Raw genomic sequence first — 142,444 nt, 5'->3', positions numbered from 1 at the left:
CCCACCCCACTTCCTGTTCCCCCGAGCCCAGTCCTGCAAAGGTAAGGCAGGCGAGTGAAGTGCTAAATGTGTTCATTTGCAGGCGGCCCTCATTTTATCGATGTTTCAAAGCTGCCTGATAGATGCTGCACGAGGCGCGCTCGGCAGGGAAAGTCACTTAACCAAAGGGCATCTGTCAGCTCAGAAAATGGCTTCATGCATTTTCAGCTACTGCTGATGAATCCTTTAATGACACACATCCAATTAAATAAATAAAAAAAAAATCTGCCCCACATCCACTTTGTGGACTTTACAAAACTTTACACAAACAATTATCAAACTTCACCAATAACATGTCACAAGCTAAGCTTTTATGAACTTTGCCTTGCAAGAAAAAGTGTTGAAAGTGTTAGTAAAAACAGTTTTCAAAGTTCACACACAAATTAAAGTACTAAGGTCACCAGTTGTGGTTCTAAGCAACACCTTCAGTGCATTAATTACTCATCATTATGGCTTATGCTTATTGTTAAAAGTCAAATACATACTTACATGCCAGAAAAAAAGTTACATTACTCTTGAATCATGAAATGAAGCACCTACGTTACTATCAGTACATCTGGCTATAAACTATGTTTTATAACATTTTGATCCAAATAGTTTGTTGCAAAAAGGCTAAATACTTGAAGCCGTAAAAATGTGATGCCGAACAAACTGGAAAAAGCATTTCAAAATCAAAATTGTCATTTCTAAAGTGCTAGGGTGATTTTGCTGCACAGTGGCGCAGTTGGTAGTACTGTTGCCTTGCAGCAAGAAGGTCCTGGGTTCGATTCCCGGCCCGGGGTCTTTCTGCACGGAGTTTGCAGCAACAGTAGAATCTAGCTGTGATAGAAAGAAGGAGAGAACAGTGGAGATGTGATTGTGACAAAGAAACCAGGTGAGGACAACTAAACGAACACAGAGCAGCTGAGGTAAGGTTCAGTTCTGAGCAAAGAGAAACTGAAAATAAACTCAAAACTAAAATTACTAAAAGCTAATGAATAACTAAATAGCTTTTTGGTATTAAGCTGAATTTTTTTAGACATCTTGAAAAACTCCATTGTTTTTCTCCATGGCTGCTCTCACATGCCAGTTACGATACATTTGTCCCACTGCTACAAAGCAGATGCAAATGAGATTCATATATCACACCTAAAAACTATATATCCATTTAGTTGTGCTCATATACCTTTGCATATATTGATGTAATAGAAAAGTAACCCAGTCATGATGCAGCAGAACACTGTGAATACCACACCACTGACTCTTGTATAAATTAATTATCCAGAACACGAGTGCATCATATCTGACAAACATATAAAAAAAAAATCAGATGTCTTGGTGTTCCACAAAATCTACTTCATTACTCTAAATTAGACCCATGAAACATGATTTTCAAAGCTAATGCACTGTGTTTGGAATTGTTTCTGCTGAACACCCCATAATAAATCCTTCTGTAAATGCTGTGTTAAATAGTGCAGATGCTATCAATCAGAAATCATCTGTGGGAACATGAAAGGTTCACAAATGTCACTTGTTGTTTAAAACAGCATTAATAAATTAGACTGATGACATTAAGGCATCTGTCTGTGGGGATAACCAGACAAATAATGTAATTCGTGTGGCTAAACCATCTCCCTACTCTGTAAACACAGAGAGGATCAAACATTTACAGAATACGATGTTTACAGTAACAAAATGAGATGGCTCCAGGTTGGTTCCATGCGTGTGGAAAACCACACTCACTTCATTTTCTTTATGGAATTAGTTAAAAGCAATACTGAACCCATTTTGATGGGAAAAAATGCTGAGGTCCCGAGTCACATCTGCATATTTATAAAAGTTTGATTGTTTGCTATGCTCCATTTTGCTCACTGTCATCAGGAGCTGCCTTTCCATTAACCAAATCATCGCGCAAATTGGAAATGAAAAAAATGAATTTGCTTAACGGAAACATTCCAATTTTGAAATTTTGAAGCTTTTTTGATAAAAAAGTATTTGCTCTAGGATGAGGTGGTTTTGTGGCTGAATCGAATTCAGGTGTTTGCAGTACTGAAATGAAAACACTTTTTGCAGCACACTAGTCAAGTGATCAACAACCTAATGCTACTACTGACGAAAAAGACAAAGAACACGGCTGTATTAGAGGATTATGCTCTTGGCACAGGATATTTTTTAATCACTTATTGCATGAACAAACATATTCATGTGTGGGACAGGTGTATGTGGGCAAACTGGTTCAGATCATATATGAATTTTTATGTCTCTAACATAAAAATTGTTTTGTCAAGGAATCCTAACACTGAGAAGTTATTCTTTCATAACCTGTTTCCACTCTCTAACGATACATTTGCTATTGAGGGCAAAGCAAGGATATCAGTATACTGTACTGCTCACAGTCCACCAGCCAGGTCCACGTTCTAATTTAAATGAAGTAGCAAACGTAGCTCAGCAGAAGGTGAACGCTGAATCTTAATTAAATCTTATGGCTCCAGCTGCCCTTTAATTCATCTTAATTTAAGAGGATCACACAGTGTAATAAAGTCTGCTGCAAATTAATCTCAGCATAAGGTTGTTCTTATAGCTGCTTTGTTGCCTTTCATTTAGACTCTTCCTATAATTTGATTATTCTGAATGCCATACTGTTTAGAGTTCTTTAACACATCACCAGAAAAAAACAGGAAACTCACAAATCAAATTTATTAGAAAAGTAATTATATTCACTATAAGTCCGATTGTCCTCAATGTGTTGGTTTGGATTAGATCATAAATATGAAAAACATGGAAAACAACCAATTTCTTACAATGAAGATACATTTTCCCTCTTGTTCATGAAAGGTGTGGCAGGAATTTTGCTTGGCTGCAGTTTTCCTCCACAAGGTTCAAACAAACTTTCTGCAATCTCATGAATACAAATCACTTCCTATATTTCCATGCATAGCTTTGCTCCGATCCAATTTTCCTGACCCATTTCGAAGTTTTGCACTCGGTGTAAATGCAGTTGAGGCTTCCACTCCGCATTAAAGGTCACCCAGCAAAAATGAATACGGCAGAAGTACCTTTGATGTGTGAGATATGTATATACGTTTAATTCTGCTTTTCATTCATCCACCTCAGAGGTGTTAGATGAAAATTGTGTGAATAAGAGGACTCCATCACCATTCAGAGGATTTGCCTGTCTAGGATTTGCTTACGGCACACAGTGCATACAGAACGTTGATGAAGATCACATCAATGACAGGGTCTTATGCAGAACAATCATCTTCTGACAGCGCGTCCTCCAAGTGCTTACAGACTCATCTAGATGTCAATCCCGAATATTTAAGAGGTGTGTGTCAATCTGACAGCTTTGGGACTTTAGCTAAAGCAATACTATTACCATTAAAACCCTTTAAAGGAAATCAATTTCCTTCAGTTAGTTTGAGCCCACAATGAGATGAGTGATAATCATGAAGCCGAAACAGACTTTTCCATCTTATTCCGTCATTAATTATACATATCAATGGATATAGTTTATTTAAAGAAGAAAAATGGCTTGAGTCGGGTGTTCCAGTGGTTTGCTAATGTGATCTGGAAGGAAAATATCGAGGTTAGTATGGCTTAGGTGGGACTTAAAGAAGGATAGACTGTTGAAATCTAAGACAGGCATGTTTGGAGGCAAGTTGTTCATTTCTTGTTAATTTCCCAAGGCAGCTTCTCTTGATGAATAGATGAGCCATTGAGTCATTAGCTTAGGAAGAGCAGTCGTATTCAATAAATTAATATTATTATTATTCAGATGAGGCTCGTTTGTCAGTTTAAAAGTATCTTGAAAAAAAACAATAAGCAGGTATTTAATGTGCTTTTTTATTAGGGATAAATTTCTGTATTAAACATATTTCTTATAGATTTGATCTATTGTTCTAATCTTAAATGTAGCATTTTCATTATCTGAAAGCAAAAGCTCCTCATAATTAAGAGAAATAAAGGTTTGAAAACACCAGTCTGGGCTTACTTAATCTATATAATGTATATAATGTGTCTCAGTGAATTGAGTTACTGAAATAATAAACTTTTAAAATAATATTCTAATTCACCGGTGTCAAACTACAGCCAAACTACAGTGCTCTAATCCAAGCACAATCAACAGTAGTTTCTTTAAATTATTTATATAATTTGATTTAAAAAAAGGGCTCCCTAATTTGAACTAGAAATATCAGCGTGGCAGAAAGCCTTTGACTACATAAAACAGACATGAGAGCTGAGACCTTATATTTATTTGGTTTGCATGAGTGTTGAATAAACTAGATGCATCCTTGCTGTTTCAATACAATTTTAAAAGGAAAGCATCAACCAGATGTTTCTGATAAAAAAACATGATTGATTCATCTTGCTTTCACTGTGAGGATCACTGTAAAAGTGGGGAGATTGCTGTTTGGAGCTTGTATGTGTTGTAACTCAATGCCAGGATGGAAAGACATCAGCAAAACCTTAGAAAAGAAACTGCTACAGCCCACAATTCTGTACGGTTATTGGACCATTACCAGAATTTTTGGGGATTGTGGAGCGAGAAGAATTAACAAAGTCCAAACCTTGTTAAAGAGAAAGAACAAAACACAGCTTTATTTCACATCTGCACAGATGGAGAACTCAGACGAGATCTAACTAGACAAAGGAATCACCTCTCTATATATACTGCATACTGTCCTTCTCCCACAGACAGAGTGTCATCACCAACATTCCCAAGGAGCTTATCAGATTAATACACACACAGAGAAAAATGCAACCTTCAGTTAAAAATGGGTTTCAGACAGAATATTCTGTGCCTAATAATAATCGCTCAGCCGTCGGTCTGGTCTGTCACTCTGCAAGGTATGACAACTATTTACTTATCGCCTGTTGCTAAGTTTCTGACACACTGAGGCAAACTGTGAAGGCCAGAAGAGAAACAATGACCCTGTAAGCCTGAGTAAGACATAATAAACTGATTAAACATTGTAAAATTAATATTAAATAAACTTCTAATAAAAGTAAACACATTGTGAATAATTATTTTATTCCACAGGATGTAAGGAACAGCTGCTAATCTTCAGAGGAATTGATGCACCAACAAATTCACCCCAAAGTCAGACTGTGCGCAAAGAAAAAAAAGTTACTCTTTGTATCAAAGTATTCTGAGGCCATTTGTGTGACAGCTGACATTTTCTCAAACCAGATTATCAAAATGAAAACTAACCCAAAAAGTAGAAAAACCTTTCTTAAAATATTGACCAAAAAAACAAGCAGGATCAAACTATTAAAATAGTCCACACAAAGTCAAAATCCTGACCTATTTGAAATGCTGAACAAAAACATCAAAAAAACTGAAGCAGCTTTGCAAAAATGAGGAGCTCAAAATTCTTCCACAAAGACTGAAAGTCAGAGAAACGACAGTTAATGCTGTTAAAGCTTTAGTTCACCCAGAGTACTATTCATCACTGCAAGTGGTTTGCTTGTCAAATTTTTTATCTGAACATATAGCTTTCTGTAGTTCAAAGTATGATTGGCATTTTTTTTTTCCAAAGAGAAAAGTACATTAGAAATGTTTCGACTAACTTATTTTGTACTGCTGTATAACAGAGAATCTTCTTTATGATAATGTAAAGCTAGCTGGGTGCCCCAGATGGTACGCCACTTGTGTTTTGTAAACTAGAGTATAAACACCGCTGTCCCCTGTGCAGAATGAAGTCCAAGTAATTACTCTAATAATAATCACTAACTGTTCATTAGCAGTAATTTAATGAGGATACATCTCTTCACTCTGCAGACTTTGTTCCATATTCCTCTCTCTGTCCCGCTGATAATTTCTCTCCTGACCAAACAGAGTTATGGGAGGTTGAGGTGATCTCTGAGCAGCCTGCACACCCAGGGCCTCGGGGCCACTGGGAATGAGTCATTAATAACAGCCGACCGTTGCTGCCGCAAAACTGGAGCTCTACTCTTAACTATTTCTGCCTCATTTGCTGTTACACATGCAGAAACTCACCGCGGATGTACAAACACACACAGAATCATCTTCTGAAGCAGTTTATGTTGTTCATTCATGACGACGCTAAAAGCGGTTTTGGCAGGATTCTTTGTATGCAGAGTCTCGGTGTGGCATTTGGCTGAGAGATACGCTTGTGCGGCACGACGTTATGACAGGCCTGACATTTTACTCCCTAATGTTGCACATGCTGTTTTGCATCAGAATGTGTCCGTAAAAATAATGAGTCTTATCGTCCTTGGCTTTACTCTCAGTGGATGGTCGTGGTTTACCAGCAAATGTTGGGGAATTTAAAACATTTACAACAAAGGAAGACCCTTTAAGTTTGTTAGAAAACAATCGAGAATACATGAGCTTGGAATAAATCACATCTTTTAAATAAATCTTTCACTGTGTTGTGACCCAGCAGAAATGGCTGCAACATCATACACACACATACACTTCCAGTCAAAAGATTTTACCCACTCATATAGGGTAATAATTTTGTTTCATCGATGGTTTGAGGTGGAGTTATTGTAAAACAACTGGAAGCACAAGTCTGATATTTATTTTGGGCTTTCTGTAATCCAAAACATTTAAGAATTGCGCATAAAACCTTAAATACTTAAATATAGCCTTAATACTTTTTCTGTGTTCCTCTGGAAGCTCAACTTACTTTTTTGGACACATTAAACTTCTTGGATAAGTTTGGATGAATATTTGACCACTGTTCTCAGGTGAATTGGTAATTTCATAAAATTGGGTGATTTTCTGGCACCAACCAGGCTTTTAACTTTACAACTTTTCAAAAAGTCAGAGCTCAATGAAGACATCTGAGGGAGTTGGGTCTTCTCTTAAATCTTGACACTGTAGTGATGTAGCTGAGTGACTTAGACTTTGGTCCAGTTGTTTACAAAAGTGGTGTTGGAGTAATTTGGAGAGGAGTGCTTTTAAGAAAATGCCTTTTATGCTAGCTAACTGAGGAGGTAAGTTTTTTTTTTTTTTTTAAATGCTCTAACAGTCCACAAAGCATTGCAACAAAGCATTTAAGTAACATAAAATCAACAAGTTTAACTATAAGTTATTGTGGAAGAAGGTAATTTACTGGCTGCTCTTAATTATGACAAGAACTTAATAGGCATTGGTTTGGTGGAGTGAACACACTTAGTACCTACATCTGTTCCTCCATCCCTGAAGGAACAAAGCAAGCCGTCAAAGCCACAGTCCAACTGTGTGTTCTTAACCTCATAACTTTTCAAAACAGGGTCAATGAAAAGAGCTTTGCATCTTTCAGCTGGAGCCAAAATGTTCCAAAGCAAAACTTCAAGCACCAGATTTCTCCTCCAGGCCAGAGCATGACATCCATCTGTCTACCTGAAGGGACTCCTCAGCCTCACCTCATCAAATGTCACGTCAGCTCTGATTGCTCATCTTTTCTGGGGTTGAAGGAGGTCACAGCCAAATATAACGCGTGAGCAAAAGCTGCATCTCATCCGTGCAGCGTGCGCACTAACCTCCAGCTGATGATGGATGGAGAGTGATTTTCAGGGTTTATTGACATCCAACGTGGCTCATAATGAGAGTAAAGGGCAGCACGTTGGCATCCATCCATTATGGGTCAGATGGAGTCTTTGATAATCATCTTTTTGAAACGCCTCACTGTGTTCCAGCTGCAAGGTCTGTTAGTCAGCCAAGATTTAAGGCTCTCGCTGCATCACATGGAAGACCGGTAAAGGTTAGGAGGCAGTGAACACTGTAATCACATGCAAAACGCTCGAGAAAAGCTGTTTCAGCCGAGGGAAGGAAAGATTTTTTGGAATTTAATATGCAGGTAAAAATTAGACTTTAGCTTATTCATGCTTGAGCTCTGTAGCCTCCCTGTGATTTTTTTTTGTTTAGTCATCCTGTAATACAAAAAATGCACTTTTTTATTTCTCTTTTAGATGTGTTTTCAGATATGCAGTCAAGTAAAAAACATAAATTTTTCTGAGTATACATAAACCCATAAACCATTATAGATAGCACTAAGAACTAAGGACTGAGTCGTTCTATTTCAGTTCCAGAGTGTTTAAATGTGAACAGTCTGAGTGTCAATGCACTTCTGAAATGTTTGTTACCATGTGGGTGAGTCTTCTGTGGCTGCCATCTTGTGATTCAGTCAAAGACTAAACTCTTTGTTAGGAAGTGAGGCGACAAAAGCCACATTATGATTGGTTGAGAGTTAGTTGGATCAATTTCTATCAGAGTGTTAATAGACATCCTCCCTGTCGTTTTTTTCTGAGTAATTATTATAGTGGAATATATGACGCCTATCAGAGTTGTGTAAACCATGCGAAGAAAGCAACTCCTGGTACTACATGACACATTTAGCTGCAGGACATCTAACTCTGTTGACGGCAGAAACAGTCTGTTTCTTCAGTTACATCCCCTGTCCTCTTCCAATCAGCTCTGTCCTGGAGCTGCTCAGGCGCTTACTTTTAATGAGCCACAGGAACTGCTGCTGTCCACGTCTGTTGTCACTTTCAACACCGACAGGGATGATCAGCACCATTAGAACGAGATGCTACTGCCAGAAAGTTTTCCCCACTGATGGTTTCCAATAAGAAACAAGTTGACGTTTTGTCATCTCAGGTGTCGGATCAAAGTGGATCTCCTGTGTAACCAAACAGCTTCATCACAAAGTTCCACAAATGTTATGTCAGCTCAAATAGAGCTGTTGGCCTTCAGTAGCTGCATGTCCAGATGATTCTTTTGTTAGTGCTGGTGGCTGATATCAAACTGAAGCCTAATGTCTCCACATTGTGATGCACGTGTGAGCTGATTGAAACAAGACAGCGTTTATGAGACAATACCGGTGTTTTCTCCAGTGTTACAAGGACATGTTAGCCATCTGCCCCTGCAGCTCCACTCTTTATCTTCTCTGTTGCTGTGTCACCTCATTCATCATCCAAGGATGAACCGGCCCGGCAGCGCGACTTACGTTTGCAAATTACTCCGGTGTTTAACTGAATGAATCCAAACCGAGCTGCTGTTTTTCCTGCTGTTGCTCAGAGCTCATTAGTTTAATATTGCTGTTATTACCTGGAGAGCAACTTCAAGAAACATAGATTAAAGTTTACCAGGAGAATAAAATAAGGAACTTCTACACAAAATATAAGAAAATAATGTAATAAAAAAACCCCACAAATACCTGTCTGGCAGCTATAATGGACACTTGTGATTTATAGACCAGAAACTAACCCGAAACCAACTTTATCTTAAAAGGAACAAAAATAGAAGGACCAATACAGGAGAAGTTCATTGCTTACCCGAAAGTAAAACTTTGCATGTTGTTCAAATGATATGATTATTTGCTTACTTTAGCTGTCTGTAAGCCAACAGAGCATAAACCAGAGATGAAAGAATCCGTGATTTCTTGTTTTGGTGATTCTCTTTGAAATAAACTTGTTTCAAGTATGTGGTGTGGTCTGCGAATGGCATTATAATTTATGAATCATTTTAATTTAGTGCAGGCGGAATGACTAGGAATTAGCCCTATTGCCAGTTGTTCCCATACAAACCCATTTCTCTCTAGCTTGATAAAATATTGTGTCTGTAAATTAATCAATTGGTATTCATTAGGACTGCACCAATAAATCAGCCTTGATTTCCTTAATTGTGGGAAATCAGCAATTGACCGAAACTTAAATGAGAAATCAGCCACTTTCCCCTTTTGCTCGGCCTGGAGAGAAGACTGACTGACCAACCCGCCCAACAAATAGTTTTCCTGATAGTTTTATTCTGGCATTGCCTGTTGAATGTCATTTAGAGTTCGACTATGTATGATAAAACTGTTGTAAACATCGGAGAGGTGAAACTAAGAGTGGGATTAGTTGGAACCAGTTTTCTTCATTTTACCTGAACTGCAATTCTAAGTTTCATTTTATCAACTTTTATCCAACACAAACACATCCCAGTCATCTGAAGATTGTAAGGAAAACCACTTTGAGATGTTCATTAAACAGTTTCCAGTATTCTGGTGAAAGAAAAGCTGCAACTCAGCTGTGCCCAGAAATAAATGGGTTACTATCGGCAGGTCGTTCAACAGTGAAATTAGAGAAACACAGATGCTGCCTAGAATGTAAATTGTGAATAAAATTATCCTGAGGCTGATTGGGCGATTCAGCAGCTTTGTGCCTTATGTGAGAGAATTTAACCCTTCATTACCACACAATCTGATAAATGCAGCACAAAGGCTCCAAATTTAACGGTGAATAATGATGCTGCAGATGACTTTAGAAACTTTGTTTCGCAAAAATCAACGAGTGTGCAAAATAAACTTAAACTAGAATACGTCAAAGCAAAGCGGCCTGTTAAATAACTCTCTTTTTATGCAAGAACCTCCCTAACCAATTTGAATTCAAACATTTCTTTTCATTTTGTCACCTAGTTTCATGCTTTTTCAGTTGTAAAAACTGTTTTCTTTTCAAATGGAACGACTAAATGACTGATGAAAGGACAAATTCACACATCGAAGAGTTTTTACCTGAGTCCATCTGTTAGGAGTTGCAGCCTGAAAGGAGTTCATCTCAAGGACTCCTTTCAGCTTATTTGGAAAACCACCCTTGGTGTGGTATTAATCAGCCTGCTGATACATTCTGGCTAAGGACCAAATAGGGTGTCTTGCAGATTTTGCTTCCTCTAGACTCTAAACATCTGTCACATTAACTTGATGATATAGCACATAAACATGTGATTGAATACTTCCCTGGACATCTCCCAAGTCTCACCAGAATGTAACTATATCTTTCAAAATGACCATTTATGCTGGATGATACCTGATAGGTTTATTTTTGTCCTAACCTGCAAAGAATCAGCCAGAGACAGAGACAGAGGTTACTTTTCTTTTCTGCAGAACAGGAGAATTGAAAGCAGACGCGAACAGGAGATTAATTTTTCTAACAATACCATTCCAGCAAGGTGCATTTCCATTTGTCCTGGATTGTGTCAATGAACTGATGTTTCAAACTATCAGTTTCCTTTGTAGAACATTGCATGTGGCCTCATGGCCCTCTCTGAAAGAACCAGTCTCACTAAAACCAAACTGTATGCGAGTTTGTTCAGTGTGTACTGTGAACTGATCATTCCTGAGGCTTTTATCTGGTGTTTTTATTTGTGAGTCTCACCGATAAATAACCCAAATGAAGAAACTGGTTGTCACACTGCTCTGTATTCAGTCCTCTGCTGCATCTTTATCCGTTAATCTTAAATCAGAACTTTTCTTTTACAGACAGAGTTCGCAATCAGCCTGCAGTCTAAAAGTTGCCTCTTCCGTCACTTTTCCAGCAATTCTCATTATGAGTCTGGGTGCAGTCTATTTCATCTTTCTCTACCGGTCAGAGCTCATCTCCTGTGTTGTGTTCAGTTCATACTGTTTTATGTGTGCAAGGGTCTTCAGCGTGACAGGACACAACAACATAACAGCTGCACTGCCAGGGTTGTTGTAAAAGATAAGTTAGACCACTGTTAGTCCAGCCTGAGGATGACGGGGGCAAAAGCTTGGCAGGAGGCCTCCTTAGCCAGTTCATCTCTAAATACTCATAGCTCTACTTTATGGATATGCCACTACCACCCTTCCCAATGCTGCACCCAGCACCCCAATATGCAGCTATAAACCAATAAGGCTTGGCCACAGAAGTTTTGTGCATGCAAGGCAATCTGGGATCTATAACACAAGGGCTTTCAAAGATTGCCAACATCCTGGTTTGTTTTTGACATCTTGGCATGGAGAGAAGGAGGCCAAATTCAAATGAAGCCTAGGCGCAAGTTCAAGCTGGAAGACTTCCGCTCCACCCATTCCATCTAATTACTGCGTCATCTTCATCACTGGACCTCGACCCGCCTTCTCCAATCTTCAATCAAGCTCTGTTAAAAGGCTCCACACCCACGCTGCCAGTTGCTTTCCAGCTTTGCTCAACCCACCTCCTCCCCTTTGCTCAAGTTGGTACGCGTTCGTCATGTCTGACTTCGAGTCCGATATCCCTCCTGGTTCTCCGGTCGCCTCTCGTGAGGATCCAGCTCCCCCCTCCTCCTCTCCCGTCCGCCGCAGCTCTCGTTTGGCCATGCGCCCGGACCACCTCTCCCCAGCTTCTTTCCTTAAATCCAAAGGCGTCTCCCTCGCCGCTGGCCTTCAATCTCCGCAGGTTGCCTCTCTCGCTGCCCTCATGCCGTTCATCGACACCTCTCCGCCCTATATTCCTCCGTCTCCCCCTGCTCCCCCTTCATCGGTCAGCGGGAAAAGATCCTGCAAGTCCGTCGCTCCTCCAGCCAAGCGACGCAAGGGCCGCCCCCCCTCCTCTCAGTTGTCCTCTTGTTTACCTGGGCCTCCTTCAGCTCCACCGCCAAATCCTAATCCTCCTCCTAACGCTCCCGTCGTACCTCCAGAAGCCCCCGGTCCCTCCTCAGGTCCCCACTCTCTGCCTCCCCTCCCCCCCTCTTCTGACCAGGTCCTTGCGTCCTCTCTCGTCGCATCCATGGATTCTCTTCAGCGTTCCTTATCAGTGCTGTCCTACCAGCTTCAACACGGTGCTTCTAACATTGCGGTGGCGTCCTCAATCCCTTTCTCTGCCGCTCCAGTTGCCCCTCCTCCCTCTCTTCAGCCACCTCCAACGGTGTTCACCCTCGCTAACGCCCGGCCTGCGCCGCCTTCAGGTAAGTCCGTTTTTCTAAACTTTACTCTTGTTTTCTCAATCGCTCTGATTTTTCCTCGGCCATATCCTTCCCTTAACAGGTGCGGCTTATACGCCTTTGCACGCCAACATCTCTCCCAGACTGCGCTCAAAGATACTGCAAGGACAGTACATCAATTTAGCTTCCATTCTCCTTCCCTCTCCCGTAGTCGACCAAAGTATTGCTTCATCCGATCAATTTTCAGCCATCATTAAATCTTCGGATCCCCGCCTTGCGAAAGATTTGTCTATCGGGCAGTTCCTAGCCGCATTCAGTGTCTTTAGGGATGTCATCTGTTCAGTTTACCCTGAGCGCAGAATAGATTTGGATGCATATTTGGCATTGATCGCTGATCTTCATTTGCAATATGGTCGATCTCTATTTTATCAATATCACAAAGCTTTCGCTACCAAAGCTGCCGCCGTCCTCTTCCGCTCTGGTCTGAATCTCAACTGGTCTACTCTGGATACGGAGATTCTCATCATGCTTACCCAAGCTGTTTCATGCCACCTGTGCGGCATTTCGGGCCATCTTAGCGCCTTCTGCCCATCTCTCCCGTTTAAGCCAGGTCCTCCCGCCGCGGCTTCTCCGCCATCTCTTCTCAAAATCCCGTCGCAAGATCGTCACGGCAGACAGGTGCAGGTTCATAATAACATGCCTATCTGCAATAACTTTAATGAAGGCGTCTGTTCATTTCCCAAATGTGCTTTCCTTCACATCTGTAGTTTCTGCAGGGACGCTCATCCCAAGTCCGTCTGCCCCCGCCGCACCTTTCCCAGCAGAAACCGTCGAGGTTTCAGGAATTAGTTTTCCAATTTCTTTCGACTCCCATTCTAGTTCCCGAATTGGCTTTTCTTTTACAGTATCATCCCGATCAATCATTCGTTAATTTCCTAATCACTGGTCTCTCCCAGGGTTTTTTCATAGGTATACCTCATCCCCCCGCTTCTTCTATAGTCATTCCAAATCTCCAATCAGCGCTGTTAGATCCGAGCGCCGTCTCCCACTTATTACAGAAAGAGGTGTCTAAAGGTTACGTCATCGGCCCCTGCGTTTCCCCTCCCTTCTCCCTCTTTCGCGTCAATCCCCTCGGAGTCGCAATCCGCAAATATTCAGGGAAAAAACGTTTGATTCTTGATCTGTCTGCGCCTCATTCTGGTTCCCACCCTAGCATTAATAGCCTTATCCCGAAGCCACCCTTTTCACTCTTTTATGCCACAGTAGATCATGCCATAGCGTTAATAAAGAAAGCCGGTCCAGGAGCGTGGCTGGCCAAAGCCGACATTACTGACGCTTTTAAGATCTTGCCCGTGCATCCCTCTCAGTGGCACCTGCTGGGTGCTAAATGGGACGAAAAGTTTTATTTCTTTGTCCGTCTGACTTTTGGATGCAGGAGCAGCCCCAGTCTCTTTAATTCATTTTCTGAAGCTCTCTGCTGGATTTTGCTAAATGTTGTCAAACTTCCCTCCGTGCTCCACCTCCTTGATGACTTTCTGCTTATAGATCCGCCCCACCCTTTTCCCCATTCGCTCAGCAAATTGAAAGACCTTTTTCTCCGCGTCGGCGTTCCCCTCTCCGAGGAGAAAACTGTTGGTCCGCGGAAAAAATTTGAATTTCTCGGCATCACTCTGGACTCGGTAAAAATGGTAGCTTCGCTGCCAGCCGATAAATTAGCTCGCATTCGTGAAATCTCCCAAGCTTATCTTTCATCCTCGACTCTTTCCAAGCGCCAGCTTCTCTCGCTGCTCGGGCATCTTAACTTCGCCATGCGCATAATCCCTCAAGGTCGCTCTTTTATCTCCAGGTTGCTCGACCTCGCTAATTCAGTTCCCTCTCTATTCGATCGAATCGTTTTAGATGACGGCTGCCGCTCTGATCTCGTTTTTTGGTCCTCTCTGCTTAACTCCTGGAACGGCATTTCTTTTTTCTATGATGACGTCATCCTCTCCGCTGATTCTGCCCAGTTTTACACCGATGCTGCTCCTTCCGCAGGATACGGGGGCTTTTTTCAGGGCAGCTGGTTCGCTGAGAAATGGCCTCTTTCGGTTCCTCGGTCAAAATCTTCGGCTTTTTATGAAATAGTCCCCATTGCTACAGCATGCTGCCTCTGGGGAAGCCAGTGGAAACGCAAGCACATTGTAGCATTTTGTGATAATGCCGCAGTTGTAGAAGCTATTAGTAAAGGCCGCTCTTCTTCCAAGTCTATTATGCCTTTTCTTCGTCGTATTACATGGCAATCCGTGATCAACAATTTCATCCTCTCTGCGCGTCACATTCCAGGTCATTCTAACGCCATTGCCGATGCTCTTCAATTTCAGACCTTTCGTCGCCTCTGCCCTTCAGCCGACCTCCTCCCGACGCCTGTTCCCTCCTTCGAAAACATCATCCTGAATTAATCTCCCCTTCTCTTTTACCCTTGCTCCAGTTGGCTAACTTTTACATTAAAAATGGCCTCGCTCATTCTACGTTCAAATCTTACACCTTCGCCTGGCACAAGTTTGCAAACTTCTGCTCTGTTCACAAGACCCCACTTTATCCCGTTCAAGCTAGCTCAGTCATCGCTTTCATTACCCATTGCTTCGTTCATCTTAATCTGAAGCCCTCTTATATCCGCAGTCTCGTCGCAGGTATAAATTTTTTCTCCCAACTTTCCCAGTCTTCCTCTTCTGTTAGCCTTTTTCGTGACAATGTTATAAAGCTTCTGTTAAAGAGTATTTCTAACGTTCGTCCTTCCCTCCCAGATAGTAGAAAACCTATCACCCTTCCCATTCTCATTAAGTTACTCAATACCCTTTGACTCAGTTCCTACTCTCCTTATCTCCAGAGCCTCCTCTCGAGTTCGTTTCTTTTAGCTTTTTATGGGCTCCTTCGTCTAGGCGAGTTCACGTCCCCAAATAACACATTCATCCCTTCTAGAGACCTAGCGGTTTCTGACCTCAGTTTCCACGTTAATTATTACAGCTTATCCCTCAAGCATACTAAATCTAAAGGCGCATGCACCATCGTCATAGCTCGTACCGATGGTCCGTTCTGCCCTTTTTTAGCCATGTTCAAATTCGCGCTCTTAAGACACAAATTGAGTTTTTCCCCCGAACCCCTGTTCCTAACCCCCGAAGGTTTCCCCATGTCCTCGGCCTGGTTCCTAAAACACCTGAAGCTACTTCTAGCCGCATCCAACCTCCCTCGTAGCCAATTCTCAGGCCACTCCTTTAGAATAGGAGCGGCTACATCCGCAGCCGCGCAGGGTATTCCCACGTCAACCCTCCAGCAACTCGGCCGATGGTCGTCTTCAGCTTTCGCATCCTACATTCGTCCAGACCTCTTAGCCGTTCTCGCAGCTCAACGGTCTCTCAGTGCCTAGGTAAGCACTTCGCAACTCGCTGGTGGTGGATGGTTCACCCCATTTAAGAGCTCAAGTCCTGAACTCATAAAAGCCCCGCTCATCCTCCCGTGCTGCCACTTTCAGGTTCCATTTCAAGTAATCCCACCTCTTGTCCCTGCCAGCTAACAACTTTATCCGGTGAGTTTACTCCCAGCTTCGCTTAGATCTTCAGCTCCCGGTTTCCTGGTGTCTTTCTTCCTGTCTCTAGTCTATTACTACCACCGGCTTTCTTTCACCGACTTCACTTAGTTCATTTTCTCTTTTCTTTTGGGGCGGCCTCGCTAAAATTCTATGTCTATCAGCTCACTCTTAGCTTTTTCACAAGTCTTTGCTAACTCGTATCCATCGGCGTCTCTTTCTCTCTCTTTCCTTTATGAGAATCGTAGCTATTCTTTTACCCAACTCTAAGCATATTCATAACTCCAGCTACCTTTATACCCCTGCACGGCTCCACATCATCCCAGCCTAACGCCGCATCATGACAGTAACCCCTCAGCTGGCCTACATCTACCAGCCCAACTTCGCGTCACGCCAATAACACCCCAGCTGGCCTTCATCTACCAGCCCGACTCCACACCAGGTAAGTAACCCCTCAGTCGGCCTTCTTCTATTAGATGGCGCAGCGTCATCCCACAAGGTTTTCACTGCCATCTGTCACCTCGATTTCTCCCATTTGCATTTCACCTCTCGTAGCAAAGTCTTGGCCTCGGCCCCGGCATCTGCCCAGAAGTTTTGGGGGGGAGTATCCCTATTCAGCGTTGATGGGCTCATCTGAATTCGCCGGAATTCACTGCTCAAATCTCCAGCCGGGGCCCGAGCGCCAAAGAACTGTTATTCATTTTTTGTCAATAAATTTCCTAATCGTTTATTCTTTTCTGTCTGAGTCTCTCCAGATTGAAATGAAGCCTAGGCGCAAGTTCAAGCTGGAAGACTTCCGCTCCACCCATTCCATCTAATTACTGCGTCATCTTCATCACTGGACCTCGACCCGCCTTCTCCAATCTTCAATCAAGCTCTGTTAAAAGGCTCCACACCCACGCCGCCAGTTGCTTTCCAGCTTTGCTCAACCCACCTCCTCCCCTTCTCCACCAGCATTTCAAGACGTCATCTTTCCCAACCTCCACCACCAGTGTCGGGCCCCGGGGGAGTATCCCTATTCAGCCCATCAGGGCTCATCTGAATTCGCCGGAATTCACTGCTCAAATCTCCAGCCGGGGCCCGAGCGCCAAAGAACTGTTATTCATTTTTTGTCAATAAATTTCCTAATCGTTTATTCTTTTCTGTCTGAGTCTCTCCAGATTGAAGTTTTTTTATGTGAGGTCTTTCTTTTTTCTTGAAACCAACCTTGTCAGTCTCCCAGAGTAAGCTAGAATGGATTGATTCTAGTTGTGGGATTTATGCAAAGATGAAAACCTTTCAAGCATTTTCAAGCATTTTCCTGCCCATGACACTGAAGATATCACAAAATTATTAGGAAAACACAAGATGCCTTTTACAGCCTCATACAGGTATAAAAGACGAAAAAAAATTAAAAGCGAAAGTGAATGTCAATAATTATTTTACAATGATACTGGTTGATTATAAGCAAGACATTTCAATGAGAGTCCTCTTATTAGCTTTGAAATGGCCTCACCCAAATGTGACTCTTTTATTTGTCAGCTACAGGCCATTTAGGTCTAACAAATATTTACATGCATAAAATGGACTCTATCCTAACAACTACATATGTCTCATTAAGCTAGATTTTTGAGCTAGCTTGTTTCTTCAAATATCACCAACTAACCAAACAGGAAAGCAGACACAAACACTTCTTATATACCTATATTTCTTAGCAGATTCATTGTGTGGGGAAAGTTTGTAGATTTAAATTATTTAGGAAAATAACCTTAAAGCAGGTGTGAAATAGACTTTTCATTAAGCCCACATGTTTTGTTTAAAAGCTGAAAAATCAACATAACCTAACTGAATTCAAACTCAACTGAAAAATACTTAATGTCAAAGGGAAATTAATTGTTATATTATCAAAGAATCTCCACAGTTGTAGATTTTGTTGATGTGGACAGGAAGGCTCTTTAGTTGCAGTAAGTCCTGCAACAAATCTGAAGAATCCCAATAAATTGAAGCAATACTTCAACCCAAGAAATTAAACCAATTATTTTGTTATGGCAATACAGGCCTAAAACCGTCTATTCACATCTTTCTTCTTTCCACCATTATTTCAACTAATGACACCAATATACCTGAACTCATTTGAAGCACAGATTGACCTCCCTACCAGAAGGTAGAACCCTCCATTTTTGGTGAGTGGATAGATGTAGAAAAAAAAAGTGTTTAAACAAAATGTTGTTGAGGCAACCCAATGATAACTTTGCTCTATATTTAAATAAACGTGACCTGGGAATGGAGGGACGAAGTGGAGGGGAAGAATGCAGACGCCATCTATTTCCCCGTTGCCTCTGCAGGGCTTGGCGGCGGCAGTTCTATGACAATATCTCTATTAGGAGAGATGGAAGGTGTGTTGGCTGCACATTATTAACTGCTGCAGGTCTCAGATCAGCGTACGCTGGCGGAGAGTAATGTCTGCTGACATCCAGTTAATGCACACTGCAGTGCTGCCACCAGCCTCTTTTTCCTCACAGCACCAAGGTCATCTGACCCAAGTGGTATTAAAAAACCATTTGTTCCAATTAAACAAAAGGTGTGTTGGCAGAGAGGAGCTGCAGGAGGCAGGTTAGAAGAAGCTTCAATAATACACACAGTGATTACGCCGAGCAAGGTTGTCCTGCAGCAGTTAGCTGATGGTACTGAACGCTTTGCATAAGGACAAAACTAATGTGATCCGGCTGCTTAAACTCAATATGCTGCAGCGCAAGTTCTGATGAGAATCAGCGTCTTCACTATTCAGTTTCTTTTGTCAAACTCATATCCTTCCTTCAAGTTCATATTGCTGGTAGCCAGGAGCAGTACTGAAGGCAAAACAAACCCTCAATATGCAATGAGGAACAAGATAACCTGTTAGTTCACTGAGAATATCAAAATGCATCCCTTTGATAAACTCCCAAAAACTGATGTTTAATTATTTATTTACCCCGTGTTCTCCAAATTTTTAAGTTATCTTTTTATTTTTACAGATTTTCCAGCATTTTTCTGATTTTTGGTTCATTACCCCCCAGCTAAGGGATTTTCAGATACTTGGTTGTGCTAATTATTTTAAACCCTAAATGAATTATTGCCTCTATCAAATTAAATGATGGAGATTTGAAGTGTGCCCTAACTCTTTCTCAGGCTGATGAAGGCAGCCCTATAAAATCATATTTAAATATTTTTCAACACACAGGGACTTGCATGCGAAATCACAGGGAGTGCAGGAGATGGAGCATGACAGGACAACAGGAGAAACCAGTAAAGAAATGAAAACCAGTAGGTCTATATACTGAGGGAAGGTGGCTGATGACATTTGAGCCAAGTGAGCTAATCAGGGGAATGTGGAACAGCTGAGGCAAACAGGAAGGCTGAGGGAAAAGAGACTGATTAATTCAATACCAGTCGGTGGCAGTAATGCACCAATTTCAGTGTTTGCCAAAACACATCAAAGGAGAAGAAAAAGAAAGGACTAATTAAAACAGAGAAAGGTGAACTAGAAACAAAAGTAACTACAAACCAAGAGGAAAAAGCCTAACAATGACAGAACAAACACATTAGAAATAAGCAAGAGATTAAGCACAAAGGAATTCATTTATGTGGCATAACCACAGCAACAACTCAGAAATGATGAAAAATTCAAATTAAATCCAAAACCAAAGCACCCAAAGATTATAACATACTCTTTCTTTATAACAGCAGTTGAACCTGGTCCAAAAATTAGTAACTATTGCATACACTACTTAAGTGTTTGTGTAACTTTATAATTAATAATTTTTTACATTCACTCTGTAAATTTCTCTTTTGCTTGTTCTATTCAATAATATATAAATCAAAATCATTTTGAAAGATTTTTTTTCTTTCTTCTTTCTCCAGAAGATTTTCTCTTTTTTACTTTAAGGTTTTTCTCCAGCAGAACTGTTCTGGCATGGAGCTGAAGTTTAGTCTGACCCAACCTTGTCAGCTCCGTCACACAATCAGCCTGCTGTTTCAGACTTCCAGCATGTGAAAAGCTTTCCCCGTTAAGCAGAGGTTGATTAGACCTCAGCAGATAAGAGCTGGGGCATCCTGCCGAGTAGACCTAACTGGGAATGGAGCCGAAGGCAGCACAACACAAAATGAACGATCTGTAATGAACCTCTGCAGAATCTGCCTCTGCCCCATTCCCCGTCCTGTCCGATAGCTCATCACGGCCTGATCGCTCCTCTCCAGCAGCTAATCGCTCCTCGGGGTCTCCTCTAGCCCCCCTCCAGCCCTCCTCTAGCCCTGCTTTACCCCTCTGAACTCAGCCGTCACCTCCTCCCACTCCTTCTGTGATGGACGGGTAATGAATCTGGTGCAGTGAAGGCAGAATGGACCTGCCTTGATTTTGTTCACTGATTACCTTTCTGTCAGTTGACCAGGAGCTCATTGTTCCAGGTGGAGGAGGGGGAGAGGAAACAGCAGGGGCAGTTTTAGCTTCGGCAAGGGAAGTGCAGAAGATTTTTTTTTTTCATACAGCGCAAGCTCATTTCTCTAGAAATGAAAAAAAAAATCAGGTTGAGCTGATCTTTACATTCACTTTGCATTCAGGGACAAAAACTTATAGCTATTGAACTCAAGGAATGTAACTGGTAAGTTTTTCAGGATGTGAGTTGCTTTCCTTCTGTTTAGTCAGACTTCCCTTTTCACTTTTAAATGGGCCTTTCTGAACATCTTTTTCCAAATTTCAGGCTTTGCAAACTGCTTTAGGTATGGTAGCCCATTACAGTTGTGTTTGACTTTTAGTCAAACTCTGCAGAAGAGTTTTAAAAGTTTTGGGTTGACTTCCCACCAGAGCAAATGCTTAAATGTTGTATGGATTTGTTCATTTCAGAAAGTTGGACTGATTTAGGTTATTTTCTTACTATATATGAACTTTGTTTAAAAGCCCTCTGCAGAGTTTTTTTCTAACCCGTTTACATAAAACATTAATATCCATCTTATTCCTGAAGAACTGTAGTGATAAAAAGATTCTTTTTTATATTCTCTGTTGTGTGTAACTATGTTACTGTTTTGTGTCTGGAATCTTTCCAGAGTTTTCATTATGCTCAGTCATCATTTTAAAGTCAAGGATTGTTTAGAGTCAAAAAATGCACGGAGGTTCATGAGTCTCACAAATAAGTGTCGGAAAATGTTTTAAAAGTTGTAAATCTGTTTGAAGTTGTCTGCAATTTATTTATTATAAGTCTGAATTCTGTTCAGTATCACCAATCCATTTGGGATGATAGTGTTCAAAGTTAGAAGTCTGTTTAGAGTTGGTAATTTATTCAGACTTAAACATGTAAGAGTGATATTAGAGTGAATAATTTGTAAAGAGTTTGATATATGAACTGGGTCAGGAATCTGTTGAGAAAATGATCCAGATTTCAGGACCACATTTGGATGCACCTGCTTAATCAGCAGCCTGATGATTGTCTATGAAACATTTATTGATTAACTGGAACTAGAAAAAGTCCCCTTAAGTTTGATCTTCACTTTTGGGATTTAGTCTGCCATAGTCTGGATTTTTCTATCAACACGTGTCCGTGTTCATGTGCATGACTGCTCGACAGGAACTAGCCTGGTTTTCCATGAATATCTGAGCTTTCTTCAATTCACACCTTGTCCAGAACTAAGCATGTAAGAATGTAGGACAGACACCATGAGACCAAGCGTGACTCTGTCAGGGGATCGGCTCAGGTCTCCGACAGAGGAAGAAAATCTGCTTTGGTGGAAGAAGGAAGTCTTCCCCAAAGGTCTGAGGGTAGCAGCAGATCCTGAAGCTAATTAATCACCAGTCTGTCTGAGTTAAAAGATTCCCTCATGATCCTGATTTGTTTTGGAGGATAATTCTTGTCTGGACCTGTGATATCACATCCCAGGGAGGCCTGAAAGGGATGGAAGCAGCGCAGACTTCAGGTGATGGTTTTCACCTCCGTTTGTAGTAGGCTTTTAATCCTGTTTAAACTGTCTCAGGGTGTTATCCGAAGGTAAAATGAGTGTAGAAGTGGAGCATGAGGGCGGAAGCTGAAGGAAAGGACAAACGATCCGTCTCAGAAACAAAGAGTAAAGGACAACAAGCTGTCCTCACTGTAGATGGCCTGGGTTAATAGCCGCAAGATGACACTTCAACCTCTGTGATTAAGGTTTCCTGCTGACGTCGCGCTCACTGCCTGGACAGGACAATACTATTTACCCACAATCCTGCAGTCATTTAGACAGCAGGGCCTTTATGTGTCAGGACCGGACAAGGTCTTACTTCTCTGTGATTGGATGTGGGGGTGTGTTTGCACTCCGATCACGGAGGACAGGACGATTTGACTCCGCGCTCAGATCTACAGCGCAGCTCGTAGGTGTGCGCTGATATAAAAGGAGCGTTACAGATGGAGCTGCTAATGTTTCCCAGCAGTTATCTGTTGGCCAGAACAACATGTCGACTGATAATTAGTTTGGTGCTGCTGGATTAACAAGTGGAGACAGAGCACTCAGACAGCTCATTTCATGCTGTGTGCTTCGGGTTTTATTAAGCAGCAGGTGAAGCTCAGTCTGTTTACAGGAAGAGGAAACTCGCTGCCTAAAGGAGCAAAACAGTAGCAATTTATGGTAAAAAATTCAATTAAATATGTACAGTCATGGGTAAAGAGGTGAGTGTGACATTTTTCAGCACCCCAGTTTCTTTCAAACTGTTTTATCTTTAGTATGTTTTACATATTCAAGCAGAGAGGAAGACATTGTGTCTGCAGGAAACAATCTATGTGTTTAAACAACACTTGTTGAGTGATTTTATTCCTAGATAATTTACATGTCAATGTTAAGAAGCTTAGATAATGAAAACATTTTTCTAAGAAGGTCAAAAACAAGACTGAGGCTGAGTGAAAAGCAGCTTTTGAAAGAAAAGTTCTGCAAGACTTCCTCAAATTTATCAAGCTCACAGACGTCTGGAATCTGCAGCAAGTTTCTGTGCCAGGAATCTGATGAGAGCTGGAATTTTGTTCATTGTTTGGATTCTGTTTAGAGCTGGGAATGTGTTCAGAGACCTGTGTAATGATTCAGAAATATGTTCAGACACCGACTCAGAGTCACAGATCTGTTTATATATAGGACATTTCATATAAAAATTCAGAAATTGTGCTGAATCTTTTCAGTGTGGAATATGTTATTAGGGAATCTTTATGGAGTTTGAGTAAAGAAGCTGCTCAAAGCTAAGAATCTGTTCATTTCTTCTTCCTTTAAAACACACTAATTATCCTGTTTATAAATCATCCTATGCAAATAAACTTAATCTGTCTGCTCAAACTCGAGTCTCAATATCAGTTTTTTCAGTCTGGAACCTTTGCATGAATCTGTTTAAAGTTCAAATTGATTGGAGTCTGGAGACAGTGCAGAGTTGGGAAATTATTTTCTCAAATGGGAATCTTTTTTCAGTCAGAACTCTGAGTCCGGGATGTGTTCAGGGCAGGGAATCAATTCAGAGTTCAGATAGGGAATCTGTTTAGATTTGCAATGTAGAAAATCTAATCAGACAGCAATGTGTTCAGATTCAGGAATATTAACTGGAAATTGTTTGTTTTTGAGCTAACATTGGTTCTAAGTTTGGAGTTTTTTTCATAGTCGTGAATCTTGTCGGAGTTAAGAATGTATTTAGAAAGTACGCTAATACCAAAGCATGGAAATCTTATTCGTAACACCTTAAAACTGTCTTCATCGCCATGACAACAGACTCTGAAATCTGGAGCAAGTTAGATGAACATAATGTAAAAAAATAATCTCATACTGACCAATCAGTTCACTTAGAAAATGATCAAATCAGACAGCTGCAGCAGCTGGACAATCGGAGTATTTTCTGTCGGAATAAAGCAAGCAAGAAATCTGAGCAGAACTGATGCTGATTTCTGTCAATTTCCTACACTGCTTCAGGCAAAGAATAAATAAAACCCTAAGCTGCGTGACGGTGGTCGGTCATCTGATGTCACCTGTTTTGCATTAATGTGCACTGATCCAGAGTGAGAAAATTGCCTGCCTAATTGAGCTAATACAAGACATGGCTTTGGGTTATTTGCCGCTGAATTAGTTTTTAATTTCCTCTGAGAGAACATTGTTTGACCTTCATTTTATTAAAGAGGAGCTGCTGGTGTATGCTCATTTGTTTGTTTAGTTTCTACAGATTTCATATTAAACTGAACCACAGAAGCAGCGTAATGGGACTTTAAATGGTCAAACTGTCTCATAATGTGACTTTAATGAGACTTTCTGACGGAGTTATGAGCTTCTCTGATAAACCACAGCTCTCAGAGGACAGCCGCATCCTCGGCAGAGCCTTACACCTTCACAACTTTAATGGATCAAACACCTGTGAGGGTCTGAGCAGGTAATGAGGGTCTTAAAATAAATGAACCCAGACATTATTGGGGTCTGACAGTTCTTATGTGTCTCCAGAGCTCCTTTCCTGGCTTGCTGCGTCACTTCTTCACCTCCACCTCATTCCCAATTACAGTACCATTTCTCATTTGCCTCAGAGTCGGCTCTCATGGCCCCAGAGCCTTGCCCTTGCCTGGTGATGATGGAGGAGATGAAAACAATCAGATGAGACAGAAAGGGAATTTTAATTACGAAGTTAGTGCTACCTGTGGAAAAGTTGAAATATCCTTTTAAGGCTTAAAGATTCCTCAGTGACATTCTGAGGTTGATCTCCTTTCTTTAGGAAATTGGCTCTACCAGACACTCACAGGATTTCACTGTGTTCGTCTTTCCCACTGTAACAACAGAACAATGACATGAAATATGCTGTTACTGCCGGGAAGCATGTCAGTCTGCAGCTTTCCAGCAGCTATGAGCTGAATTACTGAGATTGTGGAATAGGTCTGGATTCGGTCTTTCTAATCTGCAGCTGTCAGTGGGATACGTTTTGTAATCACCAGTTTTTTTATTTTTATTTTTAAGTGTAATGTTTACTGTCTTTTATGTTCACACGTGATGTACATGTAAGTGGCTCAGATTTTTAAGATCAAGGAAAGTGTTGTGGTCATTATTTATGTCAAAAGAGAAAAATGAGGAGAATGTTGGTAAATAAAAATGCATATTGAATAATTTAATGATAATATCACCGTTTTAAGTTTTGCCAATACTGTGCATCTGTAGTATCATTCCTAGCATAAACACCTTACTCTACTAACTTTATGTACTATTCTTTTTTTTTAGAAGATTCTCTTGATTCAGGACTTCTGTGCAACTTCATCTCCTAGCAGGTTATGGCAAATGGTAGATCTCCCGCTGAGCCTGGTTTTGACTTCTTTCTGTTAAAAGGAAGTTGTTCCTATTCACTGTTGCCATGTGCTTGTTCAGAGTAAAAGAAAGATTGATGCTAAGCCAGTGCCTCGATGGAATCGACTGGACTTCCATATATCATTTTAACAGCTGGCATAATTAGATTTCAATTTGATGTAAATCTGAATAAATAACTGGAATAATCTGGCTTGAATGTTGACTGAATTGGATTTTTAACAACTGGATGCGAGTTGGACCTGTTTGTTTATTGCAAAATATCACTTTCTAAATGTACTGAACTGAACTGGAAGCTAAGTCGGGTTAAAATGTAATTGAAATAAGACAATTATTACCTTCTAAATTCAAAATAATCCAATATCCTGAACAACATCAGATTTTTGTGCAGATTTGATTTATAACAGCAAATCTGTTCTGTTATTTTTAATTATCTAAAGTTCCTTACACCAGTTTCTAACACAGATAAACAGGGCTGTGAAATGTCTAAATTAACTGTATTGGGACAGTGCCATCGTTAATGAATCCGAAGCATTTGGACCTGCGCTCCTCTCCGCTGTCTGAGCACATTCAGGTAATAAAGCCCTGTGAGGGCATCAAGTTATATTCAGACTGTCCCATCTGCAGTGAGACACAGAGGAGCAAGACTGTTAAATCCTGTAGTGACAACAGGAAACACCCTGAGCACTGAAGACAAGAGGAGGACGAATTTTGATGGATTGTCTGGGTCCTGCTGTCTTAGTGAAATGCCGCCGGGGCTGCAGGTTCTGGAAACAGACCAGAGAGTCTGAGCTCCAAAACATCTCAGGGCTGTTAGACCTCCTGCTGCTGAGGAGGCACAGAGTACGAAAGAAGATACAATGCAGTTTATTTAGACAAGGAGAGACAAACAAACCACTTTATCCACTTTATATATTTGCTTTAATACATATTTGAGGTAATTTTGTGTTTTTATTCCTTCTCTATATACCTTAGAGACCCGGTGCAAGTTTTAAAGAGATCTTATGAGGTAGTAAAATATAAGAGATCTTATCTCCAACTTCATCTATCATTTACTAATGAGAGTCAGAGACCCTATGTGTTGCTCCAGCAGATAATCCATCCTTGCTGATGAGATAGAGTAGTGGGGTCTTTCAACAAAGACTGAGAAATAAATTCATTGCAGGCGTCAGATCAATGGGCAGGAGGAATAGATCCCTTTGGCATGAACATTCTTACAACTAGTAACAGCATCAATGTTCCCTCCCCTTAGTTCTCACAGAGCATCAGAGGTCAATCACAAGACGGAGGCCTCTGATTGGCCCAAAGGGCAAGAAGCTGTTCAGTATGGAGAGCATCTACCTCTGAGTCTCCTTCACCTTTAAGGGCATCATTTTTACAACTTTTGCATTTCAATCATGTTTGTAGTTGCAGCTCACAATGATTATATTTGATTCTGTGTTTGAAATTGTGAATCACGGAAAAAGACATTAAAGAAAAGAATCAGAGCACAACCGTGAACAAAAAATTGTTTAAGACTGAAATTGAGCATCAAAGAGCAGTGGCCACCAGTATAAAAACAAATAGTAAAGTCTAATTTTTCCAGTGAGGATGAATAAGTCACTAAATCAGTATCTTCAGATATTTAAACTAAAATCTTAGAGACTTTTTATCTGCAGCCCCATCTATCATAGATGTCATAGATGTACTGAATAAATTTGAACTCACCTGACTCACCTACCAGGTTAAGAAGAAACCTGGATGTTTTTTGCGTTAGTTTTCAGATTTGGGAGGAAGCCCAGCCTCTTGGATGAGATGAAATCCCCAGACAAAAGATGTTCCAAATGTCCCAAACAATCAGAAGAAAGTTCATTGGAAAATAACTTCTCACCAGTCTTCTGGAATCCTTCCTTGCATTTCTGGGAAAATTTCAATCTGTCCTCAACAGTTATCTTAGACAAGTTGCTAGAGTTCTTGTCCAGTTGGCATTACATCACTCACTTACTGCAAATATTGAGCAATTTCTGAAGTGGCCACATCATGATTATCTACAGCTCCCTTGTCAGAAGGGAGATGATCCAGGAATTTGCCCTGCCTTCTTGGTCATCATTAAACATGTAGCTATGTCTGTCAGCTTGATGATCCAGAAAACAGTTCAATCAACTGGAGCAGTTTCTTAGATGTGAGGCCAGCTTGATACAAATTTATTATGGCTGCATGTTGTTTTTTAAAGCTAAGCACTGCTAGCAGAAGAGAAAGTAATGTCTCTCTCTCTTTGATAACAACCAGCCTGCTAATTAGATTTATACTGAGTCCAGCTGGGCACTTTCAAAGATATATACCTTCACTGATGATAAGAGTTAAAAAAAACAAACAAAAAAAATTTACTGATCAGTTCTGGTGACAAATGCAGTGAAAATGTCTTTTTAGTTTGTTTGTTTGTTTTTTTGCTTATTTAGAAAATAATCTTTTAAACTAGCAAAACTCTTTGTAATGTATTATGTGGTCACTCACACAATAATCAAGCACAAAACCTAAAAGTTCAAATTCAAAATGTGTGTCTTTGCACTAAGAGAAGTTTTCATTGGCTGAGAAATTGAGCAGGTCAGCTCCAAACAGGAAGTGTAACTGAATCCCACCCACTGTGTGAACTGGGAGGTGTCCTTATGCAACATGTCCAGACTGCTCCACTTCTGCAGAGTCACTGCCAAGAGACAACAGAGCAGGAACACTGTAAGTTTTTTCATGATTTATGACTTTTGGCTTGTTTGTTCCCTAATTGCTTTGTATTTTTTATGAACTTGATGTGGGTCAGTGTATAATGGTGAGCGGGTTCACTGAAGCTTGTTTTGTTTCAAGCATTTGGTGACTGTATTTGCTGTGTAAATGCATGAGGTCTTTGTAAAGTTGCTGCATGAGGTGTTGACAGTACATGAAAAACAGCTTCAGTCTAACAGCTTTTTACAGCTAAAAGCAACACCCTGCTGCCTCCTCTTCCACCTTCACCAGGTGTTAATCTGTAGAAATGGCTGCACTCATTGAAAACGAGGTATTCAAGGCTTTCGCCACCTATGCTGCTATTGTCACATTCAAGATGATGCTAATGGGTCCAGTGACTGTGTACTTCCGCCTCACCAGAGGGGTAAGTAACACAAATGGGTTACTGTCCTTTTAGAACAGTTTCTTTATTTTAAGGTTTCAAGTCTGTACTTACTAATTGGTCACAATGGTTTGTGAGATGATATTAGTATTTCTGCCAACCAGTCGGTCCAGTCTGATGTCGCCCTACATGTCAAAACTCATCATTCAGTGCAAAAGTTTCAGAACTGAAGACCAATAACAAAAAATGTTTTGGCCACTTTTTGCAACAGTTTCGACTCAAAGTGCGCTCTCCCTTTTTTCTGCTGCTGGTTCTGGAATTCCTGGAATGCAGATATAAAACACTGAAATATGTGCACGTCATCTCTCCTTTCAGTCCTTCTCTAACGAAGAAGATGTTGCCAGAAAGTCTGATGACGAAAAGAAGAAGTTGCTGAAGAGTCATCCAGATGTGGAGCGAGCTCAAAGGTGAGATGCTATGCCTTTTATACCGGCTGCTCCAGATAGTTTTGGCTCTTGACTGGAATTTGAAATCCCTCAACTTGAAGGAGTGGAGGAGGGAATCTAACAGAGAAATATTTCCATTATAAAACTCCAACACATTAAAAAAAAAAAAAGTCAATAAAATAGACCTCTCCTCATGTGTCTGTAATTAAAACCTGTATGGTTTCAAGTGCACATACAGAGATCAAGTCAATGTGGCTGATTTGGTTAGCTTTAATAAAAGCATTATTTACTGACTTTATTTTGAATTGTTGTAGGAGTGCGAACCATCCATTCAGTCTCTGGATCAATGCAGCATGAGCTGTGTCAGCGTTTTTGGCTTTAAGGCTTTGGGAGGCCAAAGTTCTAAATCTGTGAAGGTTTAGAACTTTGGCACTTCTACACTGCTCCCTGCAGTGTAGAAGTGAATCTACAAAAGAGTTCCAATATTTGTTGTTTTTTTTCACATGAGTGATGGTAAAATGGAGCAGGAGATAGATGTACAGATCAGGGCTCTTCTGCAGCAATGATTTCATTGCTCTGTTTTTTATTGTGGTAAAGAAGCCAAACTGGATGGTGAAGCTCTGGCTTTTCTCGGCTATCCACCGTGTGCTCCAACCCTTATCTACGGCAATGAGACCTAAAATGTTCCACCATGTGGAAGTTTTCCAACAGCAAACCCAATGGAAGGATACGCGAGGGCACATCCAGAACTCCACGGAGGGATTTTAAATCCCTTCTGGTCTGGAAACCCCTCAGGAGGAGCTGCAGGGTGTAAGTGTGGAGAGGAATGGCTGGGTTCCTTCCAGAACATGTTGCCTCTGTTATCTGACTTCCAGTAAGAGAAAGGCGGGGGTGATTATTTACTTAGTCAAGAATACTCAGAGATGGGACGTGCTGTGGTGGCGCAGGGGGTTTGCACGCCCCACGTTTGGAGGCCTTAGTCCTCGACGTGGACGTCGCGGGTTCGACTCCCGGTCCCGACGACCTTTGCCGCATGTCTTCCCCCCTCTCCTTCCCTGTTTCCTGTCAGCCTACTGTAGAAAAAATACAAGCCACTAGTGCCGTAAAAACGCTTCAGAGAAAAAAAAAAAAAAAAAAAAGAATACTCAGAGATTATTTGTTTGCATCTTACTGCGAATAATGTGTTACTCCTGAGAAACTGATACTTTTAGACCATATGAATATCATCGTGACTCAGTGACTTATGAGATGTATTTGCATCATTCCTAAACATATTTCAAGTCTGGCATTCTCAGATTTACCTTTGGACTGTTTTTCTTAATCATTGTTTTGGCAGTTACTGTGTTTTTGATTTTGCTGACTCATGCAGATGTTTGTAGAGGAAGCTGCTCGCACATTCTCCACTTCGATTTCAAAATGGTACTTTTATATTATGCAACAGGCCATTAAAAACACCTGCCAACACATGCTCACCAGGTGTGTTAATGACTTATTTTACAGCTCCTAAAAATCGGAGCATTGGGGGACATCCTCCACTGCCTGTTGGTGTTCCTAGTTTAACACATGATTTCCTCCTTCCTCTTGAAGATGAAGTTTGAAAGCCTCACAGTGACCCGTAGAGCTGGCACTGTGTTTCATGCTCTTAGTCACCTCTGATAAGAAGGCAACACGCCACTCTGCTTGTGTTTGTCCCTCGGGGAACAGATTTGTGTCTGACAAGCCAGTTTCTCACAGTAAACTGGTTTGTGTCTGACAAACCAGTGTTTGACAGTAAAACAGTCAGAAACTCTGTCAGAAACTGTTGGCCGTTTGCATCAGACTCCCAGAAAATGAGCAATGTTGGTGCAGTCTTCCTGTAAAGGTTTATTTCATCTTCTAAATTGTTCTGATGAAGAAAAAGTACATTTCCACATGCATTATGCGACAAATAGGGCATCAACTGCCATTACCAGATCCTGCTACTACTTCCTGAAATGATAAAGGATTTGCTCTTGTATGCAAACCCTTTATAAATATAAATAGCTGAAATGAAATGCTTGAAAATAATCTGTAGTCTTGAAAAGATGTACCACTTTTTTCTTTTTTTTTTTAAATCCTGCAGGTGTCACCACAACGACCTGGAGAACATCATTCCATTCTTCTTCATCGGTCTGCTTTACGCCCTGTCTGGACCCGACCTCTCCTCCGCTTTGATTCACTTCCGTGTATTCACAGCCTCTCGGATCTTCCACAGTTTTGCCTACATCCTGGCCTTTCCCCAGCCCAGCAGAGGGCTTTCCTACATGCTAGGAATGTTGACCACATTGTCCATGGCTTACAACCTGCTCAGTAAAGTTTTCGTCCCGTAGGAAGCATAACACCCCTCACCTTCCTGCGTGAGAGTTCTGTGATTTTTTTGATTTTTTTTTGCACCTGACAGACCCTTTAAATATTGGGGTTTTGCATGAGAAAGAGCAAATAAAGTTTTGCATTGCCTGTCTGTGAGTCATCATTTCTCCCAATAGTAAAAACTCAGAACACAAGTTAATGGCAGCAATAACTGTGAATAATGCATACATATAGAGCTGAGAGTGTAAAATTTGCAGTGGGAAGAAAAGTGCTTAGAATAAATAAAGTAAATCTCATAGACTTTGCTTGTTGGGAAAACAGTTTTGGGAGGGAAGTGCTCTGTTTGCAACACATGGTACAAGCAGATCTTTGATATGATTGAAACTTGAGTATTCAGAGGTTTATATTTTAATATTTAATGATTGGCTTTAGCATGAAGCTTTTTTTTGTTCACAGAATTACAATAGTTCAACCTCAAAGTGATCTAGACTTTTTTATTAGTTTTTTTGTTCAATTTTTTACTCATGGAGTGAATACTTCTAATTTTGGCAATGTTGCTCAAGTGAAAAATGATGCCCATCCCCATATGTCCAATAAATGCGTCAAATTAACAGTGGATATTAATTCCATTATGTGCAATAATTTCAGATAGACCAGTCCCAAGCACTGAACCCTGTGGTACCCCATAAGTAATTGTGATGTAAAAACTTGGAAAAAATTGCGCTATTGGAGAAATATGAGCTAAACCCAGCTCAGGGCTGTGATCTGCTTTATCAGATGTACGGATACAGAATACAAACCTAGTTAACTTTAAAACAAGGCACTGTGTTGGTGATTTTAAATATTGTTTTTCTATCTAGTGAAAAGTGCCAGCAGTAAAGAAAATCAGGTCCAAACTTCATTCATCCATTTTGAAGTTAAACTTTGCTCTTGTTTCCCAACTCACTGATAACCATAATGCTGCTTGTTCCTGATAAGCTCTGAACTGTAAACAGATTTGCTGTTTCCTGTAGAATGCTTTTATAGAAAAATGCAACTTTATCTGTAAATTAGATATGTTTTTAGTGGAGATGTCTGCATGGTTAACTCCATGTTTGTATGCTGTAGCTCATTGGCTTTGTACAAGTTGCTCGTCAGTTTTAACCCACAACAAGTGGGTGTGTGGCGCACTCATTTACTCTTCCTGTCATAAGACTTTTGGCACAATTCTTATCATTTAGTAGTAGAACAGACAGAGTTCATAGCTTACTTAGCTATGCTTAAAGATTCCGAATCCTCAGAAATGTTTCCATAGATTTGTCTTAACAAATGGTCTGGTATTTTTCAGGTAATGGTCTCAGTCAGGGGGATATCAGTAAAAATAATCAAGCAAATTACAACAAGAGCAAACACCGTGAAGTTAAACCTTCCAAAACTAGTCATGCTCATTAAACTTTTAATCTACTCATTTTCACACATTCCAACCACAAACTATTTTATTGGAACTGTATGTGGTAAAGAAAAAAAAACCATGCAAGGTTATAAGGTGGAATGAAAACTACACATGTTTTTTGTTTTTTTTTAAATAAAGGTCTGACAAGTTTGGCATGCATTTTATTCAGAAAATAGTATTCAAGGGGACTGTTTACTATACAAACACTGTTTGCTGCAGTTGCAACTGTGATATGAACCTTTGGAGTTCATATCTGCATATCTACAGTACAGACTGAAAACTTTGCCAATTTGCCAGTTTTTGAGAAATATCTCTACCTCTAGCTGAATATAATTTAAGTGTTGTCAGATATTCCTTATTGGATTTAACTCAAGACTTTGACTACTCCATTCTTTTCCTCCATTGCTGCTCTAGCTGCGTATATATCTCTGATTTATAGCTTCTATCCACTTTCCCATAAAAAGCAGATTTGCAGAATGCCTGACTATTAACAGTTCTCATGACAAATTCATCTGCATGTTTGTACGCTTACATTTTTTTCTGATGTTGATTTAAACAAACTCCACCAGATTTCCTAAACTTGTTTTAAGGATCTACTGCCCTTTAAACTACTTCACAACTTTCTCCCTGACTTGTCACACATCCCCTCTAACACAACCTTTGAGACGTTCACAAAAAATAAGGCAATTGGTTGCTCTGGGTTTTATTTAAGAGTGTTAGATTAAGTAGGGCTGAATAAAAATGCATGCCACACTATTAAGATTTTAATCTGAACAGCTTTTTGATTAGTCAAACAAAGTCCCATTAAAATACTTTGAAGTTGTAATGTGACACATTTCCAGGGGAATACGTTAGCAAAAGCTGCATCTGCACCTACCTATTCATATCACCATAGTAACTGACTCTAAAACATAGTTAGCATTATAGGTGGTTTCTGATCAAAAGAGGATGTGAAGCTTTGGGTGAAAACAATTTTTGCTGCAGAGCAACAGATTTGCATACTGTTCCACAGTTTCCCCCCTCCTACTGTTTCCTCTGATTAATTCAAAGGCTGATCAGGGTTGAGATGGTTTACCACCCTGTTAGGAGCTCGCCTTAAGCCAAACTGTTTGACTAACTGCTGCTGACCTAATGTTTATTTTCCTCTGACAAAACAGAAGTCTTGTTTCCCAGGAAAAGTTTTATTTGAAATTGCTTTGAGCATGGATTTTATTTTAAATAAAATGAAATTGACCAATGAGGCTCCGATCACTCCTGTAAAACAGCTCACCGCTCTGAGATCTATGAAGGATCCCCAGCAGTTCTGCTCAGTGGGAAATTATGCTCTGCTGTTCAGAGGAAAGCCATAAAACACTTCTGATTATTGAGAGGCCAAATGAATTGTGCACACCCCCACCGTTCTCAGCATCATCGGAGTGTTGGTGGCGATAAATAACTTATTGATTTGATTGAGCTGAAACATGAGAGTCTGCACAAGCCCCCAGCCATATGGATGTAATCGAAGCAGCAGACCACATTTGTCTTGATTATGGTCCATTTGGTCCAATAAGGAACAGGTAGCTGCAGTGCTGTTTGTCTCAGTCTCAGCAGGGGAACATGGAACTTACTTTTCCCTTTTGGCCCATCTACCATATTTACCAGCCCAAACTGGTAATTTGGCGATTAAATGTAGTGTTAAATTATCATCGGCTCAGTTTGTTTCAGCTCTGCACTTCTAGTTTTTATTTTGCTTGTTAGCATGGTTCCTCTTCTGGATATCTTACAGTGATGAGCATGTTATTCCAATCTGTGGTGACGAAAAAGGAGCCAAGCTGAAAGATGACGCTCGGGATTCAGTAGTCCATCTATGGTTCAACCCTCACCATTGTCTTTAGAAAAAAATCATGAGTGAAACGAGATTCTGGACAGAAGTGGCTGAAATGAGCTTCCTCTGCAGGGTGGCTGGGCTCTGCCTTGAAGATAAGGAGCTGCATCCTATGAGAGAGCCTCATCAGAGGTGATTAATTGTAATCAGAATGGCTCCTGGATGCCTACTGGAGGTTCTCCAAGCACGCTCCATTGGGAATTGCACCAGGAACAAACCCGGAACTCACTGCAAGAATTATGTGTATGTTCTGGCCAGAGGCCACATTGGATGCGAGGTGCTGCTGCAGAAGAGAGGGATGTTTGAGTTGAATGGCCTGGGATGTCCCAGGAGGTGGAGAGTGTGGTCTGAAGTTTGTTTCTTTGTTAAAAGAAAAAGTTACAAGAGACAACATAGGTGTTGGTTTGGGGAGTATTGAACTAAACCAGAGAGGCAAACGATAAGAGAATGAAAGCAGTTACCTGAAGCCTAATCTACACGTCACCAAATATCTAGGAAAACAAATAAATATGTATGTGTATTGACCTTTCATCCACAGTAAAACTCAGTAAAAACTATTATTTGTAGAAACTTCCACCAAAGAGGAGATTTTAGAAAACTATTTGTGTTTATGTGTGTATATGGGAAAACAGAGATTTGGAGTCCCATGCATTAATCTGTGACAAGTAATGTGCTGATATATTCACATACCTGCTTTAACATGATTCCCAATCGACATTGTCTTGTGTTTTAATAACTTTATATTCTAATACGCTATTTAAAAGTAGTTCAGTCTATATATCTGTCTATACAAAATGACTTTCCTGCTACTATGTTTAATTCCTAACAAGCAGTCAGATTGGTTGACGTAGCTTTCAGCTTTGCTCTACACTGCACCCTATGCCCACAGCATGTTTAAAACCATCCTCAGGCTTAGATTGGTGTGTAGATGAAATCTTATTTGAAAGCGATTCAGTGTGTAAAATATAATCATTTTTAAACAATGTGGCAGAGATATTTGTTTTTATAAAAATCCGGCTGAGTGTGTGCAATGCCTAAGATAGCTCATCTGATCAGAATTCCTTCTGGAGGCCTCTGGTTGGATGTTATCTGATCACATCCCACTGGAAGGGTATCTCTCTAGGGCAGGAAATCACCTGCCCCGTGTAGAAGAGTGATGCTTGGGTTACTGTCCTATGATGTCACCTCAACTAGAAAGAAGGAAATAGATAGATGGATGATGGACCAAAGGACATTTAAACATTTTTATGAGATGAATTACAAATTAAATTGTCTTATTTTCTGATCTCCTAATGTGAACCATGATTTTCACCTACTCATCACCCAATTGAATCCAACATCAACAGATGTACAGTATATGAACATCTGGTATAACATGCAATATGTAGGACAAACATTCTTCTTATTAAAATTAATCACATTGTTCTGACTTTATTTAAATACACATTTTCATCTGCTTACACTTTCTACACATTAGGTTTAATGTTTAATGAGGATTATGGTTTGAATCTTATGATTCAAATGTTTGTGTGAAATTGTGCCTAATTTCACATAAACCCTTAAGAAGCTGACATCCATGGAAACTATTCCTCAGGTCTTTAATTCTGCATTTATACATCAGAGTGAGATGGTCTCGGTTAATAAAGCTCAGCTCCTCGTGGATGTCAAATGCATGAGCTGGGGAACAGAGGGAAGCCTCAATGCTTCTATTGCCCATGCTGGAAGTTACTGTTGTGAATCTGCCAATTACAGCACGCCCATGCACATGTTGCACTAACGATTAACCTCATAAAAAGGGCTATAGAGCTGCTGATTTTACTGTGAGAGAAGGTTCAGGGTGCAGCAGTCTGAGGAGATTAAAAAAAGAATCCTTCCAACAAAGCCTGGTTTTAGAAAACAAAGGATAGTAAAGCCTCAATGAGTAAACAGTTACAACATAAATATCTTTATGTTGTGTTCGTCCTCAGGCCTTTGGACATGTGTGCCAAATGTGGTCACCTGCATAAAAAAAATTGCATTTACATGATTGAAAAAGACTTGTTCCTCAAGGCGTTTGTTGTTCTACGATCCCTACTGGACTTTTCTCTATTAATGCCTCCATAACACATTGAATTGGAAGTGAGCTTTGCCAAGGGCAAAGCCCACAGAGCCTGGATTTGGGACTGGATTCTTCTTTGCTCTGTTAATTCCAACAAAAAGCTGGAACGCTGATCTATCTGACCACAGTCTGCTTTCCACTGTGTGATGGTTTGTCCCAGATCCCTCTGAGCACAGAGAAGTGGACACCACTTCTGAACAGGGTTAACATAAGGCTTGTTTTTTGGGGGGTTTTTTCATAGTGAAGCTTGATATGGCATCTGTGTAATTCTGCAATGTCGAGCTTGACTAAATTTCCTGAAGTAATCTCTCAATGTGGTTCTGTCAGCTATTGAGGAACAAAGGTTTTTGATGCAGGACCGTCTGGGACATTTGAGATGACGCACGTTCAGCTAAGAGCTGTTCTCAAAAAATACCCCAGTGTCCCTGAAAAGTTTTAAGACATTTTTGAACTGTAGGAGGAATATGCACATTCATATTAATATTTCTTAAGGGACTTTCTAAAAAAGAAAAGAAAGATGATAGCAAAAACTTTACTCTGATTATACTGTCTGAAAATTAGCAGCAAAGTTCAATACTCAGCTAGTAGTCTATGTAGGCATAGCAATACTTTTGTAAATCACAAAGTAGGCCTGAACTACTTCTTCAATAGAAATACACAAAATTTGTAATAAGGTCTCTGCATCAGAAATGTATGCTTTTGTCAGTATTCTGTAAAAATCTAAAGGTTTAAGTATGTACTCTGCATATTTTTAGCTTTTTCTGTTTTGGTGTTTGCATATGCTAAATCCAACATGCTGTAAACCAAAACTGCCACCTACGTGTCATCAATTATTGTCTTTGTTTCGCCTCTTTGGGTCCGACGACCATCAACTTCAGCTGACTTGTTGTAGTGCACAGGAAAGAAAAAGAAACCAGCCAGCATTAGGATTTGAAGAAGGGGTAGTGGAGAAAGTTGAGAGGCAAACACAAGACTTAATGCTCCCTTGAGGCAACCAACATAATTCAAACAGAAAGCTGCTGCTGGCCTTCTGCTACAACTCAATAATCAATCTGAGGCCTTTACAGCTGTAGGAATGGATCCATAACGCATCCACATGAACTCATCTGTGTCTCTGTAAACACATTACAGGTGAGTCTTAAAAGGGCTGAAAACTCAGGAGATAAATTTGAGCCACGATGTGGAAAATATTGGTTGGAGTCAGAGGGTCGCTCAGCTGAATGCCCCGCTACAGAGGAATGACTGAAATCTTTCAACAACAGGAAGTGATGAGAAATAAAGGGAAGAGATGTTTGATATAAAAAGATGAGTGGGATGAAAATGGCTGTAGACAAGATAATTAGATTAAGCACAATAAAGACGGATGATGAGGATGAGTGGGATAATAGAGTGCCTCATTGAGGCATGAGGAGCATTATGGTTATTAAACAGCTTCAGAAATAAAGATGAGAAATAGCAGGAAAGAATATGATCAGAAGAGGTAAAAATGGTGAAGAGGTTAAGTGGGATTAATAGTTATACGATTGATCATAAAAATGGATGAATGCCATTATGATGATGAGGGTCAGTAAACATAAATGAGGGCCCAAATGAATATTGAAAACTGTCTCTAAAAAGGGATGAAGAGACCGACTGGGATGAACAGGAAACATGAAGAGGAATAAGGATGATTAGTGTGATTAAAATACATCTGAATCAGAGAGACGAGAAAGACAAATGTGAGGAATAGGGATGAAGAGAAGGAAGCAAAAACTGATATTAAGGTTTGGGATAAATGTGGTTAAGAACACTAAGGGGATCAAAACAAGATTTTAGGAGGATGAGTGTGATTAGGAGGAATGAGGAGAGAAGAGGGGTGATAAGAATGATAAATATTGATTTATATTGGGATGAAAGGGGATTGCAAGGAGTGATGAGGAGGATGTAATGGATAAAACATTGTGTTATACAGAGAGATAATTATATACATATGACGATAATGATCTGTGAAGAGGAATGAAATGGAAAACAGGGTTGTAGTGAAGAATCAGGGGGAATAATCTGACACAACAGACTGGATCGTAAATATGAAAAATTGTTATGAACGGCACTAAAAACTGTCTATAAAGGGTAATCAGGAGGAGCCATAAGAAAACGTGTTACATGTGTTTATTGCATTAATTTACAGCTTAATAAAATGAACATGTCACATGTTGATATGAATAAAAGTTTTGAATGAAAAGGAGTAGTTAGAAGGACTACCACTTAGATGTGATTGTGCCTGTCATGTGAGGATGACCAGAAGATAAGAATTACTGTTCAGGTACCAAACGTAAGCAGTTCTGTTGTTAGCATGTTGATGTCATAGCAGCTCATTTTATCTCACAGGACCACAACTTCTTTAAGCATCATTATATTATGTTAGAAACATGGTGGCAATTCAGAATTGAAAATAGTTAACTGCTTAAACCAGAGTTTCATAAATTGTGTATGTGTAAACTTAATTATGAAAAGTTGATGTTTTTGTAGATTTAGAGTGTTATTCTATATGCAGTGTGTTTCTCCTTTCAGGCAGCAGAGACACGAGAGAACAGCAGGTTGGACCAAGCATTCTTGGGCTCATCATGTGGAAAAACCTGCCATACTCAGAGGATTTTCACTTTCCTGGCATCCTCCCAGAGGGAGCAGTGCTTCAGTCAGCTCCGCCTCAGTAAACCCCTCATCAGGGAGCTGACTAATGCTCTACCAAGAAAAGATCTGATGTTATAGAATAGCATGTATAAGATTTTGTGGGACTTGTCATTTTGTTTGGCAAAACAAAAAAGAAATCCTCTGCTTTTTGACAAAGATTTTAATAATAAATCCATTTTGTGTAAAGACCAGGCTAGCAGTAAAGCAAGGTGGTGGGAGAAACATTCTGTGGGTTCTTTATAGTCTCTGTCTGCAGAGAAAATGCTGATTCTTTTCTTTATGTACAGACTGCCTAGCAGCTCATTTTGTGCTCTTGTCAGGCAGAAGAAAGACAAATATAAGTGAGCTGAATTCAACCGGCTGGACTGGTTCCATGAAAAAACTTCAGCCAACTACCTCGTCAACCCTTTCTGACATTTGAGCTGAATTGAACATTAGAATAACATGCTGAAGGATTCAGTATTTAAAGTCATAAAAAAGAGAACCAAAGAAAAGTGTAGGTGTAGGTCCAAAGAAAAAAAAAAGAAAACAACAAATCACAGTGAAAGGTGAGTCTGAAAGCCTTCGGATTCTTGGCAGGTCCCCAACACACACCAACTGCTGTGAAATGTCACAGTATGCTAATGATTCATTATTATAACTGGCTGCTCTCAATGCAATGTTCACTCTGAAACCATGAGGGGCATTTTTTTTCCATGCTTGGGACTTTAAATTTAAATCCTTTTATACTTTAACTCATCAGTGTGAAGTAAATGTTTATTACGCAAAGAGAAGGCTGTGCAAAGAGGAGACTATCAGCATTTAGATTGCTTTCATCAGGGAGATCTGATTTCCACTGGGGATAAAATCTCTTGGGAAAATTAATTCAGTAAAAGAAAGAGGGCAGGACTGATGTTTTACCTAGGAGCTACAGGTACACATGCTTCAACTGAATCTATATAAATGGATGGATGAATTTTATGTTCCTTGATTAAATTGTTTTATAAAATGCCTTGAAATAATATTTGCTGGGAATTGGCACAACAGAAATAAACAATTATTAATGACATGGGTTGTGAATGTAAAAGAGAAACACTAGTGCTAATTTATTAAATGCACAAAGAAAATATTTAATAAAAAATAAATCTACAAATAAATAAAATGGATTCTTAATAGTAAATAAATAAAATAGACATTTAAAAGTAAAAAAATAAAAAAACGAAAAGGAACTAAAAGTAGACAAAATATATTCATCACTGAAACATTCTGAGACATATGTAGAAAATAACACTCAAAATAATGGATAAATAAGATTATAAATAAATAAGAAAATAAATAAATAATATTACCAAAAAGGAAGAAGAAATAAGTGAATAATAATGAAATCAATATCATAATTTCCAATATGTCCGTGATTGCTATTCTTTTCAACAAGAACAACTGTTAAAAAAACAAAAAAAAAAAAAACAAATGCAAAATTTTCCCGTAAAAAAAAAATCTTTCATTAAATCTACAACGTACAATCAGCATCACTTTTAACTTAATGTGCCTATTGATCCTGAGCAAATACTGGCACCCTGTGGTGATTTGCAGGCATTGCACTGAGCTGAGTAGTATTAATCTAATCTGGTTTCAGCTCCCCTTTCCCTTCGTCCTGTTCCTATTACACCTGTGTCAAACTATACATCACCATTTTTTTCGTTATTTGATGTGGCTTGACCAGAATTAAGGGAACAGTTGCAGGTGCTGCTTCAGAAAACAAGCTAAATTTCTGTGTCCAACTTCTAAACATGGTGAGATTTACCTCAGAAAGAAGACAAGAGAAACAGGTTTCACTGCATGCTTTCTGCAGCTGGATGCTGCTGCACCAATCAGATTCATGAGACAAACCAACTACACAGTGGAAAAACCTGTCAGAGTATAAATTGACGTGTGCAAGCAAATGACTGAAGAAGCAAATAATCATTGTGTTGCAACTGCAACTGTTCAGTCAAAGTCCAGGTGTCAACCTGATTGAGATGCTGGAGAGGATTCATCACAGAATTGATGCCTGCAAACATTACAGAACTGTGTCCCCCAGCCTACCTTTGCCTGACTCCCTGTTCAGTTTTTGCAGAGCTGAAAGATTCACAAACATCTGCTTCAACTTGATTTTCATGTTGTGCTAAGTTTCTAGAAAGGAATGTTTTCAGCTCATTCAGCTCTACAAACCAACAGATCCAGTTTTGGTTCAAGAGACGATCCTTCAGCCCAGTTTAGTCTGAGCTGACCTGAGGCAAACATAACCCACCAGGTTTTAGGCGTAAAACTGGAGCTTTAACTTTATCGAAATCTGGTTACTCTTGGTTTTTTTAAATAGTTCTTTTTGTTTTTTCCTTTTGACTTCAACTTATTCGTGCATATTTTCAGCTAAAAAAAGATACAAAAGGAACGCCCACTTGGAGGTATAAAATAGCTCAGGTGTGAGGAAGACAGGCTCATTCAAAAAAAGACAAAGAACGATAGGAACAGCTGGGACTGTCAACATGTCCGGGACAAAATTTGCCGGTAAGAGAAGACTCTGAGGAATTTCATTTATTTGCCTTTGGTTTAGGGTCGGGCTGACATTCTTAACTCAGAATGTGTTTTCTGGTTTCTGTTCAAATGCATCCATCTCAGCAGTACTTTCAGCATGTCAGCTTGAAAAAAGTTGGGATTTTGATTGAAATTAATTGTGCTGGTTTAATGGTAAATCTAAAAATATATTAATTGTTCATGTTTTAACTTTTTACCAACACTATGCTCTGCAGACATACCTGAAGATCATGTGGTTAACTATTTCTTGACCCAAAATAAATATTGCTGTCTGATTTATCTTTTGGAAGTTGATAAATTTAGCAGTTGTTTGAGATTTAAAGTTCATCTTTAGAAAAGAAGTGGTTTGAATTAAAACTCCAAATTGTTTTTTTGGTTTTTGCTAAAAGAGCATAACTCACTTTTTAGAGAAGTAAGTATGTTTTATCCAGACTATTGTTACTAATTGTTAAGCACAAGGAAAAAAAAAAGAAATTATTAATTATTAAGCTAATTAAAAAGGAAAAAAAACACAAAAAAACAGGAGTACACCTCAAACTTTTAGCAGAAAAACTGAAAGGAAAGTGAAGCCTTTTTTTGTCAAATGTCCAGATTTAGAGTCTATTTTTAGACATTCTTTCTGTTTAAAAACAACAAACAAAAAAACATCACAAGCTAAGCATGACACAGCATTTTTGTGGCAGTGACTCAGAGATCTGAAAGTTGAAGATCCAGCTCATAGATTGAAAAACAAACAAGGTTTACTCAAAACAAAAAAGGTTGTTATAAAATTAGCTAAACTGAAGGAATAACGAGAAAAACAAACCTCATGAATCACATTTAAAATATACCTTATTTTAAATCCAGCCTTTAAAGACCCAGAATTATGATTCATTTTTGCTTTGATGCACCTAAGTTGTTACTAATCAACCTACCTGACAATATGAAAAAGGCTAGAAAACCTACAAAGAAAAACATAATACCTGGATATAAATAGGAATAATAGATTTTAAAAAAAGGTAGTCAGTGATAAAAAGTTAATTGTTTTAACCTGCAAAATAGTGTCTTCCCAAGAGAGAGCAGAAACTGAAAATTTCTTCAAGAGTCAATGGTAAACTGGCAAAAATGATCTTGTGGGCTGATGAGACAATAAACTTATTCTTTGCTATTGGCAGTACTTGAAGATGGTTACTGTCGTCAAGGCTGGCAAAACCATAAATTAGGTTTAGATTGCACATGGACCAGGTTGGTTTGGATACATTTTATCCACTTGATAAATGAATGTAGCATTTGTAACAGCATCTAAATAAAACATGTTACTTCTGGTGGTACATTGGCAGAGTATTATCACATTGGAGATCAGTTTTCTTCTGGTGTGTGCACAGTGCAGCCAACAGTGCAGCACTGTTATGATGAATGGTGTATTTCTATCCAACAGGGTTCACAAGCGGAATAGACCCAAGGGAGAGGAGAATTATTCTAGTCGGGAAGACTGGAGTTGGGAAGAGTGCCACAGGAAACACCATCCTTGGGAGGGAGGCTTTTGAGTCAGACCTGTCTCCATCTTCCCTGACGGCAGAATGCCACAAAGCCAGAGGGGTCGTTAACGGTTGCAATGTGGCCGTTATTGACACTCCAGGATTGTTTGACACAAACTTTACTCAAGAGGACGTGTTGAAGAAAATCAAGATGTGCATCTCTCTGTGCGCTCCGGGTCCTCACGCCTTCCTGGTGGTTCTTGAGTTGGGCAGGTTCACGCAGGAGGAGAAGGATACCGTCAAGATGATCCAGGACACCTTTGGAGAAGATGCTCAGAGGTACACAATGGTGCTGTTTACTCATGGAGACCAGCTGAAGGATCAGACCATTGAAAACTTTATTTCAGAGAGCTTAGACCTGCGAGCCCTGATTGACAAGTGCCAGAGCAGATACCACGTCTTCAACAACGAGATCAAAGATCTAAAGCAGACCTACTTGCTTTTAGACAAGATTGAAGAGATGGTTGCGGCCAATGGCGGAGGGTACTACACAAATGCAATGTTCGAAAAAGCAGAGGCCGCCATATTGAAGGAAAAGGAGCGAATACTGAAGGAAACAGAAGAACAGCAGAAGAGGGAGCTGGACCAGCTCAGAGCCAAATACAGTGAAACCGTTTACCGCAGAGAGGAGACCAAGGTGATCATGCACTACCACCAGGAGGCACGCAGACGAGCTGAGAAGTCAAACGAATTCCTCACCGCACCAACAATCGCTGTGGCCACGACCTGCGGTGCCGCCATTGGAGGTGTGCTGGGTGTGTGTGGCGGACCAATCGGAGTGGCAGTCGGGATCGCTGCTGGAGCTGCAGTCGGAGCTGCTGTTGGAGCTTTGACAATATCAGTTAGCAAAAATTGTCACATTCAATAAAACAAGAGGGGCCAATTCAGCTCTCAGTCTGTCTCTGATTAATGTAGAAATACGTAGAGCTTTCAGCAGCTTCTTTTCTGTCAACTTGATTTTGCATAGATTAAATCAGTAAACAAACATGCTCGATAGGATAAAAATAGATTTGTCTAATTAAATGCTACCTTTCTGTTTATTCCCGAAAGGAAATGCTATATATGAGTATGAATCTTTTTTTAATTGTCTGGAAGACTGTTGAACTACAACTATGTACTGCAGTTGTGTGTAATCCTGTTCCATATATTGAGAATTCTCTAAATATTAAGGGATCCAAATCAGGGGATCTTGGGAAACTGTACATTGTCTCTGAAATCAAGCCACAAACATTAGTCCAGTGATGAATAGATTGGCGAGGGAGCACATCATTGTTTCATTGTGTACATCTATTTAATATGAAACGATTGTGATTTTGTTTCCACTTTTCCCTTTGATTTTAAAAACTGTAACATTCTGACATTTTACAAATTAGAAATAAAGACAAAAATGACATGAAAATTAAAAGTCTTTCTATTTTAAATATAACAAAACTGTATAGCTTTCGTATTGATTTATTTCACATTAATGATGTTTGATTCATGGTCTCAGCACACTAGCTTCTAAATTTGAGGTTTCATGGGTGGTATTGATTCTGATATACTGACTGTTGGTGACTTTTTTTGTTTTGCTTTTTTAGATCAGTTTGCCTTTCTTTTTTTATTGTTTTACATAAATAAAGATCAATTTTTCACCATGATGATCCTGGTTTTCAGTTTCTTTTTAATTTTATGTATGTATTGTAACCTATAGTCATAAAATAAGTATTTCAAAGATTAGATCAGATGGTAAACTGATGTTTTTTTAATTAATTTTATGTAACCTAGAAATTATATGTTACTGACTTTCTGTGCTTGTACTGGGATTAGCTTAAATCCCCATGATATTTCCTCCTTGGTTTTCCACACTCGGATTGTTCTGACTGGTGTCTAGTCTTTGTCAAATCTGAGCCATCCTATTAAAAATGTTCCACATAATGTTAGTCTCATGCTGTTAAATTTGTTTAAGATTATAGTACAGTCATCAAACTGTTTCCTCAGACTTCAGACCCATACAGAATCATCAACAAAAGAAAAAAAGACACCAAAGTTGTTGCTGTGCTTTTCTGCAGGACCTAAGAAGAAGAAGAAGAGCAGCACGGACACACTCCGGATTGTAATGCTGGGGAAAACCGGAGAAGGGAAGAGTGCCACAGGAAACACCATAATAGGAAGTGAAGTGTTCCAGTCGCTGGCGTGTCCATCTTCCTGGACACTCGATTGTAAGAAGGTTGATGGAGAGGTCTTAGGCCGAAGCGTTACAGTAGTTGACACGCCAGGACTGTTTGACACCAATTTCCAGGAGAAGAATGTTCTGAAGAAAATTGAAACATGCATCTCTTTGAGTGCTCCGGGTCCCCATGTCTTTCTGGTGGTCAAGAAGCTTGGAAGATTCACCAAGGAGGAGGAAGAAACCATGAAGATAATTCTCAAGATGTTTGGTTCTGAGGCTGCCAAATATTCATTGCTGTTGTTCACACATGGAGACAAACTGAAGAAACAAACTATTGAGCAGTTTATTTCAAAGAGTTCAGCCCTTGAAGAGTTCGTCATGGCTTTTTCCGGTAGATATCATGTCTTCAACAACGAAGTGGCAAGTGAGGAACAAGTCCGCGAGCTGCTGGAGAAAATTGATCAAATGGTTCAGGAGAACCATGGCAAACACTACACCAAATGGATGTTTAGGAGAGCAAAACAGGCCTCAAAGAGGAGCGAACGAAGGGCTTTGGAGATGCAGAAGAAAAATGAGATGGAGAGGAAGAACACGTTGAAGACAGAGGTGGATCAAGAGATGACGGCATTGGGTCGAACGAAGAAACAAAACAAGTGTCGTGTGCAGTGAGAAACTCGACTTGCTCTTTGGGAACAAAACTATGTAGTTTTCCTCTATTTCTTCACTGCAGTTTTTGTCCTGAAATTGTGTTGTATTGTGTGACACATTCTCAATTTCATCAAGGTGTTTTCTATTTTTGGGGTGAGGGGTTGTTCAAAAATTAATTACTGTCAATTATTATTTCCTTTAACTTGTTGTAAATGGTTGTGCAAGCGAATTTAACAGACTAAGATTGAAGTAAATGCAAACAGGACAGGATCATGCTATATTTTCAGCCCTCAATAATATAAAAGTTTAAGTAAATTCCTGTTTTAGGGAGTAAATTTCAGCCAACTTTACAAAATCATAATCACAGTACATCAGATATGTTTAGAAACCTATTGCAAAAACAAACTAACAGAACTTGGAACAATTTGAGACAAATTTGGTTAACATTATTTAAAACTTGGTCTGAGTATTAGTTCTAGATGTGAAAAAAACAGCTGTGTTATCTGTTGATTATTGACCCTTACATATTGAAAGCAAAATTAGTTTTTTTGAAGGATGATATTCCTTCACAGAATCCTCCACATATTCTATTATATCTTGCTAATGTACAATTTCATGTTCTCTGTTCTGTCGTTTATATTTTAGACATTTTATTAATTTCAAAATGACTATTATTTTGTTATGTATAGTGTTGGAATCTTGTTAATTTAAATTGTTCTTTCTCAGTTTTAGTCATCAATAAAGATCTCCTTGTTACATAAAAATAACCTTTTTTCTCTATAAATTCCAAATAAATGATCTTAAAGCATGTGATGATGCTTAATAATGCTTAGTTTGATAAAAGCTGGAGAAATCTAAACATATGCTGCACATTACTCATGGAATATTTTACAGAATTAACTGTAACACATTATTTGGTCTCCCAGAATACTGCTGAATGACTCCATACTAATTTGAGTACAGACTTCAGTTGTTAAACCAGATTGAATATGGTGTAAACTCAGATTATGTAAGGTCATGTGATTTGTTATGGTAAGTGGTCCTTGTCAGTAAGAACATGCTATTAAAGACATATTTTTGACCGCAATTTCTTTCTGGTTTAAGTAATAAATAACTTTAAAAAGCATGAATTGCTGTGTCATTGCACAATCTAGTAACTATATCACCTTCAGTTGTTATAAAAAATGCTTATCAAACATGTCTCAAAAAACGTTTCAGCTTTTCAAGCTCAAACATTTTCCTAGAAAACTTCCGAGTTTTTTTGGGCGAAAATTTCCATCGTTTTTTCCTACATGCAACGGCCCTACCACGCCGTCATACTTTCTCTACATCCACGCGTACGCATTATACATTTGTTTATCTTAGTCTTTATCACTTTTAGATAAAGAAAAAGAAAAGAACAAACGTGCTCATCGTCACCTACTCTGTCACCACGTGATCGGCGGCAGTCATGTGACTCTTAGCACGCGGAAGCGCGCTTATCAGAGTGAGTCGGAGCGCGCAGGGTTTTGTCCAGACTGACGGCATGGATCAGCGGGTGTTCTGGGTGTTTGCCTCCGCAGTGTGCCTCCTCTCCCTCACCCTGCACTCTTCGTCCGGGCAGACCTACCCGCTGACTGATGATGGGGGTCTGGGCAGAGTGTTTGACGGGATCGGAGGGTTGAGCGGTGGAGGGGTGAGTCCAGTCTTTTTCTGCAGCTTCCTGATTCGTTTTATTCTCGACCAGTTCTCCTGTTTGAGGTTCTTAATTTAATTCATTGTGTTTTTTAGGCCACATCCCGGTTACTTGTGAACTATGCTGAGCCGTACCGGAGCCAGATCCTGGACTACCTGTTTAAGGTGAGATTCAGAGGCCGAGCTGCAGGACTGATCAGCTGATTGGTCTACATAAACAAAGGGAAACAAAGTAGCAGAGTAACTTCTGCTACAACAGGTTGGCTGTTGGTCTTTTTGCTTTCAGTCAGGGTTTAGTTTTTAAAACAAAGTTCTGTCTGGCGAAATGTAGTTAAACAAACCTCGGAGTTTTTAAGGAAAATGTAGACCTTGTACAATTATGGCGGGTATGAATGTTAAAAATAAAGCTTAATCAAATCTTCAGGAAGATTTTGTTTACTGTAAACAGGTGACCATTTCCTGCTTCAAGTCCAGATCGTTTATCTTAGGCTTTACTGTAATAAATAGTGTGTTTGGAAACGTGTGACTGGAGTACGATCCCATTTCCAATAAATCCTTTTTCAGAAGTAGTTTATGTTTTTGCAACAACCAGCCAATAATATATGCATGGCACCTGGCACCTTCCACACTGGTTGACCCTCGTGGTAGAGATGAGCACAAAGCCTTAAAAATTATATACATATATTTTTTACAGTAGGATAATTTTTCATTAAAAAAATAATCCAACTTTGAATTTAAGGACATTAATTCAATGGATAAAAAAAGAGTTTTCTAATTTTGAGATTATGCTGCTGTAATAAAATAAGGTTTTATGTATAGGCTTTTGACATAGCTTTACTAAGTTTGGTCAATAATTGAGTTCTGCATTTTATGACTGACATGTGGGTCTGCAGCAGCATCGATTCACAACAAATGTTGTCTTCAGGCACTAAACCAAAAAAGAAAAAATACACACATATATATGTGAGTATATATATATATATATATATATTTTTATTTCAATTCAGTCATGTATACATTCCAGTTCATCATTGTTATCAAACAGTGCAATATGCTCAAATAGTTATTCATAATAGCTGAAAACGTGTCTGTCAAAGGAAGCCCAGTAGATTGCATCAAGTCACCGATTTGCAACATTCTAGGCAGATTTGTTATTAAGTGTTGAAAGAAAATTTAGCTTTCATGGCATTTTACAAACAAAATGGCATGCATGAACTGTTCCTGTTAAACCACTCTGGACAAAGTAAACATTGTTTAGGCTGATAAGACATCTTTAGTCCTCCACTTGTTTAGTTTCCTCATTCCTGAGAGGTTTTCACCTGAAAGTTCTTTGACAGTCAGCTCTTTGGAGGTAAAAACTCAAATTGTCTCCCTAATGAACCTTTTTTTAGTAAAATAGTCACTTTTCCATGTCATTATACTGTCTGTTTTGTTCCTGCAGCCAAACTTTGGAGCCTCTTTGCACATTCTGAAGGTGGAGATCGGAGGAGATGCTCAGACTACAGGTACCTTGTATAACGTTCACACATGTGTCACACAGTGCTTAATTTTTGCAGTTGGAGTGAAAGCATGTGATTTACGTTTTGTTTTTTCAATGGCGGCTTCATAAGATGGAACGGAGGCTTCACACATGCACTACGAGAACGACGAGAACTACTTCAGAGGCTACGAGTGGTGGCTGATGAAGGAGGCCAAGAAGAGGAACCCGAACATAACGCTAATAGGTGGGGAAGGGTTTCAGATGTACCAACCTGGGAGCTGAAATAGACAAATTTATGACCCAAAAGTGACTTCATGAAGTGTAAAATGGTGTGTTACACATGGATAAACTCTGTGTTGGTGCAGCGTTACCCTGGGCGTTCCCCGGCTGGGTCGGCCGTGGGAAGAACTGGCCTTATGACTTCCCAGATGTTACTGCAGCGTACGTGGTGAACTGGGTCATAGGAGCCAAGAAATACCACGACTTGGACATTCAGTATATTGGGGTGAGTATTACTTATTATTACAGCACTGGTAGATATCCAATCATGGCTGAAAATTTTCTGACTCGGGTTTAATCCGTTTCTGTGTTGGACTGAAAAGCTTATGAAAATGTTTGTATGAGCAAATCAATCAAGTTTCAACCAATTCTCACAGAATTTTTTTTTTTTGGAAGATTGGTGTTTGTTGCGAGATTATTAAGATTTAGGTCTTAATTCTCAAGATAATACTGATCTATCAAGGTAAAACTGATATTGATGTTGGAGTGTTATTTGCTACACCTTTCTGCAAAGTGAAAATGACTATTGCTGAGATGGAGAAACAATACCTTTAATCAAAACTGGCCCAAACCCTACTTTTTTATCTGTCCAAATGCCAATTGGGATTTCAGATGGATTTACACATAATGAAACAATGATTATTTCTTTTTGTCATGAATGACATTTTGAAACTAATAAAACTATTTCCATTGAATTAATCTGCATCTGAACAAAAATCTGAAAGCAATATGAACTGACAGCACAAATACTAAAGTTTATACAGTACATGATTCTGTCCAAACATTCACACATTCTTAAATCAAACTCAATCATTCTTACTATATTTTGCTTATAAATCTTTTGATGGTTAAAATGATACAGTTGGATTATTATGTGAAATATATTTAATTTAAAAACATATTCTTAGGATCTCAGGTGGAACTAGGTTTATTTGAAGGGAAAAAGGGAGGAAATTGACAGAAACTGAAACGTTTTGTTGAATTTTTGTTTAGGAAAAGGTCGTCTTGACGTAAAATGTTTTCTTTTTTACCCCCTTAGATTTGGAATGAGCGGACGTTCGACTCAAAGTACATCAAGGTGAGCAGTACTCCATGCATGTGATAAATGTGCATGAGCTCAGTCCACAGTCACCCATATGGGAAGAACAGCCACTCACAATGAGCTGAGATCTTGGTGAAGTTCCTCTGAGAAAGTTTTCTTCTCGCCAAGGTTCTGCGGAACATGCTGGACAGAGTCGGTCTGACCGACGTCGGCATCATCGCGGCAGATGGAGACTGGAGCATCGCTAAATCTCTGATCGCTGACCCACACCTTAACGACTCAGTTCAGGTGATTGGGTAAGTAGCGCAGAACTCCTCCTGTAAACTCAACCGTTCGGAGTTCGTTCAGACTGATTGGCTAAATTATGACATTTGGAGGGGAAAGCTCAATTTCGTTTGGGAGGTTTATCTCTGAGATTCCACTTGCTCAGCTGACTGTCAGTGGCTGGTTTTCCGCTCGACTGTGTGAAACTAACAGACTGAACATCGTAACCCTTACAATCATATGAGCATATTTCTGCTCTTAAACTCCATTCTTTCTTTGCTGCCATCATGGAAAACTTTCAACACATACACTTTTGCTGTCACGTTTTGATAGTAATCAGAAGTTCGCCTGGCTTTTCAACAAACAGACTGAAAAATACTTAATTAAAATGGAACTCAAATTGGCAGCAGGAGGTTTACAGAGTGATGATTTCAGCTTTAATGATAATCTGTACAAAGAAGTTCAAGATAATTGGTTTGAATCTGTAACATAAGAACTAAAAGCTTGATAAACCAAAAGAATTGGGTCATTTCAGAGTTTGGAAAGCCTCACCTAACGACTGCATACACAGAGAGGAGTGTATAGCTCTATTAGCAAAACACAAGCGTTACTAGAGTTACTGAATAGCTTCACCTTCATCTGATCAAGGCATGGCTTTCCAGTCAAAGTCTCTGTAGAGTTGATGAAACTTCTTGCCTTTTGGTGGCATGTTGGTGACACCATGACACCATTATTATTTGCTCTTTGTGAGGCCTGGTATATTCAGCTCCTTGTCCAGCTTTGTTTGTCACAGATTCAGTTGTTTTAGAAATGTAGTCATTGCTTTGACTGTAGATGATAGCAAGTTTAGGTCAACAGCTGTTTCCTTGCTGCCATTTCCAGATTTGTCACTCAAGACAAATCTGAATTACTTCTATGTTGATGGAGGAAAGGAAATCATTGCTTACAGATAAAGTTCAGAGATGCTATGATCAACTCAGAAAGCCAACGTATATTTATTTTGTTGTGGTTGTAGGGGATTCATTAGATGTGGTGATGGTCATTTTTGTTAAAGCAAGTAATTCTTATCATGGTCTTTTTTCTCACAATAGATACATTTATTTTAGGGTTTTTAGCATCAACTTTGTGTTTTTCCCATAAAGTAAGATGAGTTTTCCATGACGGCAGCAAATCTTTAAAACTGAGCGAGGTGTGAATGTCTTTCTGCTCTCCACCCTGTAACTCCACCAGCTGCTGCGGTACACTCTGGACAAGACTGGTTTGGAGTCGGTTCGGATCGTAGCCAGCGATAACCTGTGGGAGCCCATTACCGTGTCGCTGATGCTCGACCCAGAGCTCAGCAGCGCCGTAGACGTGATAGGGTAGGCCGTAGTCCGATTTGTTCCTGCTTTTCCGCTCCAGGGACTGCGCTAACAATAACCCCACTTCTGCGTGCCAACATGCATGACATCTCTGTGGAATGTCTCAAGGAAATTCTCATCATATTTCTTTAGTTTACTCGGCATGTTTAAGTTGGAAATTTACTTCATTCAATATTACTGTTAATAATCTTGTTTGTTCTGAATCAGGGCTCACTACCCAGGAACTACCACAGTGCCGCAGGCCTTGACCACAAAGAAAAAGCTGTGGTCATCAGAGGACTACAGCACCTTCAACAATGAGGTGGGAGGAGGCTGCTGGGCGCGGATCCTCAACCAGAACTACGTCAATGGACAAATGACTGCGTAAGGCACACGGAAAACCCCAGCAATGTTCCAGAGAAGTGAGAATTCATGTGACAAATGCCATCAAGTGACTCCATTGGCAGCTCCTGAGACATTGTAACACCTGCTGGTTGGTAGAAGTCGGCAGCGGTCTCAATCACACATTTCAATCTAAAGTTTGTATTAAATGAAAATGTGCCTCAGTTTATCCAGTAAAACCAGTCCCATTTCATGGTTTCGGTCAAAGGGGATGAAGTCAGGTTTCTATTGCAGCAACTCTGAACCTTGTCATTACTTTACCCTCCTACTGCTGTCAGGCACATTCTAATTGACTGTTCTCCAATTTTCACTTTATATTTTGCTGCTTGGAGCAAGCATAACACCTGTCATACTTCCGACGAAGTATGACACCTGTCATACTTAAAACACCTGTATAGGTGTTTTACAAAGTACAGGTGTTGGAAGTACTTCGTACAGATGATCTACTTGTATTTGAAGCCTGTTTGCAGTAATTTCCTCAATTCTCTACTGGATTGCATTACTGCTGCCAAGCAGTGCTTGGACCAGTATTGTTTGTTTTTTCCATCACAGAAGACTGAATGCATTTTACTTAATGGCAACTTTGATGCAGATGTCATCGCTTTGACCTTTAACTTAAAGAACAGCGTTAGGAAATTTGCACTTAAAAATTGACCCAGTCAATCCTAAATGTTCACACCTGTCTTCTGGAGCTCTGGCATCTCGTCCACAAAGCCTAAGATTAATTATGCCCCTAGCAAATTCAGGTTTCTAGTCATATCTTAATTTTACCAACATATGTCTTCCTGCTGGGATATTAATGTTTGGAATGACTTAACCAGAGTCCAGACAAAGATCAGGGTGATGGCTAGGAAGGCTTTCAACCGCAAAGACTTGGAGCTAGTCACCAGAGATAAAGTGCAAAAATAAAATGGAAATAAAAAGTGTTTTTTGAAATATATTTCCCTTTTACATTGTTTTACTATTTCTGAAACATCAATCTCTTTTCATTTTAGGAACTAACTTCTTGGTAGAATGATTGGAAATAATTTTAACGTCCAAGTTTTCCAGGAGGCAAACTGTATCAGATATTGTATAACTGTATCAGATACAGGCAAACTGTACAATAAATACTTGATTTATTGTACAGCTCTAGCAGTAAGTTAAATGAAATAATGAGCACTTTTAAAAATAGTTAATGTTTTAAAAGTGCTCAAACTGAACTGTTGCCCTTTTTTTGAAGGAGTTTTTCTCTCTTTGTCATCTTGATGGTATTTTGAATGTGGTGCGTTGTGTCTGCTCGTGTTATCTGTTCAGGGATTGATTGCACTGACTCAGAGTTTGGCATCAGAATAGTTTGAGGTTCTTGCTGTGCCGCTCCTCCCTTCCTGCTTGCAGTCTGAACAACTGAAAGGGTTTAACAGATGAGAATAAAAGTATACTCTGTGTCCTGCAGAACCATCTCCTGGAACCTGGTGGCCAGTTATTACGAGGAGCTGCCGTTCGGCAGAGACGGGCTGATGACAGCTCAGGAACCTTGGAGTGGAAACTACGTGGTGGAGTCTCCGATCTGGATCACAGGTGTGTCACTATTGGATTAGTATCCTCCTCATATGGGTCTAGTGACCCATATGAGGAGTTTGGGTTTTTTCACTCCTAAAAGACGAGCTCCCTAACCTTCAATTTTCTGAATTATTTCCAATGTATTCCCACTAATCTCAGCCCTGTTCTCATGGAAATGTTCTTGACCTTGCTATAAAATCCATCCAACTTTCTTAGCATCTGGACCTAAAGGAGCTTGCATGTTTTGTAAAATCATATCTTATTCTTCCTTCAATTTCTGTCCTAAAGTTCTCAGATCTGGCCTAGTACTGAATCTAACATTATGCTGCGGTTCGATTGCTTTTTCCTAACTTCCAGCATTTGTCTCCTGAAGATGTTCAGTTTTATGTGTTCCAGCATTTGCAATGAGATTCCAGAAATCATTCCAACTTTTCAGTGTCGGTTCCTTACAGCCCACAGCACACAGTTCACTCAGCCTGGATGGACATACCTGCAGACTGTTGGACACTTTGCTCAGGGAGGAAGTTATGTGGCCCTGACAGACGGGCATGGAAACCTGACTGTTGTCATAGAAACCATGGTGAGTTAGTTCTTGGCCTTTACAGTGATCAGCACCTACACAATGAACGTGTAATCTTCTGGATGAAAAGTAAAGTCAGATAAAATGAATCGTGTTTTTCTTCCTCAGACTCATGATCACTCCATCTGCATCAGACCTCCTCTCCCTCCCTTCAATGTCACGTCCCAGAATGCAACATTTCAGCTGAAAGGGTCCTTTGTAAGTCCTAATGAGCTCCTTCTATGTCTGATGAAACTCACTGAGAGATGCTGGTGCCTTTACTCTCTGCTGCCTTTCTTTCTCCAAGGCCTCCATCAAAGAGCTGCAGGTGTGGAGGTCGCACTTTGACTTCAAGGCGAAGAACCACTCACTGTTCGAGAAGCTGCCTCCTGTGAAGGTTAACAAACTCAAGCTTTTAATGCTGTGAAGAAATAGATGTTGGGGCCAGTCTGTATCCTGAAATGTTTCTGCCCCCTGCAGCTTGTAGATGGATCATTTACTCTGAATCTGGCTGAAGATGAAGTTTATACTCTGACCACCATCCGGACTGGACAGAAAGGAAGCTTCCCTGAGCCGCCACCTTCAGCCCGCTTCCCTAAAGCCTACAAGGACAACTTTGATATTCGTAAGTTCAGAATCACTCGTAAACAAAGTTAGTTATTCTTTCCCCAGATATTAGAGTTACATGTCAGAATTTAGTAAGTTGAAATAGAAGCAAGAGAATACATATACGTATATTATATTGCTAAACCATATTGATATATATATATATGTATATATATATATATATATTTGATTTACTCCTCTTTAATGTTTTACATGTTTGTCCTATTCAATTAATTTTTGCATTTTTATTTTTATCCATGAAACTGCAACTGAACCATTAGATTTTTTTTTTAATAAATTTTTGTTTCATACAAAGAAAGCTGTATGTTTCTTTGTTTTTTGGGGGGTGTTATTAAATCGCTTACATTGTTTTTTTTTTAGTTTAGCCAAGTCATTAAAATGTATCCTTCAAAAACTTGCACAGTTTTTGAATTATTAGTTATTTCCTTGTTTTTACTAAGGAAAGAGTATTTTTAAAATGGTTTATGTCTTCAATATTTTTAGAAGGTTTATAAGTATTTCAAATAGAAGTAGCTTTTTAATTAAAAATGAACGATTTCCACTCTTTTCCAACTTTTTTAAAAATAAAATTTTATTTACATCGTTCCAATTCACAACAAATGTACTTTGCATTGAAATGATTTTTTTTTTTGTAATGATAAATGCATTCCAATTGGTACTAGTTACCAAATAGTACAGTAAGCTCAGTTTTCAAAGTAAAAAAAAAATATTTTAGACATGCAAAAATCAGAAAAAAGTATTACTTGAAGTGTAAGTTTAAAGCTTGCACTGAGACGAAAGAAGTAAGCTGAAAGTACAGTATATTATCATTATACTTTAAAATGAATTTTTTACTATTCCTATTTAAGAGATCTAAAGATAATTTCTACTGTATAGTTGTTACTTTGCGTCCATGCAGGAAACCCTCCGTTTTCTGAGGCCCCTAACTTCGCCGACCAAACCGGTGTGTTTGAGTACTACATTAACCTGACTGACCCCGGACCACATGCCTTCACACTACGGCAGGTGGTGATGGAAAGACCGATCACCTGGGCAACGGACGCCGATCAAACCATCACTGTCATCGGAGACTACCAGTGGTAAGACAGCGCTGTGATAGCCACTGCTCTTCTCAGAGACCTGCATCTGGAAATTGAATCCACTAATGTTTGTGTGACAGGCAGGACATGGTGGTTACCTGCGATGTATTTATGGAGAACGTAAAAAGCGGCGGTGTGTTCGTGGCAGCCCGGGTGGATAAAGGAGGCCAGTCAGTACGCAGCGCTATGGGAGTCTTCTTCTGGGTGTTTGCCGATGGATCGTACAAGGTTACCAATGATCTGGGTCAGTTTTCTCCTTCTTCAGTGCAGAACAGAGTCCAAAACACAGGCTGTGATTTTAATGTGCTTTTTTTTTATTTCATCTTTGATTAACAGCTGGACAGTCGGTGCTGGCAGAGGGACTGTCAGGAACCAGACCTTTTGATTGGCACAACTTGTCCCTTTCTGTAAAGGTGAGAAAATAATTTAACTTCTGATGAGATCTTTATGTAACAGCTTTTTTTTAGGAGGGAAAGATATGCCAGATGGTTGAATGTCTGTCTTATTTTATTTTACTTTTTCCATGCTGCAGGGTCAGAGCGCCTCCGGAATGGTGGACGGACGGCAGCTGTGGAAAGTCACTGGAGTTTCTTCACCGAAGAACGGCTGGGCAGCAATCGGAACGCACTCGTTTGAACTGGCTCAGTTTGATAACTTTAATGTGTTGGCAGAATAAAGATGGAATAGGGAAATTATTCTTTCTTGATTTAAAAAAACTTTGGAAACTTGATTGATTTTTGCACAAATGAAGAGAACAGGATGTATGTAATGATGGAAAGTACACTGGAGCTCTGAGCTCTACTGCTTAATTAATTTTGCACTGCTTTTGTTTTTGATTTTTATGTTTTTTCACGTTCAAGGGAACACAAAGACCACACTATGAGCTTTTTAAGGAACATTTTGTCTGAACTGCCTCACCATGAATTATGATTCAAAATGAATGTGATGAATCCATTTCATTCTGGAGGAGTACCCCATTAAATGTTACTGTTGGTGTTTTTATTAGACTTTTGCCTGAATTTGTTTATTAAATATTTTTACCTGTAATGTTGTGATTAGACAATTAAAAATAATCTGTATTTCTAACATTTTATTTGACTTTTATTTCCATTTAGGCTATACAACTTAAGTTACAACATGTTCTTTCCTCTTCAGCTTCATTTTATCTATTAAAATCCATCCAGTTCTGCTTGGACACCCCTGGGAAAGATGTTATTCAAGGCAGTTGTTTTTGCTATATATTTCTGCTAATAATGATGTACTGTAAAAAAAAAAAAAAAAAAAAGTAAATGTATTGTTGCCCAATAAAGTCTAATCTGGCATTTATTGGTGTACAGAGGATGTGGAAAATGTAGACATTCTTGATACAATTGTATTTTTTATATTTAAAAATAAAAAAATCACAAATATATTTTCCATCACACTTAACTTGTTGGGCCCCGAAATATAATTTTATTGAACTCATTGTTTTGAAGAGACGATTGATTCTTGTTTTATAACAAATTGAGGAAGTCTAACTTTGGCTTACGTGGTAGTAGTACTTATTTTAAGTTTGAGAGCCACTGTTCTAAGGGTACAACTAGCCAAGTCAAATTGTAGCGATATGACTTGTTTTTCGTGATGTGACATCTACGAACGATCCAATTCTTTTGAACGGCTCTTCAACATGAACGATAAGACTCGTGTCTGACACTGCAGTAGCTATCATTATTCTGTTAGTCAAACTAATAGAATAATAAGTTCTATTAGAATAATATAATACGTTCAAAAAGGGGCTGAACGTATGAGCACAGAGCACATTATGATGGTTCTACAGTTTTCGTCACGTCGTGGCAGGACGGTTACCTGGCTGCCACACTGATGCAGGTTTCATGTAGCATACAACACTTGTAAAAAATAAAGTGTATTTTATGATTTTCATTTTCTAAAATTATATACAGTTTTTTTTTTTTTTTTTTTTACCTTAAACTGTTTTTTCTGAACTTCACCCGCAACAATAATTAACATGCAACCAGCATGAAATGTTCTGTCCTCCTTAGAAAGATGTACATTTCAAAAATGGATCATTTGAACGTCTTTTTAACGTAAACGGATCCATGAGCTTCGGTTCCTTTCAAAGAGTCCTAAGTCCCAAACGTACTACGCTAGTTAGCGTGTTCGCTAACGTACGCTTCGTCGCCATGGTAATAGTCAAACGTCGACTTTATAAAGTAATATGCCGCATAAGCGCAGAGCGACTTCTAAACGGGTCTTTATCAACAACATCGACTCGTATTCCTCCAGGAACATCGCCAAGGTATTGAAACACTGACAGATGTTGTCTGTTTCTCTTTATTTTATGTTCACGGAAGATTAAACGCCGCTTGCCTTTGTTTTAGCAGAAGTCATACGTGAGCTTGTCCGCCATATTGTGAGTGTCGACCGCGCCTTGGAAACCTGTTTTTTTCTCCGAATAAGGCACTAAAGTTTACGTTCTGCCAATTTTGACAAATTGGCTTTATATGTAATAGATAATTTTAGATCTGGTCTGGAGATAATTTAAAATCTTCAAAAACAGAAATACGAGTCAGGGAAGTGTTTCTAAAATAAAAATAGCCCTTGTTTAAAATAATGTTACTCAAGTATAACAAAGTGACTCAAGAGCAAAAAAAAGTATTTGGTGAAAAGAAGACCGTTTGACTTGAATGTCTTAATTATCTTTTTGTATTCAGGAGGATTAAAGCGTATTTTAAAATAGTTCAAAAATAGTGAGGATCTGTTCTTCTGTCTATGATTGCCTGTTGTATAGTTCCTAAGTAAGGTCGTTCTAAGGGCCATGGATGAAGAGGAGGAGCAGGAGGAGGAAGAGGAGGAGGTCCACCACAATCACGCCTTCCAGATGGTTGGAACTGTCTCTAATCTGTCTGATGAGCCCCCGCCACACATCTTGGAGGAATACTGTGTAAGTGATCTGATCCAAAACTGTCCCGTCAGATGGTTTCATGAGGTAGAACCTCACTGACTGATTCTGATTATATTGGGTCTTTCTGAAGCATCCTAGAAAGGAAGAACTGCTGTCAAATCTGATGGAGTGTCAAGTTATCATCTACAATATTAGTCAGGATGCCGATCAGGTGGAGGAAGCTTCCTGGGCTGTTAAAGGTAACCTTTCATTTACAGTGATGCTGTGTCACGAATGTAATTTTAACACAGTAATTATTACAACATTTTGATGATAAAGGGTAAATATCAGAGTTCTTGCTGTGGGACAGAGCAACTTCTTCCAATAATTTAATTGCAATGTAAAAATTTTCCTTTCTGTGACCACGTTACTGTTTCCCCAACATTTCTTATAGGCAAAGCTGTCTCTAAATTGAAATGTTTTTTCTTGTCCCTTTCTCTCTATTTCCCATCTCTCCAGCACACTTGATGTCCAACATCTCCAGCATCCATTCAAGTTTAAATCTAAAAAAATAAAATCAAATAAAGATTCTTCTTCTACGAAGTTTAATATACGATAACTGATGCAATAATCAATAAATTCAGCAGGAGTCATTCTTGTGTTTCATTCACAGCCCTCCATGATCAAAAAGAACATTTTACCAGTCTGAAGATCTTTATCCTCATCTCCACTGTGATGACGTGGGCTGCCAGCATACCATTGGATCCAGTCAGTCACTTTTAATTATGCTCTACCTCTATTCCTGCTTAAATATTTAATCTAATCTGGATGTAATTATCCTGCAGAATCTTGTCTCTGTTTTTTTTTTTTTTCCATCCCAGGAAGACCCAGAGCTTCCCTTCACTGATGAGATTTTCTACTGCAGAAGAGCTCATCCTAACTTCAAAAAGCACATTGACCTGGAGAAAATAGTGGTGAAAGCCGGCAAATCTGTGAGTTCCCATTTCATCTGTAAGGTTCTGGTTCTCTTTCCAGAAGATGAGTGAGACTGATGGTGTTGGGCGGGTTCTGTTTACAGAACAGAGAGATCTTCTCCACCTATGTGGTGGCATCCGGCCTGCAGTACGGAATGGGGGAAGGGATCTTTCACTTCTTCTTCAAGGTCCCATCACAAAGGAAAACACAACTCTGCACTGTTTTAACTCAGACATACTTTCAGTCTACTGAGTGAACAATGCCCCCTCCTGGTTACTGTTAAAAACTTCTCAGCTGGAATTTAAACACAATCCAGAGAAATTAAATTAAGACAAAACCAGAGTTGCAAATGTTGATTTATTTGACTTAATCTGTGAAATTCTGTATGCTTTTAGGAATCGTGGCTGGGAGAGGCATCTGAAATATCCATATATGGACATGGAAAGAACATCATTCCCACCATCCACGTCACCGATCTGGCCAGGTAATTCTTCTAAACGGATGTGGACAGACAGGCAGGTCTCCTGATAGCTGTCATTTTGATGACTCGTGAGTTTCCTTTGTGTTGCAGCGTGGTCCAGAATGTAATCGAATATCAGCCCAGACCCTACTACCTGCTAGCTGTGGACTTGTCACACAACACCTTGGAGCAGTTGGTGAAGGTGAGAAACAATCCAGAACTGATCCAAGTGAACAGCTTAAGAAACCAACTTGTGTTTGCTGATGATCTGTGAAGGTTATTGCCACTGCATTGGGACCTGCTAAAACAGTGAACAGGCCTTTTGAGGACATCTACCTCAACCAAGAGTTAACTGTAAGTTATTTTAACATCAGAAAAAGAAGCTTGGATTAAACGTAGACACAGAGCCCCTCCCAGGAGGAGTTCTGCTGCTCTCTGGATGTTAGAAATCATTCCTGACGGCTCTTTTCTACCTGACAGGTGATGGAGATCGATTCCCTCCAAGTCAACCTTCGGATGGAAGCGGTAAATGTTGAAAACCTGCTCTCCGTCTACTGGCATTGTGAGGGTGGTCTGGTGGAAAATGTGGACCTGGTGGTGGAGGAGTATCGACTGTCTCGAGGGCTTCTGGTGGGCTCGATGTGCAGATTCAACCTCACATAGTGTTTCTGTGATGGAGCTGTGCTTGACGACTTCGTTGTGTGTTTTTCGCAGCCTCTCCGGGTGTGCCTCCTGGGTCCTCCCGCAGTGGGGAAGACTACCTTGTCTTTACAGATCTGTAAGCACTACAAACTCCATCACATTACTGTGAGGGATACCATCTATAAGGCCATGGCCGAACTGGTGAGCCGCCATACCTCACCGTTATTTTCAATTAAAGCTGATCATGTTTGAACTATGTTTGTATTCTTGATCAGGAAGGCATTGTGAAGAACCCAGATCCGGATGCTGAGGAAGTCGCAGCAGAGGCTCAAGAGCTGCTCAACAGCCTGAATGAGTCTATAGATAGTGAAGGTTCGAGCTTTCTGCTTAATGATCTCATTTGCTTTTTTAGTCAAGTGTGGTAAAACTGATTTATGGCTCATCTGTGTTCCAAAAAGCCATGTTTATAAAGTGCTTATTTTCTGATTTAAATGGGAGATTAGTGCTGGGAAATAATGAATTGTTTAGATGTTTTTTTCCAGAACTGGAATAATTTGAGGTGCTTTAATCCAGCACTAAGATTTTTCCTGACTTTTTTTTTTTTTTTACTGTATATTACGGGCAATTGAACCACCTAAATATAAGTTGCACCCAAGAACTTTGAAGAGAGAAAAAACAAGTCGTAGGCCACACTTGCTGCAGGTTTTCACATTATAACATGAGATAATAACACATAAAGATTTTCTAACTTAAAAAAATGCGTATCTGTGACCTACACAAATACAATCCTTATATGGTTTTTCCAAACAGTACATGTAACGCAACAGCTGAAAAAAGTAAAATACAAAGCCTACCAAGAAAAATCATTTCTTAGCAGAGATCTTATTCCTTTTTACACAAATCTGAGGACAGTAATATTTTGCCCAATAAGAAACAAGAGATGGTGTGCCGTATCTCTCCTTTTATCTCCCAGATGTTTCAGAGGAGCAGCTCAAGATGTTGAGGGACAAAATGACGTCCAACCAATGCAAAAACCAGGGTTATGTCCTTGATGCTTTTCCCAGCACGTATAAGCAAGCCGAGGACCTGTTTGAAGGTAAGAAGGACGTGCTACCTCCACATGCATCTTTACAGCGCCTTGCAAAATATTCATATCCCTTGAACGTTTTCACATTTGGTCTTATTTAGAAAACTCAGATTTAATTTGAATTTTATGATGGGTAAAGAAGTGCATCATTTTCCATTCTGTTTAGGAAGCAATAAATGCAATAATTTCATTTTTTGCAGGAGCTACAAATGAAAACTTGTAAGGTGGTATTTGTCTCTACCAGTTTTGTACATCTCCTGGTTGAGATTTTCACTCATTTTGCATGCGACCCATGTACAGAGGCCTCAGTCCAGCTGGCACGGGTTTGAGTCTCGGCTCGTTGTTCTTTGCTGCATGTCTTCCCCCTCACTCGCAACCCTCTTTCCTGTCAGTCTACTGTGAAATAAAGTCCAAAAAAATTCTTGAGGGTAAAAAAAAAAACACTGATTTTTTTTCTCTGGGGATAGGGCACCAAAACTGGCTCCAGCTCAGAGGCTGTTATTCTTCTAAATACGGCCCTGGTCTTGATGTTGCTATTTGTTCTCTAACAAACCTCTGAGGCCCTCACAAAGCAGTTAGATTTATAAGACAGAATCCCACTCAAATTGACTCCATTTACTAATTAGACAATGTGGTTGCACTCAGTGGATATGAATACTTGGTCAAGGCCCTGCACCTGTACAACAAATAAAGAATAAAGAATTTCTTCATCTTCAGACGAGCAGGAGGATTTCTCTGACAAGTTCACACCAGGTACATTTGCTCCATCATCATTGGTTTATTTTGTCAGATGACCCTGGATTAACATGGAGCTCCTTGTTTTTGGCTGCAGAGTTTGTGTTGGTCCTGGACGCCACCGACTCCTTCCTGACAGACCGAGTGATCAACCTCCCCGAGGAAACAGTACAAGACCTCGGCTACGAGCCGGAGAAGTTCCTAAGCCGGCTGGCCATCTACAGAGATAACACCCAGGAGGAAAAATCGGTTCTCAACTATTTTGAGGAGCTGGATATCAGCCCTGTGCTCTTGGGTAATATGATGGAGGACAACTTTCTGTGTAGAGACGCACGATCCTATATTTATATTTGTATCGGTTCCGATACTGAACAAAATTCTTGATCGGGTATTGGTGACAATGAGCCCCATTCATAAGGTCAGATCTATTCAGTCTATTTCCACACTTTGTGCTCTGAGTGATGTCATGCTTTATTTAATGTACAATTTGCCCCTTTTGAACCATTAGAAAAAAAAGTTTGTTGCAGTTTATCTTTACATGTTTGACTAACATAGTCAACCTATTGTTTTTGTCAATTTATTTATTTCACATTGGCTGTTATACTCCTAATTGTACCAACTGAACAAATTAAAGTTGTTTTTACATGTTTTACCAAGCTTATGAAGCTACTGGTGTATTTAAATATGCTGTACTGGTGCACAGTTATAAAATAAATGTGTAATTTAGTACATTTATGTCAGTTTTAAAAGAAACATCTTCAGTCAATCCTGCACTGTTTTTCTGTATCGGATTGCTATCAGACAGTACTAAACCTCAGATATCGGTATTGGGTGTGAAACAAAGTGGATCGGTGCATCCCTAATCTTGTGTGGGTGACTAAAGGAAGGATTCTGTTCAGTTCATTTCCTTATGTTTCAGAGGCCACCAATGGCGAAGAACCCGCCACCTCGCTCCTGATGCATAAGATTTTCACCACGTTGGGCCCCCCTAGAACGTACAGTCCCAGCCCTCAGGAAGTTGAGGAGGAGAACAGGAGAATAGCAGAAGAGAGGATGAAGAAAGAGGCAGAGGAGAGGGCTGTGGAGGAGCGAAAAGAGGAGGAAGAGACCAGGAGCAGGGCTGCACGCTGGGAGGAGTGGGTAGGTGGACATGATTCATCAAGAAGAAATCAAACTGCTTCTGATGGTCTATGTGGTGCACATGAGAAGCATCATATGTAAATGTCAGACAGTTGTAATGTGAACAACTTAACACCTCCACATTACTTAGAAACGTCCTGATTGTCACCCTACGTCTGCCGACTGTCAACCTTCAGAGCCCTTAAACACCTCCAGTCCGATGTTTGTGTTTCAGACTCAGAGATCAGAGGCGTCAAGGATGCTGGAGGAGCTGCACTTGGACATCCTGACTAAACAGATGAGAAGCTATCTGATGAAGAACGTCATGCCAACGCTGGGAAAGGGTTTGATCGAGTGCTGCAGAATTCAGCCGGCTGAGCCCCTGGACTTCCTGGTACTGCTCGGCTTCAAGTCAGTCACTTTTTTGAACGTCTGCTGCTATAAGGGAATCAACACGGAAAATGAGCAAGATTGTAGGGAAAAAATTAAATCTAATGGGAGATATTTTCCCCCATTAGATTTCAATTTCCAACTGGTAAGAAAAAAGAAGGAAGATATATTTGTCTACAGTATGTACAATTCTTCTTCTCAGCTGCACATTATCTTTGAGGTTGAGTCAGTCTAAAAGACAAAAGCTCCTTTCTGTAAGTACGCTGGTTGAAAGCTTCAGAGTTGTTCATCTGACTCTCAGATGCCAAGAGGAATCTTATTCTAATGTTCTAACTGAGACTTATATTTTTATAATCTAAGAGTGGAGAATTGGAAGATAAATTATATTTTCAATGATTATGAAACACAAGAGAAACTATCAGCGTTTTCCTAAATACTCTCAGGTTAAGTAAAACGACCTATTTGGGTGCGATATCTGCTGTCGTCGTTTTCATGAGTCATAAAACCTGCTTACCTAGTACTCATGTCTTTGGCTTAAAGACACATCTGGAATCAGAGGAAGGACACTTTAAAATAAAAGTTTTTTCTTATGGGTTTTGGACGTCTGGTCCTGCTTTACTTCTGATTTAGGACCAGGTGAAACTCTTTAGAGAGTTACTGAGGACATAAATGCACATCTGGGTGATGAAAAACAAAATGAGTGTTACAGAGCTTCACTCAGTAACAGAAAACTCAGAATCTTGTTTATATCAAGCTCTACACTAACACTTCCGCAGTTCACACATGTTGATCAAACGGGGTTCATCTTCTTTCAAACCTTTTCTGCAGTGTCTGTCTCAGGATCACTTTTCCTGTGTTACTTGCACTTGATTAGGAAGAAAAATAATACATGGTACGGCATCAGGGAAATTAAACTTCTACAGTTGCAGAGTGTCAGTGGCTGTTTTCAAAATGATACAAAAAAAACCCTGGAAAGTCAGAAAACATTAATTATTTGAGGAATTTGACAGGGTAGCTGAAGTGAAAAGGAGAGCAAATAATCTTTGTAATTGAAAGGTGAAAAAGCAAAACGAGGTTTATTTCTGCTCCATGATGCATTTTGGTGTGTCTCGTTCCAGGCGGAGTTCCTGTTCCGGAACAACCCGCATGACCACCCCCCGTGTAGTGAGGACTCATCTGAGAACTGTGGTTTTCCTGCGCTGTTTGATTAAACTGAACATTTATTTGTTGAGGGAAACCTGGTTGAGTCGCAGTGTTTTTCTCTCATCGGATGTGAGCAGTGTTTGGACTCCTGAGTACTGGCCGTGACTACAAAACAACCATTTCAATGTGTGCATGAATCCAGAAGCTCATTAGAAAGTTAATTTGTTTAATGAACTCAGGAGCAACAACGCTCCAGTCATAGCTGCTCGGATTTGGCTGTAGATATCTGGGACGGAGAAACGGTACAAAAGGCAGCTAATTTGCAGGTCTCTGGAGTTCCCACTCACAGCTCCAAAGTATTCATAATTAGCCGTATCAGAAGCCCAAATAATTTCATTGAACATAATCGCTACACAGGGAAATTAGAGAGAAACACTGTGACAAATATCACAACATGAAGAGAAAAGAGCAATTCACTTTCTGTAATAAATATGTTGGCACAATGTTTGAACAGCTTCATGAGTCTCTGTCATCAACTTGTTCCTATAAAATAAGTGTTTGTTGTAAGCAACACACCATACATTACCTTTACTGAGGTAATGTATGGTCATTACAGCCAGTGAGCCAATTCAGCACCTTTAAAATGTTTGGCGTGTCACAGCAAACACCTGATACAAACTGCCAAGCACTGTGGTGGAGACGTGGTGATAAGGGCTTGTTCTGTTGCCACAGAACCTGTGTGAATAGAATAGAATATACCTTATTGATCCCCAAGGGGAAATTGCTTAATATTATCTTCTATTATCTTGATTAAAAAAAAAGGACATCCCTGAAAAAGATATGGTCTGAAAGGTTTCTCTCACCTTCCTCCTGCCGATATCTATACAGTGTAATGGATGTTTTAGATGTGTCCCTTCTTCAGACGTAACTGATGAAACGAATTTAATGTTTGAATTGACCAGATTTATTCTATGTGTCCACTAGGGGAAGCCACTTGATTTTAACATTCTTCTTGAGCTCCTTGTAATGCTAATATAAACATTTAGTCCAAGCTTGAACCATCTAAATAAGTAAAAATCTCAAATCACGTTTAAGCATTAAACTTTTCTTTGCACTTTACAATTCTTCACACTAATCAGACCTGAGTGTATTTCTTTTAACCATTTTATTTCCAATAATCAAAAAAGGCTGCATGTTCAGAGAGCTGAAACTCAGCCGGTTTAATGACCCTCTTGCACCACTAGGTGTCAGTCTTAGATCATTTGTTGGGTGTTAGGATTTATGACGGACTGGATAACGTCCTTCTCAGGAGAAGATCAAATTGGGAAAACTGGGTAAACTCTTTGCAGATTTGTCTCTATGATATGTGAAATCCCAGTTTTTTTTTTTTCCATCAGATCATTTACATTCCAATTTCCTCAGTTGGACTGAATCCAACCTCACTTATGCTGATTTCTGTTTCCGAATAACACCTGAGGAATGAGTAACATCCCTCACTAACATGGATAGAAACCATGAGCTCAGACTGAAAACATACCAACACCTACATACACACTTGCACAAACAAAAGATGTGTTTGTTGCTTAGGAACAGTTGGCCTGCAGTCGTAACAAGAGCTTTGTTCCCGAACATCATGTTGTTTCCTCCGTTGTTGAGCATAGAAACGATAAAGTTTTCTACCAATATCCATCCTCAGTTTGACTTCCAGAATCATTAGATAAGAAGATTTTAAAGTCAGTGGAAATCAGAACGTTGTTTGTCACACACCTCTCCTTTTCTCATGCCAAAATATCAAAACACTTGCAAGTAAACACATCTGAAGATAGAGTTTGACGTGCAAGTTCTAAATTATTATAAGTTAAATATCTGTGTTCATGGCTGAATGAACAACTCTGAGGGCAAAAATAGAGTATAGGTCCCATCAGTAAAAACCAGACTGTTCATCTGCTTCCAACTTATTTCCATACAAAGAAAATAGCATCAAAAGAACAGCAGAAAAAATAAATAAGAGCTTACCAGAGCAGGAACAATTATTCTATAAAAAAATAAATATCATGTATTCAAATAAACATCTTGAACCAGAATAAAAGTAGAAAAAACTAGTTTGCACTGCTCTTATGTAAAAATAGGAATAGGCTGTATATTTTCTGTTAATATTTACGTAAAGACAGAACATGAATATAACAAGCTCATGAGATGAGACAATACACAATACTAGGCTCAGGTTTAAAAATTCAGATCTGAGCATGCTGTGGTGGGGTAAGGGCTAGCGCGACCCACGTTTAGAGTCCTCCAGTCCTCGACACGGCAGTCGCAGGTTCGATTCCCGGACCCGGCGACATTTGCCACATCCCTCTCCTTCCCCCTTTCCTGTCAGCCTACTTTCATATAACGGACACTAGAGCCCACAAAAGACCCCTTTAGGAGAGAAATTAAAAAAAAAAATTCAGATCCAAATTCTGTATTAAAATCTAATCACTGTATAATTTTACAATCCATGCTGGACTAGTTTTGATCAATCAATTTATGTTTTTACTTATAGCAAAAGGAACTCATGAAGGTTTAACATAAATTAAGACTAAACCCATGAGTTATTTTTTCATAAATTAACAATTAATTTGAACAACCTCAATTCCTGCCCTTCTTCTTCACTCCTTATTTTTCTGGTTAATGATTGGCCAGGTGTTACTCCAACAAGCAGGCCAGCAGGAAGAGAAGGAGTCAGCTCCGTCGTTCCAGGTTGATGGTTTAATGTCCTACAGAACAGCAGGCCTCTGGGTTAACCTGAGTCACATCTTAGTGGCTGCACGTCATCATGATTTCTGGAAAGTTTTTGTAAAAGTAATCTTTCATTTTTCCTGCTCAAAATATTGTTTTCCCTCAAAATTGAAACAAAAATGATAAAGTAGCAGTCAGAGACCTTCACAGGGAAAAAAAAGTCTAAATATGCTAATGGAAATTTCTCCAGCTGCATATCTACATTTCTGGACACTTCAGTGAACACTGTTGAAGCTACAGTCTAACAAATAGAACAAACATCATTTTACCATAAACCAGGTTGGGCCACTTCTTCCTTTGCTGGAGTCAAAAGAGTTGTCCAATAGCCAAGGAACATTTGCAGAGAGTTTTAGGAAAACATGAAACTAGCATATACAGTTTTTCCCAAGAAAACAATAAATACTGCACCCAACTTCAGTTACCTTTGTGCACACTAACAGGACAAGACTCCACTGCTGAAGGAAAAGTCAGTAAAAGCCAGTAGAAAACAGAAAATTCAATGAGTGTGTGCAAACTGTTTCAGAGCTCCTATATGTTTTGAATCACGTCAATCAAACTTTAAATTACCTGACATCATAATAACACCAACTCAGCTTTGACTGTCCTTTACCATCATTTTCAACTCTTAATTTTATTTTAAACCCTTTTCATCTAACTCCTTTTGTGGTCATTTTTGAGCTATTTGACTGTTAAAACTTATTTACAAGTAAATATCTTCTAATATTAGACAGAACATTTGCTGCCACTGCTCCTAATGTGCAGAATAACTTATCCTTCAACATTAGATCTGCCCATAGTCTTGAACACTTCAAATAAGTCATTAAAACGCATTTTCATTTTTTGGTATTTACATAAGGCTTGACATTGTAACCAACCTGTCCCGTCTGTTTAATTGATTGTGTTTTATTTCTATGTGTTTTTATCTGCGGTTTCAAGAATACTGTACAGCATTCTTTGGTGCAGTTAATAGCTGTTTTTCAAGTGCTTTATAAATAAATTGACATCGACATCAAATTGTTCCATCTGATGACATCTAAATGTTTGATGTTCTGTGTAGAACATCATCAAAACAGATCAGTAAACAAGTAGAGCATCCTACACATGCCTTAAACAGCAACACAAAATAAAAAGACAACCTATTGGTGAGTATTAACTTCCGAATCTTGCAGCACTGTCACCTTGTTTTAAGTTTATATTCACTTTTTGGTTTCTGGTGTTTAGTTTGCCCCTTCATGTGACAGTAAAGTTTTGAACCCGCTGAGAACACAGATCCAAGCTGTGAGTTTGGAGAACGAATGTAATAAATCAAAGGTCTTCACTGCTGCCCAAAGACAAGTGTGTGAGCACCCAGAGGACGCTTTGAGGGGCGGATTGGCCCCTGCCGAGCCCCTGCCTCAGGACGGATGGATGGAGGGATTGTGTTGACAAGGGGGAAAGACAAAGAGGAGGAGTAAGGAGGAGAAGCAGCCACACATTCAGCAGGGAGGCTGAGCGCTGCAGCCAGAAACTCATCAAAGAGCTGGAAACACCTCCAGCAGCCCAGCAAAAGCAGGATGCTCACATATCTGTGTGTGTGATGGATGGATGGTGTGTCGAGGGGATGTTTGGTTCAAACATTGTTCATTAGTAAACTACATGACTGTCCTGCCTGATTGTTGAGGCAGAATGTCAGATGGTGATGAGAGATTACTGATCCGACTGTCAGGAAAACTTCACCTTCTCTTCCTGCATGCTGGGATGGCATCTGAGCCACAGCCTGTGTCGTACAGAAACATTTCATGCACTCAATGTAGGCAGCGCCTTCATGTTTGTACCACAGTCACACGGTCTGGATGTTCAAAACCTCACTGGTCAGACTGGAGGGAAAAAATATGCCAAGTCCTTAATGTATTTATTCAATACCTTTACCATAATAATGTATTCTTTTTCTCTACTAGTTTAACTTTCAGTCACACAATTTTAACACGTTGATGTACAAGTTGACTCGATACAGAACTTAAATTTGCTACAAAGTTCTGCATTTATAGTACTAGCAAGACTTTTAAACACACTCTGAATAATTAGCCCAATTGGTTGATAATGTGATGGAAAAATTACATTAAGGTCACATCTGCTAATCATGTTATATGAATGATTGTGAACTCTCACCAAAAGAACTATTTGGGTTACATGTAGAAGGTTGGAAGTTGTTTTCTACAGCTGCATCAGAACCAGACTGTCTCACCCTTGTTGTTAATTCTTTATCTTTGGTATAAAACTCATGTGTTGTCTCTGCCTGACAGAGCTTTTCATCCAGACCTGCTTCATTACTGATTGTCCTACAAGCTCTCTGTATTGTGCACAATATATGAATAAACCTGATTGAGTGATTTCACCTGAACAGTGCTTGGAAATAGTATTTTTGCCACGACAATGACTTGGTCACACCAGTTAACATTGACTGTATTCATTACTTATTCATCTAAAAAGGACAATAAAATAACTTTAACTAGTCAACTAGATGCCCTTCTAGACTCACTATATGTTTTACTTATTTTAACTGTACAATTTTTGTACCATATTGGTCAAATTTAAGTCAGCTATAGCGAACCCTAGAATTCTTGAAATACTACAGGAGAACAAAACTTGACATCATGGATTTAAATTATATACACAAATGGCTTGCCCCTTTATCTCCAAATTAGACAATAAACTGTAGTTTCTTTATAAGCATCCAGAAAAACTGCTTTATTTAGCATAAATATCTATCTGTGTCTGGACTTCAGTTAAAGGTGGTATGAGTTTTCAAAAAAAATAAACCATTATTGAGCTACACAAGTTAGGTTTTAAAAAATCTTTTAAACTTTTGAAAAATCTCCTTCCAGAAAAATATATGATAATTCTCACTGGCCTCTTTTAATAAAGTGTGAACTTCTTCTGGAAAATTTTAATTTAGGTACTGTTTCATGAATTTTTATTTTAACATGTTTTAACTTGTCTCAAATTAGCAGAACTCTACAGCATTTAAAAGCCTTCGAACTTGTGTGATCACAATAACTTATTTGTGGAAGTCTTCATCCCTGTATGATGATGAAGGAGTCTTACCACAAATGCTGATTTGCTCCCAGGATCAGGTTGGACTGGGTTCAGGCCCCGCAGGTTTCAGGGAGGGTTTGGACTGAGCAACCAGCTCTGGGGTCAGACTGGCAGGAGGAGAGGGATGTTGGGAAGGTTCCACACAGACACCTCCCACTATGGTGTGGGAGGGCAGTGGAGTGTCATGTGGGAGAGAGAGTGAGAATGTTTTCATGTTTAGGTGTGAAGTTCGTAGATCCTCTCGGTCGTTCATCTGTTCTGCAGCCTTAAGACCACAGCAAGTGTGACACAGGCAACCTGATCACCTTATTGACATTCACATATGATTACATAAGTGAATGTATTTGGAAGATATATAATAATGTAGAAAGACATGACCTACAAAACAAAGATGGAGGAAATCTGATAGAAAACATTGTCATGTTTACACACACACAAAGCACATATGTAGACACCCTAAGTGCCATTTTATGAGCTGTTTAACAAGTGCCATAAGAATTTTTTTTAAATTTTTGATGGGCAAATTTAAATTCAATACAGTAACCATTAATGGAGATTATTTTTTTTAGAATAAATTATTTTGATGATTCCCTGAATACTCTGATTTGCCAAGAATTGCAGATTCAGCCACAATAAGCTCAAACATTCTAGATTAAATTAGAAGAATGTTAAAAAGGCTCTTTAATTTAAGGCACCAAATCAAGTTTAATTAGCCAACAGTGGTGTAGCTATCCTTTCTTAGTGCACTTACACTCCATTACACAGGAGGGCGCCTCCGTCCCAATGACAAGACATATGAAAAGCAATGACAAATGGATTTGGCTGCAATGAATTTAATGTTTTCCTACTGCTGCAGTGAGCCTGAGTTGGAATGACGAGCCATATCACAGGAACAGGCACTGATCATGGGTATTATCTGCAGAAGTAGAAGATATTTTTGAAATAATCACCAGTCTATGATGGAAGAACAAATGAGCAGAAAAAAGGTGAAACACTGTCAAAGTTTTTAATGATTCTCATTCATCCATATGCATTTACAAGTATATTTTTACATTTATATTGTATGTTTTGTAACATCAGTTTTCCTATTGGACAGATTATTGGAAGGAGTAATTTTGAGTCCACTATTAGGTTTCAATGCAGCTGTTTTGAGATTAATGTACTCAAACTTTTATAAAGCCCAGAAACAGTAAATCCTTCTCAGTTAACCTTTCACTATCTTTCAGTAAAAACATGTTGCATTTCACCCTGAGCATTTTCACATTTCAGACCGAACTATAGAGAAGAACAACTGGACCATTCATGCTGAATTTTAGGAACACTACAGTTTAGCTCAATGGTTATTAAATCTGATTTAATATAATTATGTGAACCAGAATGTATCACACAGAAAAGAGAAGTATAATTGGGCAGATTCCTCTTTTCCAGCCAATCCACATACGAGTAATATCTTTATGTGTGGAATGGCTCAGTGGGAACATTAGGAATATGTTATCATTACTTTTAGTGGAGTTATTATTTGTATATGTGAACGATTCAGTCAGATGTTTAGATTCTTTCTTGTAATTTCAGATATGAGCATCACTCCATGTTCATCTCTCAGACGGGTCTCTCTGGAGCCGGCTGGCGTTGGCTTTGCAGCGCTGGGTGATCTCTGCTTGAAGCCTCTTCTGAGTCTCTGACAGGAACTCATCCTGGTGATCAACAGAAAAACAACACAGCCGTTACTGGTTTAAATGGAGGCGCTGTGCTGATAGTTTAAGGAGTAACCAGTCAGACCAATAGGGAAGATGTTCTTTTGCTCTTTTAACATTCTGTCTGTCCAATTGAAAGTGTCTGTTTTTCACTAGAACTTATTAGACTTTTATTAAAATTATGCTGAAGATAAAGCTCAAAAGAAAATCTATTTCAGATGATACTTTTATCTAAATAAGCAGCTGCACTATGATGAAGTGATTCTGTCAACTGAAACGATTCATTTCAATGAACGAGCAAAGCGTTTTGTTAGAAATGCCCTGATTTCAGTCTATAATATCAGGAAAGTGGTTTAATATAATGAACCACTTTCATTAGCTCAAAGAAAGTTAAATACTTTCTTTTTAAAGACAAAAATTCTGTGATTTTTCTTATATCAAATGTTGCTGTATAATAAATTGGTTGTGCTGGACATAAAATAGGATGTAATATCTAATGTCTAGAAAAATTTTCGGAACAAAAACTTTTTCATTAATACAATTAGACTTAAAAATCTCATTTATGTAAATCAAGAGATGTAAAAAACAAAACAAAAAAAAAAAGAACAACCAACATCAACTCTGCTTGAATAATACAAGTCTTATCCTTGATGGAAAATTAGATGTTGAATATTTGTATCTACTTAAATGTAAAAGGCAGATTTTTTTTCCACAATTATGCTAAAAATAAACATTTCTTTTCTATAAAGCAAAAAAGTCAGAATTCAAAACGCAGAATGTTATATTGTCAGCAATATGTGTTTTAAGTTCTGGGAATTTCTCCTGTGTAACTGTATGTAAATTCAGGCAGCATATACTTTCTATGCTCTTCAGCTTTCAAACCAACTTAAGTTAAATCAGAACATGACTGTTCACTCGTAAAGGTCAGCAACAATTTTATCTGTTCTTTTCACATTCACACAGAAATGTTTGTTTCTATTTGCTGATACTCGACCTGGTTTCAAATGAAAAGCCATTGAAGAGACCCTCAGAAAGCGTGGAGAACTAATCGAGACGATGTGAAGAGATTACAGAAACCAGAAAAGATGGAGAGCAGATTAGGAATATTAAACTATAGATTTACTGATTTGAACAAGTTTTAATCTCAACTTAGCCTTTCAAAATAAGAGTTTTCTTATGTAAATCAACATCCTGGAGCAAAGCAGAGGTTTGACTCCTGCCTATCCCCCCCCCCCCCCCCCCCCCCCCACGCCTCCTCCCCGCCTCTCCTCCACCATGGCGGTGGTCTGCAGCAGAGCAGTTAATAAAGAGATTGATTATCAGCCTGTCAGGAAGTGACAGTTGGACAGGGAGGCTCTGCGTGAATGACAGAGGGCACGCTCACCACGCAGCAGCCAACCTGACGCTCACACGCACACGCTCACAAGGCTCTGCCAGCACAGAGGGTAGGTGGAGGATGTGGAAGAAGGCGGAGGGTGGATGGGTGAGAGGCGGGCATGTGGAGAAAAGAGACGCAACCTTCTGCCGGTAGAAGTGTGTGTTAATGTGTGTGTGTGTAGGTGGAGGTGTTGGAGGGGGTCAAAGTTCACAGTCGCCTACTTCTGCTGAGAGAGATGCCAAGCCCTGCAGCCAAACGGGTCAGAGGAGATCCAGGAACACACACACACACACACACACAGTGCTGGGCTCACACACAGACACACACTGAGTCTGTTTCTGTGTTTCTGTGACTTTTCCTCTGAACAACAACAACACAACGAGTATTTAAGGGTTTATCAACGAAAAATCACATATATTTCTAAATTTAAATATCCTTTGTGGCATTAACACAATGAATGAACCCATTTACTGAACATTACACCTGACCCTAATCAATTATTCTGTTCCGTCAGTGTATAGTCAATGGGTTTCAGTTCCTCTGCTCACAACTTTGTTCTGTTGTTTCAATTGTTTCTAATTTGTTGTCAGTGCGTTTCTACACAGAACATCAGGTATAGGTAGGAAAAATCAAAATGGAGGCTCAATAACTCGGTTACCTCACTTTGGGAAAGCATGCCTATAGATTTACTGCACTGTGTTTTAGCTAATAAGCAAAAATAATCACTAGACTGCTGCAAAAATGGTTAAACAGATAAATGGATGCGTGTTTTAAGCTAATTGGATTTGCACAGAAATCAAGATTCTTGAAAATCCAGAGTCGTAGAGAGTTGGCATAAGTTTTGCAACCAGACACACTCTCCTGCTGTCAACACTGTTTTTCTGTTACTCTGGTTCAGCAGGTGGAACAATCAATATGTTAAGTACACAGAGCCTGAATCTGAGCTGTTTACAGGCGGAGCAGAGGAGGAGACCTCAGATGGGTAGTTTCCCTCTGGCTGGGTGCCACAGACAAACTCTGTGTTTGTTCAGCTCCTCAGCTGATGAAGACAACAGCCTTCTGCTGGCCTGAATTAGAAAATCAATACAGACTAAACACATTAATGTTGCCAAAGCAAAGGGTCAGGGTCTCACTGTGGCTCTCTTACTGGCAATTGAAAAACTGCTGCAATTCAAGCTAAATTCTTAACCTACATATATAAATAATGTTTTTATTGCTTTTATTTTTTACATGTTAAGATTTTGTATGTACACAGATGCTGCAGTTTGTTTTGTAGAAACCAATTTTGCCAAACTTGGAGCATATTTTAATCTGTTGAGATGATTATTCTGTCTTCCTTCCTGAACATACAAGGCTGCGTGAAGTCTTATTTGATTTGTTCCATGATGGAGTTTTATCATTATTAGTTATTAATTCTTTCTACTGTGTTTCAGTTGACTTTATGTTTTACAAATAAACACATCTGAATCATCTGGTTAGGCCCATCAACCACCGCACTCCTCAGATTGTAACACTGCTGAATTTCTCTATTAAGTTCCTCAAAATATGGTTTTGTAAAATTTTATTGAAAACATGAAAAATTCAAACACCTTCACTCAACCTTCTTCTACAGTAGCAACAACCAGCGGTGCTCTGCAAAACGAGCTCATTTTCAGACTTTACAGACATTAGCGTGTTAATATCTTGTTCTTTAAAGAGCAACTGGAATAGAAAGCAAGTATGGTTTCTTTGGGAGGATCTAAAGACAAAGCTTCTTCTCTCTGGCAACATGACTAAAAACAGTTTGGGCTAAAAGTTTGGCCCAAACTGTCATGAACTGGCAAACACCAGCAAATCTACAACAGAACGTTCAAATGGCCTAGTCAAAGTCCAGCTCTCAACTTGGCTGAATTGTGTAATGGAGCTGTGCAGAAATAAATATTTTTAAACCTGAAATGAAAGTTGACAGATGTTACAGTCAGGGTAACTATGTTACTGCAGCTGAAAGTGGTTCAACAAGCAATCTCTTACTGAGTTTATATTGTTGTATGTAGATAGTTCTCATTTATAAATAGCTCACTCAGAAATCTTGATTTTGTTCTTTAAGAGGAACAGAAGAGCATTTTGAATTAAACTGATAGTTCAGGTGACTGTTTTAAAATGAGAAAGGATTCAGGAACTTTTACGTGGATTTGTTTGAGTTTGATCAAGAGATTAAACTTTTATGTTTCCCTCCCCTCTCTGCTCTTGTGAGAGGAAAAAGATGCAGCTCCTCTCTGCTTACAACCAAACAGCAGAAACACAGAACCTGAGAGCCGAGAAGAAATCGATTCTTCTTCCTGTCTGTGAAAACTTATCATCACATAATGAACAAGAGCAGCCATGTTTCAAACATCCACAAATTCTTATGAGACTGGTAGTCTCTCTGTATGGGTGTGTGTGTGTGTGTGTGTGTGTGTGTGTGTGTGTGTGTGTGTGTGTGTGTGTGTGTGTTAGAGAGAGGACGGTGATGATAAAAAAAGATGAGTTTAGAAATTCTCTGATAATTGGAGCCTTAAAAGCAGCTCATTTTTAACGATGTCACCACGACTGCTCGATGACAATTAATCTGTTTGCTGCTGCTTCCTGGCATCTGTGCCAATTACTTTATATGCTAATGTATGTAAATGACACCTCAGATGCCATTCGAGCGCCATGCGTGCTGCGTATCCTCTGTATTTTTCTTTTATTATTATTTTTTTTTTAAATTGTTTTGTTGAGACTGATCATCAAAACATGTCCTTTAAATCTTGATGTGTATTAACACTCGTGGATATTGTTTTTTCTTCTTTTCTTGAGTTTTTAAATAAAACCTTGCAATTACAGGTAAGTGGACAGTTGGTGCAAATTATCAGAATTAAAAAAAAAAAAATTCAAAATAAAAGAAGTTTTTAAAAATGTGCTGCAAAAGAGCAATTAGTACCAAATAACAAAAACAAAAAGTTTCACACTTTTAATAACCAATGACTAAAAGAATATAATGTATTTTTGCCTTACAATAAAACAAATCTTCAGTTTGAAATTTTACCCTGACTTAATTGGATTAAAAAAGAAATAAAAAAAAAAAGCAATAATTGAGTTTATCCTGACACTGTTTTGCACACAGCTGTCTGCAAATGAAACTCAATCAGCAGGTGTGAACAATTGCAGGTTTGTACGTTTGTCTGAATGATGTGTTTTGTTGTAAATGAGAAGATTTTAAAACACAAAAAAAAACTAAAAAGATTTTTCAGCTTTAACTGCAACTGGCACATTTAAATGAACAAGTTTAACTGGATCAAATATCAGATACATAACAGTATTCATAAATGAAGACATGCACAAAAATAATTACATGCATACATAAGAAAACATCCAGCAGCCAAGAAATTCCTATTTATGATTTTTACGTTTATGGTTAATATTGGGGTAATGGCACAAAGGACTTCTAATCTTAAAGACTTGGAGTTCATCATCAAAGATAAAATGCCAAAATAGTGGTAGAAATATGCAAAAAGCTGGTTGCCAATGAGATTAGAGTTGGATGAAGAACCTGAAACAGCTGAAGTAGTTTGGACATTTGCAATGAAGAAATGTAAAGTTTAATAGGCAGCAGCTAAGAAGGAAAAAAAGACATAGAACACAAGAGGTTGAAAGATCCATTTCTTTTTGACTTCATCATTAAGCGTCAGCTAAGAAGTTTAAATTCCACCACACTGCCTTCATAACGACAATGTTTATCCAAATGTGATATTTAGTTTCATCTGGCAAACTCATTAAACAAATGCAAAAGCTAAATCATTAAAAACAAGATTTTAAAAAACAGTTTAATTCCTAAAAAGTATCAAAGTGAAGCTTGGAAGGAGTTAAAACAAAAAAGTACTAACAAAAGTGATTCTGAAATGTATCTGTCTGCTATCATGTTCTGGCAGAACTTGATAGCGAAATACTGAATCCACAACATTTAAACTTTCTCTGAAAATAATCAGAGAGAAATTCCAGCAGGAAGTCAAATTTCACATTAAAGTTTTGTTTTTTTTTTTTGCTCTCAGTGACCACACATTGGAATGCCTTGGTGTCTTATTACTCCATTCCTGCTTGTAAACATCTACAATGAGATTTCATTAGGAATTTGTCTCAAATTTATGCCATTGTTTTTATGATTTATACTAAAACAAGTGGTTTGAAATGTTAGAAAATTTACCAAAAAGCTGTTTGCAAAAGAGTTTATTTTTGAGTTTAAGAGCTCAAAAATAACTACAAACCTAAAGTCACAGAACAATCATTCCTTGTTTCACATTATTACACCACACCAAAGTAATGAAAGTATTAACATTCATCAGTATTTTCTTGCTTTCTTTTTACAAAATTCACATTGTGATGAAGAGATGTCTAAGGTGCATTTTGGAGGTCAGTTATTGTTTATACTGGGACTCTAAACATTCAACGTTTTCCTCTGGATTCAGGTCTGAATCCAAATCATGTTTCAGTCTTCCCTGATGTCTGAAACATGTTTCAGCAGAAGATTCAGCTTCTCTGCTGAAGCGCCGACTGAAGCGTCTCTGAGTAAATGTTAATGCATGCACTCCGAGCAAATTCATGCACCCCTTGCCTTTCCATAAGTGGCAGCAATTACCAGCATTTCTGCCGCTCGTCTGCAGCAGTTCCAGTCCTTGGACTGAAGATGCCACTGTTGGACACCGAATATCCCCTCTCTGTCTGCGCGTATACGTTTTTATGTTCATCTGTGACACGCCGAGCTGTTTGCTTCTCTTTTTGTACTCAACATGTTTGAAGTTTCAACAATGCAGAGGAAACAGCAGACAAAGAGACATGCATTAATCCAGCTGAGTGATTGTCAGCGAAGAGAAAAACAGTGAGGAAAAGTCAAAGTATCTAAATTATATAGCAAAATTTAATTGTTGAGTGTTAAAACTGGATTCTTGTGTCACTCTCCACATGAAAGGTCTCTCTCTTCTTAATTTTGTTACATTTTTATTTACAGCATGAACCCCAGCGAACATGACAAATTGTAGAAAGATCTGAGAATTGCTGCAGATTTGAGGTTTTTATTTCAGTAAACCACATATTTTGTTTTACAAATGAGGTAGAATAACAATGCAAACATATATGCTGCACTGTACATCTCTACAGCAAATGTGCAGATGTGATTTCAAGTTTTATCTGGTTTAAAATAAATTATTGTAACTCACAATAACTTTGTAGCTTTCACAAAAACTTATATTGGATATAAGACCAGAAAAACACCCCCTGAGCATCCAACACTGCAGGAATGCAGCTTGATTTACTCATATTTGGTTAATTGTTCTGTTTTTGTGTTGTGATTTGAATTCATAGCTTTAGATCTGTAAATATTCAGAGAAAGAAAGAAAGGCTGTTTAATTTTCCTGCAGCAGCTCAGAGGAAAAACAAACTCATAAATCGGAACAGGAGCTGAAAACTTTGGTTAAGTTTGTTAAGGAATTCAAGTTCTTGCTCCCAAGAGTGAAGGGAAGTATGCGGCGTGATTGTACTGTGCAAGTATTTGCAGTGATTTTATTTGTAAAGGAATACACCCTGGGCTCATCTAAACTTGTTAAGATGGATAAACAATTATTTGACAAAGAAATGATTGAAAGTGTTGAAGAAGACAGATTCTAAAACGATAGAAATTAAATGAATTTTGAGTTTGAAAAACAGTGCAGACGTTTTCTTTCCAGAACAAAAACGTTTGATTTTCATTAATGAATCACTTTTGAATAACTGACTTTTAAAATCTTACATCAGGCAATTAAACACATTTAAACATTTATCTATTATAAATGTAAAAGAAAGAGCTCAATCTGTATTTCAGTACAAACATTAAAGTGGAGAGATAAAAAATGGTTTATATTTTTTATAATTAGCTGACCATGAAGTTGCATTGTTTGATTTTCTGCTTTATTTTTATAAAACAGGTAGACAGAATAGATTACTAAAGGTTTCTCTTCGGACTTTAACGACTGGAGTTGAATACCGCAGCTTTAAGTGATATCTCACTGCAAACATTCCTATGTCCACAAACTGATTAGATTTTGGATTTATAGATTTAGCTATATATTGCAACCATGTGCTTTAATCTACTGACTGAAAGAGTATACAGCATATTTTGGCAGCGGAGTCAAAGTCCTGGATGATACGTTCACACTGATCGACTGAGTCCAGATCCGACTAAAGAGAAAAATGTAAACACGTCTGACTGCAACTCAACTTGGGTTGATTCGAGTCACTTTCCTTCTCACATCTGCAGACTTTATTCTTCACCACATCTCACACTAACAGACCTTTATGTTGACTCACCCTGCCGACTGACCGCCACCAGTGTAGATTGATGCAGACCTTCCCCCACTAGGAAACGCATCGAGAAAAAAAAAGTTTCTAAATGAACTAGAAGAAAATGGTTGGAGAACTAAAAATCTTCACCTAAATGGTGGAAAATACGAAGCTGGTGGGCTAAAGAGTAGAAGTCGTGTACTGAAGATGGCCGGATGAAATTGGGATTAGGAATAATAAATCCGCATTTGATGCAGAGATGTTTGTTTGGTCTAATCTCAATGAAAAATCTAAAGATGGGTGGCTTATCGGTGGAAAGGAAGTATTTTTTGGGATTATATTGTTTCTATCCATAAAACAAAAAGCCATTTCTATAATTTTAACATTTCTGTAGTAACATTTCTGTAGTTTTTTTTTAACCCAAACAGAGACACCCTGACTCCACCTGCCCCCATCCCCTCTGTGCTCTCAGCGTTTATCAGCGGTAACTTTCTAATCCCTGTTTTTAGCAGCAGCGTGGAAAAGCCAACACTCCTCCATGAGATTACAGACGGCCCTGGGCTGCTGATTATCTGAGGAGACCACTGCAGAGACCCCCGGCCAATGGCACTTTTAACTCTGTTTAATTGATCTTCACACTTTTACAAGTGCAACACCACAACACCCCACCACCCCACTGGAAAAAAAAACAGCTTGTTTTGGCTGTTGGATGTTGTTAATGCAGATAGTTCTTCAGTTTATTTGAGTCTAAAAATAGGCATAAATGCTTTTTTATCTCAAAAGCGATAATTTTACAATAACTACAGTCTGGGAGTGATCTGTTTGGTAAAGATGAGCTAAAACTTCCTGCATGTGCACTCATATCAAAAAGTTATTATTCTTTAGATTAGAAAACCTGCATAACTCAAATGTATGATGGTGTTTCTGTGGTGCAGCTACATTAAAATAGAAATTAAGAAATAATTAGGGGTAAATGAAAAGATTTCCCCACCAAAATGCCAACAAACATGAGGGAAAAATGCTATTTCAAAACTCACATTAATTGAAAACAGTCAGTGCCCACCAGTCTCTTCTTCAAGTATAAAAACACATTTATAACAAGATCTTTAAACTTTTAAAATTATAAACAAGAACCCTCAGAGAAAACTTTTCTATAAGGCAGAATATCAATGTTATTATAAAGGAATTGCAGATGTTTACACATTTGCTAGTGTATGATAGAATTGCCATTTAGATTGTCTGACTTGGTCAAACACTTTCAGTATCTTTACAGAAGCTTCTCACAATAGTTTACCTAATTTTTGGGACATTCCTCCAGACACAACTGGTGTAGTGGAGAAATATTTATTGACCACTATGCTCACAGAGCATGGCCCACCAAGATTTATTAGAATGACATTAGAGGAGCGATTTTATGAATTAATAAATCAATGGAAATCTCATAAAGCCATGACAATATCATCTGACTTTCCAAATTGTTTAATTGCATAGTAATCTTAGTATATGTAAACTTCTGAATTCGAAGAAGGCCACATTTATGGAAAGTCAAATTCTGTCAACTTGTCAAAAGAATGGCTGTGGGAAAAGAAGGACCTTCTCCAATCCTGATTCCAATAGAGGACGATGGAGTATTCCATAACGTTGGACGTGTGTTTACAGGATGTGTTTACAAGAACAATAAGAAAAAATAATATTTGAAACACTGCATACTTTATACCATAAGGCTTTGTGTTAATAGAAGGAAAAAGGACAGTACAAACTGGGAAAATTATCATCACAATTCATGGAATGTGGTTCAGTCAAAAAAATTGTTATTGATAAGAGGAGAAAAACGGCAATGGAAGTGACATAATTGTTTTTATCTTTTTTTAATCATATATCAAGTTTTTCCTCAAATTTTATGTAACATTTTACCTAATACGAATTGATCAGCTGAGTCTTTCTGTGAAGACATAAATCATTGGCTCTGTTGAGGTGAACCAGGGGACAGCTGCAATGAAGCTGAAACTACAGAGCTTGACTCTGACTGGCTTCCTGTCGGCGCTTTAATAAGATGTCTAACTACAGTGCTCTTCACGGGGAATGCCAGGACACTAGCGTCTGGTGCCAATTTTGCCCAGAACCACAAGAAGCACAGAGGAGTGTTTGGGATGAATCCCCTTGACCTCTCCAACAGAGTGAAGGGGATCTGGCATCTGCTTTAATAAGGCTGCCCACTCCCCAAGCTGTGGATCGGGCACCGGCGCCGGAGGGGAGGTGGCAGAGGTAACAGCTGGCTGCGGCCAAGGCGTCATGGCCGTGGCATGACCACAGATTTATTGGCTGTGTCCAGGACTCCAGCTGATCCTGTCCCAAGGTTCCTGTCACGCTGATGTCTTCATCACTAAGCTGAGCAGACAGATCCAGCCTGCCAGCCAGTGAAAGTGACAACAAATCCAATTACCTCCTCTCCATGGTGCCCAGTCCAGGATGTGGTTTGGGGAGGGGGGAGGAAAGGGTGGCTGAGATGTTGTGAGACAGCATGGCCAGTTGTCCTGCGTGGTGCAGGAGGTTTCAGAAATTTCTCACTTGGTCTACTTCAGCAAAAATATTCATTCAGAGGCTGAGAAGGAAAAGTCTGTCTCAAGTCAGGCAGGATGACACCAGCAACAAAAACCTGGTCAGCAACACAGTGACCATCTGCTGGTTAACACCAACATATGGCTTAAGCTTTGTTTAAAATCTCCACAGCAGAAAAACACCAGCATATTCTCTGAACCTTTGATAAATGAGAAGCTCTGCAGTCACACTCATCCAATCCAAGTTCATTTTAGTTTTATTCTTCAAAAATAGGTTGAGAAAATTACTGAACCTTAGTAGGAAGGCAGCTTGAAGAGCATCAGATACTGACTCTGGGTAGAAGCTGCAGTCAGTTCAGATCCAGGTGAACATCTGAGCCAATCTTTCCAATACTGTTCCCACATCAATTCAAGGTCACCTCATCTTTCATGTTGTCTGTGCAAATCAGTGACAATATGATGAATCTCATTTAGAATCACTCTAAATTAGAAGCTACAGTATGTAGCAATTCTATGTAGAGATACTGTAGTGTAAAAAAACTAATAATTCAGCATCTATCTGAAAAATTGTGAAATGCAAAGATTTGAGCATGTACTTAGGTCTGGAACAGAACTGTTTTCAAGTTTGGGGTGAGTATGGCTCTTTTGTGGGAAGAGTAGCCATGTTGTAGTTGGAAAGATGCAAGTAAGCTTTCAGCTTCCTCCCCTGCCTCTTGGTGTATGGATGTAGGTACGATTGTACATTAGACTGGGTGACTATGGTTGCCACCCAGAAATGCCTAATTACCAAATTCTGAACTAATGTTCCAGGTTTTCACTACCCAAATCATAGCAAGCATACAATTTTTGTTTAATAAAATAAGCATTGAGCTTCTGTACAGCAGGCAGGCAGGCAAAAGCCAGAAACCCAGATACACTTAATACACCAGGTGTGTGTGTTCTCCTTCCTACATGTATAGGTTTTCTCTGAGTACTCTTCTTTCCTCCCATAGTCCAGAAAATACATGTTAGATTAACTGGAGAGTGCAAATTTCTCTAGTTGTGAATGTGGTTGTCTCATATTTCTGCATTGCACTGTCAATATGTTACTCAGTTCTCACCTGCTTACAGGAAGAGGGACCACCGCCAACCACACCAAACAAGCCCTCACCTCCTTATCATAGTTTGATATAGATAAAGATTGTAATGTTATGTTATTCATTTCATCTGATATTATTGCACATTTCATATTTTATGTTTTTATTTCAGTCTGTTGCATGTTTCTTTTCTGTTTAAGTCAAAACAAGAAAACAATCTTTTGAATGCTCCTTAACTATGAACTAAATGGATTAAATTCTGCTTTTGTTTCTTATGTGCATAAATGTTTACTTTAATATATTTTATGAATGAAGCTGTACAGGCTGTTTTTATTAACTCGGTAACAAAATTCCAGGACAGAACATGTTAAACTCTTAACTCCTCGATGTTGAACTTTATTCACCACTATCGACCTCCATTCAGGAGGAGTATGACAGAAGATAAAGTAAAAGGTTTGAAACTCCGGTTCTTTCTGAACTCTAAACTGCAGCAGTCTTTGCTTATCTTCCTCAGTTTCACTTTCAGTCACTGACTCCGGTGGCCAACCGGAGAAGATCACTCAGCACTCGGTCTCCTGACATCTCTCCATACAGCGACGGGATGATCGATTCAGGAGAGCACAGAAAGCTCGGGATATTTGGATTGCATGCTCAGAGAGCTACAGGGGCTCTCACTTTTTGAAGGTGGTTGAAGTCTTGCCAAAATATTTCATATTCATAGTTAAATATTCAGCACACATAGTGGACAGGGGCAATTTCTGCAGTCAGCCCGCCATTCACAAGTGAAAGGGATGTGGCTTGTGGATGAAGGGAGGGAGAGAGATAGACATGCATGGGACTTCATGGTAGTCAGATGAGAGGCTGCCAGCTGCTGATGGGTGACTGTTTGAGCGTGGCGCCTCAGGACATGCCCGCTGAAAGCCGATGCGATCCGATACCCCCACTTGTGCTCAGCTTATATACATATGCCCCCTCTTATGCAGAGGAGACCCATATCAATTGCAGAACTTTCAGTGTTTTGGTCATTATGCCAAGTTGTTTGAGCGAGCGTGTTGCATGTCTTAGTGGGAAATGTGTACTTACTGGGCTATGACCACTGAGAAAATTCCCCTCTGCATAAAACTACTGTGTGGCTCTGCAAAAGTGTTGATATGACAAGTTTTACAGAGAAGTTGCTGAATGAAACAAAAAAACCACTTCATCAATCAAATCAGAGGAAGCTTTTAAAAAAGAACACATTAGCAAATTAACTGAATATGTGCAACTCTACTGCATAAACCACTAAAGCCTTGTTTATAAAAATCTGAGATCAGCACCGTAATAGAACTAACAAGGGTCACACAAGAAGTATGCGACTGAATATGATATTTGAATATTCAATGATATTTGAATATGACTCAATGTTGAATATTTACGTAGGATATTTAGTCTCAAAGCTGAGACCATAGACAGACCAAGCAGTTTAGTTTAGCCCTGGGAACGTAAATATCTCATCCTTCTAGAAATCATCTTCCATCTAAGGTTAAGTCCCAGATGTGACAAATCCAGGAGAAAAATCCAGCCAGTCCTTTCTCCATTAGCTGCATTTCCATTACAAATGTGTACAAAACTTTGTCAACATTCTTCTAATGCCGAAAAAACACAATTTTGCATTTGTGGTGTTTCCACTAAGTAAGAAACACAATTAAAATCACACATGAATACATTTGTTCATTCGATAACTCATTAAAAAACATGCCGCGCCTCATCTTCATACCACTTCCTGTTGTCTTCTTCATCTTTTCCACCAGTACCATACAGTTGTTGATCACATGACTTGTGTGATGCAAAAAAAACTTCTTTCCATTGCAGTTTTGCGAAATACACTAATTTCGATACAGACGAAAATCTACCTCATCCCAGCAAAAAAACTTTTTTTTGCAGACACCAGTTCCTGTTCAAGTGGAAATGTAGATGTTACATTTTGGATGCTTTCTCAGGATAGAATATGTCACCCTTTTCTGGACCGTTTGGAAATGAGTCTTGCTGTGATCGATCAGAACCGGAGCACGGAGCAACTCCACTTACCCCAGGACTCGAACCAAGCCCTGATCGAAACCCATTCCGCTCTCCTCTTGACTGCACACTGAAGTGATTATACCCCCAACTCCGTACCCCAACCTAGCACACACGCACACACCCTGACACGCTCACGCTCAGAGGGGCTAATTAAAGCTTTAATATGCAAATGAGAGCCGCAGTAAATTACACAGCTGGCAAATATGCCTGTTTTTGCCTGAAAATACATCAGTAGCGTAGCGACGAGTGTGTTGCTGCAGTTGTTGTTGTGTTTGCAAAGAAACAGGGGATCACCAACCCCCACACACCCACCCACCTAGCTACCCTTCAGCTATTCCACCCCCAAACTCCCGTCGCCTGCTGGAGAGACTCATCTAGCTTTGTCCCTTTCAGAGGCATCAAAAGGAAAAGTCAACTCTGATTCCAGATGTTGGATAATATCAGAATACAATGCTGCACTGGTATCCCCTCAGATATGCAGCCACAAAAAAGAATTTCATGGTTAAGTTTTCATATTTGTCCTTACTTGTATTGTCCAGTTATGTCCACCTGGTATCAAATGTATAAATCGGGTGTGTTTAAGAAGTTAGTGTTAGAAAGCCTAGGAGCTTCCTAAACGGACAGAGGCCAATGTCAAAGCTTCAAATTATAAAGTCAAGATTCTTTTAAGTTATGTTTATTACATATAGCATTTTATAACAACTCAAGATAACATATGACCAATGGTTCAGTACCTCTGATTGGCTGCTGTAGGAGATTCAATGATTCCTCAAACATGTATAAAATAGGTAAAGCAACACTCCAAGTATGTTTTTGATGACTATAACATAATATACAACTAAAAATATATTTTACACAATACACCCCCTTTGGAAGTGTCTTTTAATTCATCTGGTGAGATAAGAAGTTGCTCCATCAAGGTGACTGAGTCCTGTGAGCCTTGTTGTGTACTGCAGTTTCAGTGCAGATCTGGGAACAGTTTGATTTCAGATCTATCCATCTGCTTGGAGCCCACTTTGTTGCCACCCTCCGAGGCTTTGCCGTGAGACTTGTTCTGCGTGGTTGCTGCTCACTCCCCTGAGCGGCAATGTCATCATGATACAAGCTGCATGCATGGTCGGGCTGTCCCGTCACCCAGCTGCCCTACTGGGACAGGACAAGAACCCAGAAACATACCCAGAGACCCTTCTGTTTCACGCCACACCTAAATTTGAATCCATGCTTCCTTGTGTGCTGTATTTTCCTCAAAGTTCAACAAAAACACAGCCCTCCTCTCAGATGTCATGCAAAGCAAGAAAGAAACTTGGACAGAGCAGTTAACAAAGTTAAAAAATGGACATGACCTATCAAAGTTAACCCAAGCAGAGCAAGTAAGGAGTAAATGTCACAAGTTTCTAAAGGTGACTTTGCTTTGGTTGACAAACCATAGAGAAATGGGAAAAGGCAAACAACCATGTCAGTGCCCCAAAGAGAGAGTTTGTAAAGACAACCCAAACTGATGTTTGCAAGACAAAAAGCAGAACCGGTCAATGCCAAGAAAACAAAAAGGAACAAGAAGTTACAATGGGCCAGTACAAATCTCAATCTGATTGAAATATTTTGTGGAACCTTAGAAGAGCTGTGAATAGACAACTCTCTGTGAGCATAACACCATGTTCAACTACTGAGTAAAAGTGGTCACATAATTCTGGAAAAAGGGATGGGTTTGTTTTAAAAGTTTATAAGGAAAATGTGATTGCACATGGCTAACATGGCATAATTCAGCTTAAGAAAAAAACTATTTATTAAACTAGATCACCATTTTTTCAGTATACCAAGACCAATGAGTGACTGAATATCCACACACACAATTCACTGCAAAATTGATCCCACAGACAAGACTATGCTCCCCTCTGACATGCGACATTCAAAAGAGGACACTCTCCTGCCTTATCTCCTAACTCTTAAGCTAACAGGACGTTCATGTTGGACAAATCCAAAGCCAAATATTTAGGCATCAAACAGGCGCCACGGCCCCGTTGTCCAATGTGTGATTAAGAGCGTGTCGGGCAGAGGAACTTCACTTCATTAGCTGGTTCCCCTGATAAGGATGTATACACAGCTCCCTCTTGCAGTGGCTACAGAGAGAAGATGCCCCTCAGAAAAGGCTGCTTTCCACCAGGGCCAGGGAGCATAAATATTTTAAAAGGGTAAATAATTAATAATTAACAGCAAACAGGCCACTGATCAAATGGAGCAGTGTGGCAACAGACATGAAAACTCCGACTCTTGTAAACAAAGACGAGAGGACCTAGATTTCCTCTCCTTCTTCTACCTTCTTCTTCTCTCGCTCCCTAAATATGCGCATCCCCAGTCGCCCTCCCCCCTTCACCACCCCATGAAACCACACACACGGCGGAACACACACAACGCACATCAGCAAGTGCCATAACCCCCTCCAACACTCATTTTCCCCAAATTTCCACGTATTCCTCTGCGGCCTGGGGAATGTGAATGAGCGGGAACACTTGATCTGGCCACCCGCTGCTTTCTGATGGAAAGATTTGGTTTTTAATACGATCGTCACTCCTCCCACCTGGATAGGCCACGGCAAGACAAATCCCATCTGTGTGGCTCCAGAACCTGCCACGGCTTAAAAAATTCCCTTATTACAACTCCCTTAAAATGCCCGGCCACACAAGCTCCCAACAACGGCGGGAATGCTAATCATATTTCTCAGCAGCTTTAGGGGAGGAAAGGAACTGAGGAATAAGATGAAGAAATCCCAGCTTTAATGACACACATTCACAGAAACATCCTCCAGAATCTGGCACATCTTTTCGCCTGATTTTAGCCAGAGGAGGCGTTTCATAAAAATCAGACTTAATCGTGTAAACAACACGCAGACAAACAGTAAACCTCTGCAAACAAAAATAAAACTACTCTGGAAGCTGTGCACGGATTGCCTTCAGAGTTAATTTTAAAGTAAGCATCCCCTTCCTTCGAGATTTTAATTAATGCTTTAATATGCAAATAAGTCAGCAGAGATAAAATCATGACAAACAGATGGCAAGTGTGGGTAATTATTTAGTAAATCCAGCAGGGGCATGTATTAAAGTTATGGCATCGTTTTCCTCAGGCCTCTGCAACCATGGAAAGGTGGAGACAAAAAAACGCATAACATCACAAACTTCGACTCTACAAGAGACAAATCTGAAAACAACAAAAACCTGAGTAGAAATTCATAAAAATGCACCCAAAACTACTGGAGAGCTGAAATATAGAGACATAGTCACAACATTCCCCAACCCAAAATTACTGGCTTTTTATGCTTTCATTGTATCATTATTATAAATTCACAATATAGCATGACAAAAGCGAACCTTTACAGGTTCTGTAGGATATGACCTTCAGTGAGAGCTGGGGCAGTTTGTGAACAAAACATTTCACAATATTTAAAGGACACGTGACAGGAGAACCTGACCAACAGTCGCACATCAGATTGATCTGGATTCAAAATGTTGACTCCTTATCCTAGCATAACTGATTGGGAAACAATCAAGCATCCTTAAACACCCTTTATGTGTTTGGACTAGGCCTGTCACGATAGCAAATTTTGCTGAGCGATTAATTGTCTCAAAAATTATTGCGATAAACGATAATATTGTTTGAAGACCTTTTTACACTGATTTAATGGAAATGACATAATAATCCATGCGATTTCTTGCCAAAGATAGATACACTTTATTTTCAAAAGAACACTAAACACTGGAACTGATAAACAAAATAAACAAAACAACCAAAAACAAAAATAAAATGGTCTCCATTAACAAAAAACGCACTTGAAAAAAAAACTAAACAACATAAAGTAAAAGTGAAAATAAATACTGCATTCAACCAAAAGAGTGCAGATTATGAAGTCTGTATATTATGTTGCCCTTCAGTAATAATTAGATTCAAATAGAGAAGATGGGCACATGGACTACCTGATGCAATAGTTCACACTACATAATTTTTTGCTCCTATTTTTCCCCTTACAACAATCTTAGAACGTTGGTCTTTCTAAGATTGTGTGGTGTGTTATGGTAGATCCTCGTTGCCGCTCTGATCTAAATCAGGGGTTTTCCCGACTGGGAGCTCTAACGTAGCCTGTTGAATGTGACAGGCAGCCAATCAGAAAGCGGGGATTCTCCTCGTGCTTTCTGAGGGGAAATTACGCCGGGGAATCCCAAACAGCTGACACGGCGCAACTCGAAGTCCAGCGGACATTGGAGATGATATGTGGAAACAACATTAATGTTTATTCAACATGCAAAGAATATAGAGATGACAAGAGGAGGAGTTGGAGCCAAATTGCTACCGCAGTTGATAAACCCGGTAACTTTTCAGCTGTTCTTTGTTAACGTGACGTAAATAGGTTATAATGATTTTCATTCAGTCAGGACTTTACGCTGACACTAGCCACATGCATTGCAGGTAGATTGTAGTAAAGCATTGATTAATGCCTGGTTTTAAAATTAGTTCACTGAACTAATTACTGAACCATTATTTTGTGCCCATTGTTGGACACCACACGGCAGGACCGAACCGATCAAACCGTTATACCAAGGATTTCTGTCGGCTAATGTGTGGTCTGTCAGGTTTTGAAAATGGGCCGACAATCGGCCAACAGCTCTAAGATCGTGTAGTGTGCGCTGGGCTTTACACTAAGGAAATGAGGAAGGAGGGTCAGTGGAGAGCACCGGAGTTGAGCCTTTTTTTCATTCAGTGTCATTAACAGAAAGAGAAAAAGGCCGGAAGAGACGATAATGCCGATAATTAAAATGACGTCGATAGTTTTAATTTATCGTACGATTAATCGATTTATCGTTTATCGCGACAGGCCTAGTTTGGACCATTTCTAATCTAATGTAAAGTGTGTGAGTGTGTGGTGGGGGCCCTTTTTGAGTGTCATCTGTTATTTTGAAGACGTTTGTCAAGGACTAAGGTCGCCATACGTGGGTTGTGCATTACACATGCACCACCGTAGCATCCCTGGATTCCATCTCTGCCGTTTTGCAAATAATGAGGACTGGCAGATCTCATCAGGAAAAGATCTCAGGCTCTGAAGTTCTTTAAACCTTAAAGCAAGGAACCCAGTCTACGGAGCAGTGACTCTACGTCTGAGACTCTAGAACAGAGAATAAGAGAATGGATTCGATTGCCATTTTTAGGTTGGGAATAAGTTTAAGTGTAGGAGTATAACAAAGTAGGATGAATTTCTTATTCCCTCCAGTTGGTCTCGGGTAAATGGTAGAATATGGATTAACAAGCATTCCAACTCAGTTTACTATTGGAAAGCTAATATTAATTTAGATTCTGTGAACTACGGCAAATTGGACTGCTAAGATCTAAGATATTCTCAACTGGAATAAATCAACCAGCATTTCCAAGAGCCCTAGAGCCAAAAAACTGCAGCAGGAAATCCTGAGACAGACCACATTAGTGCCACCTACCAGCTCTTGTGGAGGTATGGGATCCACACCCAGATGAGACAGAGAGCAATTAATCCTCAGCGCCAGGCTGAGGGCCATCAAGCCTCCGAGCTTCACTCGGTTCTGATGGAGGTCCAGCCTCTGAATAAGACGACTCTCAGCAAGGAACTCGGCCAGTGCCACAGCACCTTTACATGGAGGGACAGATGAAGCACCTTCAAAAATTAGTACCACAAATGTATTCCTCAACATGTATTCAGCAGCAGCAGTACAGAAAATCTCAGACTGATGGAATTATCTACAAGAGAGTAGATGTTTAGAAATTATTGTGTGCTGTACCTTCACAGGTGATGTTGCTCTGGGCAAGGCCGAGATGCAACAGCGAACTGTTCACCATCAGTGGCTCCCTGATCACCTGGATGCCCTCGTTCCCCAGGTGATTGTCCCCTAAATCCAGGACCTCCAGGATCTTCAGACCTGGCTGCAGAAACAGGGTTCATTAAATTTAAATTGCTGTTTGTGTCAGTGTTGAAGAGTACACTAGCGTGGCGAGACTGAAAAGTTTGGACTTCCATCATTCAGCTGTGAATATTATTCCATTTAAAAAAATTTCCTCTCATGTTAAACACTCAAAACTTCTGTTTTCTCTCTCCAGAGCCACATTAGCATTGAAGGTTGATTAGCTGGTGCATGAAGCTGGGGGTGTTTGGTGCACGAGGGGCCCACGTCGCCTGAAGAGGAACGCGACACCCACTCCTGACTGCGTCCCGTCGCCTCGCCACCCTCCTCTGGTCACTGCTCTGAAAAGAGACGGAGCACGGGGGTGGAAACACGCAGGCAGGCGACTGACAGACCTGGAGAGCGTCTTCTTTGGAGTTAATTTGCACCGCCGTGACAACAAACACGCTCCAGACCCTCCTCCCTCCCCTTTCTCAGTCCTTTTTCCTCACCAAGTTGAGGCACACAGAAGAGCCTCCACATCCGACGCATGGCGGGAGCAGGGAGAGCATCCCGGATGGATATGCACGAGGGATAATAGCAGACAATTAAAGAGGCGACTGCGTGGTTGAAAGCTGTCAAACGTGAACCCCACAGGGTTTAGAGTGAGAAGTTTAAGGGGAAGCGGGGAGTGTGAAGAACCAAAAACACAGTATGTTTTCACACATGACATGCTGACTTTAAACTGGAAAACAACAAGAGCTCTGTGTAACACAATCACCCCCAAATACTATCAGAACAAAGAAACCTGGACATCATTATGAAGACTTAAAACACAACTAATCTCCTGGAAAAGGTCCAAGCAGATGGGCTAAATACCACCCTCCCAATTCTCCATCATAATCCACATGAGCAGCTAAAGGTCTAATTATGGTCATTATGGCGTACTCCTAGAAGTGGCAGCTTACATCCATTATTTCATCAAACTGCTCTTCTTTTGGTAACACTGCAGATCATATGGCTCAGTCATAATTTCCACCTGTCTGAGTTGCACAATAGTATCTCACAAGACAAGAAGAAGCTGTTTATGTATCCAACCAAGACAGTTGAAGGTTATTCAAAGTGCTCAAGTAGGCGAACGGAAACAGGATTGAAAAATCTTCTCCTTGTTTTTCAGCACTAAGACCAAAGAAACACCAATTCATGTAACCAAACAAATCAGTCTCAGAGGATTTAAGAAAAGTACAACATCCCTTGACTACAAAAATGTCCTGATGTGGAAAAACCTTTCGCATGAATTAACTTGAATAAATAAAGCAGAAGTCAGAATAATGTAGGCATGATGAATGTAGTTTGAACACATTCTTTTCTTGACAATAAAACATTTAGGACTTCCTTCAATACCTTTATTAAATCAACTCTCATTGCTCTGTGATGGTATAAACTGATGAAAAAAAAAAAATACACATTTATTAGTAAAAGGCCTATATTTGCAAGGGATTAGACAACACAGTGTTCATGCTTCTCACCAGAGTCTTGGCCAGGTGGTTCATGCCTCTCTCTGTGATCTGGTTGTTCTTGAGGATTAAGACTTTCAGACCTTTTGTCTGTCTGGATAGACCGTCACACAACTCTTCCAATCCTGAAAAACAACCACTGTTGGTTAGCGTTGCTTGGGTCAAGTTTGACTTTAAAGAGGTCTATAAATTATGTTATCAGGATAGAGATGTGAAGGTTCCACCCCATCCAAGCCTGCAGTCCTAGCACTTACTGAAAGTGCTAAAACTCATGAACCAGCCTTCAGTTTCCCATCTTTTCTCCCTGTAACCCTCTGACCCTAGGAGTTTCCTGCATCTGTTCATCAGTATCTCTCCAGACTTGTCTTTTGAACTTTAGTACTAACATTTCACAAATCCACTTGTGAGGTTTAATCTGTCATCATCTCTGTAACTTACCTGCATCTCCTAAAACATTGTCACTGAGCTCCAACGTCTGCAAAGTGCTGTTGTATCTCAGCAGATCTCCCAGCTGCATGGCATCCTGGTAGCCGTTCAACTGGTTGCTGGAAAGATGGAGCTCCAATAAAGCTCTGTTTATCTTCAAGGCGCAAACTATAGGCAATAAGAGGAGAAAGGGATTTAAAAATGATAAGAAACACAAGCAGATCGATCTAAATCTGATGACTATAGGTGGCTGCTGAAACATTGGAACTTCTCCAAATGAGGCAAAGACAACCATCCACCTTTTACCGAGTGAAGCAGGCGATCAAACCTTAATCAGGCAGTTAAATGTTCCTCAATATGAATTACTTTATCAGCAATCTTTTTCAGCAGGTAGTTGGGTCCTGTCAATATTGCTGCACTGTCTGCTGAAAGGATTATATGAGACAGTTTGAAGGGTCAGAAAGGACCAGAACCAACAGGTTGTCTCCTCACCTTGGAGATAACTGAAATGTAGTTTCAATTTATATGTATTAAATCTGATCTACTGTGTCCTGAACTCCAACCACAAGGCCTCTGCAGTGGGACTTAGTGAACGTGATCATGAAAATGATTTCACAGCAGGAGTCCTAGCCTCCAGCAGTTCTTACGATGAAGAAGAGGTTGGTCTTTTGTCTCGCAATAAAAAAAAAGTGAAAGCAGACACGTTACTTCTCAGAAGAGGTAATAGAACACCTGTCAAATTTCTGCATTGCCTCTTAACCACTTCTTTTCGTGACTTTATCACTGTTTAGAGATGTATTCGAAATCCAACTGTGTTTGGAGTATTTTTGTGTCCTTTGTTTTGTCTGTACTGTGCTGTTATTCACTTGTGTCCATGTTTTTGGACCCTTGCTGTCCTTCCACCTAGATCAATGCCACAGATTTAATCAAACCCACAAGCTTGCATGTGGAATGCCAACATTGTCATCAGGCCCAGCGGGGAGCAAATGGTGAAATCGGTGGGATTGATCCGGGCCAACTCCACTGCAAGCACCCAGTCCGCTCTGATCGAAGGCAGTGATCCTCAGCTGGGACCCCCGCTGGGGAGGAAGGTGGAGGGATTGGCCAGGGGGCTCGGTAAAGGCATGAACGATGGGGGGAGAGTGCGGGTTGTGAGTGGGAGGAGGAGGGCGGTTTGGTAGAGTTGAAAATATCAAAGAGATTCAGGAAGTGCCTGAAAACGAGGAGGGAAGAGTGGGCAGCATACTGAGTCCATTTGGGTCTGTTCTGCTCCCAGCTGAGCGGAGGCGACAGGCTCTGAGCATGACTTTGATTTTCATGTCCACATGAGAAGTCATAAACACAAACTGAATTCTTTCATTTGATGATCTGATCATGAAAAAAATATTCAAATTAAAATTTTTTGTGGCTTTTGATAGATGTATTCCATGTTTGAAAACTAAACACATTAAATCAAATGGATTTATTTTCAGTTTAATATCATAGGCAAAATCAAAGAAGGATATTTTTATGTAAATTCAACTAAATTTGACCTTGAATATTTTTTGTGTGAAATAAAAAATGCGGACTAAAGTGCTAATTCTTTCTGACAGTTGCAACATAAACTTATCTGATTTCTTTCTTTCTCTGATGCATACATTATTGAAAAATATCTAGAAGCTAAAATTAACAGTTTACTTGCACATGACATCTTCAATGAACCCAAATATTTTTTTTCTTGAATAAGTTTCAAAAATAGACACAAACCATGTTATTGCCTCAATGTGTTAAGGTTTACTCTTCACACATTCAGGACAAACGGGAGACTGCTACTGTGCAATCTGTCTGATTTACATTTGATCTATGCCTGTGTCTGCCTCGAATTAAGATGTGTTTAGGTGTGTGTTTGTGCATGGATCCTTGCAAAACACTAAACTCTCTATGTGTTGTGCTTGCTTGTAATAAATGTATTCATGCGGGTGTCTGTGTCCTGGCTGCCACAGCCTTTAAAGACATGTGCAGTGGTGCGTAAAGTGGCAGGTAAGAGATTAGGCCTCTAATCCTGGTCCAGACCTGCAGTGATGGTCACAGGTCAAAATCTGGTCCTGCTGACCAAAGAACACAAACACTCACAACATAAACACACTAGAAGCTCTTGAACTGAATTGTTCAGAGGGTAAAAAAAAATTTCAGCACATTGATAGTAACATTTTGTCTGAGCTAATGCAAAAGCAGAATCAACACAAGTTTCTCAAGGGCAGGGTTAGCATCCAGGTTACAGTTTTTCAGATATTAAGTCAAGTGCTAATGATCAAATTCATTAGTAATTGATCATGGTCAGATGTGACCATGTAGTGACCACACAATGCCAAGCTAGAAACACATCAGCAATCAGCAACTGTTTTCAATTTGGAAAGAGTAATAAAGGTTATTTAAAATATATAGGAATTACATCACTCTAAACATAGAAGATTATTCAAAGAGGAAGAGATAGCTTTCTAAGAGTGAACGTCACAAGAATTTCAAACCAACATCAACCTGTCAGATAAAGCTTGGCCTACTAAAGCAATGCTGAAAAGAAGACCGTTCCTTACCTAGTGTGAACAGCGATGAGCCACTGAGCTGGACATTGTTCAGGTGGAGCACTTGGAGTCGGCTGGTCAGCAGAGCTTTAGATAAAGACTGAACCGGGTAGTCGACCAGGCACACGTTACAAGCATCCAGTCTAGATAGACACACACTCTGAAACCAGAAGATCAAGCAGAAACAGGATGGAAAATGGAACAGAATTGTGTCCGAAAATAATTTGCAGGAAGGGTAGAATTACATTAATTTAATCCATTAGTTCAAACATGTTATGAAAATAAATGTGTTCTGATTTGTGTCCATTTTTACACTTAATCATTTTTTGTAAAATTTGTGTTTCTGTATACAGTTAAGATTACACATTGATCAATATTGAAGCAATCCAAGTCAAATAAAAGAGCAAGGAATTTTCTTTGTTTTATAAATCACTTCTGCTTGACCAATTTTAATTATAAATGTAATAAATATCTTGCACAACATTGCTATATGTAACAAGCAGCCTTTTCAGTTAATGAAGATAGACTAACGTCTATGTCTAGCTAAACATAAAATTAGCTAGACATATTTTCTATGTGAATTGTGAGACAGTTATTTTTTGTTTTTAAGCATATGCACTGACTGATGGCACTTTTTAAATTTTGTTGTTCTTGTGACAATGACAATAAAGATTTATCTTATCTTATCTGAATTGGTGACTGAAAATTGACTGTTAACTCCCTCCAGCATGCAATCCAGTAGCAACACCAACGTGCGAAGGTTCCCTTTCCAAGTTGCCAGAAGAATTCTCCTTTCAGATTTGCAAGATGGTTCACTTGGAGAATAGGTTAAATCCATTTCCTGGTTAGTTTATCATCCAACGTTTGTCTTCCAAGACAAGTATTGGAGAACCAAGACCTACTATATCTATCTCCAGTGACACTAAAAGAGCTGCTTGGAGAAACCCAATGGGTACTTAGGACATAAAGATAGCTCAGCAAAAAAGTGATTGGAGCTATTCTGTGCTTAATTCAAAGATAAGCAGATGTAATAAAACTGTTAACTTGCTTTAACTTGTACTTTGCTGTCAATGCCGGTACACTGTTTTCAGTGTACAGCAAAATAAAGAAGCTTGCCTTCCTGCTTTCTTACTGACGCAGACTGAACTGTCTCGGGTTCACACACAGAGCTGAGATCTGGCTGGTTGTAACCTGTTGTTATCAGTTACATCCACTGATACAACCTGTGACGCTGCTTTTTTAATCCTCAGCGAGTTTGTGGCTGCATGTGTCTGCAGAGTGAAGAAGACTTCTCACCACGTTTGTCCGACCCTGCATCTTCTCTCCACTTAATGCACCACAAACTCACTTTTTCCGGATCAACATTATCCCTGTGAGAAAGCCTACATGAAAAGATTACTGTTCCACTGCGTCAGCCAACCTGCTTTATCAAATGAGCGAGGGCCCTCCAAGATGATGTTCCCATACTGCCGTTGTCAGAAATGTCAAGATATGTTGTGGATTCATAGTACAAAATCATATCCAGCAAGGACGATGCTCCCTGGAACAGAAAAACATGGTGAAGGGGTAAAATGAAGAAAGCAGGGCCTGAAATTTGACAGGAATGTTATGAAGTTTCTTTGGGAAGGAAAAAAAAAGAAACAGTTTCTAATCTGATACAAGGAAAGGCCTGAATATGAAACTGTATTGGAACTGGAAGACGAAGACGGGGGAAAATAAGTTTTGCTCATAAAACTCACATTTTCCTCCAGTTGCGCTGCCTGCAGATTGATGAAATCAAAGTGCAGCGATTTCAGGACGACTTCCAGAGCTTCACAGGAGCGGTGGTCTAATCGCTCACCTTGATGGAGGCAAGCAATCAAAGACAAGATAATTGGGAGGCTGTTTGCTAACAGGCAAAATTGCACCGCTCTGAACATGTTTTATCCTTTTTGTGAAATGAGTATTTCAGTTTAAAAAAAAAACAAAATCAGGACAAAACAACTTCCTTTATAGTCGGAGTTTACCTGTGTGTTTATGTTTTTCTTTTAATAAAGTTCTGAAACTTAATCAGAAACACAGAGGGAAAATAATGATGATAGCTCCGGTTTTTCATGATTGGACTTCCAAGATGTGAATGCTCGAGTGTGCATTGATTACTGTCTGCCTGCAGACTGCAGTAATCAATAAAAGTACCTGTACACAACAGCTTAACTTCTTGCAAGAGATAAATATTTTCATGTTTCTTTACCACAGGAAAAAAAATATCAAAATGAAAAATGAAAAAGCACATCAAAGCCAAAAGATCATGTTTGAACTGATACTGTAACTACATCAAGCACTTCCAGTTTATTTTTCCTTACATGTCATTTTGTATTAGTGTACATGTCTGTTAAAGATAAAGTCACTAGATACATAGTAACACAGTGAGTACAAACATCCCAACATGTTGTATTGGACATAAGGAAAAGTTCTCAAACCTATGGAGAAAATACAAAAGAAGCAGATATTTTAGAAGTTCCTCCTGGATTTCTAGCCTTATTGAATCAAAGAAGCTCCTGAGATGAAATTCTGGTTTGGGCATTTGTATGTGGAGCCTGGATGCTTTTCCATATGCTTCATGTCTACTATCCTTTTGCATGTTTTTTCAGGGTGCTCCAGTTTCAAGTACAAGAATATTTTTTCTTCAGAAGTTGTTGCATTGTTACAAACTTGAAAGACTTTATTTTTATCTACTGCAGAATGGAGGCAATTTTTGAGGTCGGAATATTCATTTGTTTTGAGAACAGTTAGATGGTTCCACATTTTGGTGTTCTGATGGGATTGTGGAGTATCAGAGACCTTTGCTAATGACCATTTCATTCAGAATGAGAGATGGCTTGGTTTGTTGAGTGAGCACTCATAACCTTCACAGAAAAAAAATTAACTGAGTGATTATTTTGTCACTTTAATGTGAATATTTGGTTGTTAACTTTGTAATCTGATTATTGTTATTACTGAACCTTAATCTAAAGTTGTCCAAATCAAACTGTTACTAATCAGACAAATTTCTGTGACTTTAAAGTATTTTAGTTTCAGCTTCTTCTACTGTAGGTTAAATGTTATATTCACAGCTAAGAGAGAGGGATAATAATTATCATAACCATTTCCAGAGCACTCTTAACCCCCTCTGTTTTAACACTAATCACCTTACTGAAAGATGACAGAAGGAAGATAATAACATGGAGATCCTCGGATATCAGACGTGATCAGTGTGTGACAATAGAGATGCCCATTGTGACTTCACTTACACCTTCACCCTACTGTTAGGAAAGACCTGTTTTGAAAACATCATAAACAAACATGGAAACAGAAGTTTTTCTCTGGAAACACAGAACTACTGTGTGAGGAATACACCCTGGACAGGCCACCAGTCCATCGCAGTCTTTATACATCAATGTTAATAAAATAATATAATTCAAAATATATCACTGTTTTAGGGTTCAAAGAGTTTGACTAAGTTTTGACAAGCTCCAAGAAAAATACTTAGTGGAATTAAAGTTGTAAGTTGCTGTGGATGAAGATATTATCATAACACCAAAAAACAACCTGAATGTTGAGTCTTAGAACTGGGCTACATATAGGGTGCAGTGTTTATTATTGTGATGAGAGTATATCTGTCCCCGCGTAATCTGATTGGCTTTCAAGACTGTCCAAGAGGGTCTTATGCTGAGGCTAATGGCCCTTTTCACTAGCGCCTTGTGGTTTGACGGTTCAACTCTTCTCGAGACAGCTCAGGCACTTTTTTCTTACAATTGAGTAACAGCTCAAGTGGGTGTCATCGTTATATGGTGGGCAGACAAAGAGTCCAAAAACTTCCGCAAAGTGATCTGTACGGAACACAAAAATTGAGACATGGAAGCTTGGTCTTTGTCTTTTTGTCTGACTAAAAAAGGAAGAGAATCAGAAAAGATTGCAGGCGGAGAAGTGCAGGGGTGTGCGAGAATTCCTCGTCAGACTTCTGATGTCACGTTTTCAACCGGACTCGGCACGCTTACAACACCAGCGAGGTAGGCTCTAAACCATAGAGATGTTTATCGCCAAAAGGGGCCTTGAATCCCAATATTGGCGGTAGCATTATCAATCAATCAATCAATCAATCAATCAGCTTTATTGTCAATTCCTCTTACATGTCCAGACATACAAGGGAATCGAAATGACATTTCTCACTATCCCACAGTGATACAAGACAGGGCATTACTAACATTGAGTAACAATAAAAGACACAGTCTAACTAAAATTATCCTAAACAACTAATAAATAGATGTACAATAACTAGACATATAGCGTAAAAAGTTTTACAACTGAGAATGTATATGTATATATATAAGTATATGGAGATATACAGATAAAAAAAAGTGGCAGAAGTGCAGAGGGTTATTCTAGGGTGGCACCATCTTCTAGTGAGTAGGTGCTATCTGATATCAAATGGGAGAATCAGTCAAGGTTCTGAACCAGGCCTGGTCTTAAGAAGATGCTACACAGGTTGTGGTGAGGATGCAGGAGAGAGTCTCCGGTTAAAGCCTGGAGCAACATTTTGATGGAACACGCACCCCACAGTATGGCACAGTCTTCAGAAAAATCCTGATTGCAAAACACAGTTGGACCAATCCTTAATGAAACAACCAATAAAAAAAGCTAAAAAACAAAACTATGAGGGGGTCAAAATGATCTTTAAAAAAAACAAACAAACAAGAAAATGATGAACAATAAAACATAGAGCTAAACCGAGTTTAAACGGAACAAAACCCAAATCAGACTGTAAACATCCAACCCAAGAAAAAACATAACAAAACCAGACACAGAAATCACAAACCGTGACAAAAAAGGAGAATAATTAGAGCCCATGGAGTGCAGCAGAGGCACCATTCTGTTCTTGCCTCCACTAGGAGCTTTACTGGTAAATTTCCAGTCATAATCCGACAAGAAGCCATAAAAGTAAAGCAATCGTGTAGTTGTAACTGCATATGAGGCTTTGGTAATGGAGAACAAACTCCTTTCTTTCATATTTTACTTATTCATGTATTTCTTTTTTTTACATTTACATTTTTGTTCAAACATGTGAAACATTTTTAAAAGCAGTGAGTCTGTTGTGAATGTGACATAAAGTCATATTTAATGAAGACAGAGTGAGGCGCTCATCTTACCTTTGAGATCCAGACATTCAACGCTGCCTCCTCCACACACACCCTGCTGAGAAAGACGGGGAGAGGTGTGAGGAAGAGCTGTGAACACATACGATACACACACACACACACACAGAAATACTCCGTGCTCTCTTTCTGCACGGCCTTTTCCATCCACCGTGGCGGTTTGATCAGGGAGGCGCATTGGACGCCGGAGCATGAATTATGAATTTCACAAAGTTTACTGCCGCCGTCGATGCTGGTGACACGGCGTCCTAATTAACCAGTGTATAATAATTAGAAACAGCTGGTCATCAGTTGATGTGTTCATTTGCTGGAGCCAGTGTTCCACATACATCTAATTTGACTGCATCAATCACCGGAGGTGGCAGATTTGTGCGGTGGTGGAAAACACGCTGCTTTCTTTTTTTTTTTTTTTTTTTTACTGACAAGCAAAACAGGGTGACTGAGATCTTTAAAAAGCCTGTTTTACATAAACAAGAGCTTGTAAGATCATGTAGTATGTGTATGTTGCAAGCGGATGTGGATTTTTATAGCTGTAAGCTTGCAAATGGACATAGAAATTGTAGCTTTAAATAAGGATTGACTCTGTAAATGTAGCTCTAAGGTGATTTCTGAAGTCATCTTTAAAAAGTCTGAACACTTTGTGGAAGCTCCAGTAAGGCTCCACCAGGGGGCCCCATTAGTGTGCAAATTGCACTAATTGTTTTTTTTTTTTTTTAACTACACAGATTTTGCAGAACCTCTTTACAAATTTATGAATTAAAAGGTATCCTGTGTCTATTTCTTTGACAGGTCGGATTAAAAACTGCAAAGTGGCCTTGTTACCCCCTTAAATCCTAGATTTTTGACAGCTTCTCCCCTCTGGATACATTGCTGGATTATTTGCAACATGTTTTCTTTACATTCCCGATTACAAGTCCCTGTTCGTAAAGACACACCGACTATAAAAGGACTTGGAGGACAAAAGGATGGTGGCAGCAATGTTCTCTTGTTGAAATTAGACTGATCAATAGGACATAAACTGTTCTGTCTCTGTGTGTGTAATTGGTTGATGTGCCTGAATTTACCATAAAAAGATCAAGATGCACACACACTCACAAGCGGAGCGCATGCACAAGCTGCTTCCACTGTGACAGTTGGTGAAATTACTGATAAAAATATAACAAGCAGGATTTGTGAGGCAGGCTTGACAGTATTTACAATGTGCTTTTATTTAGAATGATTTTCTTCCATTTAAATTCTATAATAAAATTTTTAGGGGATCCCACCCCTCCTCCATTACTGCTGTGATTTTCGTCAAGGCAACAGTGACTGATCAAAGTACAAGGAAAGCAGTTGTAGGGAGGGAATACGTTTTCCGACTGTTCATGGAAAAAAACATTTTTTTTTTAAGGAAAACCTCATTATCCTTTCATTGCATCCTTCACTATCATATATATGTTTTTTAGGTTGTTTATTTATTTGTATAGTTTTATATTTATTATTTCATCGCAGGCTAATGTCACTGCGATTACCGTTTTAACAATAAATCTGGTTAATTTTTATAAAAGCAATTTGAATATAATACTTATTAATAATTAACAAATTAGGAGAAATGATCTAAAAGTAATAAGAATTTACCATATTCTTCTTCTTATTATTATTATTAAGGATATTTATTTATTTTATCAAGCAAATCTCATTGCAATATGCATTGTAAAAATAAAAAAAAGAACCAAAAAACAGGAAATGATTTGATCTTTTGATTCATTATTTAACTTATTTATGTTTGTTTGTTTTGTGTAAAAACTGGAGGCTGGTGTAACATATGCAGCAGTCTCTCGCAGCACATTGGAGGATTCTTTCTCTCCCTCTGCTGTCGTCGTCTTTTGACTTTAAAAGGGCAAAGCGAGTTCGTTCTGCTCCTATGCCGTATAACAAAACTGCAGAGTTTAAACTGTTTTTGAGAAAAGACCACGCCAACAGTCTGAAACAAAAAATCACACACATTTTCACCTGAAAAACTAATTATGTTACATATATTTTAATACATCTCATAATAAGAATAAAGGATGTTGACTTTTTTTTTCTTTTTGCTTTTTTGCATTTGAAACTTTTTTCCTGCACAAAATCAATAAATCTGAAATACTGTTCATTTAATAATAAATTAATCAATTACATAATAAGATCAAACTAAAATGTAAAACATATTTATGAAGGGTACACATATTTTAACAATTTAATTTTGATAATTTGTATGTTCTAAAATACCTATTGATGTTTTTTTCCCCATACATGAAAATGTTTTGCAGTTCAACTTTTTAAATATTTACAAAAAATAGAAAGAGTGTCCATTTTTTCTGCTTCATACAAAGACTAAAATAAAATTATATTAACTTCCTGTGGTAGCAGCCTCCTGTAGGTGGCGCTCTAGGCCACTGCCTTTCCTTCAGACCGCTTCGAGATACGTGAAATATGCTCTATGGAATCTGTTCGAAATAAGTTGCTTCTCAGGGAAGGTCTCTCACTTATAAGAAACATAAAACTTCTTTCTTCTTTTTACTGAAGAAACTCAACGGAGGTGAAAATCCTGCTGAGGTAATATCCATCATATTTGTCTTATTTTGTTCTATTATCACCTTGTTCAGCTGTGGGATTCCAGCATGAAGCTTCTTAAAAGAAATGTTGAGATTCTGACGCAATCCCTGTCCTGATTTTCTATTTCAGTAGTTAATCCACATTATCTTTAGAAGTCACCATGTCCAGCTTGGGAAGAAGTTGTGTTGATCACAAATCCAACAGACAGTAAGAAGGTGAACTTCATCTCACACACAGTGAAACATTTTCCTTCCCACAACGAGCAGGCGGCGGCTGTTTCTCATCTTAATGAATTTCTGAACTTGTTCGTACATTCCCTCTTTGCTGCCGAAAAAAAAAACAAGGCGTTGGCTGCCGAAGCAATTGATGTGTCAGGAGGGAGGAAGGACAAAATGGAGTGATAAAGGCGTTCACACACATTTCTCCACAAAGAGGGAAAAAAAAGAATCTGGATTCCAAATTCCGCTGCCACAGAAATCCTCTCTGGTGCCTCCACTCTGCCTCTCCGGATGGCTTTGTGCTAAAAAATGTTTGAGTTCACCAGTTTTCTCTTTTCTGTTTCTTTAATTAACTGACAGACACCATAAATAACTGATATATATTTATATGTTTTAGTGTATGACAGCTCTTCGGGGTTAAAAATCAGGCCCACACTGTTCCTTTCAGCATCTTTTCTGCACTGAAGGATAAATAATTTAAAACAACACAACCTTTTATCTCGCGCTCTTTGAAGGCGGCAAATTAAAAATGTAAATTGGGACCTAATTAATATGCAAATGTATTCATTTGCTGTTAACAATTAGCAATTAAAGCTGCAGTGTCTAGAAAGAGCTCAGACAAAATTAGTAAATTCATTTATCATTAAAAAAAAAGAGAGATCTAAAAGCAAACATAAAATTGTAATTGACTTTCAGAGCGTTTCCTTCTGTCTCAAGCTTTGTTCGTCCACCGTGTTTTTTTCATGTGTGATAGTGTGCGTTTAGCGACTTAATTAAAGCCACTTTGTGTCAAAGATACCGTCCCCTTAAATGGCTGATGTCAGGAATAATGTACACATCTGAGGATGAGGCAAGCACTCGAAGTGGAGATGTGTGTGTATATTGGGGTGAGTGTGTGTGTGTGAGATGTTTGAGCTGAATTTCAGATTCACTTCTGCAGTTTTCACGCTCTCCGTTGAAATCAGACGCAATGCTTCAGTATACACCATGTTTAATGGAGAAAAGAGAACGCAGCGGGGATGATCGGCACATTTCTGATTAGGAATAGAAATTATTCCAACATCAGGTCTGATCTGGATTCGACATGAAGAAGACTTGAGAACAAGCCTCCTCAGAAACGGTGACTCTGGAACATTCAGAGGGATGCAGGCTGCAGGTCTTCAATCGCAAACATGTTTCTTTGAGTTTTCTTTGATTTTGTCTGAGAAAAATTGGAATCTGAAACATTAATCTTTAAGCCACCAAATAATTACAATTTTAAGATATTGACAAGAAGGACTCTCCACAATCCTTTTTGTTGCTACAAATGAAAACTTTTTTCACAATAAATTACATTTAGAAAAGCAAAATAAAAAGAGCAATGGTAACATTTTGCTGCTCCATCCTAATCTGGTTTATTTCACCTTTAAGAGCAACATAAATAAATAAACAAACACCTCTCTACAAGCTGGCTTCCATTGCTTTTCTTCTTCTACGCTACTTTAGTAGTTCTTCTTTGATATATGTCTGACAGCACCAATTCTTTTGAAAAAATAGTTCAGAACGGATGAGGGAAGATTAACTTTTGAGGCTGAAAAATATCCAGAAATAGCTGATGTTCAATCTAGTCATCATAAGAACCACAGCAAGTTCCTTATCACAAGTCAGGGGACTTTCTGCATGGACATTGCATGTTCCCTTCGGTACTCCAGGTTCCTCCCACTGTCCAAAAAGATGAGAAGGATCTTGCTGCAGCAAACAGAAAGGGGTGGGGACGGACCACTGTCAGTCTCATACCTTATTTGGAAATGGCACCATTGCACTCCGGAAGTGAAGGGGGCGCTATTTTTTATATTATTCCCGATCTCCAGTTTTTATTTTCTTTTGACATCTGTGATATATCTTCACCTTTAGGAAGAAGTTGAACTCTCAGCATGTCTTTGAACTTGTCTCTTTTATTTACTTCAGCACAGCTCACAATTTTTAACAAATTCTGTAGCTTTCTGTGTACTTCTAAATCTGCTTCTTAGTCGCATTTTTCGGGCTTGCTGTTGCCTCTAGTGGCGTGGGGGTGGTAACACAACTAATATAAATACATTACTAAATCAGAATAGCACAACTCTTTATTATTTATTAATTGTTCATTTTCTTAAGGATGTAGAGCTAATTAAATGACCTAAACAAGACCTCAAAGTGGTTCCAGTTTCTCTCGATGGCCAACCTGTTGAAACTGAGGCAAATATTAAATATCTTGCGTCATTCCTGGACAGTCAGCTCAACTTTCCTGAAAACACTGACTATATTTTTAAGAAATTTTTTTCAGAGACTCTATCTTTTAAAGAAACCCAGTGAACTTGGGGTCACCCAACTAGAGATAGTGTAGAAGACAATGTTGACAATGTTAACTTTTCATCTCATCAGCTGGTTTGGTGACATGAGCTGCAGAATAACAGATAAAATTTTAAGAATACTTTGAATGGCAGGTAAAACACCTCTGTCTCAACTGCTTGCTGAAAAAACATAGAAGATGGCAAGAAATTTCAGCAGAGAGAATTCATCCTCTATTCATCAGTTTGAACCTCTGAGCTCATGAAGGCATTATTGTTTCCCTCTGGTGCCTAAGAACATTGATTACAAGTCATTTATTGACAGTGCAATAATCATTTTTAACCAAACTAAATGATAACATTTACCTGTAACATGCTAAGTGGTTTACTCGATGTACAAATTGTTGATATTGTGATTCTATGAATGTGTTTTATTTTATAGTTTTAGTGTCGAAGGAATTTCCACCTAGATAGACTAAATAGTTTCATCTTATTTTTTTTTCTATATAAGACTCTACCAACAAAAAATCTCTCAGAATAACATATATGGCACCACATAAGCAAAAATATGAAGTTTTGCATGTTGTATCTGTTTAACAATCCTAGTTGTAACAACCACATTTGTTATTCTTCTGTGAACCTAATTCATTTGATAGTTATTGACTTTTGCTTCAGTTTCTTATGTATACATTGTAAATGGTATTTTTATCGTAGTTGATCATGTTTGTTTTTCATGTCTCATTTAATTTATTCCTCCTACAATTGATGGAGATATATAGATGTTAGTTATAATATATAAAGGTCTTGTTTATGTCATTTAATTAGCTCTACATCCTTAAGAAAATGAAAAAATGTGGTGTTTTATAATTTATCCTCCACGGTGCCAGTAAAGCTGGAATTAATAGCAAATAATAAAGACTTTGTGGTATTCTCATTTAGTAAATTATATTAGTTGTGTTACCACCTCCACACCACTAGAGGCAGTAGTAGACCCAAAAAGATGCAACCAAAGAGAAGATTTAGAAGCGCACAGAAAGCTACAATTCTAAAAACTGTGAGCTGCGCTGAAGTAAATAAAAGAGACAAGTTCAAATACATGCTGAGAGTGAAACTCTTTCCTAAAGATGTAGATATATCACAGATTTCAAAAGAAAATAAAAACGGGAAAACCTGGATAATATAGGAAATAGAAAACTCACTTCCGGAGTGCAATGGTCCCATTTCCAAATAAGGTATGAGACTGACAGCGGTCCGTCCCCGCCCCTTTCCGTTTACTTAAGAGAGGTGTACTTGTAAAAGATGACTGTGATTAATTGGTCCATCCAAATTGTCCTTTGATGTGATTTTGAAAGTGTATGTTGTGTCTCTGTGTTGCCATGTGATGGACTGGCAGGTTTTTCAGCGTGTACCTTGCCTCTTTCGCAATGACTTCTAGAGGTAAACATCAGCACTCCTGCAGCCCTGCATGGACAGTAGGCAATGCTACCTGCTGGAGTAACTGGAGTATACACCCCCAAGGTATACACAAAGACTGCTGGATTGCACCCTTTGGTGGTGTGCAGTTCATTGGCAGCCTCTTATAGTGCTGATAAAATACTAAAAACACCTAACAGTGTTTCTTTCTAAAAGGAAAAGAGGCTGAAGAATGTGACGAGGTCAGAGAAAGAGCTCAGAGATGATACCTGTGGCCAGGAGGATCCTATTTTGTTTGAAGTGCAGCAGAATCATGAGTGCTTTCACACTCAAATGAGGTTCTCTAAATTTGTCTTGATTTGAACAAACATGGGTTACGGAGAGTAAGGGGTGGTCTTAATTTGGTATAATGACACAGGTATAAATATTTTGGCAGGGCACTTTCAGTGTGCACATTTCATGCTAATGCATTCAGGAAAATCTTTCTGTTTTTGTGCCATTCAATTCTTTCTGCATGCGACCATTTTTTATTTTTAGTGACATCATGTTGAGACTAAAATATCCCCTTTTTTATGTCTGAAAGGATTTACTCTGGAATAAAAATTGGACAGCTGACTATAAAATCCATCTCCATTCGGTGACTTTAAATCTGCAACCGGGTGATTAGCAGATCATTTACATGAGCTGACAGATGTGTTTTTGTTAAAATGTGGTCATTGTGGTGCCGAAGCCTCTACACTCACCGAGTCCAGGCCTGTAATATTATCCCACTTACAAAAGCTCTCATATTCCACTCAGTCAGGCGTGGAAATTCAATTCGCCCTAATAGTGCCCCACCAATAGTGCATCACACATGCCTTTTACTTTAACTGCAACTGTTCCCAATTCAATTAGGCGCAGAGCATGTAAAGTAGAGTCTTTTACACATAGAGAAGGTTTTATCCTTTTTTCTCCCCCCAGTTCAGCACGCTGGTTCCCAGATGGCGTTTAGGGAAATTGTGTGACGCTGGAACGGCTGCGGAGGTTGTGTGTTTTAAATAAAGCACGGCTGTGAATACATGCGGCCTGTGGTGATGTTCATCCCGACTTGAACTCCCTGCTTCTCCTTCAGCCATGATCGTCGTTTCAAATGTGCCACTAAGTGCCCCGTTATTGCCGCCTCGGCCTGTAATGAGAGGAGTGACATATGTCCGGTCCTCCTGCTGCTTCCTGATAACATGGATACCGGGAACTCTCATCCACCTCCTCCTCCCTCCACCTCTCCGGGCTTTTATTTTGCTGCTAACAACCAGCTAGGAAAATAGTGCAGCACTTACTTAGTGACATTTACCTCGACTATTCCACACGAGGGAGGGGTGCCGCAATAACAATCAGCATGCATTTAATTTAAAAGGAAAAAACTCCAGCCTTTGGAATCACACAGGCAGAAAGGGGTTGGTTGGGGTGTGGGGGGCAGTGTGAGGGGAGATGCTTTCTGTGTGTGTTTGTGTGTGAGAAGACTTCCGCAGTGCAACATTAATGCTAATCAACAGAGCTGAGAAAGCAGCAGTGGTCTGTAAAAACAGATTTTCTCTTGTCTTTTCATTTCTGGAGGGATTCTCGTTCTTTTCCCTCCCCCAATCCTCCCATCCTTCGTCCTCAGAGGGATTTATCCCAGGAAAATACAATTTCAGGGAATTGAATTTGACCCTGATTTAAAGGCAGACATCTACTCATAAATATAGTGTGGTCTTTTTTTTTTTTTTTGAAACCGTTGGCAGTGGGATAAATAATGAAAGTTAAGTTGTGGTAATTGATTCCTCCTCAGTCCACTCAACTGAATAATCTGCAAGGGAAACAAGCACTAAGCTGTTCATTAGAAGATTTGCCAACATGCAACTAATTCTAAGCTTATTCTCCAAACATCATGGAAAGAATACAAACTCACACTTAAAGCTTCCTAATCTGGAATCCGTTTGTAACTGCGGGTTGGAAGATACTTCTCAGGAAGCATGTTGAAATTAAAACTGTGAGTCAGCCTGTCGGTTTAACTCGAGTAAATGGGAAACAGCTGATTGTTTTGTTCTTATTGTTTATAATTTACTGAATTACTAAACAGAGTGCTGTTTAGTAAACTTTTCAGTGTATTGCATTTACTGAAGTGTTAGCTAGCAACATGAATTGGGAGTATTTTTCCTCAGCGATAATCTTTGTCATTCATTTCTGGGGGTAAAATTACACCTTTCACCAGCTTGATCTAAATAATGTTTAATATCCATTATTTCCCTGAACCAATCTGAATATGCCCGAATAACACAGGAAAAAGCTTGACAGGAGTAAAACATTAGACTTCATGTTCAAATGATGGACCAGAGGGTTGTCTGGCATTTAACTTGTATCAGATCTCCAAGGGTTCTGATAGTTCTCATCCAAAAGTAATGAATCCCTGGACATCGTCATGCAACACGCACAAAGCAACCCCAGAGGCAGAGCAAGCGTTAAGTGTACAGTGCCAGAACAACAAGATGCCCAATTCTTGGTGGAAGAAGGGCTCTGTGAGCAAATTTTAAGAGTAGATATTGTAGATTTGGATTGTTTTGGCACAAACAAAACTAAAAACACAAACAGTCTTCAAATCCCCCATCTGTTCCATATTGAAAAACTCTTTGTTCCAATCTTACATTCCAGATAGGTGACTACCGTTGGGAAATTATCATAACTGTGATAAGCAATGCAGCCATCAGCGCTTTTAGTCCAGCTCAAGATGCTCACCAAAGAGGCTTTACAGATGGGGTAAAAGAAAAGAGTAAGGGTATCAGTGCTAAACTGAGGTAAATGTGTTTTGTTTTCCTTTTTGTCCAGCACCAACTCAAAATTGTGTGTTTTTAAAAAGAAAGGAAAAAATACTCCAACTGATGCACCGCTTAACATCAAGCATTAATCTCTGGGAGGGAAGATTTTATCTTGACTAATGATCTACAACAAAATAGAAAAACATTAAAAAAACTGAACATGACATATTGTTCTTCTGATGACAAACTAAGTCTAAAGTGAGCTTGATTTGATTTTTTACAGAAAGGTCAGGCCATTAGGTTTGAGGGTTTCAGATACATCTTACAAAAACTTGAATTTGCAGTGGTGGGTGGATGGATTATTGTGATTATTACAAGGAACCCACATATTAATTTTTCTTCTCTAACTTTTCAGCATCTTGGCTTCCATCGGTTAAACCCGTCAGCATCCTTTATACTGACAAGTTGATAAGTTTTATTACAAATGTACGAAGTGGGAATTCACAAACTTTTTCTGTGAGACTTTAGAGAAGTTTCTGTTTTCAGAAGTGATCTGGAGTTATTGCAGAAACTCTGACCTTTACTGTTGTAATTGAAGCAGCTCCTGAAGTGTTTAAAACATTCCTCCGTTAAGCTCCTTCTTCATTCAGAAGCCGTCGTTTAGAGCCGGTTTGATCGGCCTAATTACTTTTTTAATCACAGAGACCGGCACTCGAGTTCACACAGTGAAATCAGAGTCAAAGCAGGGCGGCCTCCACCCCCTCTGGCTCTAACCTAATATTGTTTACCACTCTTATAAAGATGTCACCAGCAGCAGCACTGTTTTATCCACTTACAGCATTTCAAAGAAGTGCAGAGGGCCTTGTGGGTTCTTAAAAAGCTTTAAATAGTCTTCAGCGCTGATCCTCCGGGGGATCGCCGCACGCCTTAAAAGACCTAATTTAATAAATTTGCTCTTTAGGCGTTCTTCTTTTCGATTTGCATCGTCTTATTACAGATTCATTCACATGCTAGCCTTTTTTTAGGTCTAAATATCTCCCCTCTTTGTGAATGTTTAAACATACATATTTTTACTGTTTCAGGAAGACCACCTACATTTGTTTTCAATGCAGCAGGGTTCATTAGCACCTCGGCCTCTGTATGCCTAATGTTAGCATGGCTACGGCTCTAATTTCCCACAAATAATTCCCCTTGATCTTCAGTAAAATTTATGCAGCAGTGGAGAGGTGGAGAGCAGTGATTTAACATGGTAGGTTAGAATAAAGTGAATATGTACATAAAATGAATAATAAATGGCAAAGAATGTCTCAAGAAACTGGAGGGAAAAAGAGAGTGTTGCGTATGTGAATAAAGAATATTAGTAAAGAAAGAGTGAAACTGAGTTTACACAAGCAAAAAAAATCTCCTGCACACTATGGAAACGGGAAACTATGGCATTTGGGATCCCACATTCTGAGATTAATTAAATCTTCATCTGGTATAAATCAATTTCAAGTGATGGAGATGATAAAAAGACTGAAACCGCAAATTCTTCTTCTTTGTCAATAAAAGGACATTTTAAAGTTTCTTTAAAAATTCCATTAGAAATGTTATTTCTAATGGTAACCACTCCACTTTTTCATAAAATAATCAGGATCTTCAAAGGACTATACACATCCTTCGTCTCCTGCTTATCCAACATCAAAAGTTTGGATAAACTCAGACATAAGTAACACTCTTTAGCTTCTTTGGTGTTCAAACCAAGAGGAATTTAAACTCTCTGCGGTCAGTTCTGAATCTTCATCACATTTTTCGAAAGTCTACTATATGCATTGATTTTCTGTATGTAAAATTATTGTAAGGATGCCTCTATTGGTTTCCATAAGAAAACAAACAACAACAAAACACTTATATAGCTGCAGCTAAACACTACTCTCAGAATCCTGACCAACACAAGCAAAATAATGCAATTTTTTCATCCTTTTTTTGTTTTTCAACACCCAAACATACTGAACTAAATGGAGTAAACTTAGCAATGCACTTACTTTGTATGGAAATGAGTATTTTCTTATAAAAAGTAAGGTTTAGAATTTTCTCTTTTATATTAAGTCCAAAAAACAGATTTTTCACATTATGAAAATGTTTGTAAACTAACCTGACTCACTCTGCTAGAACTAAATGATTTACATTATGCAACAACATATATTCATACTCGACTTGCCTGTAAAGTGTTTCTCTACCTCTGTGAATCTTAAAATCCTTTTAGTTTTAATCAAAGCTGTAGCCTACATTTGGCTGTGACAGGCTTGACTTGTGCTGGGTTATAGTGTTCCTATTGATCTGTTTTTGGAGAACTGTAATGTCGTTGCATGTTGCAGTTATTTTATGTGCAAAGTTGCTGATGCTGCTTGGAAGCAAATGTACATTTTCGTTAAACCAATATTTCACTCCGAAGCTTTGTCTCTGACAATGAGCATCAAAAGCCGCTATATGGTGAAGGCTGTTGAGCTTCATGGCCACCATCACGCCATCAAATATTACCAAATGTCAATAAGATCATGTTGTGGAAGACACATATGAGCTTCTGGAGCTTTTACACATTTACAAGACAGTGACCAGATTCTGCTTCCTTGGTTACTTTTGAAAAACAGGTTATCTTAAAAGAATGTCTGTCAACCTGGGTATAAATCTGTATGCTCCATACAGCAAATTGACAAAACTCATTTTTTGATAGGGATGCTTGCTTTGATGAGGATGAGTGAATCAATGCATTTGATTAGCAGTGTTTGATTGGTACTCTCCCTTTTAAATATTATTGAAGATTGAGGATGGAATTAGCTTTTGTTGCATGGGCTTTACATTGGAGTTCATTTTGAATACTCACAGTTTCACTAATGCAAACATTTACACAAAAGACATTATGCAACACACCTGGAGTTGCTGGATGATGGTCTCTCTGGGTTGGACCTGGTGTTTACTGCAGCTCTGCTGATAAGCTCCAATTACATCCATTAGGGTGATACAGCTATCATCTAAAACAATAAAAAAATCGTTTTTTATATATATATCTCAAGTCATCTAAAATAACTCAAATGAGCCAAAAAGAAACATTTATAGGTTCTGCCATAAAATACTTGTACAAAGTTCAACTTAAATGAAAACCTCACTGTTTTCGCCCTCCACTGGGGTTCCACAGAGCTATATACTCGGGCCTTGTTTTTTTTTTAATTATGCATTAAGTTCTTCCACTTAAATTGCTTCACATGTCACTGCTATAAAACCAATGTGTGCATAATTCCTACTAGATCAAATCATGGCTTCATCTTGCAAATTCAAATTTTGTCTTTCTAAGAAATTCACATATGTGGAAAGATCACAGCTGATCAGTACTGTTTGTCTTTTCTCATGGCTACTTCTCCCTCTTTGACCAGGTAGCTTCACAGAACTATTACCACACTTCATGGCTACTTTTTTAGTAAGCTGAGTGTCCTTTAATTGCAACAAAGTACACAGTAATCATCTGTTCAGTCCACCTGCAACTGTAATTCAACTAAATGTGCAGTTAAACAGCAGCTCACCTGTTCTGCCTGCATCCTCTGCAAAGCCGGACACTATCTGTTCATCAGGAGGGAACGACACATGTTTCCCCGTTTTCTTTCTCTTTTTCCGGTTTCTGTCTGGATTCTCTGTGCAGTCCTCCCCACTATCACTGCAGCGCGTCATCACAGCAAGATGGGTAAAAAAAACCAAACAAAAAAAAAAAACGTGTAGTCAGTTTAGCTCAGTCAATGTATGACCAAGATGTGGGAAAGGAAAGTGAAGTTTTCCTGATTTAAAAGAGGAAGGGGAAGAAACAGGGGCCCACTTCCAGCTGCTCGCCCTGCTAGATGGCACCTGGAAACAATGCACTGAAGAACCAATATCTTATTCATGAGTTGTGCTCCAGGTTGCAGGTGATATTCAATATGTTTGTATCAAATGACACATTCAAAACACATAAGACTTGCAACATTTACATTGCTATTTAAATGCAGAATTCGCAACAACATTCAGGAGATGGGCTGCAAAGGTGAAGGATTTTTTTCCCCATTTCATTATGAGAAAAGCATCACACACACTGATGATGTCTTTTGATTTTCCACAAAGAACACTGAACTGAAACTCCTCTGATCTCAGAATTGCGTGCTCTAAGGGTAGCCATTTCTCATCTTTTACTGCTTCAGTAGTATCCTTGTGTTCTATATTTTATTTTAGACGGCATCAAATACTAAGGGAAACATAAACTAAAGAGGTTAATTTGAACAAGGAAAGGAATTTGAAAAAAATATGGTAATTTCAGTAAGTGGCCCAAGGTATCAGAATCACGTGTTCTTTCAAATGAAGTAAATCCATAAAACATGTTAGTCTGTTATTTTATTTTAAAATGAACTTTATACAAAATCTTTGACTATCCCGTAAAATAACACCTTTTCAACTAAGCTTAAGCCGTCAGCTAAATGGATTCACATTTGACTCTTGAATACTTACAGAGGAGTATAACTCATGGCTGACTAGTTGACAAAAAGGTAGGCCATTCGGCTGCAAAACTGGCCCCAAATAATCTGTCCTCTACTATGGGGCTCATAAACACTTTCTGGGAACAAGGCATACACTAATTTACAAATTCCAACTTATTTAAAAAGTAGGGTTTTCAACGAAAAAATAAATTGTATATTTCTACATTTTAGATTAACTTTACGAACCTTGAACTCAAGTTATAAAGAGGTTTATTTTGTTGTTGTTTTCTTGGTTGACAATTTGTCATTTTAGGATTGGGAATGCAGCTATATTTTCTAAGTTTTACACAAATTGTATTTAAGCATCCTATCAATCAATTTACCACATGAAGTCGTTCTTCGTCGGTAGTATTGCTGCATCCAAAGTGGTTTTGATGTAGGACATTCCAGGCAGAATTATAGTTCAATAACTTCAAGAAACTGGATATTTTAAAGAAAAAAAAACTTAATGTCTTAGGGTTTATGGGGGGAAATTATTAAAATATGCATTATATGTTGTAGGTTTTATTCGGTGGATCATGTTAATCTTCATTACGTCTATATTAATTTAAATTCTTAAATAAAATGCGTCTTCGGTTCTTTCTGATGTTCGAGGTGTATCATTTGAGTCTGAATACAGATTTTCCGAGGTGCTTTTGTTTCCTGAATGCATCTTTACGCTCTGACCGTTACGCGTAGTGTTGGACCAATAGAAAGCTTAAGCGCCGTGACGCCACTTCCTGAGCGGTAGTTTTGCTGCTTGTCTGTCTTCGAACAATTTTAGCCAGCAATCAACTATCAAGAACACATCGAGGGTGTGTATTGTTATTTTAATCCTCGTCAATGGGTGTCATATACATAAGACTTATGATTTTTAAACGGAGCAGTTGTAGTGAATCTGCGCAGTTAGCACGATGCTAACCGATGTTTGTTTCGGTTTTATTTGGCTACCACTGCGGCTCACAGGTAGCATTAAAGCCATTTGTGTGGTTACGCAGAGGTTCATTTACACTATAAACAGAAACTGATGGCTTGGTAGTGAAAGGACATCATTTAGTGGGTTTTAGGTTCGGGGTTCGACTCCTAAACTTCTCGGAACTGTTTTAGTTTACGTGATGACATCACTGTGTATATCCGGGTTTGACCATCACTTGTTCCCCAGTGTGGAAATCTGCACCGAGTGGACGTGGTTTGGTTTGTACTGCATTGTAACGACTCATCAGCCGCGACTTCATCCAGATCTTCCGTTTAAATCCATCAGTCAGAATGCCTGACTCCCAATTCGACCGTGTGACTGATATAAACATAACAAAGCTGTTTGGTCGCAGAGATAGAAATGTAGACACTCGTACTGCCTCGTCTTCCTTCCAATGTTCTTCTCAGTTGTGCAGATGAATCATGGTTGTAAATCTGTGAATGGCATTGTTAAGATGATATCCAGCCAAAGCATTAGTGATACTCAAGCGTAGGCCGGTTTTTCTTTTCGTGATTTTGCATCAAAGTCAGTGCTAAAACCAGGAATTTGATCCAGTTGTTCTCCGGTTTTCCACAACCAAAGCACCATAAACATCCAATGAATATGTCATCCTCCATTTGTATTATTTAGGATTTTTATTTAAGTTCACAGCTACATCTTCACAAATTACATTATATTGCATTATATTTTTAGAACCTTTATTATTAATGTTTTTTTTATTGAGTGAACCCTACAAGCAACTTGACAGTTCTATTATTTGAATCTAGAGACATTAAGTTGCCACCAAACTACTTTAACAATGTATCAGTTTTAAGATATCCAAGCTGCCTTATTGATGGTTGAGGTTGAAACTTTCAAACTCTGTCATCACTCATCCTTTCTGCTGTATTAGAATATAAATGTCACAATTTCTGATTTAAAAATTAACCTTGTGTATCATTTTTGAAAGTATTTTCATGGGCATATATGTACCAGTTTCTCCATCAATAAAGCTTTTAAGTATTCAGTAGCAAGCTACAGTCTGTGAGCCCAACTATTGGAACTTAATTCTTTAAATCTGGAATTATCTTTTACAGTGCTGACCATCCGTTTCCGATGCCTCCTAAAGCTAAGGCAGTGGGGAAAGGAAAAGCTCCTGCTAAGCGGAAGCTGGCAGAGGAGTTCCCACCTGGAGAAGTCCTGACAGATACTGGAAAGAAGTCCTGGAAGCTGGGAGCTCCAATCGGCAAGGGGGGCTTTGGTCTCTTATACTTGGGTATGAATCCCCCAGCATCTACTTGCTTTTTATCTGGACTTGTTTGATTTTAAACATGTAAATAGGATTGTATAAAAGGTATATTTATGCGTAGGTTTTTTTATATGAGCGTCACCAACTCCTGACATTCACTCTGTTTTTCACCAGCTGATCAAAACTCTGACAAACCCGTTGGACCAGATGCTCCCTATGTCATCAAAGTGGTGAGGCAGATTACGGTTGCATTGTTCAAACGTCCCCAACATTTTTGTATGACATGAACAGAGATACTTCCTCTGAAACAGTAAAAAAAAACATCATTAGGTGGTTTTGTTTTCTGTTTGGAAAAATCTTGAATGAGGAGTAGTATATCTTTTATCTGGAGGGAATACAGAAAAACATTTTCACTTCAGCAGAAGTGATTTGTAGTAAAACCAGACTGTGTGCCTCATTAACTGCAACAGAGTGAAATCTATTGGAGGTGCACAATAAATCGACCCTGATTTCCTTAGTTTTGGGATGTCGGTGATCAGCCGATACAAGAGAAGCTGATCTTATCCATCGATCTTATTTAACTCGACAAAGGTCTAAAAATCAACCACTGTCCTTTTGTGCTCTGCTGTGAGAGAGGTTTAACTGACAGACCTGCCTACCAGGTGATGTCTGCACATTTGGAGTTAACAATGGTCGCCCACTGTTGCCAACTCAGTGCCTTTCTTGCTGCATTATCATTATTTCAGACAAAAAAATCAGTATAAACAAAAATCTGAACTAAAGATTGGTAATTGGCTACCGGCCACTGGCCAGAAAACTGCAATTGGTGCACTCCTGAGATCTACAGTTGATAAATCAAAATTCTGCCTGAGAAATCACCTAATTTTAGGTGTTTAACAAACATTAGAATGATCGAATTTGAGCTAAAAGTTGGAAAAAGATAATTTTATCAACAAATGATTTCCTCGCCATGGTCTGCATGTCTCATCGTCACTCATCCACCAACACAGCGATCCCTCTGTTTGAAAAATGTGACCTTAGGGTATTTCTGAACCTGCCAGTAAAATTTTATCCACATAGAGACTAAAATAAAATAAACCAATATAGGAAGGTTGGGATGATAGCTAAAACTTCAAAATCAGGGGAAATTGTGTACTTTTCATATTGACAATGCATGTGGATGAATGGATGTTAGCCCAACCGTTAGTCATTTGTAGTTTTTTCGGAAAAAAACTCAGAAACATGATCCTAGTGTGTGGGCTTTAGATCCCTTACCATATGCCATTTGGTTGCTATATAACCAGTTAAATTTGGTTTAGAATGCTGGTCAAAATTAAAACGATGTGTTGCACTTTGTCACAGACTGAAGGTAAGAATTTCTTCCATATTGTCTTCATTTCAAACACTCCAGAACCTTCAGACAGAAGTAGAGGAATTTGCTGCAAGTGAAAAGCAGCTTGCGTAGAGATTAGCAGCTCAGAGCCTAAAGCCAAGGTCTATAGCTGGAAAAGAATGAAATGCCAGGGTGAGGATGAATTACTGCTCCAAGTTTAGAAGTTCTAGTATCTTATGGTTTTGTTGATAAGTAGAGGAAATGCAAGCAGCATCTGTTATGATTTGTACTCTTTAGAGCGAGCTGAAGTAAAAGGGTAAATTTAGTTCTATACTCTGAAAAAGTATGGAATTTCATTTGAGTGTTTTCCAGACTTTCCTCCATTGTTTAATTCTCCATTCATAAAACACACAGATTAATAATTGGCAGTTTCATTACTTCCAAATGTATGAACTGAATCCTGCTGCCAATTGGATATAAAATGAGTACACTTAAGGAAACTGTCCCCTCCAACACAAACTGTGGGTCCATTCAGCTCATACAGAACTATATCCCTGTGGCTTAAGTTGATTTTTCTCATCAGTAAAATTTTAATGAATTAGGACATCCTCTTTTTTTTTTCTTTATTGGATAAATATGTGGACTAACTCTGGCAGTGGTTGTTGTGTCCGCAGGAGCCGAGTGAAAACGGACCGCTCTTCTCTGAGCTGCATTTTTACATGAGAGCTGCCAAGCCGGATCTCAGTGAGTCCCATCATCATCATCATCATCCATCAGCACCCAGAGCTAACCCTGTGATCAGAACACATAGCATGTCTGCAGCAGGCCAAGCAAATAAAACAAAGGCAACTTTCTTAATTAAAACCAGTGTGTTGCTGCAGAGGGTTCCTCTGAGGGAGGGGAGGGCGGAGCTCTCCTGGCCCCCAGGCCACCGCTCTGCATTTTATATAATAACAATCCAAATGTCAATCTCCCCTGACAATTAACTGCTATATTACTAAGGAAGCAAAGACTCATCTTTTATTCATGTGGGACTCTCACGTTGTTGGTAAATATTTGTCCCAGCAGCAGATTAGCTCCCAGCCACGCTGGACAAACACCCTTCACTCACACACACACCTTGCAACACACAGAACTGTAATCTCATGGCGTTCCTACCCTAATAAATCATAGTTTTCTTTGGAAGTTCGAGCAACCAGACCATCTCTAATTTAATTGTTTCCTCTTGTTATGCAGTTCAGAACTGGTTGAAGGCTCAGAAGCTGAAACATGTGGGAGTTCCCAGGTACTGGGGCTCAGGTCTGCATAACAAAGGGGACAAAAGGTGAGCTGAGGATAATTTTTTATGTTTTACAGTATGACTGTAATAATCCTAGGTTACTTTTTGGGCTTCAATATCAAATGTTTCTTTATAAAATAACTGATGAAAGGATTTAACTTCTATTGGGTTTGTTGAGGAAGCACATTCAATGCAACTAAACTTAGCCAAAGGTTTATGTATATATATTAAATTGAAGCAAAACACAACAGATAAGCAGATACTGGTCGATTAGATCACATTTCAACATTTCACGCATCAGTCTACTTGTTTCAAAAGTAAGAATGATGTTTCTGTTGGGTTTTTCATCCGAGTGTCTGTTTTTTTTGGGGGGTTTTTCAGGTACCGCTTCATGGTGATCGACAGGCTCGGGACTGACCTGCAGAAGAAGTTTGAGGAATGTGGAAAGAAATTCCCTAGAAAACTAGTCCTGCAGCTCGGTCTTCGCCTGGTGGGTCATCAGTCATTCCAGTTCTTTCATTTTCCTTTTGCAACTTCTACTGAACTCTGAATAAATGCCAAACATCTGAGGTATTTCCAAGAAACTATGTAGTTTTTATAAATTTTAAATTTATAAAAACGATAAATTTTTATAGTTGTTTTTTATATATAAATTCTGAATTTAAATTATTATTATTTAAATACATTTTTAGTTTTTATAAATTTGCAATTTATAAAAAGTATACAAAAAATAGCAGCAAAGCAACTGTCAAAAATTGCTGAATAACGATGACGTTATGTCTAGAACATCAAAATTAGGGATCATTGCTAGCAACATGGAGAACACAGAAAACACTGACAGAAAAATTTCCCGCTTCAAATTCAGATCAAAAAGGGAAGATTAATATGCGTAATATGCTAGAAGAAAACTCTAGGAGAAATATCTTAGAGCTGTAGCTTGGAGACCTAGCCAACCAGCACCCAAAGAGGAATTTAAAAGTTAAAGGTCTCTGTGGTGAACCAAATCACCCAGTTATTCACCACTGTAGTGAATGACTGCTTGTGAAGGAAATTCTAGTTCAAACCACTGAAATTCAGGTTCATGCAGCTCTCATCATCTCCTCATCCTTCCTGTTTCTCTGTTTAGCTGGACACTCTGGAGTTCATTCACGAGCACGAGTATGTGCACGCCGACATCAAAGCATCAAACCTGCTTCTGAGTCACAAAGATCCCAACCAGGTCAGTACCAGTGAAACCAGCACACTGTGGGTTCAAGATCAGAAATTTTCTTTGTTGTTGAGAATCAATGTTTTCTGTGACCGCAGAGATGATTGTGTTTATGTGTGTGTATGCGTTTTTTTGTTTTTTTTTGTTATACACTCAAACTGCTTCATTAGACTCAATTAAAGCCTGCAGAGCATGTGTGTGTGTGAGATTAAAAGGAAGCAGCTTTGAGATTTTTCCAGCAAACAAGGTGGGGGTGGGGGCAAATATTTAATTTGGAGATTAATAATGTATCAGTGGTGTTGTTATTAAAGAGCTATTTATAAATGACAATTTAAAAATCAGCCCTGCGGGATTTCAGCATTATGTAGAGTGACTGTTTTTAGATTTTTTTTAATGCTCTTAAAGCTCTCTTTTCTGAGCTGCAGGGTTTTCACACAGCTTCTTTATTAAAACCCAAATGGACTCAAAGTTTCTGATGTCTGCTGATATTTATGTTGATCTCTGAAGAAGATGGAGTCATCTCTTCTTTCTGCTTTTTAACATACAGATATTGACCCATTTTGTCACCAAAGGTTTGTTTTTTTCCAGTTTTTTGGTTTCAGTTTCTCATCTTGTTTTTTGAGAACTGACCACAGGATTACCTCACTGGGGTCAGAATTTGAAAATTTTCTGACCCTACGTCAAAAACGTAACTGTTCCAGTCTTTTAGCTACTTCCTGCATGACTGTACCTGTGTTTCCATTCACCATACGATTGCTCAATTGGACTTTTCAAAAATAAATTTGCCTAATGGAAATACACCAATCTCGAAAAAACTCCTGTGTTTTGAAGACAAGTTTTGCCGCCAGGATGAGGTGGTCTTTTTTTGGTCGTATCGAAATGTATTTATTTTTCAAAACTGCATTGAAAATAGTTTTTTGCACATCTCACAAGTAACATGATCAACAACTGGATGTTGCCACTGGCACAAACCATGAAGAAGAAGACGGCAGGAAGTAGTTGGAGGATGATGGCGTGGCATGTTTTTTTAAATGACTTATGTGAACAAACTTATTCACATGTGATTTTAATTACAGTTATTTAATGGGAAAATTACAATTGTGAAATTGTGTTTTTCCGACATTAGTGGAATAAAAGGTTTTATGCACAGTTGAAAGGTAAGTATAGTTATCAACCTCTTTTTAAAATTTTTTGTTATTGCCACATTTTGAGGAGCCTATGTTGATTGTAGCTAAGAATTAACATAGGTTCATCAGGACTTAATAAAATGTCTCATTAAAAATTTTCCTGTCTCTGTTTCTTCCGTTGTAATTTGACTGTTTGGCCAGCCTGGAGGAAATTGTACAGCACTATCTCATCATGCAACACACTAAGTCATCTTCAGCTTCTACTTAACGTCTGACTGCACCCCTGGGTCTATGAGGTGTGTAAATGAAAGTGTGCCGTCTTGCAGGTTTACCTGGTCGATTACGGACTGGCTTACAGGTACGCACCTGACGGCGTCCCCAAGGAGTACAAAGAAGACCCGAAGAAATGTCATGATGGAACCATCGAGTTCACCAGCATCGACGCCCACAAAGGAGCATGTAGGTTCAAGTGACACAATCTGGTTGATCCAATGTTTTTAGATTAGCCTTTTCTTTCACGCAGTAAAATTTAATTATTTCACTGTTAATCTCGGCCAATCTTGGTAAGGAATCTCAATGGTGTTGTATGCTCAGTAGTGTTAATAACATAAAAAATGGCTTGCGCAGTGTTATTACTTTTATGGATCAGTGATGTGGTGAGTGAGAGGGTGATATGTCCAAGCCTGTGTGTTAAAGTAGGAAGATGCTCTGGAATTAGATTAATATTGATCTCATGATGGGAAAACAAAGTAAATAAGTGGATTTAAACAGTGTCTTATTATATCAGGGTGGACTTATCGTATTCCTTTCAGCTGTTCCTGGTGTTATTGAACTTGCTCTGTTATTTTATTTTTTTTGGCTGCAGCTCCCTCCAGGCGCAGCGACCTGCAGATCCTCAGTTTCTGCATGGTCCAGTGGCTCTGTGGTCGGCTCCCCTGGGAGGACCGGCTGCAGGACCCGCTATACGTCAGAGACTCCAAGATCAGGTGGGACTTGGAGCAAAATACGGGCTGCAGCTGGAATCGCTTGGCTTTCTCCAAATATCCTAAAAATGTTTTCCCCTCTCAGGAGTCAGGAAGACATCTCTGATTTTCTGTCTAAGTGTTTCCCCCCTCAAGAAAAAACAGGTGAGAAGAAAACTGAAGGTTAACTCTTTATTCCATCTTTAAAAGACAACCAGGTGCTAAAATGCAACAACAGTTATAATTTTAGGTCACTTGTTTTATTAAGACAGGAAATTGGTGTGATTGGTTGTTTTTGTGTTGGCTGTCTCCTCCTCTTTAAGGCAGAAACATTTGATGTTCTTCCTTCTGTTTCCCTGAACTTCAGCTATCATAATAAAATAACATTTCTCTGAACATGATAGACCTCATCTCATTTATATATATATATATAAATAAAATTGAAGCTGATGCAGATGTGCTCATGTTCTAGATGAGATCCAGAAGTTCATGGAGGAAGTGAAGTCTCTAGGCTACAAAGACACACCTCCGTACAAGAAGCTGCGATCCATCCTGCAGAACGGGCTGAAGAGCATCCAGGCGAAAGATGACGGCCAGCTGGAGTTCACACCTGTCAGCAGAGTGACAACACCTCCTGCCAAGGTCAGCACACACACACACACACCCACATACACCCCTTCTGAGACTTTCAGAAATCGGTTCATAATCAGTTGGATAGCCATTTGCATTTTAAATCAGTTCTTTGGAGTTGCATAAAACTCATCCTGATCCAGTTTCTTTTTTCCACCGTTTTTTAAATTTTTTTATGCCGCTGCCATTGTTCTGTGCTCTTTGTTTCTGTGCCACGTTTGCTCTTTGTGCATATGGAAGATACCACCAGGGACCAGCGTTTCCAGCCAAAAGGTTGCCGGGTCTCTGCGCTGGTTATTGTATGTAATTATCCTGCCAATCTGTTCACCTCAGCGGGCGCCGCGTGGCCATCATTAGGCATCAAAATGCAGCAGTAGATAAAGGGGAGGAGGAGTGATGGAGAGAAACGGGTGGTGGGAGAAAGTCGTCTTCCATAGACGTTGGTCTCTGACTGAGACTATCAGCGGTTCTTCTTTAAGCCCTCAACTGGAGCTGCAGCTCTTTACCTGGACCACATTGATGTTGCTCTCTGAACCGTGAGACTTAAACTGGAGATGTTTCTGGTATTTTAATGGCCAGAAAAAAGAAGTATAGATTTGTAGCAGTGCAATTACACAGTAGAAGACATACTGATTAACATTTTTCTTCAACAATGACAATTTTGACACAATAAAGTAAAAGATGAACATTCTGAATAAGCTAAAGAACAGATCACATTTTATTATTTTAATTTCTGACTTTAAAAGATGACCAAGAGGAAGAAAACTGCAGACAAAACGGAGGAGAACGGTGCTGAAGGAAGTTCTGTCAAGAAAAGAAAGTCCTCAAACAAAAAAGGTGAGATTCCAACAACATACATGTAGGGCTGGCAGATATGTCACGGTATAAGGTTTTCATATCAGTCGATATTGATAATTATTGATTAGTTTTTGTTTTAAATGTCTGAAATACAACCAAACTGGTGACATGACTTTTTTCTGTTTCAACTAAAATTTCCTCTGAAGTTGTTTTACTCATTCTCTTGTTTTACGTCTCGTTGTTGTTTTTATAATTAAGAAGTTATGAGGCACAGTGGCAAAAACATGAAACTGCTGCTGTGCACGTTGCTCAACAGGTTGTTGCTAGGTAATCAAAGAGTGAGTGAGTTTGTTGATGCCACCAACCTTGCTTAAGTGGTTGTGCAGAAAAATCCTTTCCTCTGCCTACATCTCCCAGAATTCTGTTGGATTCTGGTTTGGAGTTCAGAAATATTATCTGTTGATATTGCTCACGTATTTATCGTAATATATATTGCTATTGATCAGCTACGTGTATTGTTCATGGCTTTTTACTGCTGGTTGAGTCGATCCTGTTCAGTGAATGATGGAGCTGATTTTCCTCTTGCAGAGGTCAATGGAAAAGAGGAAAGTTCCAAAGCTGCTCCCAGAGCTCAAAAGGGTGCCAAGAAATCCAAACTGGTGGACATGGCAACCCAGACGTCACCTGGACTTGCCCGGCAGACCAGAGGAAGAAAGAAAGTCGACTCCTAAATGTTCATCTGTTTCTACACTCCTCCTCCTTTTTCTTTCTGTTTCTGCTGCTTCTTAAACACTGAGCTGTTTTTTTTTATGTAGTAATATTCTGAAAAATGTTTGTCTGTGCCGGAGTGAAGCCACAGTTGTTGAAATAAAGAGGAACTTAAACTAATATTTTTGTAATTTCAGCCACTGCTACACTAATTTATCAGTTATTTTTCAATTTCTGATGGAATTCATCTTTATAAGCAACATAACTCGTTTTCTTGGAATTTCTGTGATATTTCACTGATTTTCTGCACATTGAAAGCTTTTATATTGCACTCTGTGTAGCTCATTAACAGTAGTAGTACACATTAAACAGCCTGGCTGTAAGAGCCCTATTTGACACCCAAATCCTTGAAAGGTGTTATGTCCTGCAGAGGTGCTGATTAAAAATTAGAGCTAAAATGTGGGACATTCTTCCTGTTTATTGGGTTATTGGAGGAAATGCAGGATGGCCCACGCAAAGACTTGGTCAGCCTCGTGAAGACTTAATAAAATGTCTCATTAAGCAGCTGATGGACATTTTTCTGAAGTTTAGTCCAAACTCTAAAGTTGACGTTCTTATAACAGCAGCATAGATGCCCGCTAATTCCCAGAAAGATTAGATAGGTTTTAGCTAATTCTAGACATTACAGTTTTTAATTATATATTCTTGATTTAAATATTACAGTCCAGCTCCCAGATCAGTGCTTTATAAAACATACACCAGCCACAACCTACAGCGCAGCACCAATGAAGCCGTTACCTTGGAGACGGGACGATGCAGGAACCTTAAATCTCCTTGTTTGTGTGCCTTAGATTTCCCCAGAAGATGTCAGAAACTCAAGTCAGATGATCAGAGTTCTGTTCTCCATCACAGCAAACGCTCATGTTAACACTTCACACTTGAGACGTTGTTGAAAAGCTGTCCGTTTCCCCCTCATCTGTCTCCTGTCCTCAGGCTCCCACCTCTGTCATTAACTCCCAACAGGCTTCCTCCCTATGGAGGAAGACATCTCCACTAATGTTGGTGGCGTGAGGGCCCTCCGGGGGGGGGGGGGCTGCGGCTCCTGGTGGCTAGCTATTGATTGTTGCAGCCTCCTCAGGAGTAAAGAGCCTCTCCAGCCCCCTCCCACACTTTGACCTCAGGGGCGTCACAGCCGTGGGCCCACAGCAGGGGGCAGCAGTACATAATGACAGTAAATTGATGTTGCAGGGCGGGTGGGAGGGGCAGGGATGGAAAAGAGGAAGAAGGGCCCGGCTAATTCATTGTGGGGGTCTTACCTGAGCGTCCTCTGCGGTCCTGAGCCTCGCAGCAGTCGACTAACCGCTGCTCTCATGATATGGAAGCCGACCCTCCCCAGGCCAGAACTCAATAGCAGTTTCCTCAAACGCTGGGTTTCTGTGTTTGTGACAATTGTCAGTGTTTGCTGTGGTGGTGGGGGTCCAAAACTTTAAGACAAAGAACTGTTGGAATGTTCGAGGTGGATGTAATCTCATGAATATCTCTTGGTTTAAAATCAAAAGCGAGTTGCTAATCAAATGCATTGATCATCAGTGTGTCTGCCTTTCACTCAGTGGATTAAGATTTTATGCACAGTTTATACCCCTTTCATTATTATGGAAATAGTTTGCAATATTGCTGCAAATCTACAACACAGGCAGTAAGAATCAGGGTTTTTGTAAAGGCCTATTTAAAGTCCAGGCACCTGTCAGATTGAAATTCTGTGATGGGACCACAACAGAGCTGGACAGAGAACACAGTGAATTTGAGTTCTGATGAAATAGGTTGCAAACACATCTGAAAACAAATAAAATTATACTCTTCCTATGGTTTTTGTTGCCATGAAAAAGTCAAAAACAAGTTTAAGAATTGAGCTGAAGGCTGTTATAAAGCAGCAAATGGTGAGAAACCAAACTGACACACTAAATCGATAAATCATGTCATATTTCAAGATATTAAACTTACTGAGAGGAGCTGAGCCAACATATATTTTTGACATTCTGGTGCCTGTTAAGACTCAGAATGTGATGTAAAAAGTTCCAGAGAAGTAATTTTTCTTTTCATTGAGCTTTAATGTAAATCGTACGCGGCTCTTTGTCTTGCACATGTGAATAATGTGCCGTGTCAGTGGCCTCCTGCGTCGTATTGCTGCATTCTCCGGCTCTCCAATTGTCACAGCTTCAACAATAAATCTGCATTTCACCCTCCTCCCGCTCCTCAGCCAGGTAACACACACACACATTTTATTCCAGCCACCTTCCAGCCCTCCAAAAAAAACAACTTTCCAACAGTTGCAATCATCCACACCTCCTTCCCTGCAAACTCCTGGATAAAAAGATGCAATGAAATTTCACTGTTTGCACTATAATTTTAGTTCTCATTTTCCTTCTTTTTCTTTGTCAAAGCAACACAGAGAAATGTGCACACAGGTTCCAGGTGTGGGTGCAGTGTGTGGCTGAAGTTACGCTACATTTGCCTTTCGAGTTGTGTGTAAATATTAGAAAGCAGCGGGTTGCTGGAGCAGGGGAGAAGCCAGCCAAAGCAATAGCAGCACAGAGACGGGCGTCCTTATCGGTTTTGTGTTCAGACTCCAGCGTGCTCCTGCTGTTTGTAATCTGCAGACGCCGCTGTGAGCAAAACTGGACAGGCATTTATTGTCCCAGCAGGAGGACGCTTGACAAGAGAATGTTAAACACTCAGCTACCTGCAATTTTCACCAGACGATAGCAGACATGATAAAATATACACACACATTTAATTTCAGATTTTTTTTTCTTCCAGTGTGAAGAAGCAGCAGTAAAATGGAACTTAGAAAAGCTAGAACCCTTTCTCTGCTGCTGATCCTTCAGATGGAGGGTCAACTTCGCTCTTCAGAATGTCCACTGCAGAATATCTGAGGGCTTTCATGCAGATTATTAGCAGCACAAAGGTTTTTTGGGGGAAAAAGAGGGTGAGCCTTCTGTCCTGATAATGTGAATGGCTCAATGGCAAGAAAAATATCATTGGATGTCCTGTTTAGGTTTTTTGACACAATCCTTGTGGCGGAACAAGTGGAGGAAGATTCTCTGGTCAGACAAGACCATATTGAATATTCCGGATACAAGGAGAGTTTGGAGGAAATCTTACCCTGAACACACCAAATCCACTGCAAAACATGGTAGAGGCAGCATGATGATGTGAGGATGCTTATTTTCCTTTGCAGAGACGAGGAGAACAGCATCAATGGAAAGAAGGGTGGAACTAAATACAGAACAGTCCTGAAAGAAAACTTACTAAATATCATAAACACACTTACAGAGGTTCACCTTTTTGGAGGATGACGACCTTGGAAATTTCATTTATTTTTTTCTGTAAATTGATGTTGGGTTTTCAGAGCCCTTGAAGGAATTTAAAACGGTTTTCAGTCTTCATGTTATTTCAAGCATCAGCAGTTAAAATTAATTATTTCTTGCAGCTCACAAAACCATCTTTTGCTAACTCACAGTGTTGCTCCTGTGAGACCAAACATTTTAAAATCTTCCACCCTGAGGCGGACACTTCATCTCCACCTGCCCACCAGCCACAGCCCGTTTGGGCGCCGCAGACTGATCATGGATCGATTTCATTGGGAAATTGGCAGCCGAGAAATTCCTTAACTCTGGTTTGGCTCTGTTAAATTGGATCACAGTCGGTAATGGATGCCATGCTGACTGAGCCATTAGCAGGAAATAAACTTATGTGGACATATTTATTAAGCAGCTTAGACCTCAGGCCATGAAACATCTATTAGGGGCTAACCAGCCGTGCTGTTGGACCGCCCAGCTGCATTTTTATAGCCCGAAAAATAAATAAATATGAAGGGGTTTTTTTTAAGGTCATGTGATCTTTTCATGTCTGCAACCATGAATTCACTCAAAAGAAACATGATTGTCCTAATTTGCTCATATGAATCTTTCAAACACTTCAGTTTTGTCACCATCAAAGAAAAAGCAATGAAATACCACTTTAATCTCCTTCCATGTTCCCCTCTACAGAAGCCTTTTATCCTCTGTCAGTCCCACAGACAGTGTGTGTGTAGCAGGGTGTGTTCTCTGTCCTGGGGGAGCACGCTCCGTTCCCCTGGATGTCTGGAAGAGGCGACAGGGTCCGACTGGTGGGCTGGCCCCAGGCGGAGCCCTCTGTGACCGGGGTGAAGAAGCTTGTCGGGGGTCCGTGGGGAGGTCGTGCTCATTCAAAATACACTGAGGGCCGGTGGGAAGCCCCAGGCAAAGTCCCACAGTGGGGCCACAAAACATTGTTGTGGTGAAAGCGTTTGGGTTCAGGGACATGAGGATGGCGGTCAGCTGGAGAAAAGGTCTAGACTTTTATTCTGTCCTCTATCACGAGAAGGCTGTCCCAAGTTTACTGTAATATTAAATACAGTTTAAAAATAATGAAAATAAGACTGGTTAAGGTGATATATTTTAGGAAATAACTTATCAGTTTGACAGTGGGAAGTCCATCCAGCCTGATTATTGAAGACCAGCATGGAAAGCATAAAAGTTTTCCCTCTTTATCTTCCTAAAACTTAAGCATCCAATTTGTCTGTTGCTTTGGCGCATTTCTTGAATCATCAATATTTGCAAAACAGTGAGTGCATTTCTCACAACAATTCACATAAACAGCTGTACCCCATGGATTACCTGCAAAAGCCAGTTTCTTCCTCAAAAGCTTTGGTCTTGGTTATAGAAAACCCACCATGTTACCATGGTTACACATAACAACTGTTTGAACTTAAAAAGGTAAGAGCAAAAATCCTTCCAGCTGCACCGAATCCAAACCCAGAGGGAATAATTCTCTATAAAAATCTGTGCCTCAACCAAAATAAATTAGGACATTTTTTTTTTTATTTTGGGGGTAAGAGGCAGACAACATATAAATTTAGATTTTTGTTAGAAGCTTTGTGATAAATTCTGAAAAATTTCAAGGTATACCATGAGTTTTTCAAGGCGCTAACATTCAGACAAATGTGGATTGGTCAGTCATTTGCTTTATTTAAAAAAAAAATCCAGTTGAGATAAAAAAAAAACTAGTATATTCTCAGCACAGTGGATAGATGCATTATCATTCTGAAAATGAATAATTTTTAGATTTATTTCTGTTAATCAGCTACAAAACCTTCTTAAAGTCTGCCAGATTCCTCCTCTAAACAACAGAAGTAGACGTGTTGGTATTTGTTGTTTAAAAGCCAATTACATGATGATTCAATCTTTCCCTAATAAAATGTCCCATTTATAACAGATCATTAATTTATGTGATTTACCTTTTAAAAAGACAGTTCTTTGCAGATCTTCCAAAACCCAAAGCTCCGTTTTATTCTTACATATTTTTATTAATTTATTTAGTTTTGAAAATTTACATCAGAATTTGCCATATCTTGTTTGAACTGTTTGTGACCCTCATACAAGGCTGGATTTCTAATAAGCATCAGATTCTGACCTGATACTCATAATTACATATACTTTATTACCTACAAAGCCAACATTAATCAGGATTTTCACTTTATTCTTTTTAAACCGCATGCATATTTTACAAAAACTTCTGGGCTGTCTGATAAACAAGTGGAAGAAAGCAAAGTTTCATATCTTCTTTTGGATCCATCGGCTCTGAGCTCGCTCCAAACCCCGGACGCCCGTTTCAACCCACTTCCCACTTCGGCTGCTTTTCCCACTCTGACGCTCCTGATCGGCAGTAATTAAACGAGCGAGCTGCTTCCTCGGCCTGTAAAGCAGCTCTCCCGGGTCTGATACTACACTGAAGCTCAGCTCTGTGGATCCACTTCTGCACAGACATGGCTCTGTGTGCGAGCGTGCTCGGACATGGAAGCAGTGGATTTGGGGAATATGCTTAAGGAATGTTTTAACCTCGATATTTCCTCCCGAAGATTCATGCATATCATGATCTAAGTTTGAGATGCAGGACTGATATTTATGATTTATTTATTGGAAAAAAACAGAGTATTCATTGGGGGATTTTGTGACATTCAAATGTGTTTTTGGCCTCAAAAAATATTTTGTTTGGATTGCTTGAGTAGAAAGATTGGAATTAGTAGAGACTCCCTGGTCAACATTTAAATATAGGGCCCACATGGGTAGAAAATGGGCTGAAAATGGGCAGCAGATGAATCCCACTTTTTTTAAGAGTCAAAAGAAATGATTAGTAGCTGAAAGCCATCCATTTATATGGCAGGTCAGGAAGGTAGATCATGCCTGACAATTTACCCACATTGAGGAGTAAGCTTTAGTTTATGAGAACTTTATACCTTCAGTAAGAATAAGGATGTGTTGTTTGTCTGAAAATCTGAAGAGAGAGAACTTTGAGGTGCCAAGTAAAGAAGAATGGGTCAAAATCTCTCCTAAGATGTGTTTAAGCTACAAAAATGTTTCTTCACTGAGTCCTGAGTCACATTTCTTTGGGGTTCAAAAACTCCTAACTTTCTGTTTTTTTCTGGTTGACATTCTCTCTTAGCTAAAATGAAACCACCTTAAAATATAGATTAATCACTACTTTCAGTTGTGAATGAAATGCTTCTTTCCCACACTGTTTGAGCCAATTGTGTTCCTTTCATCAAACAATTTTAAACCACGGTTTAAAGTTGTCAGTTTACATCCAGATTACTTTGATCTTTTTTCACCTGAATGTTTTTCTTCAGTTTTCCATGTCTGTGACTTTTCTTGCTGCTCTCACAGTCAAACATGGGTTTTAAACATGGAAATCTACTCAAATGGCCCTTTTTGTGACCTCTGGCTCTGCACAGCCCCATTTTTCCTCCAACCCGACACTTCTGCACGCCACTCAGTGTGTATATAAGTGGGTTAGTGGGTATAAAATTTCTACCTGCCAGTCGCTTCCATCGGGCTCCCAGGGGTCAGCCGGAGCACAGGTCTCATGGAATGTCCTTTTTTGAATGACATCCATATTTTCTCCAGCGTGGGAGAAGAAGGAGGTAGAGAGACAGTGCTCTTTTGGATTTGAACTCCAACTTGACCCCTGACCTCTTTCTCTCCGGCTCGGATATCAAAACACACGGCCATCTGCCCGTGACTGCAGGGCGAGCACAGAGCATGGGGTTAATATCATACACTTAGGGAGCAGAATACAGACTGCAATTATCTGCTATTCTCACACACAATCCTATTATTTGATCCTGGAGTCACGACAGATGGAAGGGGGCCAATCACATCCTCCGCTCCTCTCATTCGCGGCTCCGCCATTCCTGTGCTGTGCTGAGAGGATGGGAACATAATGTGGGAGAGGGCGAAGAGGGGGCAAGGCGAGGCTGAGAGGGGGCACAAGGGTGAGGTGGAAAAAAAGAAGGTGGAGAAGTGAAACCTGAGCATCCTACTCCTCCCTCCTTCATCTGTCCATCCATCAAACGAGGAGAGAGCGCTCAGTGGCGATGGATAAAGACCAGAGCAGAAAACAGATGCTTCTGGATTGGATCATGATCAAATACAAATACGGGATCATGCGTAGCTCAGTGATGATATTTTCTAAATTTGCTATTTTGTTTCACTCATGAAGGTCTGAAAACATTCTATCAGCTATAATTGATATTAAAGCCATTCACACACTCCTAACCATTTTATGAACTTCATTGACATTTCAGCCCAAAATTATTCATACCCAGATGTCAATGTCAACTATAAGCAAGTAAAAACACAAACAGAACCCAAAGCATACCGTTGCTGCCCAGCACTTGGTCCATTCAATCCAATACAATTAAATTCAAATTAGTTCATTTCAATTCAATTCATTTTAAAACATTATTAATCCCATGGTGAAATTAAATGTTGTAACTCAAATTATGTAACAGTCAAAGAGTTGTAAATGCTGATGATTGTGGGCAGGAAGGCTCCCCTGTAGCAGTCTGCCTTACAGTGAAACTGAAAACCCTCTGACTGAAGACATTGTTGTATAATTGTCTTATGAAGAAGTTGCTCATGTCCATAATGTCCATCATCTTATGAAGAATCCTTCAGTTCTCCATTGTCCTCAGATGTTCTAGAGCTGCCCGGAGAGCAGAAGCAGCTTTATTGGTCAGCTTCTTTAAGTCACTGGCATGTGGTTCTACACCAATGGATGATATCAGAAGATATCACACTCTCCACTACAGTCTTATAGAGGACATGCAGCAACTTGCTGCAAATAACAAAATGCCTAAGCTTTCTTAAGAAGCACAATATGCTCTGTCCCTTCTTGCATCTCCAGTCTAGACTGTTGACCAGGTGAACAAATTGAAGCTTTGCTAAAACAGGCCAACTCATCATGTATGATAAGCCAAAAGGCATAATTCCTCTTAATCTTGAAAAGGACAAGCCTTCTTTCCAGCCTTCCACTGGTGGACCAAGCAAGTTGTCCCTCAAACCAGCATCATCAAAACTGTAACCCATTCAGAGTATGGCTGCTGTAATTCACCCTCATTAAGAACATCAACTACAAAAATCTATCCCAAAGTTTTACTTGACAATTTTTTCAAATTTCATGTAAATTATTTTTTTAGTCTCCTTATAAGCATTTCAGTTTTCATTTAAATAGCTGTATGCAAGATAATGTACCTTCAGACTACACAAAATACATGTCTGTGTCATTAATTGAAGATATTTGGAAGTAGGATGGTGATATTTCATAGTCAAAGTTAGGACCAATACCTTAATTCTTAAAATTAAGACATCTGGAAAAGAACTAGAGATTAAGGTGGTATTATGATTGTATTCATGGTCTCTCCTAATTCTAAATAATTGTTGACTTAGATAACATTTTATAAGTGGAGGTCTGTTAAGAATAGGATCATCTAGTAAATTAAACCCTGATTTACATTTCTCTATGCTGCTTTTCCAAACCGTTTCTGCTTGAGTTGTGGGAAAGGCTTCCTTAAAACTGAGTTAAGAGCGCTGCTCTGTCACTCATCAGTCCATTTAATAAGTGTTGGAGTTCGACCACAGGCTCTGCGAGGACGGGAAGCAGCGGGCCCCTCTCCAGCTAACCCGTGCTCCTCTGCTGCTCCAGACAGCAGATAAGGAGGAAGATGGATTGGAATAATAGCTCCCATAAAAAATCCAGCCGCCTCATCAGCCAAAATCACAGCGTGAGCCCACAGCGGAAGAGAGCACGCCATCCTCACTAATTAGACTCAAACGGTTTGTCCAAATTTAGTTTTGGAAATGGTACACTGTTAGAAATATAGGTGTTAACTGGAACTATTTAAGACTCTTTGACCTGTTCCCATAGGAAATTTCCCTTTTTATCTCCTGGTGTGCCATCAGAAGATAAACCCACAGTGGAGAGGTTTTAGCTTCATGCAGTTCACTTACTGCGCTAAACAAGCCAAAAATAATGAGTTCTTGTAGAGTGACCTGGTGGGCTTTCAGTGCGAAAAGCTGTAGGAAGAGCTGTTTTTGTGTGGGTGACATCGTTGAACCAGCTCAATGTTAAAACGGTGTGTGTGTTTTTAATACAATAAAAAGAAACTTTTGAGAACTTTGAGTAAACAGATGTTTGTTTTTTTGTGAAGCAGAAAGTCTGGACTACCTGTCAGTTCCATTAGCATCACTTCTCTGTATGTGTACAGATGGCAGAAAGTATCTAAATCCTGATAGCTAAACAGGGATCTGTTTCTGATCTGAAAGATGCAACAATGACAGAGTTACATTTCAGAGATTTTTTTTGCCTTTGGATCTGTCTACTGGACCCAATGCCAACACTTTGCTGATGGAGCGCCACAGTAGAAGGATTTTCCAGGAAATCAACAACAGTATTCCACAGTGGCTGACTGAAATGGAGTTTGGGGATCATAGTTGGACAAATGTACTAAATAACTTTTGTTTTTTCCTCATCTTCACTTTGGTCTTCCTTTACAGTGCTAGAAATGGCAGAATATATTCATAATATTCACCAATCTGTTTATTAAATGCACCTGTTAAATGGGTTGTTATCACAAATAGCAAATCAACCAGTCATAGCAGGAATTTGATACAATTGGACATCAAAGATGTGGTGAAGCTGAGGATGAAGGTGGATTTAAGAGACTGTGAACATGGAACGGTTATTGGTATAAGATGACTCATCTGATTATTTCAGAAATTTTGATTTTTGTGGATCAAACACATGTAGTTTATAGAAGCTGGTATAAAAATGAGAAAATATTACAATGTACAGCTGTTAGTGCAGGAGGTGAGAGAATTGGCAGTGTAGCTTTTGTGTACACAGAAGCACTAGCAACCTAAATAAGCACTTGTTGCAACCAATGTATGAAACGTACCATCTCATTATAAAACATACAACCTTGAAGCATAGGCCACAACCTCAGAAAACCACACTGAGTGCAAAGATGCTGTTGGTGATAGTAGAATGGTGTTTGGTATATTTTCACACTATGGACCCCTTGGTACCAGTTTAACATTCTTTAAATACCACAGCCTGCTTTACAATTGTTGCTAAACCATCCCTTTATGTCTACAGTTCACCAATGTTATGATGGCTACTTCCTGTAAAAGTCCATAAGAGTTAGTTGCCTGGAATAATTGTGAGCGGTGGGTTATCAATGATTAATGTAATGTAGAATTTTTATTTATTTAACCATTTTTTTGTAGAAAATTAATAACACAACATTATAAGTATAAAAGGTAATTATACTTATAATGTTAAAGCTTATGAAAGCTAATTTAATCCAGACTGTAAATAGATTAAGCTGTCAAAGGTGGTGCTAGAAAGGATCCTTGAGGAACTCCTCGGGAGTTCAAACAGGAGTTCCTGTCACCAAAACCGTCACTAGATAGGAGAACATTATTATTGTTTACCTGAACAAAATGGATTACAATGCACTCCCACTTACTTCCAAGCCATTACCACCACGAACAGTTTACACATCAGATCATCCCAGCACACCAGAATGCCGATTGAACAGCAGTAGCATTAAGTATTTCGACCAAAAACAGTGATTCAATGTTGCCTCAAATATACACATTAAACAGGAAACAAAATCAAGCTCCACACCCCTCCAGTCATATCAGCAATCTGAAATTTCACTTACATTCCAATTGAATACAAGCTATCATCACAGAGTAGCTTTATCTGCTGTGATATATACCCACAGGCTGGAGGAAAGGGGGTGGGACAACACACAACCTATTTGTGTTTATGGCTTTGCAGGGAAAGAGATAAATGACCCTCTGTTTTTATTTGGTTTTAATGAAGTAGGGATCGAGGGACTCCCCAACATTTGCTTCCCTCTCCCCTGCCTGTCCTCTTCCTCCACCCACTGCCTTTTCCTCATTTGTGACCTACATGCATGATGGCTGACAAAGGACACAGGTTGGAGGGAAAACTCACCTCTCTCCAGGAGGGAGGTGTGAAGTGGACGATGCGCCCAGCACAAACGTGTTAACCCCTCCAGTCTCACAACCTTAGAGGAGCTCCCTTGGGTGGACGGGGGGGAAGGTTTGTGGGAGGATGGAGTGGCGGAACAGGTTGGGATGAAATCATAATATGTGGCCTCCGCATGTTCTCCATACCAATCGGTCGCACTGGCTCGCCGTTAATTGGACACTCGGGCCCCCAATTAAGGCCACGGCTCAAAAGGAGACTGGGGAGAAAAACAAGGGCAAAACACACACATCTTAAAACTCACATATGCACTCCTACACCAAGCTTTCCATGGGACTTCATTAAGAGCAAAGTGAAGGGACTCCGGTGGGAGAAAGGACTTGCATACAAGCTGCACACACATATGCATCTGTAGCTTTAATAGCACATAAACATAGATAACTCCTGCTCATCCACTCCTAAACTTACATCACAGATACAATGCGAGTCTGGGTTGAAAGGGGAAAGTTTGATATTTCTGCATTTGTGGATACTGTGTTGAAAGAAATCTTCTCCTTGTTGAGGGCGTTGTTGTGGTGGGGCCATGATGTACAGGAAACTATACATCATGGCGCCATGATGTACAGATACTATCAAACGAATACGCCAATAAAAGATATAATGTGCACAGGGCATTGAGATGCACCATCTTGCTCCTAAGCTTTTCTTCTGCTGTCCTTCCGTGTTGTGTAATGTTCCCACCGATGATTCATTATTGGTTCCCAGAACTTACGTATGTTAACAAGCATCAGTTCTCAGCAAAACACTGATGTTCAGATCAAGGATTCTTTCTGAGGATATGAGACTTCCCATTGCTAAAGATAAGCATTAAGATGATTGTACAGTAATAAGAATGTAGTCTCTGTTTTCTTTTTCTTTTTTTAATAGCCACAATTTAGCTGGTTTTAATAAGAGTGACTGAAGCAACATGTAAAATAAAGCAACACAGTTCTAACAGATAAATGAAGGTGATAAATTTTAGTGATTTAAAAGTGAAGCAAACTTAGTAGAAAGTCCAGTACTACTGTTAACAACATGTAAGTTCATGGAAGGTGGTAGTAATAGTGGTAATAAGACAAAGCCTGGTTTCTCTATTGTTCAGCGAAACTGTCTAAATGTGGCTCTACAAAATTTACAACTTGACTCTGCACAAGAAGTCTTGCTCTGCCAATTATGGCACTAGCAGCAACCAGATGGTTACTTTTGTTGACAGATGAAAATAAAACTACATTTAGGGCAAAATGTTATGTTCAGATAAACCTGATTTACACAATCTGAAACACATTGCCACTTTAAACAGGTAACCAGTGAGGATGTAATGACAATTCCCTCAAAGGTTCTTGTTCGTGCCCGCTGCAGCTTGAGAGTACTGCAGACATGTGAGCGCCTGTTAGCACCTCACTTGTTCTTATTTATTTATTTGTCACCATATGACGAGAGCCCAGTGAATGTAATGAAGAAGACGAAGTGTTAATATTTAAAAAGGTCGAGTGTTTCCTGGAGTGTCTGAGGGATGATCCTTAGGGACACTGCTGACTCTTCAGCTGCACACAGAGAAACGCTGTGGTTTTTGTCATCTGGTCATACTTGTTTCATGTTTCATGAATGAGACTATTTGTCTGAACATTAATTTTTAATGCAGAGTCATAAACAAACACAGTGTTAGTGCTCTTAATGTCTTTGCATCATTAGAATTGACAATTTTGTGAAGTGCCATATCTATAAACTCCACACCTATTTATGGGTAAACTGTTAGCAGATGTTTTTAAGGCTTTTGTGGTAAAGAAGCATGAGTTCTTTAACTTGGATATAAAGTGGTCAACAATGTCTAGTTTGGATTTTGTCAAAGAAACCTTATTGTTCAATCAATACAGTGCTATGGATGAAAGATACAACAAATGGCATTTAATATTCTGTGATTCTTTCTTTCAACATCCAACCATTTGGGTGTTACCCTACATCACTCACGCTGGAACCAGCAACCCAACATGTCTGAGCAAGGGGCCATAAATCCCATTTATTACACATTACGAAGTAACCCCAGAACATGAAACCTGGCCTCCCATCATGTTTCCCAGCTTCCAATTAAAGGCACATTATGGTCCAGGTCCTTGGGACCTGGTCAGACAGTCAGAGTGCTTCAGTGCCTCTGCTTCCTTCAGGCATGCCTGCAGGTTTCTCTTTCTAGAGCCATGTTTGCCAGGGGGGCACAAAGCATGTTAAGAGTCAATACTGTCATTGTCAATATGATTCTATCAGTATGAGTGGAGATACATCAGGGGACAATGTGTAACAAAAAAATAAATATATTTAAAAAACCCAAAGAAAAAATATAACAACATATTGGAAAATATTCAATTCAATGCATTTCAGTTCAGTTCAATTTAGTTCATTTATAAGGTACCAGGTTTTCAGCAAATGTTTATCAAAGCCTGGTTACAATTCAAAATTCAATTAAATTCATTTATATAGTGTCAATCAACAAATGTTTTGAGATACTTTACAAACAAGCCATTTCAATTCAATCACACATACATTCCAACTGATCACCACCCTAACATAGTTAATAATGTCACACAAAAAATCCCATTGGTTCTCATGATTACCATGGGAAGATTCCAACTTCGAATATTTACTTTGAATATTTCTAAAATGTTTGGAACCCTACCCAAATCCTTACTCCCATTTTCCAAAGTTATACTGGGATTAAACTCGCACTGGTGGACTCTACCATTTAGGTGATTACTGAAGGAAATTAACATGTCAATAAATCCGATGGATTTGTCAGCAACAAACCAATCAACAGAATTTGTCACGAAGTGAAACGACCATTACCTGGAGAAACTGAACCTACTTTAACTCAAACAATGTCGTCAAAGTTTATCATTACAAAGACATTGTGGTGAAAGGAATTTGGTGAAAATAAATAGAAAAAAATGGTTAAATGTCATCAGTTTTACCCAGAGCATGAAGAGGGCAAAATAAAGTTTATTTAATTTTCAAAACCCAAATTGTGTCTGGAAAAATGTAAAAGATGAATAAAGGCAGTTGAATACATCAGTAATCAACAGTAACTACCCCACACCTTTAAGAATTTTTTTGTAAAAAGTATTAAAAACCATGCATAATTTTTTTTTCTCTTCTTCATATTTTTGGACCAGTTTGACTGGGTTTGTGCTTGTAACCTGACTCAATGTGAAAAATGAAAGACATTTTCCAAGGTGCTTCTATTGTTGATTTAATTATTTAGTTCTTGAACTTCCAGAAGATGCAGTTAAAACGGTGATCAACTTTGGTGTTCTGGGGAACAATAATGGACTAATAATGGAGAGGTTTCTGCCATGAAACCTTCCCATAAGCACCAGTACTCAGTTTTACAGCTGATTGGATGTTGTTGCATCACATTCATGTATGCTTACTGTGCATATTCATGTTGATGCTTGCAGGTAACTCCCCTCCATCCCTAAACACTCTCACTCAGCCCTCATCATCGCTGCTGTTATGATGCAACTCTGCGTTTTCCTTCCGGCACCTTTCTTGCTGATGCAATCATGTTGGCCACCTAACATGCTGCTGTTATTCCCACTCTGCTTAATTACATCCTGCTTATGTCCGTATGCAGGGCACTGTGTACATCTGAGCTATTAATGGAATCACAGGCGAAGTCCTACTTTACAACCATTGTTCATTTTGATGTGCTGCTCGTTTGTGAGTCCAGCATGTCTTCTGAGATCAATTGACTGCGTCTTGTCTTTAATGAAGGCCCCAGAGAGGAGGGGGAAATGTGGCTGTGCCAGGACACCGCTGTCCAGGCCCCTCAGGTCACAGTAAACCTTTTAATTGGCTCTTAGTGGTCGGTTATTTCTGCTGGCTGCCGTGGCACTGGCTGAGCCCCGTCACCTCCTGTGGCCACTTTACAATCACTAAACTGACAAGGTGGTGGTCAGGCTGCACTGAGATCAGTGTGCAGTGGCCACCACAACAGGTCCACTAAGAGGAGGTCATTAGTTAACATGGCAACCAGCTCCTCATCAAAAGAAACATGTGGGATCTCAGGGGAAATGCTGACTTATCCACTGCATATGAAAACAAAAGTCTTCCCCTGTAAAGTTAGGAGCAACTTCAACTCAAATCAACAACATAAAGTAGAAACTGAGGAAATTAAAGCACTAATTAAGATAATTGACTGACCTCTAGTTCCATGTTTGCTGTTTGAAGCTATGTTGTTGTCTTTGTCTTAGAAAACAAAAATTACCTAGAAATGCAAAAGTGCTTTTAACTTTGGAATCCTACAGAAAAACAAAATTAAGTTCATTCAGATAATACCTATAAGTGTTTGATCAATTAGAGTCCTGCTATACACCAAAGATGTAACTGTAAACAACAAAACCAGATGGTTTGCTGAAATATATAATTTTTGCTCAGCTACAAAGCTTGGGAACAATGAAAATATGCAAAATAAAATTACAAGTTCTGTT

The 142,444-nt window shown here is 39.3% G+C and overlaps 7 protein-coding genes and 1 long non-coding RNA gene across 15 annotated transcripts; 6 read left to right on the top strand and 2 right to left on the bottom strand.

Moving 5' to 3' along the window:
- Positions 1-11,791: 11,791 nt before the first annotated feature.
- On the top strand, positions 11,792-17,244 carry LOC114133800 (vegetative cell wall protein gp1-like). 4 transcript variants are annotated; one of them, XR_003593274.1, is made up of 4 exons: positions 15,901-16,067; positions 16,173-16,226; positions 16,553-16,668; positions 16,982-17,244. XR_003593274.1 is itself a non-coding variant. In XM_027999886.1 (3 exons), the coding sequence occupies exons 1-2, from the start codon at positions 11,995-11,997 to the stop codon at positions 16,555-16,557; spliced, it is 699 nt and encodes a 232-aa protein (XP_027855687.1). In that variant the 5' UTR covers positions 11,957-11,994; the 3' UTR covers positions 16,558-16,668; positions 16,982-17,244. The 4 variants fall into 4 exon arrangements, 3 of the variants coding, with proteins under 3 accessions (XP_027855686.1, XP_027855687.1, XP_027855688.1); XM_027999886.1 differs by lacking the exons at positions 15,901-16,067; positions 16,173-16,226 and adding an exon at positions 11,957-12,688; XM_027999887.1 differs by lacking the exons at positions 15,901-16,067; positions 16,173-16,226 and adding an exon at positions 11,957-12,688 and having other exon boundaries at positions 16,973-17,244.
- Positions 17,245-28,081: 10,837 nt separating this feature from the next.
- mgst1.2 (microsomal glutathione S-transferase 1.2) lies at positions 28,082-31,506 on the top strand. Its single transcript, XM_027999802.1, has 4 exons — positions 28,082-28,220; positions 28,497-28,629; positions 28,963-29,054; positions 31,135-31,506. The coding sequence occupies exons 2-4, from the start codon at positions 28,513-28,515 to the stop codon at positions 31,379-31,381; spliced, it is 456 nt and encodes a 151-aa protein (XP_027855603.1). The 5' UTR covers positions 28,082-28,220; positions 28,497-28,512; the 3' UTR covers positions 31,382-31,506.
- A 9,806-nt stretch (positions 31,507-41,312) lies between these two features.
- Positions 41,313-45,135, top strand: LOC114134260 (GTPase IMAP family member 7-like). The gene is made up of 2 exons (XM_028000735.1): positions 41,313-41,951; positions 43,396-45,135. The coding sequence occupies exons 1-2, from the start codon at positions 41,930-41,932 to the stop codon at positions 44,361-44,363; spliced, it is 990 nt and encodes a 329-aa protein (XP_027856536.1). The 5' UTR covers positions 41,313-41,929; the 3' UTR covers positions 44,364-45,135.
- Positions 45,136-47,746: 2,611 nt separating this feature from the next.
- galcb (galactosylceramidase b) lies at positions 47,747-57,919 on the top strand. Of its 2 annotated transcripts, none has more exons than XM_028000733.1 (17): positions 47,747-47,967; positions 48,063-48,131; positions 49,408-49,471; positions 49,577-49,690; positions 49,812-49,951; positions 50,765-50,803; positions 52,262-52,392; positions 52,600-52,755; positions 54,209-54,333; positions 54,768-54,895; positions 55,004-55,093; positions 55,182-55,271; positions 55,355-55,499; positions 56,400-56,580; positions 56,661-56,824; positions 56,917-56,993; positions 57,113-57,919. In XM_028000733.1, the coding sequence occupies exons 1-17, from the start codon at positions 47,818-47,820 to the stop codon at positions 57,254-57,256; spliced, it is 2,007 nt and encodes a 668-aa protein (XP_027856534.1). In that variant the 5' UTR covers positions 47,747-47,817; the 3' UTR covers positions 57,257-57,919. The 2 variants fall into 2 exon arrangements, with proteins under 2 accessions (XP_027856534.1, XP_027856535.1); XM_028000734.1 differs by lacking the exon at positions 52,262-52,392 and adding an exon at positions 50,936-51,063 and having other exon boundaries at positions 47,748-47,967.
- An 821-nt stretch (positions 57,920-58,740) lies between these two features.
- Positions 58,741-66,519, top strand: ak7b (adenylate kinase 7b). Of its 3 annotated transcripts, none has more exons than XM_027999898.1 (18): positions 58,741-58,876; positions 59,369-59,521; positions 59,613-59,721; positions 60,135-60,229; positions 60,343-60,453; positions 60,540-60,623; positions 60,832-60,920; positions 61,008-61,098; positions 61,173-61,250; positions 61,377-61,526; positions 61,611-61,739; positions 61,814-61,910; positions 62,512-62,634; positions 63,343-63,378; positions 63,458-63,655; positions 64,280-64,500; positions 64,715-64,890; positions 65,988-66,519. In XM_027999898.1, exons 1-18 carry the CDS (start codon positions 58,796-58,798, stop codon positions 66,175-66,177), a joined length of 2,211 nt encoding a protein of 736 aa, XP_027855699.1. In that variant the 5' UTR covers positions 58,741-58,795; the 3' UTR covers positions 66,178-66,519. The 3 variants fall into 3 exon arrangements, with proteins under 3 accessions (XP_027855699.1, XP_027855701.1, XP_027855700.1); XM_027999900.1 differs by having other exon boundaries at positions 58,796-58,876; positions 64,715-64,873; XM_027999899.1 differs by lacking the exon at positions 58,741-58,876 and adding an exon at positions 58,892-58,990.
- A 6,338-nt stretch (positions 66,520-72,857) lies between these two features.
- On the bottom strand, positions 72,858-115,648 carry LOC114133838 (protein phosphatase 1 regulatory subunit 37). Its single transcript, XM_027999936.1, has 11 exons — positions 115,344-115,648; positions 114,697-114,797; positions 102,499-102,544; positions 99,073-99,173; positions 98,754-98,873; positions 97,346-97,493; positions 94,785-94,940; positions 94,359-94,471; positions 92,731-92,872; positions 92,413-92,579; positions 72,858-73,559 (listed from the first exon to the last, which is right to left on the bottom strand). Exons 1-11 carry the CDS (start codon positions 115,486-115,488, stop codon positions 73,458-73,460), a joined length of 1,341 nt encoding a protein of 446 aa, XP_027855737.1. The 5' UTR covers positions 115,489-115,648; the 3' UTR covers positions 72,858-73,457.
- A 1,338-nt stretch (positions 115,649-116,986) lies between these two features.
- vrk1 (VRK serine/threonine kinase 1) lies at positions 116,987-126,728 on the top strand. 2 transcript variants are annotated; one of them, XM_028001286.1, is made up of 13 exons: positions 116,987-117,115; positions 118,353-118,531; positions 118,679-118,734; positions 120,512-120,581; positions 121,074-121,161; positions 121,498-121,606; positions 122,243-122,335; positions 123,777-123,909; positions 124,316-124,436; positions 124,519-124,577; positions 124,885-125,054; positions 125,789-125,879; positions 126,429-126,728. In XM_028001286.1, exons 2-13 carry the CDS (start codon positions 118,372-118,374, stop codon positions 126,569-126,571), a joined length of 1,293 nt encoding a protein of 430 aa, XP_027857087.1. In that variant the 5' UTR covers positions 116,987-117,115; positions 118,353-118,371; the 3' UTR covers positions 126,572-126,728. The 2 variants fall into 2 exon arrangements, with proteins under 2 accessions (XP_027857087.1, XP_027857088.1); XM_028001287.1 differs by lacking the exon at positions 116,987-117,115 and adding an exon at positions 117,447-117,494.
- Positions 126,729-130,553: 3,825 nt separating this feature from the next.
- Positions 130,554-131,384, bottom strand: LOC114134757 (uncharacterized). Its single transcript, XR_003593455.1, has 2 exons — positions 131,246-131,384; positions 130,554-130,967 (listed from the first exon to the last, which is right to left on the bottom strand). It is a non-coding gene; the product is annotated as an uncharacterized LOC114134757 (long non-coding RNA).
- Positions 131,385-142,444: the final 11,060 nt, after the last annotated feature.

Source organism: Xiphophorus couchianus, chromosome 19 (assembly GCF_001444195.1).
Source record: "Xiphophorus couchianus chromosome 19, X_couchianus-1.0, whole genome shotgun sequence".
NCBI lineage: Eukaryota > Metazoa > Chordata > Actinopteri > Cyprinodontiformes > Poeciliidae > Xiphophorus > Xiphophorus couchianus.
This window is presented reverse-complemented; position numbering and strand designations above follow the sequence as displayed.

What these genes read in the sequence shown, in the direction of transcription:
- LOC114134260 (XM_028000735.1), top strand. Translation starts at nt 41,930, where the DNA reads ATGTCCGGGACAAAATTTGCCG. An exon ending in GTCCGGGACAAAATTTGCCG is followed by an intron (nt 41,952 to 43,395) that starts GTAAGAGAAGAC and finishes TCTATCCAACAG; the next exon opens with GGTTCACAAGCGGAATAGAC.
- galcb (XM_028000733.1), top strand. Translation starts at nt 47,818, where the DNA reads ATGGATCAGCGGGTGTTCTGGGTGTTTGCCTCCGCAGTGTGCCTCCTC. An exon ending in TTCAGCTGAAAGGGTCCTTT is followed by an intron (nt 55,094 to 55,181) that starts GTAAGTCCTAAT and finishes TCTTTCTCCAAG; the next exon opens with GCCTCCATCAAAGAGCTGCA. An exon ending in CAAGGACAACTTTGATATTC is followed by an intron (nt 55,500 to 56,399) that starts GTAAGTTCAGAA and finishes GCGTCCATGCAG; the next exon opens with GAAACCCTCCGTTTTCTGAG.
- vrk1 (XM_028001286.1), top strand. Translation starts at nt 118,372, where the DNA reads ATGCCTCCTAAAGCTAAGGCAGTGGGGAAAGGAAAAGCTCCTGCTAAG. An exon ending in CATAACAAAGGGGACAAAAG is followed by an intron (nt 121,162 to 121,497) that starts GTGAGCTGAGGA and finishes GGGGTTTTTCAG; the next exon opens with GTACCGCTTCATGGTGATCG. An exon ending in CGACGCCCACAAAGGAGCAT is followed by an intron (nt 123,910 to 124,315) that starts GTAGGTTCAAGT and finishes TTTTGGCTGCAG; the next exon opens with CTCCCTCCAGGCGCAGCGAC.
- mgst1.2 (XM_027999802.1), top strand. Translation starts at nt 28,513, where the DNA reads ATGGCTGCACTCATTGAAAACGAGGTATTCAAGGCTTTCGCCACCTAT. An exon ending in ACTTCCGCCTCACCAGAGGG is followed by an intron (nt 28,630 to 28,962) that starts GTAAGTAACACA and finishes CTCTCCTTTCAG; the next exon opens with TCCTTCTCTAACGAAGAAGA. An exon ending in GATGTGGAGCGAGCTCAAAG is followed by an intron (nt 29,055 to 31,134) that starts GTGAGATGCTAT and finishes TAAATCCTGCAG; the next exon opens with GTGTCACCACAACGACCTGG.
- LOC114133800 (XM_027999885.1), top strand. Translation starts at nt 11,995, where the DNA reads ATGTCTGACTTCGAGTCCGATATCCCTCCTGGTTCTCCGGTCGCCTCT. An exon ending in CCGGCCTGCGCCGCCTTCAG is followed by an intron (nt 12,689 to 12,767) that starts GTAAGTCCGTTT and finishes TTCCCTTAACAG; the next exon opens with GTGCGGCTTATACGCCTTTG.
- LOC114133838 (XM_027999936.1), bottom strand. Translation starts at nt 115,488, where the DNA reads ATGACGCGCTGCAGTGATAGTGGGGAGGACTGCACAGAGAATCCAGAC. An exon ending in CCATCATCCAGCAACTCCAG is followed by an intron (nt 102,545 to 114,696) that starts GTGTGTTGCATA and finishes CGTCTTTCTCAG; the next exon opens with CAGGGTGTGTGTGGAGGAGG. An exon ending in CAGCGCAACTGGAGGAAAAT is followed by an intron (nt 98,874 to 99,072) that starts GTGAGTTTTATG and finishes TTTCTGTTCCAG; the next exon opens with GGAGCATCGTCCTTGCTGGA.
- ak7b (XM_027999898.1), top strand. Translation starts at nt 58,796, where the DNA reads ATGCCGCATAAGCGCAGAGCGACTTCTAAACGGGTCTTTATCAACAAC. An exon ending in AGCTTCCTGGGCTGTTAAAG is followed by an intron (nt 59,722 to 60,134) that starts GTAACCTTTCAT and finishes TTTCATTCACAG; the next exon opens with CCCTCCATGATCAAAAAGAA. An exon ending in TGAGTCTATAGATAGTGAAG is followed by an intron (nt 61,911 to 62,511) that starts GTTCGAGCTTTC and finishes TTTATCTCCCAG; the next exon opens with ATGTTTCAGAGGAGCAGCTC.